This window comes from Drosophila elegans, unplaced genomic scaffold, assembly GCF_018152505.1.
Source record: "Drosophila elegans isolate 14027-0461.03 unplaced genomic scaffold, ASM1815250v1 contig_814, whole genome shotgun sequence".
NCBI classification, from domain to species: Eukaryota; Metazoa; Arthropoda; class Insecta; order Diptera; family Drosophilidae; genus Drosophila; species Drosophila elegans.
In genome coordinates, this window is record NW_024546167.1 from 196,758 (window position 1) to 338,755 (window position 141,998).

At 36.6% G+C, this 141,998-nt stretch overlaps 13 protein-coding genes and 1 long non-coding RNA gene across 18 annotated transcripts; 6 read left to right on the top strand and 8 right to left on the bottom strand.

The window, feature by feature from the left end:
* Positions 1 to 11,439: 11,439 nt before the first annotated feature.
* On the bottom strand, positions 11,440 to 18,891 carry LOC108142062. The gene is made up of 6 exons (XM_017265748.1): positions 18,235 to 18,891; positions 14,860 to 15,175; positions 14,003 to 14,211; positions 13,366 to 13,621; positions 12,657 to 13,138; positions 11,440 to 12,084 (listed from the first exon to the last, which is right to left on the bottom strand). The coding sequence occupies exons 1-6, from the start codon at positions 18,458 to 18,460 to the stop codon at positions 11,876 to 11,878; spliced, it is 1,698 nt and encodes a 565-aa protein (XP_017121237.1). The 5' UTR covers positions 18,461 to 18,891; the 3' UTR covers positions 11,440 to 11,875.
* Positions 18,892 to 23,373: 4,482 nt separating this feature from the next.
* Positions 23,374 to 50,992, bottom strand: LOC108141848 (calmodulin-lysine N-methyltransferase). Of its 2 annotated transcripts, none has more exons than XM_041710181.1 (2): positions 50,514 to 50,992; positions 23,374 to 25,790 (listed from the first exon to the last, which is right to left on the bottom strand). In XM_041710181.1, exon 2 carries the CDS (start codon positions 25,709 to 25,711, stop codon positions 24,488 to 24,490), a length of 1,224 nt encoding a protein of 407 aa, XP_041566115.1. In that variant the 5' UTR covers positions 25,712 to 25,790; positions 50,514 to 50,992; the 3' UTR covers positions 23,374 to 24,487. The 2 variants fall into 2 exon arrangements, with proteins under 2 accessions (XP_041566115.1, XP_017120927.1); XM_017265438.1 differs by lacking the exon at positions 50,514 to 50,992 and adding an exon at positions 38,866 to 39,157.
* A 114-nt stretch (positions 50,993 to 51,106) lies between these two features.
* LOC108141846 lies at positions 51,107 to 53,170 on the bottom strand. Its single transcript, XM_017265437.2, has 2 exons — positions 52,545 to 53,170; positions 51,107 to 52,487 (listed from the first exon to the last, which is right to left on the bottom strand). The coding sequence occupies exons 1-2, from the start codon at positions 53,083 to 53,085 to the stop codon at positions 51,646 to 51,648; spliced, it is 1,383 nt and encodes a 460-aa protein (XP_017120926.1). The 5' UTR covers positions 53,086 to 53,170; the 3' UTR covers positions 51,107 to 51,645.
* A 342-nt stretch (positions 53,171 to 53,512) lies between these two features.
* LOC108141849 (actin-related protein 2/3 complex subunit 2) lies at positions 53,513 to 60,444 on the top strand. The gene is made up of 8 exons (XM_017265440.2): positions 53,513 to 54,103; positions 55,769 to 55,862; positions 55,940 to 56,039; positions 56,107 to 56,293; positions 56,356 to 56,576; positions 59,567 to 59,658; positions 59,717 to 59,826; positions 59,890 to 60,444. The coding sequence occupies exons 1-8, from the start codon at positions 54,030 to 54,032 to the stop codon at positions 59,915 to 59,917; spliced, it is 906 nt and encodes a 301-aa protein (XP_017120929.1). The 5' UTR covers positions 53,513 to 54,029; the 3' UTR covers positions 59,918 to 60,444.
* A 36-nt stretch (positions 60,445 to 60,480) lies between these two features.
* Positions 60,481 to 62,259, bottom strand: LOC108141850 (transmembrane inner ear expressed protein). Of its 3 annotated transcripts, XR_001774267.2 has the most exons (4): positions 62,134 to 62,259; positions 61,924 to 62,076; positions 60,777 to 60,907; positions 60,617 to 60,707 (listed from the first exon to the last, which is right to left on the bottom strand). XR_001774267.2 is itself a non-coding variant. In XM_017265441.2 (3 exons), exons 1-3 carry the CDS (start codon positions 62,255 to 62,257, stop codon positions 60,619 to 60,621), a joined length of 366 nt encoding a protein of 121 aa, XP_017120930.1. In that variant the 5' UTR covers positions 62,258 to 62,259; the 3' UTR covers positions 60,481 to 60,618. The 3 variants fall into 3 exon arrangements, 2 of the variants coding, with proteins under 2 accessions (XP_017120930.1, XP_017120931.1); XM_017265441.2 differs by lacking the exon at positions 60,777 to 60,907 and having other exon boundaries at positions 60,481 to 60,707; XM_017265442.2 differs by lacking the exon at positions 60,617 to 60,707 and having other exon boundaries at positions 60,716 to 60,907.
* Positions 61,742 to 62,259, top strand: LOC108141851. Its single transcript, XR_001774268.2, has 3 exons — positions 61,742 to 61,861; positions 61,934 to 62,087; positions 62,141 to 62,259. It is a non-coding gene; the product is annotated as an uncharacterized LOC108141851 (long non-coding RNA).
* A 1,765-nt stretch (positions 62,260 to 64,024) lies between these two features.
* On the top strand, positions 64,025 to 64,939 carry LOC108141639. The gene is made up of 3 exons (XM_017265109.2): positions 64,025 to 64,264; positions 64,324 to 64,500; positions 64,557 to 64,939. Exons 1-3 carry the CDS (start codon positions 64,025 to 64,027, stop codon positions 64,734 to 64,736), a joined length of 597 nt encoding a protein of 198 aa, XP_017120598.1. The 3' UTR covers positions 64,737 to 64,939.
* Positions 64,940 to 70,924: 5,985 nt separating this feature from the next.
* Positions 70,925 to 91,180, top strand: LOC108141815. Its single transcript, XM_041710634.1, is given in 6 exon segments — positions 70,925 to 71,027; positions 74,446 to 75,273; positions 86,031 to 86,085; positions 86,139 to 86,220; positions 87,025 to 87,886; positions 88,574 to 91,180. Coding segments are annotated over 5 exon segments (2,250 nt in total). The 5' UTR covers positions 70,925 to 71,027; positions 74,446 to 75,044; the 3' UTR covers positions 89,596 to 91,180.
* Positions 91,181 to 94,059: 2,879 nt separating this feature from the next.
* LOC108141816 (phospholipase A2 group XV) lies at positions 94,060 to 97,190 on the bottom strand. Its single transcript, XM_017265392.2, has 4 exons — positions 96,665 to 97,190; positions 96,220 to 96,591; positions 94,508 to 95,030; positions 94,060 to 94,448 (listed from the first exon to the last, which is right to left on the bottom strand). The coding sequence occupies exons 1-4, from the start codon at positions 96,816 to 96,818 to the stop codon at positions 94,226 to 94,228; spliced, it is 1,272 nt and encodes a 423-aa protein (XP_017120881.1). The 5' UTR covers positions 96,819 to 97,190; the 3' UTR covers positions 94,060 to 94,225.
* A 544-nt stretch (positions 97,191 to 97,734) lies between these two features.
* LOC108142061 (cell division cycle protein 23 homolog) lies at positions 97,735 to 100,093 on the top strand. The gene is made up of 3 exons (XM_017265746.2): positions 97,735 to 98,804; positions 98,878 to 99,479; positions 99,546 to 100,093. Exons 1-3 carry the CDS (start codon positions 97,838 to 97,840, stop codon positions 100,005 to 100,007), a joined length of 2,031 nt encoding a protein of 676 aa, XP_017121235.1. The 5' UTR covers positions 97,735 to 97,837; the 3' UTR covers positions 100,008 to 100,093.
* An 871-nt stretch (positions 100,094 to 100,964) lies between these two features.
* LOC108142064 (lysosomal Pro-X carboxypeptidase) lies at positions 100,965 to 102,637 on the bottom strand. Its single transcript, XM_017265749.2, has one exon. It carries the CDS (start codon positions 102,546 to 102,548, stop codon positions 101,136 to 101,138), a length of 1,413 nt encoding a protein of 470 aa, XP_017121238.1. The 5' UTR covers positions 102,549 to 102,637; the 3' UTR covers positions 100,965 to 101,135.
* A 586-nt stretch (positions 102,638 to 103,223) lies between these two features.
* LOC108141673 (protein ANTAGONIST OF LIKE HETEROCHROMATIN PROTEIN 1-like) lies at positions 103,224 to 104,817 on the top strand. The gene is made up of 4 exons (XM_017265147.2): positions 103,224 to 103,467; positions 103,527 to 103,923; positions 103,979 to 104,081; positions 104,143 to 104,817. The coding sequence occupies exons 1-4, from the start codon at positions 103,297 to 103,299 to the stop codon at positions 104,687 to 104,689; spliced, it is 1,218 nt and encodes a 405-aa protein (XP_017120636.1). The 5' UTR covers positions 103,224 to 103,296; the 3' UTR covers positions 104,690 to 104,817.
* Positions 104,818 to 104,845: 28 nt separating this feature from the next.
* On the bottom strand, positions 104,846 to 106,019 carry LOC108141674. Of its 2 annotated transcripts, none has more exons than XM_017265148.2 (3): positions 105,718 to 106,019; positions 105,530 to 105,654; positions 104,846 to 105,468 (listed from the first exon to the last, which is right to left on the bottom strand). In XM_017265148.2, exons 1-3 carry the CDS (start codon positions 105,930 to 105,932, stop codon positions 105,092 to 105,094), a joined length of 717 nt encoding a protein of 238 aa, XP_017120637.1. In that variant the 5' UTR covers positions 105,933 to 106,019; the 3' UTR covers positions 104,846 to 105,091. The 2 variants fall into 2 exon arrangements, with proteins under 2 accessions (XP_017120637.1, XP_017120638.1); XM_017265149.2 differs by having other exon boundaries at positions 104,854 to 105,468; positions 105,545 to 105,654.
* Positions 106,020 to 117,814: 11,795 nt separating this feature from the next.
* LOC108141766 (protein midgut expression 1) lies at positions 117,815 to 118,302 on the bottom strand. The gene is made up of 2 exons (XM_017265265.2): positions 118,182 to 118,302; positions 117,815 to 118,120 (listed from the first exon to the last, which is right to left on the bottom strand). The coding sequence occupies exons 1-2, from the start codon at positions 118,211 to 118,213 to the stop codon at positions 117,883 to 117,885; spliced, it is 270 nt and encodes an 89-aa protein (XP_017120754.1). The 5' UTR covers positions 118,214 to 118,302; the 3' UTR covers positions 117,815 to 117,882.
* Positions 118,303 to 141,998: the final 23,696 nt, after the last annotated feature.

Below are 141,998 nucleotides of genomic sequence, written 5' to 3' on the forward strand. Positions count from 1 at the left end.
ACTCTCTTAGCCAGAGGCTCCTAAAGTAAAGTCTTAATTGGCCCACAGTCGCTCCACATAATCCATCTGGTTCGCGTACAGTTAACCCATTTTCAACACTAACCCATGGATGTTAGCATCCCAGTTCCATCTGCTGGTATCTCTGACCTGAAATTAAAATTATGGTGCAAGCCGCAGTTGTGTTTTATGGCTTGTCTCATTTGGTTAACCATAGTTGTTAGTAGTTGAGCACATATTATTACATATTAATATATCCAAGCGTACTTCAAGTTAATTGTGAGTTCTGTTAGTACATAAAAACTGGCAGTTTGAATTTGACTAAGCCTTTTACTTTTGTTTCACTTTACGGAGAAAATACCTTTCCATTAAGTCAGTTAACTATTGTTAATTGCTGTAAACTATGGCTTGCAGCACCTTCGATTTTTTCTAGCATCCGTTCCAAGCTGGAATAAACTAATTACTTTAAGGCGGAGACAGTACGCTTACAGCTAGATAATTTATCATGCTTAATTACTCGGTTGAATTCCTTCCTTTTATTTGGTATTCAACTAATTATTTCCTGGTATAATGATATACCTCTCCTAAAAATGTAAACAGAGTTCTTTGAATTCAAAGCAAACCAAAGCACGAAATATTTAATCTTGAAATTAATATTAAGTAGTAGATTAACTTTTACTGATCCGCTAAGTAAATTATAGCTTGCTTTTAACTTACTTTTCTTTGCCAAGGTAATTTAATTACAGGTATGGGCAACTGCACACAGAAAAATATGTATCTGCTTAAATTATATTAAACTCTTTTAAATGATGTATTAATATATTTTGCATTTGATTTCTTAAACTTTAAAGCCTCTTTCCTTGATAACTATCAATAACGGTTTTTTTAACTTTGCCTGTAATTTCTTGGTTGTGTGGTCATAATAACGTGATTATAGTTTTTACTTACCAAGTATTTATCTAGAGCTGCTTGCTTTACAGCCTCCTGATTATCAGCAGTAAGTCTTCAGGCAGCCATTGCTCTTTATTGCTTGTGATTTGTGACCGAGATTGAATTTGAATATCTAAATGATGCAGTAAATGGCTAGAGACTCTCAAATGCACAAAACTTGCATGCAAAATCGCTAGAAGACATTAGCCAACAGCAGCCTAGAAACACTGTGTGACCCACATTGGCCACCGCATATCCATCGTCGACAGCTCATCATCTCCGCTAATCGTAAATAGCGGGCATGGAATCAGGCGAAGACAGAACGACCCATCATTGATACTCGTACTCTCATTTGCATGGGCATACGCAGTGTTGGATGGCATCGATAGCTCAATCCGATCGGTACCCGTGCAATGCGATGCTTCTAACCCAATTCACGGGACCCGCTAAGTTTTTTCAATATCTGATGCAGCTAGTCGATGGCTGCTTTAGAATATGCACACACCGAAAGAACAATCAACTTATCAAAAGTACAATATTTCAAAAATATATTTATTGCTGGTTTAAAGATGGTTAAAAATATTGTACAAAATGAAATATTAAAAGTACTTCCTATTTAAATAATTATGATGAATTCTTGTATTTTGACGTTTTGATAACATTGGTTTCAAACATAGCAATTTACTTTAAATTATGAAGCCTTTAAACGAATTTGTTAGAAAAACAACCTAGATTTTAATATAGCTTAAAATTAAAAAGCAAAATAGCTATTTATTCTTTTATAAAAATCATTTAAAACCAGTTGTACAGAAATGTTTGATTATTTTTTTTTTTATATTTGAAGGTGTTATCTTGCAAATCGATTATACTTTTTTTTGCTGTGTGCTAGTTCGTGGTAATATTAATAGGGCAAAACTATTAAAAAAGGTTTACCTGCCCAACGTGCTCTGACATTTGTCAGCAACCATTTGGTGTTGTTATTTGGCCCGAAGTCAAGCCACATTGGTTGTGGTGCGCTGGCTGACCGCTAACGGTCCATGTTCCATGTTCCATCTCCGGCTCCATCGCAGGTGACCCTAATTACATTCAAAGCGAACGTGCCAGCTTCGGGACACATCGGGTATATTTATTTATTATTGACTGGTGTTATTAATGCCCAACGAAAGCGCGATTGACACCTACTTTCCGCACGCCAAAATTGAACAAATCAAGACAGTGCTGCAGCTTGGCGATTAGAAAATGTAAGCAAAAGAAAACATTCGTAATTTAGGGCGTTTATAATCAAAAGATTTAAATTAATTACATACATATGTATGTATATGTATGTGTGCTTAAATTTTAAGTTAAATATTTAAATTAACTATTTAATCTTAATATTAAACAAAATGCATATTGCTTAAAATATATATACAAAATAATTTTTCTTAAATGTTAAGTTAAATATTTAAATTAACTATTTAATCTTAATATTAAACACAGTGCATATTGCTTGATTTATTATTAAATTGTTTTAATTAGTGTAGAAAATATTAGATTAAAAATAGTTCCTGTTAGATTTAAAATTTAAATTATGTTACAAACATTGTTTGTAATAAAATAAATAAAAATAAATAATAAAATATAAACAGTAATTTACATTTTCAAAATTTTGTAAGTAGAGAAAAATATTAAAATAAGTAGAGTTAATTTTTTATTTTTTACAACTTTATTATACAAATGTAATTGTAAATTCTCAAGTAAAGTCTGGTAATAAGTCATCACCACGGCGTCTATATGTGGGGCTTTCGAGCCGCTAGATAAATGATCGCGATGCAATTTGCTGCGCCTTTAATTGCACCTGTCTGCGCTCGCACGTCGAAAATTAAAAGCAAACAATGGAAACGTTGAAGGTGGCCATATCGCGGGCTTACAATGTATAATAACGGAATCTGTGCGTTGCGGGATGTGAAAAGCAAATGCGAAAAGTGCAACGGCAAATTGCAGTGCGCTAAGAAATCCCCATTCCCCTTTCCCTTCTTCATACTTTTTCCACAACCACTCTATCGACAGCACTTTCATTTTCACGCTCACCCAACAACTCACTCGCTCACAATGGAGCTTATTAATCATATAATTATGTCGGGCTGTGTAGGGGCCTGATTAATGCGAGGTATAGAATTAAGTTAGTAAAACGTTGGCATTGTCTGCTGTCTGTTGACGTCTGTGTTTCGTTCCCTTGGGCCCTCTTATCATTTCTTTTTTATGGATCTTACGAGGTCTAGGGCTTTTGGGTTCATGACTCTCGAAAATCGGGATCGCAGCGGGATGCGGCTTAAAGATTTAATAGTGAAATGGGCATTCTTTGTGGAGCATTAAGAGTGGGAGACCTTGGGGAATGCAAAGTGAAAATTCTGGGAAAAGCTTCGCTTGGGAAAAGTTCGAATTAGTATTCCTAAAAAGTGGTTTGAAATAGTGGGATTCTCAAGTACGATTTGGTTGTAAAACAGATTTCTTGTTAAATGAGGGAACAGCAAAGGTCTGCAATGAAATTATTTAAATTTTAAGAACCCATTTAAAATGATATAAATGGACGAGATGATTGTGGAAACTGACCAAAAAAATTTAAGTGTCTTGAGAACATTTTACTAATGCATGATCGATTGGACCCAGTAGTAAAGTGTCTTAACAAATATAATATATAGTATATAGCTCCCATAGGAACACTCGGAAAAATAAATTTAAAAAAATTATGACTTTGGTGTTTTTTAATTTTTTTGTTAGTTCTTCGAGATATAGTAATGGTTAAATATTTCAGAATTACGGTTTAAATTTCATCATAATCGGAAGACTATAGTATATAGCTCCCATAGAAACAATCGTTTAGCTGTCATAGGAACTATCGACTAACTATAACTAAGCTGCAAATCGTTATAGCTTCAAGAGTATTTAGTTTTTCAAGAGTATTTAGTTTTTGAAATAGCTGCAAGGGTATATGAACTTCGGCATGCCGAAGTTTGCTTGCTTTCTTGTTAATAATTAAATATTCCAAAGGTTTTTTATTAGAATGACAACACATATTTTTATATGTTACGAAACAAATTGGTATCATTTAAAAAGAAATTCCTTAAAGTTGACACAATCGCTTTTTATTAGAAATTCACTTAAGTTGTAGATTTTCAATTCGCTTGCCCATCACATTTAACTGAATCGAAATCATCCCGCTCGGATCTGCTCAAACTCAGGCAATGTTAATTGTGCAGCTTTCGGTGATTATCTTTGAATGGCTCTCACAGAGACCCATTAGGCTATATGTATAGCCCGCTTTATAGAAATCCGGCGAGTAGTGAGGAAAGCAACAAAGCGGCCCAAATGAGTTTCATCTGGCCGCAGATTTAATGGCCCAAACCCATTTAAGGTGGCTTACTACACTTTCGCCCTGCGCGCCCAATTCCGTTTATTTTCTTAGCTTTTTTCGCAATTATTGCGAGAAAGAGTTGGAAATTGCAAGCAAATAAAAATTAGTAAGACCTAGCAAAATAAATAAATCAGGGAGAGAAGTGCGAGGTAGAAGCTCAAGTGGGCAGAGAGCAATTGTGTGGGAATCTGGAGCAGATTCAATGGGAAAATGACTTAATGCCGAGTGGAGGGTGTCAGGGAGCATGGAGCATGGAGCAGGGCCACGAAATGGCACAGAGATCTCCCACCATTTTGCACGACTGTCGGCTACGGACTCCGGAGGCCCTGGATCCGCGGAAACTCCATTGCCGAGCGTCGGCAATAATATGCCGAAACTAACGGGTGTCGCATAAAAATCAGAATTAACTTAAGTACCGCCTCATAAAATCACTTCTTGTTCTTTACTCCCTGTTTTTTAGTCACTATCCGGCTCCAGAACACCGAGAAAATTTGACCTTTCACGAGTGAGTATCTTAATTTAAACCATATTTAAATGGGACAAAATAATATTATTAGTTTTTTTATGTAGTATGTTATAATAATCAATATAAAAAACTTGCTAACCTATTTTAGTTAAAACCGAGCTTAGAATTATGGAATCTTAAAATTTCAAAGTGATTATTTAAAGAAAAGTTTTATATTTGAATGAAATTTTACTTCTTCTGTTTTAAATGTACAATATAATTTATTCATTGCTATTTATTTATTATGTACAATATTATTTATAACTGAATTTATACATATATTCTATGTAGTATGTTTCTTCAGTGTAGCTTTTCTCCTCCACTCGTTTTTTTTTGTCTATATTTTGCTTTTGACAACGGTAAATTGAAATACGCAGTTGATTAGCAGGGGGCGGGACCAGGGGGGCGTGGCTAGTTAGTTTCTTCTGGCCATGACCGCCGTTGTTGTCACTCAGAATGGCCCAAAACGCACGCTGGAATTGGCCGGGCCAGTTAATTTCAAAGGTAAGCGCGTCAAGAACTGTTATGAGCTCCGAGCCAAAATGGAATGGCCATTCTGGGGAATGGGGAATGGGTATTGGGATTGGGAATGGGTTGGCCATTGCCAGGAATGGGCCAAGATGGGCTGCGGTGGGCTGGGATGAACCGCCTTGGGATGCCAGCCACTCGCAAAAACACAAGACGAGCACAAGAAAGCACTAAAAAGTGCTTAAAAATGCGCGATGGCCAAATGCGATGCGATGCGAAGGAAAAGACCCGAAATGAAACTGGTATTTAAGCTGATAGCCTGGAGAATTTCATAAAAGCGCTGGTGTTACTCATTCCAAGCTTTAAATCTTTTAATAAAATAAAAATGATGTATCAAAACAGTTGAAAAAGATTTGCAAAATTGGCTTTATTATATTACATTAACACATTAATGTTAAGCAGTATATTAATTAGTATTTTAAAGAATAATATAGTTTCAATTAAATGAAACTTAAACGTAAGCTGTAATCAATTTGGATTTTTTAAGAAAGGTTTAGTAAAAACATACAACTAAGATTAAATTAAACAAGAAAGGAAGAAAACTTTGACAAGCCGAAGCTTATATACCCTCGCAGCTATTGCAAAAATTAAATATTCTTGAAAACATTAAAATTATTATTTATCATTCCCTCTGAAAGGGAATAAAAATGTTTGTTGTTTTGAAAGGTAAAAGTTTGTTGACTTAGGAGATTTAAACTATTATTTTTGCTATAGTCTTATTTCTTCCCCCAGTCGTGTATACCCCGTTTGATCAAGGTTTAAAGGATATTCAAAGATGACTACAAAAAGGAGACGAGCTTACGCATGTGACGCATTGCGACACCGAGAACGCTATCTGGGATTGGATTGGGAATGGGCTGGTTACGGTTACAATAGTTGCAGTTGCAGATGTTGCTGCTGCTGGAGTTGTTGCGGCAACCGTTGCGTTTCAACTGCGGCCATGCATCAAGTTCGCTGCGAATTCTGTACGCCGCGGCGTCAGATACAAATACTGAACTTGATAGAGACATAACTTGCATGCAGCGATGCAGGAAATCAGCAGAAGGCCAGTAACAGCAATGGACACAGCAGGTGCATATATCAAAGTGCACAAAGAGATTTTTAGATATTTTGAGCATAGATTATATATTGTAAAATACCCATAAGTGTTAACTATCAAATACTAAACTGATAATATAATAGTTACAAAATATGTTTTCTAACTTGTATAAAATTAACTTATGTACTAAAACATACAAAACAATATATACAACTTTAAGTGATCCATATTATATATTATTTTCTCGCAGTGTACAGCTATAACCACACTTGTGTCTGCAACTTGTGGTTATAGCCTGGGCCTTTGGATCTGGGCCTGGCACTTCCACTTGTTATTCTACATTGGTTCTCCTTTTGCGGTGCGTGAGGGGAATCTTGGCGAGAAATGGAAAAGAAAATTAACCAAACATCAGGTTTTTATTTACGCTAAATTATGTTCCAAGCATTTGTAGTTACACTTTATATAGACACTGCATAATGGTTATAGTCATGCCATATTCACTGCGACTTTGTAGAGTCTGGTCTGTCTCTCTTGAATTAAAAGGGCATTTTGCCGGTGATGTCATCAAAGTATCATAGACTTAAAGACCTGTTTCGGAAGAGTAGTTTCTGCACAATCTTATAACCATTCCGGATTTATTCGCTTGAACTCAGTTGAACTTGTGGGAGCAGCAAGTGATCTCAGGATTGTAAAAATAATGTTTTCCATTTTTCTTGGGGTTAAGAGTTTTATTTCTGACATCAAATAGTTTCTCGGTATCTGTTCATATGAGGTTGCCAATCTATTTTTTTTTCAAACTAGAAGTGTGCTAAGTTCAGTAAAACTATTTATCAGGCCAAACTGTAACTGCTAGTTTTAAAACTTTCAGTGCTTCTTGACCTTTGGCACCTTGTTTAACTTCGAGGCTAGCCTTCTGGGAAGTATGGATCCTTGGCTGGCTCCATGGGAAGAAAAGAACACCAGTGACATGTTCTTCAGGATTTCCGATTACTCCGGCATGTTCGAATCGTCCGCAAAGAGTTCCCTAATGAAAATTACATTTAAGAACTGGCATTTAAAAACAAAAACTCATCAATCAAAAGCTGTCGACAACCTCTGCAAAAATGGTATTTGACCTCATAGCCACTTAAATTCACCCATTTTGAGCTGAAAACAATTCCCCAATTTGTCACCGATTTCTGGTCCCACTGCTGGCCCCACAAAACCACACATAATTCATAATAATAATCATTCAAAAGTGCGACTGTCATTACCCCAGAAGTTGAGTTCGAAAACAAAACAGAAACGGCACCGAACGGAGTCCGCTGATGATGGCTAAAAACAATGAGTCGCTTGTCGGCTGTTCCATTTTTCCATTTTGTGGTTCTGCCAGATCACGATTGCCCAAAAGATAACCCAGATTCTGTTGTGGGCCCAAACGGAGGAGGACCGTCATTTGGGAGCAATTTGCCGGCAGAATGCAGATCTGGGGATCTGACACGAATCTCGAGTTCAGGTCGCAAATAATTAGAAGTAAACCGGAGAAGGTGGTCCAATAATTACCCCTAGAAAACGCTCCCCAGCTGCGTTTTAACGTTAATAATACACGGCCGGGCCAGAAAGAAAAATGATCTCGATATTTGGCCAGAAATGGAAACTTTCTCGAGGCAGTTTTACTTTCGTCTTCGTCTCGTCAGCTGCTCGCATTCTAATCCAAATCCAAGACAGCTCGGCGGCTCATTAACTGGTTCGGCTGTCTTCTTGGCCAAGATCGTTGGCCTCATTATGCACGGGTCCACGACTCCCCGGCGGTTCTCCACTCGTTCCCTAGTGTTTCCCCAATGGTGAATGCACCGCGTTATGCTCGGCCGCCATCTAGAGATCTGGAGATCTCGCGGTCTGGAGAGTGCGTTCGAAAAGGGAAACGGAAGCCCAATCCCACCACAGATTTATGTATGCCACATGTTAATCAACGTCAAAACGCCACGGCCCACTGTGGGTGAAACTTGAAATTTGAGCAGCCGCCGGCGGTTGCGGTGGTGCAGCATGGTTGTAAAGGCCCATTGAAATGGGTGAAGGTGAAGGCAAAGGCTTGGACTTGGATTTGGATTTGGTCGCCGATTCTTTCAGTTTTGTAGCAGCACTAACAAAAATTACTTAAAAACCTATCTTTGATCAAAATTCATTTTTGGTTTTACTAAAAAAAGGGGGAAAAACAAGACTGAAATATGTCAAAATCCTGGTAAACAAAAAGGAAATAGGAAATATATATTATCATAAAATAAAATACCAATTAACATAAAAGCTGAATACTTTTTGACAATTTTCTCAATAAAAAAAGGCTGATACCCAGTATTTTTTTCCTTACCAATTGGCCATTTTGATTTGCAAATCAAATTAATTTGTGTATCTATTTATTTATGACAACTTACAAATTGTTATTCTTAGTAATTTTTTGGAATCAATTATTTTATATTCGATTTATCCAAAGTTTGTCTTAAAGTAAACAAAAAATTATATGGTTTTTAGATCCTTAATGGTTTTTAAATCACTCAAATCTTTACATAAGGAAAATATTACTTACAATAATGAAATGATGATTTTGATGTTGTAAAATTTTGAAAATTCATCAAAGTAATATAAATATTAATATTTTGTATATCAAAATATTTTTTTAAGTGCATTCTAGTTTGCAGATGAGAAAGTTTATTTATTTAGTATATTGTTGTTTTCTATTTTGTTTGTTCGGCTTTTGCGCGCGCGATCTTAACGCTCACTTGGTTTTTGTGTTCTAATAATGCAAACAAAAGGCCAGACAAACTTTTTGTATCTGATGGCGATGATGATGATGATGATGAAAATCCCAACCTAATGGCTTTTCTATGCAAAATTCTGCGAGCCCCAAGTCCAGGCACTTCAATCAGAAAGTTAAAAAGAACGCCTTTCGCCAGGGTCTCACCGTGGGCACGTCGCAACCAACTGGGTCTGGGGTTTTGGTTTTTGGATTCGGATTCGGATTTCGGACTTGCACTTGGTATTTGACTGAGAGCCTCCACTCCATGTTGGGAAACCTGGAACCTGCAACCGGCAACAATAACAAGTCGAGCCCCCTTTGACTGCAGTTTTATGTCTTGTGTCGGTTCGCATGTTTCATGTTTTATTTGCCGGCTTCCGTTTGAGGCGGAGAACCCCATAAAGTCCAAGAGGGGAACCTTTAAGAACCTGGAGAACCTCAAACGTGCGGAGTTGACAACACTTCGTGTGCCACTTCCATGCAAATCGCCGTCTGACGAGCCAACGTCTTAACATAATTTCGTAATTCTGTTTTACGACCAGAAGCGGAGACACATTTAACATTCGTACTCTTGATGGAATCGTTAAGAACCTATTTCCTAAATTATCTTTCTGATGATGATGACGGTATAAATCTACATTTTGGCAAACTACTGGAGCGGAAGTGGGAACTTGGCATCTATTTTTGATAACTTGCCTATTGACTGACTTTCTTTCCCAACTAAAATGAAGTTTGGGAAATACTTTCAAACGGAAATCAATCTAGGCTATGCATTTATTTAACTTGCTTCGCAGCTATAAATCTTTTTACTATCTATTATTAATAAAAAGCTGTCTGGTGTTGTAAATTTTTATTAGACCTGGTTTAGATTGTAGGCCAGCTAAAATTTTAAAGTAACTCATAAATTTTAAGTTATTTTTGAAAAATGTATATGTTTATTTTTTATACCCTTGCAGAGGGTATTATAATTTCAGTCAGAAGTTTGCAACGCAGTGAAGGAGACGTTTCCGACCCTATAAAGTATATATATTCTTGATCAGCATCACTAGTAGAGTCGATCTAGCCATGTCCGTCTGTCCGTCTGTCCGTCTGTCCGTCCGTCTGTCCGTCTGTCCGTCCGTTTATATGCAAACTAGTCTCTCAGTTTTAAAGCTATCTGCTTGAAACTTTCCCAAAAGTTGTCTTTCTATTGCAGGTAGTATATAAGTCGGAACGAGCCGGATCGGACGACTATAGCATATAGCTCCTATAGGAACAATCGGAAAAATAAATGAAAAAAAATTATAACTTTGCTGTTTTTTAATTTTTTGTTTAGTTCTTTGACATATAGTAATGGTAAAATATTTCTGATTTACGGTTTAAATTTCATCAAAATCGGACGACTATAGCATATAGCTCCCATAGGAACAATCCGAAAAATAAATGAAAAAAATTATAACTTTTCTGTTTTTTAATTTTTTGTTTAGTTCTTCGAGATATAGTAATGGTTAAGTATTTCAGAATTAAGTTTTAAATTTCATCAAAATCGGACGACTATAGCATATAGCTCCCATAGGAAAAAAATTATAACTTTGCTGTTTTTTAATTTTTTTTTTAGTTCTTCGACATATAGCAATGGTTAAATATTTCAGAATTATGGTTTAAATTTCATCAAAATCGGACGACTATATCATATAGCTCCCATACAAATAATAAAAATATATAAATGAACAATCAAATAATTATGCTGCAAATCGTCATAGCTTCAATGTTTTTAAACATATACGCAAGTAAATCATAATTTTAATGCTTTCAAAAATATTTAATTCTTGCGATAGCTGCAAGGGTATATGAACTTCGGCTTGCCGAAGTTTGCTTTCTTTCTTGTTTTTTAACACAATTCGTTTAATCAACTGCTGAAAATAGGTAATGAAAAAATGTAAAAGAATAAAATAATTAATATGTATAATATAATATCAAAATAAGAAATAAATTAAAGTTAGCTTGAGTTATTAAAATCGCATTGATTATCTGTTGATGAGTCTTTTTTATGTACTGTCATTAATAAATATTCAATAAAAAAACAGTGCCACATAATACCTATTAACTGTAGTAGTAAGATAATAATGTCAAAACAGGTAGTAGAGCTAACGCAGTGTTTAAAATTTTGTTTTAAATTCATGTTATAAAATCAGTTGCATGTTCATTTTTAGTCATATATATATGTTATATATTTTTATTTGGTACGCTTACATCTCACCTTTGAAACTATGCCAAATAATACCCAGAAAATGTATTTTGTAGCTATAAATATATATTTTTTTTGGGAATAAATAATTTATACAAAATTCGTAAGCCTAGAGGACTACATACTAATCTCGCTCTATGAGAACTTCCCCTGTCCGCTCGTCCTCCCTCGTGATCCAAAACGCAATTGGAGTTAAAGCTCGGCCAGAGTCGAGTTCGAGATTACAATTATGTAAATCGGAGGATGCCAATCCCGCTGGTACCGTTGGGGTTTTGAGTTGGAAAGCGCAGATCCAGGATTTCGGGGGAAGTGGGGGGCGTGGTTATGCGCAGTCATCTTCAGCTAAATGGAGTTTTCTTTTTTCTTTCCTTCGTTTTTGACATTCAGCAAGACAAGTGGGCATAGCGAGCTGGAAATCGGAGGACGGAGGCGGAGCAGTCGGTGGAGTTTTAGGGGGCAGGAGGGAAGATGAGATGGGGCACCTACAAGGTGCACTGGTACTGCTGCTGCTGCAGAGCACGCGGCAGCGTCTTGTGCGGCAGGTGGGCGGTCAGCGAGGGGGCGGGGCTGCGGGGCGGCGAGCGGATTCGCTGGCGCTGCAGCAGAACGATGCAAATGCTGATGATTATCACAGATAGCGAAACGGTTACCAGCACGCTGCTCAGATGGGAGCCAATATAACGCAGAACGGCTGCACAAGAGAAAAAAATCATACAAAAATCATTTAAGAACATTCAAAGATATAACAGAACATACATACATACATATAGCTTTAAAGTAACAGATTAGTAGTTACAAGTTTTCTGTACATATTTTCTTTGATATGCATGTTTTTAAGCACTAACAATTATAATTGTTATTATTAAAATAATTTACCATTTTAATTAAATTGTTTGGCAGATTCAAATATTTTAAGTCTTATGCTTTAATCATATTGTAATATAGGAATATTGGATAACATTTTTTGTTGTGTATTTGAATTGATTCTGATTAGTAAATATTTGTAGTAAAAGTTTAATCAAGGAAAATAATTAAAAATAGTATAACTAATATAACCATCATCAAAAATAATTTGAGAACGTAAGACCTTCAAATATATATATAACAATTCCACAAATTAATTTTCTTAAAAGGTTTGTCTAGATAAATAACTAAAAATACAAAAATTAACGTTCATCCTCAAAAAAAAAAGATTTAATATTTTCTTTCTCTGTAACTATACGGGTATTAAGGAATCACGATTGTCGCTGACAGGCCACTTACCTTCATCCTCGACGTTACCAGCTGGTGGCGAGCCCACCTCCAGTGGCAACCAGGAGTCGTGGGTCTGGTCCACAACCAGTTTGGCGTACTTGGTGCCCACCACTGACTCCAAATGATGACCCTCCTCCGCCGGCTCCTTGTCAAAGCTATTGACCTCGTTGAGGTTCAGAGCTCTGCCCTGACCTCTGGGCTGAGTAGCCAGCTCCGTGGTGGGCGGCTGGGTCTGCTCCACCACCGCCGCCTGTTCCACAGACTCAGAATCCGATTGGGAATCGGTCTGGGAGTCCGCTGGCTCCCGCAGCACCAGCTCCGTCTTGTTGACGTAGCGCATCTGACGGAGCTCCCTGCCCAAACGCTGATCCTCGTCCGGTTCAAAGGGATCGTTGGGCTCGTAGGCGGCGGCCACTCCGTTCTTGCCGGGTACAGTGAAGCTTGCCCGGACCGTCTGCATGCCCGACTGATAGCTACAGACCACTACAAAGCTGGAATGGAAAAATTAACTTTTAAACATGATTTACTCTTTGTTGTATGGAACTTTGATTAAGTTTTACGTTTTTAACATATAGAAAATTGGGTGTAAGAGAAAGTATGATATTTTCTGTAGAAAGGTTATTGCTATTAATTTTGAAATTAAGTAATTTCTTTTTAATCAAATATGTAGTGAAACATTGTTTTAACAATCTGTTTTTAAACTTATTAGTTTTCTTACCGTCTTGTGCTGTGAGTGAAGATGCCCAGATTCTCCTGCACCGTGATAAAGGTCTCTACCGTATTGGTCTCTGGTTTAACCAAACTTCCACATTCTTTGTGATCGATCCTCATTGTGTACTTGTCCGCTGAATCACTTGCATCGCCCTTGATGCCACAATTTCCACCATCCACGACAATACGTCCTCCAAAATATGGACCGGTCTCCACCTCGATCTCAGAGGCGTGTGGCAAACACTGGGTGGCGTGAGCAGTGACTGAGAAATTTTTAAAACAAATATTTAGAATATTTTGTACACTGCTTTTTAAACATTTAATGAAGTGATTTGCTAAAGAAATTAATTTTTTATAAACTAAATAGGAGTTCCTTTATACCAATTATTGTTTAGCATTTAAAATTTTTGATAATGGTTCTTAATAATAACGTATTAAAATTTTTCCTTTGATTCCATTTATACTTTCAATTTCCAAAACCTGATAATCATTACAGCTTACAAATGTTTTTCTACAAATTAAAGATTCCAAAACTTTTCGAATTAAAATTAAAATTCAATTTTTCCAATTCAGCTCCAATCATAAAAAAATAGAAAGCAGAAAGTAAAGAAGCTTGATAAAAATAATAATTTGCGTCTACTTACAGCCCTTAGTAGGTATGACAATGCTTTGACCAGGCAGGTGTCCCGCTCCACTCTCAATCTCATTTTCGTCGTGAAACTCGGCGCGGGCATTGGAACTTCGAGTACCGCCAGCCTGGAGGCGCCTTTGAGCCGCCGGACGAATGTGGAAACTGTATTTGGTGGCCATCCGCAAGTTGTCCACAGCGGCGGCAAAATGCTGCACCTGAGAACTGCACTCCAAATAAAATGTTTTATATAAAATTACAGAGCAAAAATTATTTGTGTTAACATCGTGCTGTTATTACTTTGCTGTTTTTTAATTTTCTTTTTATTTCTTCGAAATCTAGTAATGCTTAAATATTTTAGAGTTACGGTTTAAATTTCATCAAAATCGGACGAATATAACTTAAAGCTTCCATGAGAACAATAAAAAATTTAAAAAAAAAAACAAATTTTGAAAAAATGTACCTTTTTTATTTTGTAATTTTTTTGTTTTTTTAATTCTTTTCGACTTAATAATAATTTGAGAGTTCAGAATTTCCTTTTAATTTTATTAAAATCGGAAAAGATATCATATAGCTGGGATAGAAACTATCGAATAATTAAGCTGCAAATCATCATAGCTGCAATGTTTTTGAACGTATACGCAAGTTAATCATTAGTTTAATGTTTTCAAGAATATGCAATAGCTGCAAGCGTATATGAACTTCGGTTTGCCGAAGTTTGCTTTTTTCAAAGTAATACATTTTGAATCTTTTATTGAAAACCAAGTTCTTAGATGATGTTAAATTCAATGCAGGCCAATTTAAAATAACAAAGTCAATTTGTAGTTTTGTGGGGCACTCCCGTGGAGTTCCCTAAATGGCAGAACAACTTACCCTAAGGGATCGTGCTCCTCCTCCTGATCCTCCTGAGACTTTTCGGCAGTGGTGCCGTTCACCAATTTGACGCGACACCGCTGTGGGCCGTAGTTTTGCATCTCGCAGTAGAAGATCTGGAATGCCAGAGCCCGGGGCGGTTCCACATCGACGCTCATATTTGTCGCGTTCACCTGGCCTGCTCTGGAGTTGGAGCTGCCGAAGTGGGAGCCGGAGTTGGGGCTCGAATCTGTGTCATGGGCCGTCGGCACGAATTCAACTTCCCAGGTCAGATTCACCGATTTGTAATTTGGTTCACCGGCAACGCCGCGTATCTCTATCGAAGGTTACAAAGGCATGAGTATGGGCAGCAAACGGGAAAACGGGGTTATAGCCAAGATTCGTGGCCATAGTACAGTGGCAATGGCAGTTGGAGTTGCAGTTGGAGGTGTTTCTTGCATGCAAATCAGCTACCACGGTTACCACAAGACTATACAAGTACTAGAAGTGAGTTCGGGGGCAAGGAACTCGTTTCAGACACGCTTTTGGATTAGTTCTGTTTCATTCGTTCGGCTTGATCGTTTTTGTGGCCACCACTTAGTGGCTGTTCCCACTGGCAGATCGGCAGAAGAAGATCTGAAGTGTGCTGCCAGTTGGAGTCCCCAGTTCACCACTTCTCCAGCTGCGAGTGATGGGGGATCTGGCACAAAGTGTGACGAGAATTAGCCAAGGGGAGCTGGCAGTTAAGGTGGAATAAAAACAAGACCTGACCATGATGCTGGGCGGCTAATGGGATGGGGGGTATAGCCCAGGAACTTGTGCTTCAAGCAGGAGCTTGAAATGCCTTTAAGAGCTTCAGTTGAACACTCTAAAATGTAGCGTCAAATGTCGACTTGTCGGTTCATTGGAGCGCAGTGATGGTGCAACTTCCAAGTCTCCCAGAACTTACCCCTTAAATGTGTAGCTTTAAATTCATACTTCAAATGATCATAACAAAATACATAGGTATATATTAACTCTGTAGTATTATTTTTTGTGCTAATTCCCTTCTGTTTATTTGACTTTAGTGGTATACTTTAAAACCCAAATTTTATCTTAAGCAAATTATAATTTGTTCAATCAAATCTAGTTATTTAAGCAATCGAATTATTATACTTGTTACATTATCTAAGATGGCCAGCATCAGTCTTTAAAAAATTTTATGAATACCAATTTTACCAAATTTCATAAAAAAAAGTAAAAACTCAAAACTTCACTTACAATTAATCATGTTTCCTTATTTTTATTAGACAAAGTATCCTTTTAGGAAAACAAGTTTTTGTCATGAGTCAATTCAAGTAATAATAAATTAACTTAATATTATTTTCCCGCAAACAGTACTGGTAAGAAATTTATTTATTTTTAATCTAAATTCAAAGTTTTATCACAGTTTTAAGGTGCAGTGCTTTTGGCTTTCTTCTATATACTTGGAAATAATTTTTCTGCCTCTAGTTAATAAATAAGTAATTACTTTAATTTTATAAGCCTGGGTTTCTTTTACAAGAAAACTCCCCTGGCGAGTCTCCCAGCAATAAATCCCTGATCAATAACCCATTAATCTCGGCGCCGAGTCCTAGTAAATTTTCAGTTTTCCGTACCCACTTAGCCCCGATTTCCAGGCGATTTCCCAAGACAGCCAGCTTTGGTGACTTCTTTTGAGCCAGCAGAACCTTGCATAATCTGCAATTAGAAATGCCATTTGCCGCAGCTCGTTGGTTTGAGTTGGCCATGTTGCCGATGCGGGCAATGTTTGCAGATGTTGCTGCTTCGTGTGGCTGTCTTTTCCATGCTTTTCCCATGTTGAAATCATTGACACCGATTTTGTGTGTGGCTGTGGATGGCGCGGCGGCAGCATTTTTAGGCGAATTTCGCACAGAGAACATGGAAAAGTAAAAATTCTGCAATGGCACAAATTCTGACATCGGGGCTACGGCGAGATGCCACTGCTGCTATGCCAACAAAAAAAAAACGAAAAATGATTAGAAAATGCCACGGAAAATGACAGGCACTCCAATTGCAGCATCGCTGTGATTAATGGAAATCTTGGTCTTGGGAAGCTTATCGATGACGGTGCACTAAATTTCGGATAGGCCATATATTTTTAGAGCTGTCACTGCGATGTTACGCAAGAAAGGAAGGAAGTGGCTTAGAGATTCATTAATTTTCGATTGCAGCCGGGAAGTTCTGTAATAAAAGATCGGCCGATAAATTGTCATTGCTCCCATCATTTGGCCAGATCAATCTTGATCTGTCATCGTTTGCCAAGTTGATTGCAGCGCTTTGGCTAATTCGATTAGAGAGAAAGAACTGGCCGAAACGTGTTTTTTGTGTCCAACACAATTACTGGCATTTTACCCCGGCATAATGACACTTTTGCTCTCCATCGAAAATGGGCATCTGGGCAATTTCCGCTCTGCGGTTCTGGGCGTGCCAGCGCCCCCTTTTTAGCGGTCAAAAGGAAATGTCGGCACATTTCCAGCATGCCCACATGATTGGCACACAGTGCAACAGAAAAAGCAGGACCGCCGGACAAGTTCGTTGTCTGAGTCTTTCGTTTGCCACCAAGGGCAGACGTAGCGAAAATACCTCAAGGAACATAACTAGGTTCAGGGAAAAAAGCGCACCGATCGTGACCAAATGCAATTAGCCAGCCTTCAACTGACAAAGGCAAACAGGGAAATCGACACTTTTAGAAAATATGATTTTATATTCAATGTACAAAATCTAAAAAGTTTTTGATAAATTTAAATGCCGCCTGTACTAAATTTTGTGTATTTGGCTGCATTATATATCCATTCGTATTAATTAATAGACATCAATCTTAAATGCTGAGAGTTTTGAATTTGAAATTTATAAATCACCAACCTTGCATTATTTGTCTGCCATTTGTAAAACTTTTATATTGTAACCAGAAGAAAAAGGAATAATTTTGCTTTTTATTAAAATCAATTCTGAACTAAATAGTTATCTGAGACTTTGTCTCATCACCTTGCTTTTTTTACTGCGAATTTTAAAAATTGATTTTACTTTCCGTTTAAATTTGAAAAAGTGTGGACAGAGCGTAGGACTGAGATTTAAAATTTGTAATGTGTTTTATACAAAAAAAAGTTATAAAATTTAGCTCAGTAGCTGAGACCTTGTCTATTTACAAGCAATTTTGATAAATATGGATATTTTTACCTTTATTACTCAAAAATTGTTTATCTTTTATATTAACTATCAGCTTTTATTTTTGTGTGCGGATGTCTTATTTTTTTTATGTGTAGCCTGCAACCGCAGACTTTAAGTAGCTGCATCTGCAACTCCAACTGGCCCTGCGACCGCCTGAAAATGTATTCCTTGGCTTATAGGACTCACCATATTTGCTGGCAGCCTTGGCATTGGCATTGTTGCTACCAGCAGCAGATGTTGCTGCTGTCGCCGTTGATGTTGCTGTTGCTTTTGGTGTTGCTGCTGCCGTTGCATTGTTTTCGCTGCTGTTCTTGGGTAAGCGGACTGGGGAGGCTGCCGGCAGCAACAGCAGCAGCAGACACAGCAGAAACATGTTGCAGCTGCCGTGGCCTGCCATTGATTTCGTTGACATTATTTTTTCGGTTGATTTATTTTAGTTTGCTATTTGTTCTCATCAAATGTGTGTCAGTCGGGAGTTATTGGGCGATTGGTCGTGAGGGAAAATGCAAGTGTTGCCAGGGGGTCACAAATAGTGTGTTGTTTTGGTTTTCAAGTAGTCTTTTAGTTAGAAATTTTTATTTATTATATTTTTTCTCGATTTTTGCTAGTCAGAATGTACAGCTCTAAAAAAACAATTCTAGTTAATTGCCAAATTCAACTATTGTCCGCAAATAAATCTCATTTGTCACAGCACAAAAATCATAAATAGTCCAATTGCCGTTTAATTCTATAGCTTTGATTTCCGATTTTTCCGGCACACGAACCGCTTGCTTTAACCTGTGCCGCGCAACTGACTCGGCGGGTTAAAGCCCGTCCAACATCTGGCCAAATCGGATCAGCTGTTGGCCATAAACGAAGTCGAAGTCTCAGCCAAAGACGAACCAAAGCCAAGGCCGAAAAGAAAAGCTTTCGCCGGAGCTTTTGCTCTCTCTCTCTCTCTCTCTCTGTCTCTCTTTCTCTTTGGGGTGAAAATTTTGGAAATGCCTTTTCTTTTATCAGTGGTCGCTTATCAGTTGACAAACAGTTCGGTGTTTTGTATTGTTTCGGAAAGGCTAAATTAAAAATCCATATATCGGGCCTAGCTTTTTTCCATAATTAAGGCGGCCAGGTTTCATACATTTCGTTGGCCTCTAGATCATCACTTTCCCTTTTTCTCCGAGCTCTTGTGGCCCATTGTCTTGTGGCTTTATTTTGCTTTCTTTGTTGTTGCTCTCCCCAGCTTGGCCGCTTTGATTAATGCTTAATCAGCAATATTATTGTTATTAGGTTTCTATAGCGGGCCAGGGTAGCATTATCATAAATAATTTGCCAGTCGCTTTGTGCCGAGCGCAGTAAATTATTAACTTGAACACTAGTTTCTCTGCCACAAAAGATGCGACAAAATAAAATAAGCTGTGAAGTGCGCAACGAGTGGCATAATGAGTATCTGTATCTATAAATAATTGTATAATTGCATTTATTCCATAATCGAGGGCTGTCATTGAAGGTAACTGACTGACACCTAGCTTTTACAAATAAATGCGACACCGGTTCAGTCAGTTTCTTAATTAATTTAAAAATAATAAATATAAAAGTTGGCAAAGCCTTTGTTTCTTAAGCAAAAATGTTTTGCATTTTGTACTCTGTATTTGTAACTTTAGAAAATAAAAGCTAACAAAATTTCAAAACGATAAAAAATACTTTTGATTAATTTTTTATACAATAGCAAAAATATACATTTTTTTAAACATTTGTTTGTAAATAGTACCTAATTTGTTTTATTTATAAAAATTTGGTTTTTAATTTATTTTATTATTAAACAAGAATGAAAGCAAACTTCGGCTAGCCTAAGTTTATATGCCTTGCAGCTATTGCAAAATTTAAAAAAAATTAAAACATTTTTAAAACATTTTAATTTTGAATTTTATGAATTATCATATGAAGCTATGATGATTTTTAGGCCAGTTATTCGATGGCTCCTATGTCAGCTATATGATATTGTTTTCCGATTTAAATAAAAATGAAAGCGTTATATGACTTACTAAACAATTTACAAAAAAAAAAATTACAAACAAAAATTGAAAATTAGGGAACTTACAATTTTGTTTCATTTATTTTTTTAATATTCGTCCGATTTGGATAAACCAATACTATATCTTGAAAAATAAACAATGTAATAAGTCTTTAAAGCTTATTTAAAAATTAAATAAATTTTAAAATTCAAATTAAAAAAAAAATTGTAAATGTAAGCTTAAAAAAAAGTTTTTTTTTTAATTTTAAAACCATTTTTTTTGTTTTTGTTTTCTTAAGTTTAATCGAAATTAATCAGGCTCTTCTACCTTCAAAATTTTATTTTGATTTGCCCTTTGAAAAACCCCAACAGTTAACATTTTTATTAGAAGTAATTTGCTGCTTTTTGCCTAAGCTTTTGCCCCTTGATAAGGCTAACCATTTTTTATGGCATAATTTCCATCGCTTCCGCTCCGAAAAAAAGTTACTAACCCAGTGACACGCATGGTAATTTCCTGTAATTTATAAAATGCTCCTGTTCCCTGGCCACCCATTTATATGTTAATTAGATAGGTTAATATATGCGATGTGACATAAAGCCACCAAGTCTATTTTTAGCTAGTCAAGACCAGAGTTTCGTGAAATATTTGGTTCAATACCAGGTTCTGGATACCTGTAACGTCATTGTCCAAGGGGAATACGAAAAAAAAAAATATTCCAGGACTATACTTACCGAACATTAATAATGAAAGGCTACGCCCCAAAACAGAATGCCTCAAATCCATCAGGAATTGGAATCCCTCGACTTTCGTGCGCACTTGGCAACACATTCCACTAATTCTGCTAATTAAAAATTTAATGAGCCACTGCAAACTAAAAATACCGTCGACACGAAGCCAAAACAATTGGAACACCTGTTGGCCGCGTTAAATCCTTTGACGTGTTTCCCATGGGGGAAGGATATCGTCTAACAACCCCAAAAAAGGGATTCCGGGCACAAATTGAAATGTGTTTTCTATCAAAGCAGTTAGTCTGCAGACCGCTCGGGGGAAAATGGGCGGCCAGCAGCTGCAGTCTGGCTATAAGACACCCGAAAATCAAAAGCGTTTTTCCCCACACTTTTCCATTTAGCTTATGCCCGAATGTAGGCAGCGAATGTCGTTCCTGTGCGGCGCATAATTGAGTGGCGACCATCATTGTCGACGCCACAGTAAACGCAAACTGATTTGCATACCGCCACCAAGTCCAAGTCTCGGTCTGGCTTTAACTTGGGCACCGGGCTCATGTCATTAGCAGTCTTCCAGGGGGCGGTGAAATTTACATGCCAACGCGTGACACACGCGGCGTATGCGCAACGCTCTCCGTAAAGCTAGGACAAGTGCTGTTCCTTTGGCCTTATTCCGGTGAAATTTGTGCTTCCTGTTAAGGAAATTCCATCCGGATATCGTTTTTCTTGTTCTTGCTCTTTATTCTTTACACTGGGCAACAACATTTGGCCTTGGAGTTTTTACTTTATTACATCGTTTCTCAAGCTAACAAATATTTCCTATTTCAAAACTTTTTAATACCAAAAACAAATATAAATTTTTAACTACTTTTTAACTTTATCTTAGATGAAACAATATTAACAATTTTAAAAGGTTTTTTATTTTTGAATTGGAATAATTATTGCCAAGAACGCAGTACAAAAATGAATTCATTCCGTGGACCTCATAACTGGGAACTGATTTATTTAAAAATTCCATTATTTTACTTAAATAATAAGAAATACAAAATTAAAGCTTTGGGCTTTGGCATTGGCTGAATTAATGTAATTTGAAACCCACTTAAAATATAAAAAATAAAGAATACGAATAAAGAATTAAAGAATAAACCGTATTCTTTTTTAGCTCTACATTTGACATCTGATACCATTTTCACAACATATTGTTCCAAAATTTTGAAAACAAAGGACTTTTTGAAATTTTCGAAAGGTATTTGTACTTTTCCATGATAATTGGGTGCCCCTGAGTGAAAATCTCATATGTCCCAATGGGCCATGATGTCACAGCGACTCGAATTCGAAATTAATCGATTAAAACACTTTTTTGGCTTAGCGTAATTTAAATTAAAGTCTGAAATTTGTGTAGTCATACTACCCATTGTGTCATATATAATCATATCTTTAATCTTAATGATATCTTCAATTAGAGCCGTCAATTTTCGATTGGTGGACCTTTCTTAAATAAATGTTTGACAGCACTGGTGTCACCAGAGTCCTTTCTTTCCCTCGCCTCCTTTTCGGCCAACTGGCAGTTGGTCGGACTGCGTTTGTTTGAGTTCCCCGCCTATGTCCTGCTGGCCCGCTGCCTGGATTACATGTCTGGGGCACATCAAACAAGCTTACTTACCAATGACCTCGTTAATGGCGAACACACAACCACTCGCATACACAAACACAGTCAAACACTCGCACACACGCACACATAAAACCGAAAAGGCAACTTTGTGTGCGTTCACCATGCTGTTGAGTTTACTTTGTAATTTTCGCTTATCTGATTTATTTTTATTTTCATTTTTGATTTTTTGTCAGCTGGCACACAATACAATCAGGCTAGCGGCAAATTGTTAGCAGTTTGAACAACTTTCGCTTACCCTCTAAAACTCAATAATCAGAAGATGTAAATAAAAAGTATCTACAGATAGTAAATTTTCTTTTTTCGCAAATTTAAAAGCTAACTTTATTTTTAATTACTTTTGAATGTGACTATTAATATATACATCACTACATTTTTGCATTTATTTATATAAACTTTACTTTATTAAAAGGCCAACAAATTAAATTTTCAATTTTTCTATAGTTTTTCTTTTATTCTTTGATTATAAAAACGATTTATCTCACATTTAATCAGGAATATGCTATGTTTAGTAATTGAACATTTTAAAAATATTTTTACAAAAATCACAAGAAAGTAATTATTGGATATGAATTGTTCAAAAATTAAAAGCTTTCGCATAAAGCGTTACCAACCTATGTTACGTTTATCAATTCTCTCTAGGAAATAAAAACATTCTGCTTTATAAGTGTATTAATGGCATTACACCATTGTGGGCCAATGCTGACGTAGTCCCCTTTCTGGATCCCGGCACAGTTAAAGTAATTGCCTAGCCACTGTCGCAATCGTAATAAAAAAGCGCCTGATTGCGATGGCTTCCTTTTGTACCCACATTGGTATTTTAATGAACAGCCCGCTAATAACTATGACAATATGTTTGATCATCATTTGGAGCACCCATTACTATTGACATCACTGTGCAGTGGCCCTTGCCCTTTTGGGGCAATAAAACAAGTGCACATATGTGGCATTTCGATACTGTATTTATCTCATCATCATCATATAACCATTAACACATGCTCTAGGTAATTACAGTATACTAAGTTTAGTTAACTATTAATTAATTGGTCGAGCGCTGCTGCTTTGTGTATGGTTTCCGATAATCCATCCATATTTTCGCCAGTTGCGGGTGTTCTCTGCGCTTCAACGAAAGCAGCCCAAAAGTATGCTATTCAGCGTTTACATTATATTTAAATAATACTTGTGTGTGTGTGGGTGGGTGGGTGTTTGAGGGTGTTGATTGTGGGTGAAAGGTAAAGGTATAGGTATAGGTATAGGTAACTACATATACATAACGAGGAGTATTTGTAAAATTAATAGTTACAAAACTTGTGGAATCAACGCAAATCAAATTTACATATCAAAGGAATTTTTTGTTACACAACTTAACAGTGAACTACGTGCTAAAGGTGGTCACTAGACTGGTGCTTTAAAGCTGTGAGTATGTTCCAACAATTTTCATTCAAACTGTACCTTGAGTATTATAGATATGGCTGTAAAAGTCCCAAATGGGCTTCATTGTAAAATTTTTAAAAATTTTCTGCCCGTATTTTTTAATACAAATTTTTATGAATTTTTCACTTGATCTTCCATTGATTAAGTTCTTAAAAGGATATTGAACAACGGGCCTTGTTGCCTTTTATATTTTTTGTATCTTTTTCGGTATTGGCATATTCATTATCTACTATTAAAAACAATGCATTTAAGCAATACACTAAAACCGAAAGAAACGCAAAATAAATCATTAAGATAAATCAAATCTTCGCTGTCTCTGTACAAGTAATTTTTCCTCTAATAAATCGCATATATTTTCAACCAAACATTGTTTTGCCATAAATTTCACGTTCATTTTTAGCACCAGCCTAATGAGTTTGACTTGCTACATTTTTGCTTCAGTGTGGGAGGAATTTTCTTTTTGTTCGTCGAGACCTGTGCAGGTTGGCCTCATTGTTGTTTAAGGTGTAAACTGGAATTTGCTTGCTATCAACTAAAACATTGACTAAGTTTAATTGCACCTACTACTGCAGCCAGCTCCCATGGCTTCCCATGTCCTCCCTCCCCCCTTCGACTTTCTCCTAGCTGTGTGACTTGCACAATCGCAGGAGCAGAGGATAATGGAGATCCTCGTCGTACAAGGCGGAATCGACCTTCAATTGGAGATGCCGCTGCCAGATGGTCTCGTTATACCGAGTGGCCAACTCCACTCGGAAGCCCCTGGCCACGCATTCGTCCTGGAAAACACTTAAGGTGCGTCCACGACGCGGGGCCATAATTAAGGCGGATCCCTCGGGCGCCAAATAATACCATATGGTATCCACCAGGGCGGATCGGGCCTCATCGAAGAACAAGCAATCGGCGCAGAGGATATAGTCGAACTTGGCCTGTTCCGCCTGCGACCGGGCGCACTTCTCCTGCCACTTTAAAACCGAGCACTTGGTGTAGCAGCTCAGCTCGTTGAGGCAAACGGTTTTTCGCACATTCTCCACCGATATCTCATTGCCATCGGTCAGATGGACGGCATAGGGAGTGGCATATTTGGCCAGCATAAGCCCGGCCAAGGAGGTGAAACCGCCGCCCAGTTCCAGGATCCATTTGCCCCGGTAGGAGGCCACCTCGGAGAGAACTAGAGCGGTCAAGGCCTCCTCCGATGGCCAAACGCATATGTTGCCCGTGTTGTTGAAGCCCATCAAATCGCTGGCGGTCAGCTGACGCTCCATATGATGTATGTTCACCGAGTATTCGGAATCGTTCTCCAACTGCATGCGGTACTTATACCAGTTCTCCGTCTTTCCCAAGCACTTGAGACTCACGTGATCCTCGAAGCTGTCCTGCCGGAGTAGATCGAAGCTCTTGAAGCGACGCACAGAGGCAGTTTGCTCCTCGGTGAACTCATCGCTGGAGGAGGACACCGTCTCCTCGGAGTCCTTGCGCAGCACCTTGGCCAGGATCTTCCAGCGCTTCTGGGCGGTGTTCTGCAGGTTGGGCGTGGCCGGCGGTGTGGGCGGCATACAGGACTCCGTACTTTTGAGACCCAGATCCTCAAGTTCCGTGTGCTCCGGCATGTTGCGATTAATATCCTTATCGATTATGTCCTGCTTGTTGTTGTTGGTAATCACGGATGGCAAATCGCCGCCCAATCGAGCATCCAGCGTCATCTTTTTTTGCTCCTTGAGCGCATTCAGCGTGTTGTCTATGTCGTATTGCAAAAGCAGCGATATGGTTGCCAGCTGTGCCACGCCCACTTCCGCTGACTGGTCGGGTTGAGTTTCCGTCGCCTTTTGTACTAACGCTACTGACATCTTACTTCAGGCCCAGTTTGTTTCACTTTCGCCTTCGCTCTCGCTCTCGCTTTCACTTCTCAATTTTCCATTTTACGCCCTGCACGGAAAAAATACAGAACAGAAATCCGAAATTAGTCAAAGTTTTTAGAAAAGTTTTCATTTCGCTGTCTTTCGATTTTCCACGCTGCTTTGCGCCGCCCTCTTTCAGGCCCATTATTTTCCAATTATGAATTTTTAATGGCATTAAAAATGCAAATTATCCGACCATAAAAATAAAACAAATTATACGTAGCAGAAAAATCCAAAGAAAATCTCTGGCTACAGTTGTGTCGACAAGAAGTCTATGAATATATGTAGACATGTACAAATACATACATATTTTATGAGTAACACATTTCGGAGAAAAATAAGGAGTCGACTTTGTCTTACTGTTTAGTTTTCCAGCAATTTTTATATCTACAAAAAACATCTCAAAAAGTAATTCTTTTAACAGAAAGCAATATTTTTTTTTAATTTGTAATAAAACATATGTATCAGCTTAAAGATGCTAATACTTCCAAATATATTTCATATTTAGAAAACAAATCTTTTCAATTCGCTTTTAATAAAAATTGCAGTTAATAATTCAATCAAATATGTGCTAAATTAAACCAATCCCAGCGAGATCGAAAACAGATGCAAAAAGATTCGGAAAATACCCAGTAAATTTACGTATCAGCTGCCTTAGCCTTTATTGTTTTGATTGTTGCACATATTCACTCTGTATATTTTGAATTTCTGGTTGGACGTACGTATACGTATAAATTCATCAAATTTAAGCAATTTTACAGCCCGTAACAAAATGTTAATTGCGCTGACGTGAAAGCGCAGACACAAGCAGATGGGAGATTTTCCAGCAGAAAGGCCAGCTCATTTCGTATTTCCCATTTTCCATTTCCCATTTTCCACTTCCCACCGACATATGGAGTCTATCGTTGATAAGAGAGGGTGCTCAGTTCCGATTAAAGGTCTGTTTTTTGTTTTGCCACAAACCTGTGGCAAACCTGTGGGTGGTTTTTTTCGCTAGACCGATGGCACCTGCTGTTGATTTTTTGGACCTCGTAATCACTGGCTGAGCAATGGAAATTCAAAAGAATTTATGTGTTTGTCTCTCGGATTTGTTTTGTGGGGGTGATGGTTTTGCATAAAGAGTCTGGTGGGGTGAATATCCCAGCTTTGTGTAAATAAACACAATTCGTAAATATATTTTATTGTACGAGAACCTAATTGATAAACAGCCTTCTTGTGACAAATTGCTGCACTGTTTGCGCTTTGACTTATGTATCCGATTATAATTGCTAATAATTGTTAGCCATGCCAAACCACATTAATAATAAGCGTTCATTTGGGTGCCACCGCAAATGCGTTATAATTACGCATCCAAACATTGACAGCTTGACAAGTTGATACACAGTTTGCAGGTGGACAAACATTCGGTATAAATATTTTAATTTTATTCAAAATGGCTTAAACAAATTTGTGTTTGAATCCTATTTAGATGGTGGTTTGTAATTAAAAAGCTTAAACACGAAGATGATTATCAGCTATACAAATTGTCATTTTTTTATACATTTAATACCAGGTTTTTTTATTTATTAAACAGTTTATTGAATCACTGAAATTAATCTTTATAATTTAGACATTTTTTATCCCAGAGTTTAAAAAACAAAAGGTACTTTTTTATGACATTGATTGAATAAGTTATTCGTGAATATCTGCTTAGCTATTATTTCCATAAAACTGAAGCTAATTTAAAATTTAAAACACCGAAAACGATCACAAACTAATCTAAATTGACCCAACCAAACAGAAACCCAACTGAAGACGAAATTACAACTGAAATAGCCAATTCCTTGACATTTCACTCAGTGTTTTCCATCAATTCCTTATCAAACATTAACAACTTTGAAGAAGTTCCACACGAACTACCGATAACCTCAATGCCGGAAACCTGATTGCTGGCCCAATAAAACTTCCTCGGGCTTAAAGAATGTTGATTTGCATTTGCCGAAAGAGGAGAACATGAATATTGAGCAGCTTCCCATTTCGGGAACGTGTCCGTAAGCCAGCAGCTTTGCCTATGACCAAAAGTTTTCCGCTAAAACTTCAAGCGAACTTTAAAGTCCGACAATAAAAACCATCAGTGTTTACATAATGCCCTGGAAAATCCCGCTCTAACCTGCAGGGAAAAATTGAGACATTGCTATCCCAGCGATTAGCTTACTTTAACGGAGACGAGGGGTAAACCACTTTACCGTAGTTCATTTACAAGTACAATATCAACATCGGCGGTTGCTTCAATCATTGTAAATTTAAAGTTTTTTACTCTGGCAAATTTAACCAATCCAATTCAATTCATTCAATCACTTGAGAAACTGGCAAAAAAGTTGCCAGAACAATGAGAGAAGAAAAGGTTTATCACTTGCCACTCGTCGGGAAAAATGAGGGGGGCGGGTGGTGGGCGTTGGAAAACTCGGAAAAACTCAGAAGTAAGCGAAATGACTGACGTGCGTGTTGGCAACGCAATGTGCCAGAAAGTTGCGAAGGGGGTTTCCCCGTTTTCCACGCCTGTTCTTCGCTTTTCCCCTCCCCGAAGTTTTACCCAACGTTATCGGATCACGCGAGTCTTTGTGAGACATACTATACTATATATACCCACATTCATGTGATGAATGCCCGTCGCTCGCCGCGCTCATTGCTCGCATTAACTCCTGAAATTTATTATTTATTGCAATCTACTGTCACCCGAAATTTGCTCAGCTTTTCTTTTTATGTTCTTCTACGGTTTTTTTGTTTATGATTATTATTTCGGCTATGACCTTGGGGCCAGAAGTGTCAACAGACACATGACTTCTTGGTATACAGACAAACAAACGCTTGACAAAGAGCCAACTGTGAAAAAAGAGTTTTAAGATAACACAGCCAAATTTAATTATGAATGACAGCCGCATGGGAGTGAGTCTTATCCATAAGTGAGTTTTTAATTATGTAAAGTTTCGGTTCTTAAATTTGAAATAGGTATATCTATAATAACGTATTTTAAATCTGTTTAAAGAGATTCAATTGTTACAAAAATCTAAGATTTAATCAATTTTTCCCCTTCAAAACTACGATTGGGTGTTCCTGTCTGAACCTATTATTTGGTGTCTTTAATACTTTTAAATGAATTGTTCCTCTTCAAGTTTTTTATTTAAAAATAAACAAGACTGCTTCTGTCTTAAAAATATATGGCAAAAGTTATCTGGCTAATAAAGCTATAAACAAAAATAATAATAAATGAGAGGGTTTCCACACGGTTTAGTTGGACCATTAATCATCATCATTATTTCGTACTACACGCAGTAATTATCTTCGGCGCACTGGGCGTATGCGTAATCTTCAAAAACTTGGAAACGCTTCCTCGTTCTCTTGCTTTGCACTGTATATTTTTCTCGAGCGTCTTAAACTTTTATTAGCGCACATAATCCCCACCGATTTACGAGCAACTAACTGTCTGAGCTATCTCTGCATATATATGCATGAATGTGAATTTATTCCATCGATTTGTTTACTGTTTACTGTTTACAGGCGTAAGTTGATTTGAACTAAACTTTTCGATGTTCGATGTTTTCCTAATTTTGACTGCAGGCCAATGCCAACGCATCGTTCTATATATAAAGAGGTTCAGATTTAATTTACGCTCGCATCTGGCTTTATTGTGCATTTCTTCCTCCATTCAATGCACATTCCCATTCAGAATCCTCGGGCGGGTTCAAGTAAGTGCAAAAATGTAAATAAAAATCCAATTTTCTTCCGCCTCGCCGGCCGACGGGTGTCCGAATAAAATATTAATTAAATTATTTGCATAGCACACGGCTTGGGCCTTCGGTTTCGCCACAGCACCAGCACCACCACCACCTCCTCTCTCTGGTGTCCAGAAACATTTCCGGCTTGGCCGGAAGTGGCCGGTCCATGTGTCGCCTTTCCATTTTTATTGCCTGTCACTCACTCAGTTTTCCGCTTTTCCCGCTTTCGGGGCTCGGCTAAAATAATATTTGTCGCTGTGGGAGAGGGTGTTTAGTGGGTGGTAATGGCTCTGTGAGTATTGGGGAATTGGAAAACTTTGGGACTGTCGAGGTGAGCGAACCGCACCGCCAGCTCGTGACATTCACGTAAAGTTCAAGGGGAATGCCCAGATCTGCAGCGCGGTGCAACTGTAGAAATTATGTAATTAGGTTGGACAATAATGACGGGTTAACCATCAAATCAAGTGAGTTGCCAGAATGTTGTCAACGCCGAAAAGACACTGTATCTTAAGGGAATTTTCGATTCAAGAGGTTTATTGATTCGATTTACTGAGCGGGAATCTTATTCTCGAATTTGCACTTCGGAAAATCCAAAAACAACGAAAAACATTATTGACTTACGTCAAAACCTCTTTCATAAGTTTTCTATCATCTGAAATTTTTCTCCGTTAAATCTACAAGACTTTAAGACTTAAATCACTTATATTAGAACTTATTTTATAATATTCTCAGTATGTGGGATTGTCTTCCAACCATTTTTGATATTTTTTGGCTTTTGGCCTTTTGCAGGCTCTTTGGAAATTTTGATAACAATTTAAGCCACGTACAGCTGAAAAATTTACATATTATGCCAGGACCGTATGCTTAACCCTCAAACCCCTTCCCATCTCCAAATGACAACACAATTTTCTTGTGTGCACATGCAAAAAGCGCAAATATGTAAAACATTTTGTAGGAATAACTGAAGTCGCCAAGTTGCCAAACGGGCTAAGGAACCTTGGGGATTTCGACTTGCCCGTAGGAGGAGGATGTATTTCCCTGCCAGGGAGCTGGGAAATTATATTATCTACTCAAGAAATTGACCCCACAGGGTGGTCTTCTTCTGAGGTCAAGTCGATGTCCTTTCCCTTTGTCTTCGGAATCTGGTGCCATAGCATGGACTATTTTCCCAGCGTCATTGCCTGGCTCTTAATCATCACAGCGAACGACAACCATTTTCGGCAGGCGCCACATTTTAAAAATAGCTGGCCAACGCCTCGATAACAGGCACTCAAAAAAAGACAACCTTGATAAGGACCAAGGACATACAGCACATCGTTAGCAGCTGGCATTAAATATAACAAATCCGGCAAGAAGAAAGGCAAAAGGAAACTGAACTTCTGGTTAATCCACTTTGGCCCCCTTTCCCCAAAAAAAAGGACACTCGAAAAAATAGGATACACTGGAGCAATTAGAAAGCACTTTTTAGTTACGAAAGGCAGCAAATCATATTTAGCAAAAAAATTAAATTTCGACAAAGTCTTGTTTCATTCACAAACAAAAATAAATAGACGCATCAATAAATAAACAGGCAAATAGTTTGCGCCATAGACATGAACACAAACATGGTACACACACAAGTTTACCAACACACCAGAATACAAATATGCCGTCTACAATATGTATGGCTATATCTGCATGTACACTGTACAGTGAACACATATGGATCTGTGGCATACGTATATTGTCATGGAGACAACTCTCGCTTCAACTGGCAACTCAGTCAAATGTCTGGAGCTCCTCTCAACGAGGGATCTGTGTTGGTTGTTTTTTGGAGGAAATAGCCAGCTTTGGCGGATTAAAAAGCTTAACAATTAATTAACAACAAACTATTCCGCAGAATTTGAGAATTACTGCCACCAAAAAATTATTAATAACATGTTTGGCTTTTAAATGGGATATAATTTTGTAAGCCTTAAATTGAGACTTAAAGAGGTTTTTTTCACTTTAAAAAAAAAATGCATTAAACATATAAACATTAATAATAAAAATTAGATTTAGCTTAAAACATTTTATAATTTACACATTTGTTATATAATTGTTCTTTAGACATGGTAAAGAAGGCAAAATAAAAAGATTAACTTGTAAAAAATAACTATAAATATAAAATGAAAATGCTAGTTATACAATTTACAACTTTTTGTTCTAAATACCAGTTTTATCTCGGCATGCTCTTTCATAAACTTCTTGAATAAAATTAGGTCTATCAATTACATGGAAATAATTGTAATTATTAAATATTTAAGTCGAAGAAAAAAAGAAATTATACCTTGTCACTTTTTATATGTCTTTTTATTACAATTTATTAAATACAAAGTTAGCCAAGTTAAACATATAAAAAGCAAGTTATACGGAAAACATGCCAATCATAAATATTTAAACAAAATCATGCTGAGGAATCTAAGCGAGAAATGTGCTAAGCAAACATCATCGCAAGGACGAAGGCATGTGGAGGTGGCACATGCTAACATGGCACAGGACACTCTGCCCGCGCTCTATAAATAGGCGGCAGCAAGGGGAGTGGCAGGGGGCGGGCCAGGGGCTGGAAAAAGTGAGAGGACTACCCGACAGGCATCTCGCCTCAGGTACATCATACGCCGGCAGCCAGGCAAAAATGTGACGTGTGTCTATGCTCAACTGGCACTGGGATTCTGGTTAAAGTTCTGCACATATATGTGGATCATTTACGGGGTTGAGAGTATATTTTGGTTTGGCTAGAAATGTTGCCTTCCTCTTAATAGGTCAACGGTAAATATACTAATTTGTTTACTGCCAAAGAGAAGATTTTTACGAGTTTAAACTAATGACACATTTGCAAAACAAATATTTTTTCTAATTACAGTTTGGTAAACCAAAACAGACTTTCGTAGAATTTCTCATATTGTAACTTGGATAATAATTTGTCAGACATTACCAAATTCTTTAAAATAAAGCCATTTTAGCTTATCCATTGAATTTTAGTAGTCTAAAGTGTCTTATCAAGAACGTACATCAAATTTTTATTTATTATTTATTGGTTAAGAAGACAGACACCGTTAAATTTCTCGTGAAGAGCCTTGGATAATAAAATAATCAAACAATTAAAATTTGAATTATAATATTCTCCATTTTATAATTTAGTACATTACATGTTGACACAATAAGTTTTACAAAACAATCTAAAAATTTAAAAACTGTTGTGCTGTTTTTCACTTAAAGCGATAAATAGGAGGCCATACAGTTTTTTTGCGATTGAAAGATTATGCAAATACTGAAAGTTATTATTATATTTATAAGGGTTTGTTGTTATTGTAAGGTATCGGGTATTCGATACTGTTCAGCTGGGTTCCTGTTTAAGTACTCTACTGTCGCAGATGAGGAGGCCAAAGGATGCCAATGTTGAAGCGGGGACTTCCTCTGCGTGCCACATAAGTGGTCCTTTGCCGAATAAAGTGGTGCTGAGGGGGCAAGGGATGTCCTGGAGAAGGGGTGTCCTGAAGGAGGGATGTCTGCTGCGGAGGAATGTGTGTAACTGGGAGAGCCTGCCTAAATGCTTTCATCACTCAGCTGGAAAGGCAGGCACGCTCCACTGGCCGCACGCACAGCTTCCACCAGCAGTTCTCATATCGAGAGAGTAGATTCGGGAGAATTGGCCAAAGTAAACATCAGTCAAATATGGGGGAAAACTGAACAGTAGGGTCACAATCCCCGAGATACCCAATTGACCACTGGAGTGGCATAAACTGTTACTTTAACTGAAAATATGTTTGCTAAGCAAACCTACTGGTGCTCCGTTTTATTGACAAATGATTGACTGCCGGGGCTTATCTTGATTCTGAGTGACAGTTAACTTGGTTAACTCATATGTTATGAATGGCAGAGTTTCCTACTCCGATGCTGACAATGTAATACATTTGCCAATGGTAATAATATATTAGCAAATTGGTTTATTTTTAGAAAATCACTTCAGCTGTCGGCGATAATTTGAAGGTAATCGACGGGTTCGATGGTGATAAATGCGAATGAATTATAACCCCCTCGGGTTTCTCATTTGTGGGGAATAAATTTACTTAAAGCCTCGTGAACATATTTGTTGGCCTAATAAAAATGTGTAAGGCTCATGGTAAAACAACCCATTCTTTTGGTGAATAATATTTTAATATTTTTAGCTGTGCAAGTACGGAAGAAATAAGGATTATATAAGCCGGTAAAATATATAATATATGTTAGTTAAAAAAATAAATGGTATTTTCACGGATTTTTTTTAATTTCAAATAATGAAAACTATTTAAGAGTAACCTGTTCGAAACATAAAAACCAACAAATTTACAAAATTTTTGTGTGTTTCTTAATATTGTTCGACGGTTACGGTTGGGTTAAAATGTACACTACAAAATGTAAGGAACCAATCATGGTCAAAGCAATCATCTTTGGCATCTGTAATTGTTCAAATGGCCATCCGTCCAGGAAGCTAGGCAAACAACCAACATTGGCCTCGTTGCCATAAATCTCTGAATTGCAAAAAATATATATAAACGTACGTATCTGCTGAAAAACAAAAGTAAGTGCCTTTTTCATAAATCAAATCACAATACAGAAATCTTTGCCCATTGAGGTTGCTGCCGCTGAGCCCTTTCATTGCACAATTTCAATTCAATTTATATTTTTGCTCTCATGTTTTTGTTGTGCAAAATAAAATGAAATATATGAAAATACATGAATGCGCACAGGATGTTTTCTAATGAACTTTGACACATGCAAGTCGGTGTCCATGTAACCCCACCGAATCGCGTGTCCATGTCACAAGTCAAGAGGAAAAGGCAGCGGGAAAACACAATGCCCTGAGCTGCAATGAATGAAAAATCAGCTTGACGCATGCAACTTTTTTTCCTTTTTTGTGTATTTTTTTTCTATTTTTCAAAGTGCCCTGAGGGGCAGCTCAAATGAACTTAACTGACTGATAGATTGACTTACTGAGGGACAAACTGATGGACTCACAGACTGCTGCACACCCAGAGACACAATAAAAGCTAATGTTTGGACTGGATCGAAGACGTTATGCTACCCAATTCGCTTTCATACTGCCTCTTCGGAGACAAAACAAATTTTTATTTATTTTGCGATTATCGTCAGATATGTTGACGGCACTCTCTTGAGTATGCAAACACAAGTGGCTCCTCATACACAATCGAGAAGTGAAAAGTATGCATAAACTCAAGTGGGGCCATCAAAAATTCTCTTGTCTCTTAGATGGAAAAAAAAATGTTTTTAATTAGTAGCTTTAAAGTGTTGTTTATTTACATTGTTTAAAAGTGAAACAACTAAATATTTTATAAAGTTTAGGAACAAAAATAAAAAAAATGTGCAAGAGTTCTTTAACAAATATATAATTTCATAAAATATAGAACACTTAATAAGCTAAGGGACAATTGTAAAATTAAAGTTTTTTAAATATCGGCAATAGTATTTAATACATTCTAGTAATAATTATCTAAACATTAAACAAAAATTCTTATATATTACCTTGAATAAACCTTATATTTCTCCTTGAAATATTTTTAGGATATGCTGCATAAATAACTAAATTTGTAGACTTCAATTTTAAACCAAAAATTTTCTCACAGGCTCATTTCTATTATTATACAAAATCAAATTATGTATTTAATATAACGCAAATGTTGTAGGTTTGTGCTAACCACTTTTCCTGCCCAACAGGCATTTTCTGGAAAAAGGGTAGCCGCAGAATAGCGGGCTTATCGCGAAATCACGGCCAACTGCAGTGAAAATAGTTGGTTAGTTCGTTAGTTGATTATTACATGTCCTGCTGCCACCGTTTCGCTACCATTTGGCCAAGTTTTTTGTATATTTTGTTCGTGGTCGTCACTGCAGCTGGTGAGTTGCTTATCACAGCTTAATGGGTCACTGCATTTGAGTGAAAATTTTCGTGCTGACGCGGCGTGTGCGAAATTCCCCAGGATTACGTATACCACTAGATCCTCCGGTCGAGGAAATCCTCACGCAGTCAGGCTCACATTATGCAAACTTGGCAATAAAAATTCAATTAAGCTACAAGGACGAGCTGTCAAGTGGGGAAAGAGGAATGGCCGACTTTGCCGATAAATCACAAAATTTTCTAAAAGGCCGGCGGCTGTGCAACAATAACAAATTGTGACATGCTGTGCTGCCGCTTACGACTTTGATGCACGTTTTAATTATAATTTTGACGCCAACTGTTTAAACACAGTAACTCACACACACACGCAACGATAACAGAACAACAACAACCAGCACTAATTGTTTGCCTTCAGTGGGGGAAGGGGTGGGAAAAACCAAGAGGAAAATGCAAAGCCCCACATGTGTGTGCAGTGGCATTGAGAGGGGGAAATGGGGGATCGTAGCACAAAGGGCTCGGGAGGCAGGACCAACAGGACAATAGCCAGCGCACATGCACAGACGTTCCCACTCCGTTTAAGAAGCGAAAAATGGTCAGTCCAAGTCACGAAACCATCTGCCTCAGGCACTGAGCCAAAGAAAATACACAGAGAAAATTCCAGGAAAACTCATATACCCAAGAATATATATAAGTGCGAGTTTTAGTGACATGAGATAGGAATTAATACCTACTTAAAAAGGTTCAGATTACCTAAAATTTCCGTGAAACAAGGTTTCTTTTTTAACTTAAAAGCCTATTATTATACAAGTATTAAATAAGTTTTAAGAACAAACGTTGTGTTTTCGGAAAAGCTTTAAATTTAATAATTGTTTAGTCAAATAATAATAATATTTCAAATAGTCGTCAATAAGTCTTCAAATTGGGCTTAGATTTACAATGTACATAGCAAAAAAAGAAACATTTCAATTTAAGTACCTGCTCTTAAGGAATAAAATATGTAATGTAGAAACTCCCAACAGACAATGCTCATATAAGCCGCAGCTATAGAATGTTTAAAAACGCAATATATAATTGTTAGCACGTACTTTGTTGAGCGTTGTTTGCATACTATCATTGATGATTTCGTTTCCACAAAACCAAACACAACTTTGCCACTGAGCCATGTATAAAATATGTATATAATCTCTTTAATCAAAACAGTTATAATAAATGTGGTAAAAATAAATGCTCAGTTGGCATGATAAACCCTTATTCAATTGCTCACTTCAATGATTCACTAACTGATAAAATATAAATCAAACAAGTCAGGCCTATTTTGCTTAATTAAAATTAGAATAAAATATTTCCAATTCACTTCAACTAATGATAAACAAATTTATCAAATAAATGATAATTAAATTGAAAACGCAAAACCAATTTTCTTTTTTAATGAATTTTATTCTTTTTAAGTGGGAAGTCTTTTTTTTTAAATATTTTTTCGAAAATAAGCTTTAGAATACGGTTTACCCGTTTCGTTCTGATAATATTGTTGTTTGTTATATTGTTTTTTGTTTAGTTGTTATAAACAGTAATAAACAGTAATTACTAATTAATTATTAATTAAAAATGTATACATCAGAGATGTTGCCTTTCAAGGGCTTCGCTAGATTTGTGACTCATTTGATGTACTACATTTTTCGCTGAGTGCATTAGGGCAAAAGGCGCAACTTTTCGACATGTGACCGTGTGCCGTCTGCGAATAAATGAGAGTGTTTTTGGCGACGTCGGCGGCTTTGCCATGTGCCCCAGTCGATGGACAGGATGTTGCAGGGGCGCCGGGTGTGTGTTAGATTTATAGCCCCAAAGCTGTGTGGCATGGCGTCCATACCCCCGATTTTTGTGTGCGAGTGGGCATAAGCGGTACTCAATTAATACTCATCAGCGTGACATTAGTGCCATTTGCAGCCAAGAAAGAGAAGGCCAAGAGACAAGGACAAAGCAGTCGAACACGTGCATCTGGCCAATTGTTTGGCAGTCTGGCAGGACATAATGCCACCAGTCAATTCAGCTCTCAATCACAGCTCATTTGCCGAACGTCTTGTTCAGCTCATCAACAAATCGGGTCCATAAATCTCTTTCAAGTGTTCGCCTCATCACCAACAGACATTCTTTATGACGCTCTGAACTTTAAACAAAACAAATACGTTTTTATGGCAAAACGAAAATTTAATTCGGTTTTGACTTTAATTATGCCATAAAATGGCAAACTACGAAAGTTAAGCGGTGGCCAAACTCAAGTTCAAGGAGTGAATAAGCCCAAAGCTCCAGAAAGGAGAGGAAAATAGGGAAGCCAGGCAGTTGACTGGGGAAAATTTGACCAAATGGGAAATGCCTGCGAGTCACTAAGCGTAAATTAAATGTAATTGAAAGCGATTGACAAATAGAATTGTGGATTGGCAGGGCAAAACGGAATTGCAATTGGCATTGGTCTAAGCTCAATTGAACTCTGAAGTCAGCCGGAGATGTTTGCCGTGAATTGGAAAGGAATTAGTTATTTATAGACAACGAAAACCTGAGAAGAAGCTAACGCAGAAGTTTACTTGATCAAAAAGATATTAAATGTGTCACAGCAAAAGCAAGAATACAGGCTTTGTTTTGTTATTTAAATTTAACAATTCTCATTTGGTACCAGTAAAATGCATAGATTTATTTAGAGATTAACATGGATTTAGCATACCGCTAAAACATAGCAAATTATAAATACCTTTTTTCTTTTTTTCCCAGGCAAAAATAATGCAAGAAATGTTTAATAAACAAATATTTCACCCAAGTAATAGTATTTCAGCCAAAACACCCTTCCTTTACAATCCACATATTTTTAAATAATAGCAATTTTATATTTTCCGCTTTTCTGCTTTTTTAATAGCCCCAGAGATCTCTCTCAAAATTTTATTTTGTTGAACAACTTTGACGAGACAAACTTTTGGATGCAACCTTTGGCAAGTATTAACCTTAGAGTTTGAAAGTCTGCATTGACCTTTTCGAGGACTTTGGCTAACAGTCAGCAAAACAAAAGCGGGCTAGTTTCCATTTCCGCAGTTGGACATTTTGCAGACAAATAATATTTATTTTTACCACGGCGACCTTCTGTTCAGCTAAGTCAAAAGTCAACGGGAGTTAGATAAGTTATATTATGTTTGGTTTGCGATTGATAGCAGGCCGGCCTTTGTGCGTTTAAGATAAGATCCTACTTATCATTGGAAATATTCAAAAATTAAACGCCAAATGCTGTTGGTTGCCAAGCAAAGTGATTTTTGAGTTTTCAGGGTATGAAAACTGTTCAAAACAAATCGACTTACAGGTCATAAAATTTTTAAAACTCAATGAACGGCTAAACACACAAAACATTAGATTTGCATACAAAAATGTTTACAAGAAAGATTTCAAAAATCATTTACCAGTCAAAAATATTGTGGGCGAGGCAATTAAGTCGAAACGAAACTCCCAAGTGCTAAAGATATGTTTTCTTTTGATAAATGTATTTAATACTCAGCACTTAACACATATTTAATCATTTAAGTCGAACTTTTCATGTACGAAATGCTTGGCATTTATTCAATTTTCCTTTGATGATTTTCTTCAACAATTTTTCAAACCACGCACAATATTTTCCCACAACACACGCCTTGAAAGCAGCAACAAATAATTCGTTGAGGGCTCGCGTTTTCCGCCCGACCAACGTTGCGTATGAGCGACGACGACAAACTAAAACACAAATTAAAATCCGAAAGAGCGAACATATCGGTTGCATCGAACATGTTGGCTGGCATGACGAATCCGCTCGAACATGTTGCGAGCGTTGGTGGGCGGTGGTGCCTTATCACAAAAAAATTAAGACAAAGATTTAACGCACTTTAAACGAAATAAGTGAACAAAACGGGCCCAAAGGGTGAGTTTCTGGTACCCATGGGTTAAGAGGTTACGGGGTTAAAAAGGCCAAATTCATTATATCCGTTGAAGGCAATTACAGCTGCTCAGAAAACTATTCAAGCCACAGTCGCGGCTGCGGAGATATAATTAAGGAATCATAATGAAACCCTCAGCTCAAGTGGGTAAACATAAACAATAAAAGTAAACTCTTAAGCGTATAAACAAAAAAACAATTGCAAACAACTTTACATTTAAAATGGTTAGGTTTATAAATAATTTGTCAACGTGATTCACTACTTTAAAAAACATTATTTTTTTGTGCTAATATTTTTGGTCTATTCCAAAAAAAGATTTAATGAAGTTATTTCATGCATAACAGCCCATGACAGGGAAACTAAGTGGGAGTAGAAAATGGACACTACGCAAAATGAGGATTGAAATGAATATCTTCTTTTTGTTTTATTTTTTAAAACAACGAGGAAAATTAAATAATTAATTAAGTAGTTAATTGAAAAAAGAATGAAAAGATGAATTGACTTCAAGTGTAGTTTAATAAAGATTCCCAGAACTTCTTAGACTTAACACAAAAACGGATATTCTGCAAGAGCATCAATAATGCATTGCTTGTTAAGAAATCCAGCTTATTTGTTAATGGCAGTGAGAAAAGCTGGCTGAAATTAGGGAAATGAAAAAGGTTCCTAGGTTGCGTGGGATCCTCTGACGTGTTGATTTCTCTTCTTTTTTGGCCAAGTTCTTATGCGTTACTTTGTAGCCTTTAAATGATTTTCCATTTGCACATTTCTTGTTTTTGTTCTTGCCGCTGGCTAGAAATTCGCGTTCATTCATAAAAAAGAAGGTGAACACGCTTGTGGGCGTCGGGAAAGCGTCGAGCGATGAGCGTGGAAAACGGAAAACAATAAAACGCGAGGGCAGCGACGCGACGTCGACGCCGGCAGACCAGACAAGCAGGCGTGCTAAGTGAAAACGCTGGGGTGCGGAAAATGCGGGGCTGTTGGGCGGAAAATCTTGGGGGTGGGCGGAAATCTGAGGTGCGGGGGCACCAAGTTTTTTGGTCGTTCGCAATTTTCACTCTCGTTGTTGTTGCGTCTCTTACTTTTTGCTTTATTTATATTAATACACATCGCATTCGTATCAATGAGTGTGTTTTGGGCTTGGGAAATCTTTGTCTCTGTGTGTGCGTCTTATTTTTATTTATTTTCTTTTTATTCAACGCGTCTGAAAACAAAACACAAAGCGAGCAAAAAATTGAATGCCGCATATTTGTTACTTTTTACTACAAACACAACAGAAAGAACAAAAAGATATGTTCGAACAACAGAACCGGAAAAAAGGAAACAAAAACTTGGAGATCTGCAGGAAAGTTGTTATCTGCACTAAGGAAAATTTTCATTTCAATTACTACCTAATTTTAATAAAATATTTAAAATTGAAAATAAATTTTGTGGAAAGAATATTAATGTATAGGGATACTTTAAACTAATGTGATTAAACTTTTTTTAAATAAGTACAAAGAATAAATGGGAAATTATTTAAACGCAAGAAAAGCATAACAACTTGGACATAAAATATTTAATTTCATTTCAAATAAAATGAAAGCTACTATTTTTTTTTATTAAATCGATTTCATTGACAAGTCAAATCTATTAGATATTTATTGTAATACCATTTTTTGTTAAGTGTCACAAAAAGAAGGAAACCCTCCCAAGTTCTCTTACTCTTGCATTTGGGTTTTACTTTTTTTTATGGCCAGCGGGAAAAAAAAGAAAAAAGAACGAAAAATGTCAACCCAAATAAGAGGGAAAACGAGCTGCTAGTCGATAAGGTCGTCCAAATCAAAACACACACCGAATCGGGTTAGAATTGTTAGGGCCAAAAAAAAACAGCACATATATTGGAGGAGAAAGTCTTTCCCCAAAGCCAGGATAAGCTCAAATTCCTGGCTGGAGCTTAAGTTATTTTCCCAGAAACTCTGCAAACCAATGCCATGATTTATATTTGTCATTAGCGGTTTTTTGTGAATATTCCCCCGAGGAGCCGAAACCGAATTGCTTCATTATTGATAAGGGTCGGATTAGCGTCATCAGATCTCAAATTTCAATGGGAAAGAGCAAAAATGTACATTCGCAAACTTTTTCTTCGTTCGCTTACATAAGCACAATTTTTTTGATGCCAAAAATTGTTCGTTTATTTTTAAAAGCAACGAAGAAACCCGCAATTACAATTATCTATGTGCAGCGCAAAATAATTCATGGCTCATTTGCAGCTGCACCTGAAGGCTTATTAAAACATGGCAAAACAACCCAAAGTCGGAACCCAAAAATCATCATACTATGTGTTGTCCCCTGGCAGCCAAGATAAAACACACAAGCGGCGAAATGAAATAATGATACCGAGCGCACAGTTGGCATTTTCGATTTGCGTCAACGTCGCCGGCCGCTGTCAGTGTCCGGAACATGGACGAACCCAACCCGAAGCAGCCACATACCCATTCCCTATCCCCATTACCATTCCCATCCCCGAACCGAACCAAACCGTATACCAAATACCACACAGTCAAGGGAAGCTGCCTGCTCATGTAAAATTGATGTACAAGCGGTCCCGTCTGGTCTGCATGTGAAATAATTATTAATAAAAATAATGTGCCATGAAATGTTTTCGTTGTCGTCCTTGCCGATGCACTTCCGCCACGCCCCCTCTTTTAAAAGGGGGGAGGTGGGGTGGTGTAGGGTGGCGGTGGATGGTGGATGGTGAATGGTGAATGTTTCTTGGGTAATTAACACTCAGCGGGAAAGCTTTGGCCAAGTTCAGTCAGCTGAAAGACTGGCCCGGGACCCATTACGTGAGCCAAGTCGCGCAGCGCGTCTTCGCTTTTATGGCATTTGAAATCGGGGAGTTTGCTAAATGGAGTTACTTAAAGAGTTTAAATATCTGCATTTTTCTCTTTTTATTTAACACTTTGGCTATACAAGCAGCCCCAGTTATGAATGCAATAAGATAAATGGCTTAAAGTTTAAAATTTGTACTAAGTGCAATTTGCAATCTAGACACTGAAAAATTCAGTTTCATGTTTCTGTTTTTGCAACCGGGTAATTTTATATATATATTTTTTCAAATATAACACATTAAAATACTTTAAGCAATTCATAATCTACTAATTATGGGAATTGTATATATTCAAAATTTTTTATGTACGTCGGCAAATATACATTTTTTTTAAATCAACATAATGTGAAATTATAATGAGTTGTTAAGATAAAGCTTTTTAAAAACTTTCATCCCACAATTAAAGGACTTGGGCTTTATTTTAACAAAATAATAAAGATTTGAATGAATCAAAACCCTAATTGCCAATTAAAAAACCATATAAAATAACAGCGGACTTTCTTCATGTTAAAATCCAGGTTTACTATACAACTAAAAGGAAGATACGCATTTTCCTTTATTGTTTGCTTTTCTCTTATCCTATTGTGCTTTGCGCTAATTATGGCATTTTTCTTGCTAACAATTACTGCCAAATGCTTGAGAGCACATTGGGCATTAAGTAGCTGATTACCCAACCCCGAACAGACGCCTTCCTTCGACGCCATCAGGGTGATTCTGCTTTTCAATTAGCCACGAATGCGATTTAAAATTTAATTAAATCGATTATTTTTAAACGGGGCAGTATAATTACATTTTATTTTGCATTAATTGCTGCCGCCTTCTGCCGATCGGCTAGGCAAACATTTTCGCTTCGCATATAACTTTTATTTATATTTGAAAACTTGGCACAGATTGTGCCACACAATGTGCAGTGCATGACGCAAGATGTATATTTTTTGGTTTTCGGTTTTGGCAGTCACACGAATACGAATGGCAAACCAAATGAAAATTTAGCTGCATTGAGCATAAGATATTTGCTTTTGCTTGTATTGGGATTGCAGTAATTTGTAGGCATTTTAATTACTTGCAAATTAATGGCACATATGTTCGACGCAGTCAAAGTCCGAGTTGCGCATACGCCGCGTTGTTCGCCCCGCAAAAGCGGTGGCGAAGATTATAAAAGAATAAGTCATAATTATGCGAATGCGGTTCATAAATATCTCGGTCAGCCCAAAAGCCGAAGGGAAGGGGGAGGTGGACTAGCTTTTGTCGTGTGTTCATTGAAAAATATCACGAGGGATTTTAGCCGTGAACAGACGCTAAACATAGATACCAAAATATACAAAGTCGCAGACGTTTGCCGGACATATTTAATGATTTTATCTAATATTTCCCGAAAGATAGTAAAAATTCTTGGTGCGAAGGACTTTAAATGACTTTAAGAAGCATTAAACTCAGCATAAGCCTTTTTATGAAGAATAATATTACTATAGACGGCAAAATATTTATTACAAATTTTACTGTTAAGAAAATTATAATTAAATATTTTTAGTTTTGCAGTCGTACGTACGGATAGGTTCTTTTCCAAAAAACTGAACTGTTATCTGTCTAAGTCCCTTGATAGGTTGCCTTGTTCCAATTGTAGAAGTAAATCAGGTTAAAATAATATTTAATAACACAATAATACCAAAAGACGATGGCTGGAAACTTCGATTAAATAAAACAGTATATTTTATTGATAAGCCCTTTAAAGGCGCAGATCAAGCTGATCTTAAACTCGTTTACTGTTTAGAAAATAAGACAACTTAAAAATGAGTCTTTAGGGGCAGCACTTCTGTAATACCTACATACCATATAGCTCGTTGGGAACTGTTGAGGCTGCGATCTTTTAAGCTCGTTAAGAGGTGTTTTTGTTTGGTTATACTAACACTTTAATTTATTTTGATATTTATCTATTTAATTTTTTTTTTCACTTCCTAGCGCCAAATGTAAGATATTTTAATGTTTAATTTTTATACCAGATAAAACTTGAAAGTCTCATATTTTTATTAGTTAAAACAATAATTATTTTATTTTCAAATCATAATTTGAAAGGCGAATATCTTTGTGAATCTTTTTGATTGGCAAATGTTTTTTCTTTTAAAAATAATTAAACGTTACTAAAAGAAATTATTTTTTATATATATACAGCTCATAACTCAGTATCATATAAGATGAAAAGGTAGTTTTTTTTGTTTTTTTTATGTCTTATGCAAAATTTTTAAGGTTTGTCTATCTACACATTTAATGTAAATTTCCTATTTCTCGATATCTATTTTCCAGTACAAGGCGATGCCTTAAAACATCTTTCCGCACCTAGACCCATAAAATATATAACATAAATCTACGATATGGTAAATTGTTGAACGCGACAAACGGCGGCAGCAAATTAGTGAGCCAGGGGCACTCGAACTCGTACACCCAGCGATGCCATAATTTCCTTGCCCAGAAAGTTGGCAACAAATTCGCGCGCCGTTTCTCAAGTACCGTTCGTCGCCACGCCCCCATCCCACTGCTCCCACCGCCCACCGCTCCCCAACCGAGTGAAGTGCTCGAATGCGGCTCGTACTCGAAAACATTTTTTTGGCGCTGAGCGCCCCATTGAAACTGTTCATGCCATAAACTTTTGCAGCTCGAGATTTCGCACACATTTATTTTTCCCCCTCTACGAATATATTGGTGTGCTGTGCATTGGGCAATGCATTATAAAATATTCAATAATAATAATCTTTGCCTTGACCACGACGCATATGCTGAGTGCCAAAATGAATTCTTTGGCTGCCTTCCCCTTCAAGCAGTCTCAAAGCATACGAGTGTTTGCTTTATGTAAAGAATAGAAAGATAGGAGAAAAATTTATGACAAATAAGTAAAAGAAAAAATGAAATATTTGACAAAGTGGCGTGTTTTGTTACATTCAAAAAGGATAAAGTACTTTTATTTTTAACACATTTTTTGTTATTATGCTTTTTGGTAGCAAATATTAAATTTGATTTACAAAGAAAAATAAATTTATACGCAAAGTTTTAAAAATCAAAGCCGATTTAAAACCACATTGATAAGAAGAGGAATACTATAAATAAATATTTGACTGCTGAGTTCAAATTGTATTGTACATTTTATTTAATCTAAATATGGTTTCAATTTAAACTAATTTTTCATGTATATTAAATCAATTCCGAATATAGTCAACTGATCAATTTTAAAATGTATGAAAATCAAAGGGAAAGTATTTAAATGGAGTACAAATTATTTGGATTTACTACTTTTTACTAGTGCAGTAACCACTCATCATTATAAAGGTTTGGCATTGTAATAATTCGTTTGCTATGATTCTTATTCATTTTCTCAGTTAAAAATAGAAATGTGGTCAAATTATAATTTAAGTCTTTCAATATTGGTTCTCCACTTTTTGTATTTTTTAGTAACTGGGGGTTTTCTTCACTTTAATTACTCAGTTATCTTAACAGAAACAGGAAAAATGCACTAATTTTAATTGCATTAAATGCATTAGTTTAAATGTAAATTAATTATTAACGCTTTCATGTTTAACATATTTTGGTTGGTATTCCCCAGTTCCGCAAGAAAATTATCTCAAAGCTTATTATATTTTCATAAACATATTTTTTTTTCGAATTCCATTTTTCTTGAAAACAGCTAATTCGTAAATAATAAAATAAAAGTTAGGGTAAAAGAAACCTTATTATTTGTTCAAAACTTTTACTTTTACTTCTCATTTTATAAATATTTTAATTTCATTACATTCTTTTTTTGGATTTCCTGATCATTTGCTTAGCATTTCTGTTGTCAAAATTTCTTTAATTGAGAATTGATTGTCTGAACTTTAAATATAAAATTAATCAAGAAAAACACGTCAAGTTCATTGCCTGTTTTCGGAAAAGTTTGGCAATAAAAATGCAAACGCATTTTGTTGGCTTTTGTTGTCTGCATGAAATTGATTAATTTATTTTTATGTTCACATGTTTGTATGTTCCGTTTGTTATCCATTTGCTTTTAGCGCCTTTGTCAGAGCACTTGAAATGCTTTTGTGATATATTTTTTATATCAGCCAGACAGCATCTAGCCGTAGATTTATGTGTTCTCTATATTCTCTCTATATTGTATACAATATTTCGAGATCTGTGGGGCCAGCGGACAGTTGGCCATCAAATGGATGGCCCTTCGCCTCCCCCTTTACGGCCACAGTACTCATCGTGTTTCAGTTTTCTCAGTTTACATTCAATTTGCTTTCGACATTCGCCAGCAATGGTGTTTGAGCCAAAACATTTGGTTTCACTTTGCGCATAATTAACTTTTGCAGTTGCCAGCCTTTACAAACACATTCAATTTGCTTATTTATATATTATTCAAGTGATTATGAATTCAAGAACTTTTGCTCTCAATTTGGCAATTCTCGGGCATTATCATAAAATTCTTGGAAAAAAACATATTTTATAATGCGTTTACGCAAAATGAATGCTAAATTATAAAAAAAATACATTTCCAACAAAATGTAACAAGATGTATAAGCTGTATAAATTTTAAAATCTTATCTTATTTTACAAAGATAAAGTTATTTCAGTTTCGTAGTTGCAATATATGCAAACAATTTAAATTTTACAAGTTAAAAACCTTTAAAATCAAAATGGTATGCTTTATCAATTGTTAGGAAATTATTGACCAAATACATTAATTTTAAAAACTGCGTATAATTTAATTTGACAAAATTAAAATCACTAAAAAATATCCTTCTCATTTGGCAATTGTTTTTTCTGTTCCAATTGAAAACTTTTCTTGTTCGCTTTCCCTTAATGTGCCACGTTGCGTATGAGTAATGAGCAGCATCATTCGATTTCGCGCTCTTGAAACGATGCCAAGCGTGCTCAGACAATAGACCATTGAATGAGAAAATGGCGAGAGGAAAAGCGGTCGGAAAAAGCAGCATAGCATAGCAGACACAGACGAAGTGACGGCGATGAAGAAAAGCCATTGCCAAAATAGCAAAGTAATTGCAAATCGCCAAACTCGTGCAGTCAGACCCAAGGAATGTACGTATGTGTATAAATAATTCGGGACCTCCTGCCCGAGATATATTTATAGTTCTATCTATATACACGCAGATTGATATGATTTCGCACTCTGATTTTCGGCAAGCCATATGTTGTCTGACGTGCGATGGTCTTTGCTCTTATGATTACGCATTTGCCCCATGGGCGGAGCCAGACCCAATTTGTGCACGCGTTTGCACCTAATTGTAGGCAAAGTGCACTCCTCCTTTTTAGTTACTTAAATGTAATTGCACACAAGTGCAATTAAACAGCTTGACGCATGCGGCGCAAATTTCCACGCTTCGGAAAACTGCCAACGAGCTGCCAGGTCGCCGGGATCAACAGTGCAGCCTGTTTGGCAATTAATTCCATAATGTTATGTACTCCCATAGCATGTTTATCCTTTTAAAAATTTAACAAAGACTACTCCATTACTTTTGCTTTATTAAATCTTTTGTTAATTAATAAATAATATTTAATAAATTACGAATTGATACCATATGGTCTTTCAGATTTTGTGATTAGCCTATTTAATCATAAAATATATATTTCCTTTCCGCCACTTAACGAAATTTAATCTATTTTCTGTTTTTTACAAAGTCTTGTTATTGGTATTTATAATAATATTGATATTTTTACAATTCTAACAAGCTAAACTGTCCATCAGAGGTTTTAACGGATTATAAATTTTATTAATATTTAATTTAATTTTTGTAAACTCGGTCAAAGTCAATAAATACTTTTGTGATATTTTCTTCTTTTCCTATTTATCTTTGAAAAGCGTTTAGTTTCATTTGATTTCTGTTGTTTTTTTTTATAAGGAATTAATTGGCACCACTGACATTCTCTGAGGAAGAACCACCTCCTTGGTCGCTTCTGCACTTTGTCTTCATTCATCTCGAGGCAGAATCGCCTCCAAGTCGTAAATTTTAAATGGTTTTGTGGGTCATTGCTGCCGAGATGGCAAAACCCGGGGAGCGAGCATTCAAACGAGGCGAAAAGCGTAAGAACAAGACGTAAGTTTGATCTGAACTTTTGCCAAGCGAGTCTTTTGAACTGCTGCATCCTCTCGGCTTTTCCCGCAGCCTCCGTCCTTCGCTGCTTTTCCTGCCAGTCGAAAGACGAAGGAAAATTTATGCGCCTGGCTGCGCCGGTCAGCGAAATGGCGCCAAGGTTCAAAGCTCCAAACAAAGGTTGAGCAAAAAGGGGCAGGGCCACTTAGTGGCCTCACTCCAGTGGCCACATGATTGAGTTTCGGCCACCGTCGTTGTTTTCCCTCGCCATAGCTTGTGCATTCAATTTTATTGCAAATTGTTTGCAACAGTGTTTGAACTTTTGTTCTGGGCCCGAGCCCTGTATTTTTGTTTTTCGGCCATGCAAAACATGTCGCAACAGCCATAAAAAAAATGTAGCTGCACTGCAGCCTACCGAAGGGCAATGGGATACGCATACACGGAAAAGGGGTAAAAGCGGAAAAGTGTTTGCCCATCACGTATACGAAATGTTTTACGTTCAAGTAACAACTACGAGGGTTGCGAAAAAAATTCTGGAGCAAACTCCCAGTCTTTTGTATTGCCTTTAATGGCATTAAAACAATGGGTTCTAAAGTTGTTAACTTGCTTAAATATTCATAAATTTAATTCACAGACAAAGTAAGCTCAATGTGAGCTAACCAAAAAAAATTAACAATTTAAACAGCCATTGTCAATAAACTCTAACCTTAAGTTCAAAGTTAATGTTTTGTAAATATTTCTCATAACATTCTTTTCTTCTATTAAATTTTTAAAAAATATTCAATTTTTTCTTTAGAAGTTTTATTATAAAATTTTTAATGTCCTAATGTAGTGACTACTAAAACCACTGTACGTATGTACAATACACTCGTTTACAAAATTTTTTATGCTAGGATGTAACTATGCAAAAGGTTATTAAAAGAAATTAAATTTTATCTGTTCAAAAAATATCGAAATGTTGAATTGTCGAATTAATACTTTAATAACTATATATAAGCCAACTATTCAATTGTTATTTAAGACCGATACAGTTCCGATGGAAACCTAAATCACTGCGAATATCTATTCATCACAATCAATCTGCTTTAAGCATTATCAAGCTGATTTCTTCAATTATTATTTCTGAGTTCCTCCATCGCATAAGCACAATCAGAATTCAAATAACTTTACAGCCCTCGAGGAGCGCGCCAAAACAGACACAGACACTTATTGCAATTTCTGCTGCAAGTATATAGTTGCCAAAAACAATGCCCACGAAATATAAAGAGAAATTCGCAAATTTACAGACAACTCAGGAACTCGGTGCTCCAAAGTGCAAAGCCACGCAAATGTTCAGTTTGGATTTATTGTTATGCGAAACTCTTCTTTTTATGTGTATATAATATATGTTATATATATTTATAAGAGCCCCTCGAGTGCGCGAGTGTATTCGTGTGTGGCAATGCGGCGAAATGTGTTACAATTAATTTGGCACACACGGCGTATGCTGAATATCATTTGGTCTCTGCAATCGAGTAAATCCGCGGCAATTGGCAATTATACAAATTCTCTTCGCAGACAATTGCATGTGCAAAACAGACCAGTGTGCGGGGATAGGTGGTGTGATGGGGCGGACCGGGGTGGAACAACCATCCATGGCCATGGGAGATTGATGAGTCGACCTCCAATGATGTGACAAAGTGGAAGCATTGAAATCGTCAGTGGCCACCCATTTTGCCCCAGCTGATTCGGGGTTAGGTCAAAGGTCTGCGGTTGCTGAACTTTAAATGCTGCACCGACATTTGCATTTGAGCTTTAAAACCATCAAGTCCGCGATGGATGGATGCATATGAATTACTTTCAGCTTACACTGCACTGAAAGATTTTTACATTACTCATTTATTATTTGTACAGCTTCAAAATTAATTATTTTTTCCCAAATAAACTAATTATTAAGATTTTTTTTTCCTTGTCCCTTACTTAGATAAATATAGGTAGGTAAATTTCAATTCATTACAAAATTGGTAAGCCAAAAATGTAATTGTTGAATACCAAAGAAAGTTTAGCTTTAAAAAGTGTCCAGAAAAAAAATACAGACAGTATTAAAGTATAAGTATTAATTTAAAACTTGAACTAGAGCGAATTATGTTAAAAAAATCGTTTTTAAAGTTAAATTTTGAAGCAAATGTTCCGCGCTTTTTTCCAGGTGCACTTACCTGTGTGTCAACAAAGAAGTGAACTATTATGGCAGCATAAAGGACCACCAGGGCACCGCCTCCAATGCCGATGATTGAGCTAATGGCCACCAGCTCATGGAGCAGCTATACGGGGCTTGGTTTTATGATGAGGATGTGCCTGCAGATGTCACAAGAATGGGCGCACGCTCTTCGTTTATTCGAGAATGCCACACATACCGTAAATTCCACGCTGGGAATCCGGATCCCGGCGAGAACTTCAAACGCTTGCCGGGCGCTTCGTTTATTTACACAAAACTAGTTTATGCCCGAAAAGCACCATTCGCAGGCACTTAACAAGCGCTCCCGTTTATTATCTTAATTATTCCCAGCGTTTTCGGCGGCGCTCTTTGACGCACCACTAGAGATTCCGATTCAGATTCGTTTGGATTTGGTTTTGGACTCGGGTCCGTATCTCTTTGTCCGAGCAAGAGCAACTGCACCGTGTGAACCGGAGGCGGCAACTAAGCAGACCAAGTCAAAATATCTGGGTGCTCGCTCATAGCAGCGCCAAATGCACGCCAACCGATTTGTTTATCCATTTGCTGCGTGTGCGTGAATTTGTTGGTTATTAATTGCAATGAATGGTGCCAGCGTGGGCAGCTTTTTTTTTTATTTTTGCTTGTTTCTCTCTGATTTTTGGGTTCTGGTTGTTGACTGCGTCTAGACGACTCTATTTTAAATATTTAAACGCCCTCTGGCGGATAACGGTTTGATAACGATAGTTTTTGTTAGATATATCAGCGTTTCTCAGCACTGATGTTTTTTTAAAACAAATTTAAAGTAACTTTACATCGATTGAATAACTTAAAAACAACTAAATAAATAAATAAATAAAATTAAAGTTGACAATTAATAGATAGCACTTATGTGTTGGGGAAAAAATCTCTTTTCTGAATTACATATTAATTCTGCATATCTTATAAGCTTATTTTCTGTTGTTTTGCTAAGAAAATACTTCGGGAAGAGAAAATCATTACAATTAAACAACATAATTTTGATTAACTCAAATATAAGTTTTAAAACTAATGAACTTAAGTAGTGTTTTGCTTCTTATCTACATTTACTTATTTACAACTTCCTTAATGGGAACTCATCCCTGAACCCACTGCTATTAATTAATCACCTGACAAGGTGCCACATCCTCGATTTCCTCCCCGTCCAGCGCCTTAATTTGGCACTGGCACAGGAACTGCACGATCTTTCGCTCGGCACTTGATCGCTCCAGCGGACTCAGGCCGTCCAGCAGCATCTGAGCCTTGGCCAGCAGGCTGTTGGCCGGCGTCGCACTTCGCTGTTCCCGCTCCTGCTCCTGCTGCTCGTGCTGAATTTGGGCCTGCAGCTCTCGCGATTGTTGCAACACTGTCTCCATGTTGGCTATCACCGTAGTCAGTAGTTTGTCGGAGTTGGTAGCAGGCAGGGCAGAGTCCTCAACGAGGGAGGGTAGCTCCTCCACAACGGGATTCGCTCTGTCGATGGTTTGGGTTATCTCCTCGTTCATGGCCGGCGTGGTGGTGGTCACCTGCAACTGCTGCGAAGGCTCCAAGTCCTGCGCTGGAGTGGCTTCGCTGAGGATAAAATCGTAGGGCGTTGCCTGCTCCGCCTCGGACAGGATCTCGATCTCCTCGTCGTAGGGCAGCTCCAGATCGTCCTCCAGTTCGTCGTTGTCCGTGCTATAGGGATAGTCGGCGCCCCATATCTGCTCGCCACTGGAGATGACCATACCATCCTGCTGTTTACTGGGATTCACCGAGGCATTGCTTGACTTGGGTGGTCGCCCGCGCCGCTTGATGTTCTCCAAAACTAGCGGAACTCCTTTACGAAAGTGTCGGCCCAAAAATAGGAGCTCATTGAAGTAACGCCAGGTGATGGGCGTGGCCTGGTTGATCTGCTGGCTGCGGTATTCCCGGGCAAAGCGATCGCGCAGCTTCTTCCAACGCTTGTAACACAGTTCCTCTGGGGAATTTTAGGCTATTTATAACTGACTATCCCCAGTTGGCAGTAAAAACTCACCCGACACATTGAGATTCTCGGAGATTTCGCGCCAGGCTTCGTTTTTGGCAGCCAGGTTCTTGGAGACCCTGATCTTGTGCCGGTCGTACAGCACCGGATGCATCTTGACCAGCTCGATAAGCTGCTCGTTCAGCAAGTCATCCTGGCAGTCCTCCTGCTCCTCGTCCTTGCGCCGCTTCTCCTGCTCCATGTCCATTTTTGGCCGCTTCTTGCGCTCCCTTGGCTCAAATCGCATCCCGTCCAGACTTTCGTTTCTCGCCAGACCTTGTTTGTAGTGATCCTTGAGGAAGAGCAGACGCGGAAACATGTCCCAGTAGGTGGGTTCGTCGGGGCGCTCCTGGAAGCGACGGAACTCCTTGCCAAAACGATCGCGAATGCTCTTCCAGCGCGTAATGCAAGCCCGTTCGGAGGCGCCCAACTTCTGGGAGATAGCCTTCCAGGCCGCATCCTTCTGGGCAGCATTCTTCACGCTCCTGGCGCTGTCCTTGTCGTAGAGGATCGGATGGCTCTCTATAAGTTTGATCAGCTCGCCGTCGTCCATTGATTTTCGCAATTATTTGTTATTATTAATTTTAGACGGTCTGGCAACCAGGCGGGAAATATCGATAGCTGGTGGGTTTAAGTTCCATCTCTACAAATAGCGTAGTCTGATCGGGTGTTCATCTTTTAATGCAGACTTTGTTTTTCAAATTGTAATTTAAAATAGTTATGTTACTATATGGAACAAATATTTGTATGCTTTTTGAAGTTTTTTGAATTATATGTATATCCTTAAACTAATAAATATTTTTATTAATATTATTTAAAAAGTTTGATAGTTTTGAAGGCTGAATGTAATATCACATTATTTCATTATCACTTCCCTGATATCTAAACAACGCAAAATATTAGTATTAGGTTTTGATAAGATAACCCTTCACCATCGATAGTCGCAAAGTCATCGATAATTCGATAGTGTCATTCATCCATCTCTATTGTGCGACCTGGCAACGCTGTGTGAACGAAAAATACGGCAGCGTGCTCCATTTCCACCCACGTTTTGTTATAATTAAATAAGTATTACGGTGTAAGACCGATTTTCCACTGCACCCGCAGCGCAGCGAAATCCAGGCGATTGAAAGTTGAAAGTTGAAAAAAGGAGCGAACGGATTTTCTTGCAACAGCGAATGCGGCTGTGTGCGTGAGCATTGGAATTCGCCTCTGTGTGTGGAGTGCCCGGTGTGACTGTGTGTGTGACGGACCAAAAAAGCCGACATCAGCGCCCATTTTTTGTTGTTGATTCATTAATACGATACGCCCGTCATGCGCCAGTATTGGTGAGTTGGAGCAGCTCGCCCCATCTCACTCTCACCCAGCGGCGGCAGTCGAAGAAACAGTTACCGCAGAAAGAGCGCAGGGAGCGGCAGAAGAAGAATCAGCGGGAGCAGTCAACGTCATAAAATTTGTCACCGCACTTTTCACAAAAATAACAGTTGGTAAACCGCCATGATCCTGCTGGAAATCAATAACCGTATTATAGAGGAGACGCTGCTGGTCAAATACCGTAATGCCCAAGCAGGGTAAGTGCCAATTTTCCAGTCCCCAATTTCCCTTCCACCATTTTGGTTTATCTACTGCATTCCCCACCGTTATCACCATCGGCGTTGTTATCAGCTTCGTTGTCCCCTGTCATTCGCACCCGCTCTCCTTGCGGGAACCAATTTCGGGTGTAGTTCCAGCCTTGGAACTTGGAACACTCATCGCTGCAGCTCTCTCCCTCCCACACACGAATTCAAGTACAGTGCTCCCCCTTCCCGTCGACCGCATTTGTTAATTCATTGCAGCTCGTTTATCGCATCATTGGTGCATCATACTTATATAACTGAATCATCGCCCGAAGCATACAAATCAAAACTACTACTGGAAATCTAAACATCATATAAGATCAAATAGGATCCCCCAAGAGCCTGGTTGCACTATCACTAGTTTCTACCTTTAACCTAGGACATCCGCTATATTCGACATTTCAAAAACCCGAATGCGTACAATGACAAGTTTTGGAGAAGTTAATACTCTGAAAGTGTGTCAAGGGATTCGAGCTACGATAGTTAATCATTTAAATTAGCTACACGTTTAGAAGTCACGTATGTTATACTCAAAATATTGCTTAAAAATAAAATCTTTTTTTTTTAATTAATGTCAGATTTTAAAAATACCTTTGAACTTGATATAAAAGACAAATACCCAGGGAGCAAAAGTGGCAGACTTCGGAAATCTTTCCATTTGTGTCTCAAATGCTCCAAAATAAATTTTATAAGACGAACGGCATCCTGAATAATAAATCATATTATAGCAGATGACTTGAGTTGGTCTACAATCGCCCTTAAGGAAATAAGTCTAAAAAGACTTTCTCAGGAGACAAAGTTTACATGTTAAATATGATATCGGTTTTATTTCGTGTTTACAAAGTCCAAAATTAATTGTAAGTTTAAATTATCTTGTGAGATATATAATGTTGTCCAAGAAGGTTTTTCACCTACACAATAACCCCTTAAGTGGTAATTGGGTGGAGCTAAAGTGGCACCTGAATATTTAATTATATTGTAATGCACAACAGCTTAACTAGTGTTAAACAATTCTCTTTTCCGAAGACATAGCTTACATGTTAAAAACGTAAAGATGCTTTTTGGTGTCTACAATGCTTCAATAATAATAATTGTTCGTTTTAATCATCCTGGGCATTCGATTATATTGCTAAGGATGAATTTAAATCGTACGCAATATTGCTTTGATATATTTTGTGACGCAAGTGTAATTTTTTTTTACCAATATTATCCAATCTTTAGCCTTAAAATTGTTAAAGGGCTCTCATTTTGTTTCCTAAACTAATTAGTTCCTAAACTAATTTGTCAGAATTGAGACGTTTATCGGGAGCTATTTTATGGCATAATTTAGAATTTTTCTCTAATTTATGTGTGAGTTTCTCCCCAAATTACAAATGTATTTAAAAGGCAAACTTAAGTCTGTATAATTAATCAAAATGAAAACAGATACATCGAGTAAGCATACATTTTTTCTAAAACGCCAAAAATTTGTTGTGAATTGTTTGTGTGATTCTTTGTTATTGGTTCGTTTTTTAAATATAATCAAGTATAAACGGGTTTTTGAGATAAGATATAGTGGGGTGTGGAAGCATGACTAATAACCAATCGATCTCATACGTAATGTTTTAACTCTCTTTGCAGACTAAAGCCTGAATCGATAGACATAAGAATAGCAGACTTTGATGGTGTGCTTTATCACATTTCCAATGTGAACGGCGATAAAACGAAAGTTCGGGTTAGTACTTCAAATAATTTGTATTGTAGTACCCTAACTTCACAAGATTACTTGCTTTTCTTGTGTTCCCCAAACAGATCAGCATTTCGCTTAAGTTCTACAAACAACTGCAAGAGCATGGAGCCGACGAGTTGCTGAAGCGTGAATATGGCAGTCTGCTCACGGACACGGAAGAAGGTCTGAACATGCAACCACAGCTCAAGTTCGTCTTTAAAAAAAGTTAATTACTCTCTGTTTATTTCAGGCTACAATGTTTCTGTACTTATCAATCTGGAGGAGATTCCCGATGACTGCGAGCAGATTGCAAAGCGAATCGGACTGCTGAAGCGAAACTGTTTCGCGTCCGTGTTCGAAAAGTATTTTGACTACCAGGAGCAGGGTGAAGAGGGCCAAAAGCGAGCCGTAATTAATTACCGCAACGATGAGACTTTGTAAGCCCGAAAAATAGGTCAAGAAATTAAGGATTGGCGAATAAACCATTTTCGTTTCGCAGGTATGTGGAGGCCAAGCCCGATCGTGTCACCGTCGTCTTTAGTACCATTTTCCGGGACGAGGACGACGTCATAATCGGCAAGGTATTCATGCAGGAATTAAGGGAAGGACGACGAGCCTCGCACACAGCGCCGCAAGTGCTCTTTTCGCACCGCGAACCGCCGTTGGAATTGGCAAACACGGACGCCAGGGTGGGCGACAACATCGGCTATGTCACATTTGGTAGGTTAAAAACATATTTTGAAACTATTTCGCCGAATTCGCTCTTTAGTTCTACATTTTATTTTGATTTTAACTCAACAAAAATGAAATATTTAGGAATTAGTAATGTGTTAAATCAGGTGGTCTGGAGCTAAAGTTTACATGTTAAAGTAAATTTGACTTTTTCGTGTCTTCAATGCTCCCAAATCAATTGTGTCGTCAAAATCATATTTTAAACTCTATTATATTTTCAAAGATAAATACTTCCGTGGACAACTATGTAACAATATTTGCGTTGGAGTCAAAGTGGCATTTTTAAACATTAACAATGCTCCAATATCAACTGGTTAGACGAACGGCATCCTGAGTAATCAAACATATTGTAGCAGATGACTTTTTTGTTTTACCCAAGCGAACTTAGTTTTTTAATGGAGACAAAGTTTACTAGTTGAAAGCATAACAATTTTTTTATGGCATTGGGTGATTTGTTTCGTGAACATTTTTGCAATAATTTATCCTGAGGAGTCAAAGTGGCACACTTAAATAAATGCCTTTAATTTGTGTCTCAAATGCTCCAAAATCAAGTGATAGACGAACGGCATCCTGAATAATTAATTATATTATAGCAGATGACTTGTGTTCGTGTACAATAGCTCTTTTGTTGTTCCCAAAAAACTTAGATTTGATACGGAGACAAAGTTTACATGTTAAAAGCATAAAAATCTTTATCGTGTCTACAATGCTCCAAAAACAATTGTTTCGTTTGGATCATCATTGGCAATCTGATATTGCATTAGATGATTTGCAATAACTTAGTAGTAGTAGCAAAAAGTTAAACTTAACAAAAATGAAGTATGTAGGAATTAGTAATTAATAATGTGTTAAAATCAGGTCGTCTGTTAAAGTAAATTTGCCTTTTTCGTGTCTACAATGCTCCCAAATCAATTGTTTCGTTAAAATCATCTTTGAAATTTTATTATATTTCCGTGGACAATTATGCAAAAATATTTGCTTTGGAGTCAAAGTGGCATTTTTAAAAATTAACAATTTACCTGTGTCTCAAATGCTCCAAAATCAACTGAAAGACGAACGGCATCCTGAATAATTAATTATATTATAGCAGATGACTTGTGTTCGTGTACAATAGCTCTTTTGTTATACCCAAAAAAAACTAGTTTTATACGGAGACAAAGTTTACATGTTAAAAGCATTAAAATCTTTTTCGTGTCTACAATGCTCCAAGAACAATTGTTTCGTTAAAATCATCTCAGAAATTTTATTATATTTCCAAAGATAAATACTTCCGTGGACAATTTGCAACAATATTTGCGATGGAGTCAAAGTGGCATTTTTAAAATTTAACAATTTACCTGTGTCTCAAATGCTCCAATATCAACTAGTTAGACGAACGGCATCCTGAATAATTAATTATATTATAGCAGATGACTTGTGTTCGTGTACAATAGCTCTTTTGTTTTACCCAAGCGAACTTATAATTTATACGGAGATAAAGTTTACATGTTAAAAGCATAAAAATCTTTTTCGTGTCTACAATGCTCCAAAAACAATTGTTTCGTTTGGATCATCATTGGCAATCTGATATTGCATTAGATGATTTGTTTCGAGCACAGTTTTGCAATAACTTATCCTCAGGAATCAAAGTGGTAAAAAGTTAACAAAAATGAAGTATTTAGGAATTAGTAATTAATAATGTGTTAAAATCAAGTCGTCTGGAGCCAAAGTTTACATGTTAAAGTAGATTTGCCTTTTTCGTGTCTACAATGCTCCCAAATCAATTGTTTCGTTAAAATCATCTTTGAAATTTTATTATATTTCCAAAGATAATTACTTCCGTGGACAATTATGCAAAAATATTTGCTTTGGAGTCAAAGTGGCATTTTTAAAATTTAACAATTTACCTGTGTCTCAAATGCTCCAATATCAACTAGTTAGACGAACGGCATCCTGAATAATTAATTATATTATAGCAGATGACTTGTGTTCGTGTACAATAGCTCTTTTGTTGTACCCAAAAAAACTTAGATTTTATGCGGAGACAAAGTTTACATGTTAAAAGCATTAAAATCTTTTTCGTGTCTACAATGCTCCCAAATCAATTGTTTCGTTAAAATCATCTTTCAAATTTTATTATATTTCCAAAGATAATTACTTCCGTGGACAATTTGCAACAATATTTGCGATGGAGTCAAAGTGGCATTTTTAAAATTTAACAATTTACCTGTGTCTCAAATGCTCCAAAATCAACTGAAAGACGAACGGCATCCTGAATAATTAATTATATTATAGCAGATGACTTGTGTTCGTGTACAATAGCTCTTTTGTTTTACCCAAGCGAACTTATATTTTTAATGGAGACAAAGTTTACATGTTAAAAGCATAAAAATCTCTTTCGTGTCTACAATGCTCCAAAAACAATTGTTTCGTTTGGATCATCATTGGCAATCTGATATTGCATCGGATGATTTGTTTCGTGCACAGTTTTTCAATAATTTATCCTGAGGAGTCAAAGTGGCACACTTAAAAAAATGCCTTTAATTTGTGTCTCAAATGCTCCAAAATCAACTGATGGACGAACGGCATCCTGAATAATTAATTATATTATAGCAGATGACTTGTGTTCGTGTACAGATTTATTACCATAGTTACGATGCTATAACGTTTTGGAGTAAAAGTGACATATTTTCCGGCTTTACTCCGATTTTGTGTCTCAAATTCTCCAATAGAAACTTAAAGGACAAACGGCATCCTGATTAATTATTTATTTTAAAGTAGATGACTTATGTTTGCGTACAATTCTATTAAAATAGCATATTCATGAAAATTAAGTCTTGTGCATTAAATGCCAAAAAAAAGGAACAGAAACATCCTCAGTGATAGTGTATTTTACAAAAGAAGACTTGTTTTCGTCTACAACATAATCTAAACTTTTGTTATAAAACCATTGTTTTTCAAATGCCTAACTGCAACGTGTTATTTTCTATTTTTTTTAGTGCTCTTTCCTCGTCATACCAACAAAGAAACAAGGGACAATACCATTAATCTAATTCACATGTTTCGAGATTATTTGCACTACCACATTAAGGTGAGAACCGTTCAAAACTTGAAGTACTTCACATATTGATCGTAAAATTTTTTAACAGTGTTCAAAGGCCTACATTCATTCCCGCATGCGTGCAAAAACCTCAGATTTCCTCAAGGTGCTGAACCGTGCAAGACCAGAGCCGAAAAACACAGAAAAGAAAACTATAACGTGAGTTGTGGATTTTTCATAATATTGTCTAATTTAATAACTCCATTCATTTATTGCTTGCAGGGGGAGAACTTTCAAGCGCATCGAATGATGTGTGCAGTATATTTAGTTGTTTTTATATAAATATAAAAAATAAATTGTGTACTAAAATGCAAAACCCGGACATCATTTTGGCCAAGCAGTGGAAAATCCAACAAAACCTAAACAAGATAACAAAACAAAGTATTCCAAAACAGAACCTTAAGGCTAAATGTAAGCTCAGCAGCATAATGAACAAAGAATTAATAGTTACGCGTTAATAATTGAATTGTGTGTGTTTTGTGTCGAGTCAGCCTCAAAGTTTGTGTCTCCGTTGTTACAGTCATGAGCGGAGTCAGCACCGCATTTTAAACCCAAGCCCACAACATAAGTGCAACATGAGAACTTTTACCATGTCAGAAAGAGCAACACGACTAAGGGATGCCACCAACTTGTTATATAGTCGCAATGGAGGATCCATCCACGCAATTAGCCTATATGTGTAGAAAACGCATTTAAAAACGTACTGCAAATATTAACAAACCTTTGATACATAAATCTAAATTAATAAAAACCAGAAAATCAAATTGCAATATAAAATATACCATCTTTTATTTATAGCCTTAAGGTACTGTCTACTTTTAGATATTTTTATTTATTAACTTTTATTGTGTAGACTAAAAAATTAGGTTACTAACAATTCGCTTAAGGATACAATCTCCGCAGCACAATACTTTAACAGTTACGCATCAAACACATTTTAAGGAGGCACTTTTAGATCTTAAACTTAACATTCTGCTTTTCATTCATGCTCTCCATGCTGGCCTGAAAATTCAGATAATCGCTTTGGATGCGGGCACAAACTGAAAGGAATGATTAGTTAAAAACTAAGTTACACCTTCGTTTTGACATTTTTGACTTGTGCTACTTACATTGGCAGTGTTTTTTTTTTTGCGATAAAGAGTTTGCTGCTTAAGTACTTCCGATAGTTTGTACAGTGTGCGGGTGAATTTACAGAGCCCTTAGGGATCATCGTACTGTTCCAATTTGATATAAGCAAGTGCTATGATAGAGAAGCGAAGGGCGAGATGGATATAGAGAGTGAGTAATACGCTAGGCACTGGGAAAAAATTATTCCAACGTCAAATAAAAGGTTTAATGATTACTATTTAATAAGTCACTGAAGGCACTCTGGATTGAACAAGCTTTAAGGCAAAACAAAAATAGTATAAAAAGTGTAATTTATTTTAAGTCGCTGCTTACATCTGAATAGCGATTTAACTATGTTCTTTTTGAATTCGATCTTAATTGTATTTTTTTTAAAAAGAACAAACCCTTATTTTAAATAAGAATTTGAACTGAATTATTTTATTGGTATTGTTTATGTTAAAGATATATATGGAATTATGAAAATCAACTGCATGACTGTTTTGAAGACTAACACACTTTTTTTTATTAGCTATTATTTTTAGCAGGCTTGAAAATAATGTTTTCGACTGATTTTTATGTTTGACGTTTACTTTAAAGCAATTGGTATTAAAAATTTAAAAGTCTTTCCATTAAAGTAGTTTTTTATTTTCTAATAAAATTTAGAAAAAATTTAGGGCAATGGGGGCTTTCTAACTAAAGTTATATTTGTAACTACCTCTGATATCCATGTCTTAAAATAAATTTAAAATCTTTAAAAAAATATATAACATTATTTTAAAGCAAACACAGTTCAAAAGTAAATCCATTAAAAACAAGAATTTTGAGTGACCTTAGATAGCCCATTTTTTCCTCAGTGTGGGATTAACTAGCGTGCAACAAGAGGAGCCAGCTGGAGGAGTCGTTTATCATTTTGTATATACAAATGCGTGAGCTCTTGTGGGAGGGAAATGGGTGGAGATGGGGGTGGCGGTGGCGATGGCGATGGACGGGATGAGACGGTGGAGCACCAGACAGGAAAAGGGCTTGGCTCGCATTAGGGTGACAACGAAACTGGGACAGTTGGTACACAGAGTTGGACCTCTACGCGGTGTGTATGCTTATATGTATATGTACGGTGGTAATGAGCTGGTGAAGGAGCAACTTTCTCACCCTTCTGCAGATCCATGTCGTCCATTTCGGAGTTCTTGATCTGTTGCAGCTTTTCACGGAACTTCTTAGTGATCTGTTTCCGCTGATAGTCCGCCTCGATTTCCTGTTTGGTGCGCGGAATCCGGAAGCGAATGCAGCAACAGACCATAATCACTAAACGATCGGTATGGTTAAAATGGTTTCCTAATTTCTTTTACATTCTCTACTCACTAATTAGCATTAAAATTCCAAGAACGGCAGCTATAATGTGCCACACTCGAAAGCCCCCAATGGCCTCCTTTTCCAGCCACACTTCGCGTGGGTCGATGTCAAAGATGTCCGTATCGTCGTCCATTTTCCGCCTGATTTATGAGCTCTGCAAGGTGCTGGAACCGCCGAGTTGCTCGCGAATTACGTCCGGCTGCCTTGCCAATCCAGTTCCGACTGCTGAACTGAACCCAAGAACTGGCTGGATTTGGCCTGGCCCACCGAATATGTTGGTAAGGGAGGCGTGGCCCCACACACTCCTTACAACGAAAACAAAAAATAATTCGCTGGTGGTTATACAGGCGGCAGCAAAATGGCCAACTTGTAAAATAACAAACAAAGAAGCCATCCCCTCCCGTGGACAAATGAAAGCTGGGACGTAAAAAGGTAATGATAGATATTTCACTGGATGCAGGGAGGGGTTCCATTACAACAACGGATCTTTAATTTATCACTTAAGCTTACTGATCGCATTTTTAAAATCTTGGTAAAATAAACTAATTGCAGAAGAAACCATTTTAAAAAAATTTAAGATTGTGATATTTACCTTAAAACTTTTCAAAAGATTTTAATATTATATCACTAAAGGTCTTTTTAAATAAATCGAATGGAATTTTAGATTGCCAATTAACTAATAGAAAACTAAACTAAATAATATTATAGTCTTTCTAATAAGATTTTATATATTTTTGAGGATTTTTATTTATTTTCTTTATCCCAGTGCTAAGAAAGCGCATAAACTGTCTTCTTTTAGCAATCCGTCCCTGTAGATATTCGTCCATTCTGGATATGAATACGAAAATGACAACAAACTCGACTCGAATCCAAGAAACTGGGCGCGGTGCCGCGTGCCTCAGGATAAAGACCGACTCGCTTTACATACCGAAAGGATCGGGGACACAGAAGGAGCTGGGGCATCGGGGAAATGGGGAAATGGGGTCGGGAGAGTCCTCCCCCAACAAAGGACAACATGCATATGGTTAGTTAGATTAGACGAGGCATGGCCACCTGCTGGTCACACCCAATTGTTTCGGTTACTTTGCCCGCTCACTGAGATGGTAACTGCAGAAGTCTGGGCGGGACTAGAGGTGCCGGAATGTTGCCTAATGACTGTGACATTTGGGGGTTGGCATCGGGAAATTTGTGATTGCAATTACTCCAGTTGACTGAAATAAATTGGTCTTTGCTCTTTGAAAACTATATTATAAATACTTTCAAAAAGATAAAAATTTATAAAATAAACCGGTTATACAGATAATCCAAACACAACAAAAATTAATGTACAAAATAATATAATGTATAATGTATTATATAATGTGATGAATATAAGGAAAGGAAATTAAAATAAGTTACTTTATTAATACCCAATAGGCATTAATCTTGAATGTCACTTAACATGTTATTAAAAATCACTTTAATTTATAACAAAATATAACACTAACAATTAAATATTTGTAACATTTTAATTAAGGGGGTGTATTTGGAAGAATTTAAGCTGCAGATTGTTCCGACCATATTATACCCGGTTTACAATAGGTATTGCATTCTTTTCGGCAGCTGTTCAGGGCGACTACATATAAAAAGATTACAGATTTCACCCAAAACTGGTTAACTTCAAATTAATTTTTTTAACTATCAGCCACCTCTATCTTTTGATAAATGCTGGTCATTAACATTGCTCCAAGACGAGATAATATTGTATATATAATAATAAAGAGTTGAGTGATTATGGACCTGCGATGGCATTTGGAAACATGGACGGTGTCACGTTAGCCCTAACCCGTAATTATATGATAATTTCCGCCCATTGCTTTCGCTATAAAAGGTTCATTTAGCAATCTGTTCGCAGGCCAAAATGTTACAAATTTTACTGATTTTGGCTGTAGGAGGAACCATTATACGGGCCGCACGGTACAATTTGGAGTTTGAGGATCCGAACATCTTCTCGCCGTGCATTGATGGGCCTCCCGGGTCTATAAGCATTCCTGATGCCTTCAACGTGGACAATATGGTGTTCGATCTGGACGAGGAAGGCGTTCATATTTCGGGAAATGTGACCACCCTATGGAATTTTCCGCGCACTGATCGCATATCCGTAATCTCAGCCTTTCCCATCTGCGAATAACAGAGGACTCAAACATTTTTCCCTTTCAGGCCAAGGTCCAAATATTGTATTTAAACAGAGGCACCTGGGAATCGACCATTTTTAACATCCACACGCCGGATTTTTGTGCTGCGATTTTTGACGAGAATCTTTACTGGTTTAAATATTGGTATAAAAACGTTGAAAACCGCGAGGAGATACAGGAAAAATGCGTGGCTACGAAAGATGTGAGAATTTGTACTTTATTGCCATCTTTTAGTTATTTAATATATTTATGTTTCAGACCGTTTTAAAATTTTATCCGTTTGTTTTGAATATGGTTCTGGAAAACATACGTATCCCGGTTTCCTTAGGACGTTATAAAACAGTGTTCACTATTGAAGCATTCGACGAAAGTGGAAAACGCCGCCCGACATCTTTATGCTTTGAAATAAAAGGCCAGGCCGCGAAGATGAAAGACTAATATTGAGTTTTCTAAAGATTTAAATATATATTCCAATACAATATACATTTTAATTAACTTATGTACAATATTCCCACTTTTTCCTACACTTTCAATTTATTGAAGCTATAAAAGGCCCTTTCTACTGATATCTCTCATAAGCCAATCTCTTGATTTATTCAATTGTTTTCATTAAAACTACCATTTTAAATAAATAAAAACAAATATTTAATATTAGCATGCATAAATAAACTTCGTTTTTTAGGGATTTATAAATCGTTTATAGTATTGTTTTGAAATATAAGAAACGAACTCTGTGCTTTAACTAACTAACTAACTAAGAAAAATTCTAATTTTGAAAAACCCAACTTCACAATATTCTGCATAAAAAAAACTTGTGAAAAAACGTTACTAACAATTGAATATTGAGTAAATCGAAATTATGGGCTTGTGTTTTAACCAAATAATATCCGATGTTTTTTTTGATAAATGATGGGTATTTACTCTGCTCTAAGAAGAGATAGTTTTTCTTATATAATAACAATTATAGAGGTTTTGGTGATTGTGAATGTGCGATGGAATCTAGAAACATTGACGGTGTAGCGTTGGCCCTTACCCATAATTAGATAACATTTCCGCCCATTTGCTTCCGCTATAAAAGGTCGATTTTCTATCGGTTGGCAGGCAAAATTGTTTCGAATTTTACTGATTTTTGCTGTGGGAGGAACTAACAATTGGGGCTCACGGTACACAATGGAGTTTGAGGATCCAAACATTTTTCTCGCCGTACATGGACAGTCCTGCAATTTAAGGATGCATATCTGAAAAACATAGTTGTCGTCCGACATCTTTGTGCGTTGGTAAATAAGAGTTTCAGTTTTCGAATAATTAAAATAATTTACACATTCATTTATACATAAATTATATATTTCAGATTGCGAATTTGGTCTCAACTTTAATTTCATCGAAGCAATCTAAGTCGCTTTTTAATATCATAGCGTATTTTGATTATTATTAACAATTTAACCTTTTACTTATTTCCCTTAAGCCAAATCAAGATTTATAAATTTTCTTTAATAATTATTTACATATACCTTGAAAACTAGTTTTTAGATTTAGGAGATATCACTTCTAGTCTGTGTGAATAAATATATTCGTTGTGTTTTAAATTGTTCGCTCTCAAAAAAAAAAATATAAATTTATGAATGCAGGTCACTAACAACCTTATCAGAAAGCCTAGTTTTAAATATAAATGTATAATAAAAAGTCTCAAAATAACTGTTGTTATTGAAATTTTTATTATTATGAAACAGAGATTTACATTAAAATAAATCAATCGGCAATCTTGGAAAATAGTTATTCATATTCCTTCAAGGATTTTTAAAAAAATTAAATATTTTTTCGTTTCAATTTTACCTAACTAATTTTGAAAAAATGAAATCGTCTGTGTTTTACAAAATAGAACTGTCACGGCTATAGAATGATGGTGCCCATATTTTTAAAAGTATTTTTTTTAAGTATGAAGAAATCAAGGGAAATTTTAAAAAACCGTTTCATGGCTATCGAAATTGGGGGCGCCACTTGGCAGGACTACGTCCCAGGTGGCAGTACCGGAAAACATTCACAATGGAGGTCCGAGAATCACTCGCTGGTTTTTGCGGGGCATGCGCAGGACCCCCTTCTCGTTACCCAAACGAGTGGGGCAGCACTCATTCACCTACTCATTCAACAAAATATGTGCTATCCCCGAATCAGTTTCAGTTCAGGCTCTCGTTCGGTGGCACATCGGTGGCGCTCGTCGCAGAAAAAGGCATGCAGAGAAAATCTAGAATGTAGTAGTTGCTGGAAAAAACACAGAAGGCAGCCAACCAACCAACGCAAGCAGAGGAAAACTGGGGGAAAATCGAATAGAGGAGATACTGAAACGGATGGCAGCGTATATAGTACTATCCTCGCAACAGTATTATCCTCGGATCGAATCGAAATTAAATCGAAATCGAATTGAATTGAATCGGGCACGGGCCTGTATTGTGAGTGTGTGCGAGTGTGTGTGAGAGTGTGTGCGGAGTACATATGTAATAGGGCCATGAAGTTTTATTGAAAAACGAGGCAGAGACAAGGCGAAAAGGCCATAAGAATTGGGACCGTAGCCCCCGAAAACCCCGACACGCCCCTTTTCGAGGAAGGAGTGTGTGTAGCTGTAAAAAATGCCCCATGCAAAAAATGTGGCCATGTGGCTCCAAATGGGAGTCACCCGTTTGCAGCTGAAAAAATTCCCAAATCACAAATCTGTTGAGCGAAAATCAAGGAGGGCCGAGTAAAACATATAAATATATGTATATATACTATATATATTTTCGGGAAAAATAAGCAAACATAAAAAAAAAAAGAGAAGAAAAATCATTTACGGTAACAAAAACAAAACGCTGTGTGCGAAAATCGGGCCAAAATGTGCGAGCGTGACCGTAAAGTGCGTGGGTGTGTGTGAAAGGTGTAAAAAATGTACATTCTGTGAATTGGCCACATATAAAAAAAGAGAAAAAAGCGAGTAACGAGTGTAACGATAGACGTTATATTTAGAGCCGATTCGTAGGTTCTTGTCTTTGTTGCCATTTTGTTGCCGCAAAAGTAAGGCAAAAACGTAGGCTCCAAAATGCCAAGAGATCTCGACTCCGGCTACTCCGATTGCAATTCCGATTCCGTCTCCGTCGTCACCGCTTCCGACTCCGGCGATTCCGGCGATTCCGGATTTGGCAATATACCCTGGCAGAAGCAGCAGCAACAGCAGCAGCATCAGCACTTTTACCAACATACAACGCGCCCACCCACGCTGTGAATCGCGAATCGCGAATTGTGAATTGTGAACCCCCCCAGATCTCTTCAGCACACCTGCAAGCGCCACTGCAAAACTGCAATTAGACGCATATTATCCACAAATCAATAATAATCACCAAATCAGCAAAGTAAGCACCGCTTTTCGTTTGTTCAAGCCACACACGCCAAACATAAAACCAAATCCAATCAAGCCCCAAAACCAGTGTAAATAGAATGTACACTCGAGCGCTTTTGTTTTGACCGCCAAACGCTGCACGCCTATCGCCGCCAAATAATCGATAATTCGATTGACACGCGTCTAGATTTGCAATAAAAGCCGTTTTTCTTTTTTAACTTTAAAAAGGGCCATTTGTATACATTTTAGGCCTATACTTTATTTTAATTAGATTTACAATATATAAATAAAATTCGTACAGGCTAGCGACATTTTCGATATGGCCTTTATTATTGAGTCAAATTACGAATATTACTATGTAAAAAATAATGTAATTTTTAAAAAAACTTAGTTTTTTTTTTTAAATACATTTATTTTTTTAACTTTGAATAAATTACACAACTAACGTTAAGTCAACTTTTCGATAGTAAATGTGGCGACTTGTAGAGTTAAAATTGAAAAAATAGGAAGGAAAGGTTTCTTTTTACAATAGAAATTTTCCCAACCAAATTTTAATGGACTTTCTTTAGAAATTTTCTTGTAGAGGTTTTTACGCCCTCTACGGTTTACCATAGTTGTTATAAAAAGAGCATTTCTCCCTAGCTTACTTTTATCGCATGCTTTGATGAAAAAACTCTATAAAGATTAAATTTGCTTTTAAAATTCAGAATACTCATGAAAAAAGCTTTTATACAATTAGTAAAGTGTCCGGGATGTTTACAATTTTAATGTTTTTTTTGTTAGAAAACATAAATACAAACTATTGTTGAAAAATCATACAATTGTATTTGTCAAAATATCTCTTCAATGTACATTGACACCTTATAATAGCTATAAGCAATGGTAGAAAAACGAAGAATATCCAAATATTTTCTACTCAATTTTTATATTTCTCGCTTTGAGGTTCTTAGTTATTTTAAACAAGAAAATATTTGAAATTTTCAAACATTTTCATTAGACTTTTTTCATTTGATTTTTATTTCAACCATATTTAACTTAACAAAAATACTTTTAAATCAAATAGGAACTATTTAAAATCTTATATTTTCCATATTAATTAAAATATTAAAATATAAAAACAAACAAATTATGATTTAATATTTAATTTAAATTATAAATATAATCTATTGAGTTCAATAGTCAGGTATTTATTTTTACTAATCCAGTTTTTTATCAGTGTACAAATTTATACATTATGTGCCAAAGGAATGTGGTTGTATGTACATACATATATCTAGAAATATGAAAATGAAAATATTTTAAAGCTTTAGCGTCCTGTATTTGCATATTTGAACAATTATTATTATTAATTTTATTTTAAGGAAATTGAAAATTGCTCATAATTTTGTCAGTTTTCGCGGCACGTTCATTTGAACGTTAATAGTTTTATATGCATAAATTAATTTTCTTGAAGTTATTTGGTTAATTTTCTATTTATGATTAAGTAAAATATAAATTAAATTAAAATTTTAAAAGCAATTACAAACTTTTTTCACCCGGTAAACGTTTCTTTTAATGTCTTAATATCAAGTTTCTTTATTTTTAACTAAATGTCAAAAATCTGTTTGCCCACAATTTTCACTATTAAGACTAATTAAATCGTTGGGTTAAAACTTGTGTTTTAGGCGGTTGCTTTTCAAGGAATATTATCAATTAATATCTTTCGGCTTATTTGGGTTTTGGGATGATATGAGCATCTCTGCAGTATATTTGTTAATTACTTTTTAAAACTTATTGTTCTAGTACTGACTACCTTCGACCAATTCCACGTTTATCGCTCCTCTCTAGTACTCTCTCCCAGTTCTTCAGATAATCTTTAAATAGAGAGGAAATTTGTTTAAACTCTCTCGGTTCGAAGTTTTCAGAGTTTTCGCATTGTGGTTGTAACACAAGTTTGGTGACTTGTTGAGCCATTTCCTTAGGATTTTGGTGTGGATGGTGTGTTGAATATTTCAATGCTCCAAAGTTTTGTTTTTCCTTGCGTTGAAGCTATAGAGAATTAAAAGGGGGTAAGTGAAACAATCGTCTTCCCAGTCAGTCATATGGTCTTTGTTTACAAATTTAAAAAAAATTAGGGTTACTCTTATTAAAATTAACTACTGAAGGTATATGTTCTTAATTCATATAAATATTAAAATTAAATTAAACAAAATTAAAAATATTAAATCCATCTAAAACACAATTTCTGGTCTTAAACTCGTCGTATACTCGATATATTTTTCATGGTAGCGTTTTCCCCTATTTCACTCCATTTTTATTTAGTATATTTTTAAGATGTTATTATCATATCCTGAATTAACAAGTTTAAGTAAAAAGTTTTACAAAATATATGAAAAAATTTAGTTAATTTTTATATATCTTGTAAAAATAAATTAAATTTGTCAGTTTTATAAAACAGGTTAAAAAATATTTGAAGTGCGCTCCGCGACTTGGGAAATTTTCTCCCAATTCGGAATTTTTGGAGAGCAATGAAGCCAAAAGAGGCGGTTGTAATGGAGTTTGAATGAAAAACGTAAATGCAAATTCCACTTGTGTTGGTGCACATGTCTCGGCTAAGTGTATGAGTATTGGTTGACGTCGAACTAACGGTCGCGATGTGACGTCACATCTACCACAAGAAATAAAGGGAAAAACCTAAACCGTACAAATATCTTAGGCAATTTAAACTATTGCAATACTGTTTCTTAAACATAATAAATGCTTTTTGATAATTGGTAATAAAAACTATTCGAATTTAAAACTTTATAAAGATATTTTTAAATATAAATTTAAAAAAATTTAAATTTTGATGACCAAAAGACTTATAAATAAAAAAATCGCCTTAAAGTTATTATACTATTTGTTCTAGTGAAACTTTTATAAAAATGTGTGTTCTTTACTTTACAGTATTATTAAACAATAATTAAAAATGTAAAATATCTAAAAAAATAACTATTTTAAACGCTAAAAACAAATTAATTATAATAAAAAATGAATAAATAGATTTTTTAAAAATACCCAAACTTTTTGGACGGTAAAAATTAAATACCAAATAATTTCAAAAAGCGCGCGAGGGTGAATTTCTTATTTATGGGCCCCTACATCTGTGCTCTTCTCTCGCAAGCGTGGTTTATCGAGGGACTGAACCTATTGCCGTTTTCTCGCACATTTCACCTCGGGATCCAATCATATGTTCAGTGCCAACTCGACGTCGAACCAACGTGACAGCGCTGTGTGCTCGACGCCAAAAGTCGGTGGTTCTATAAAGGTTACTCTCCCCACAAGTCACTCGATGCGTTCTGAAGGCGGTCGTTGAATAAAACAGCAGACTCGGCAAATTAAATGTAATTAATGCAATTTGGGCTTTATGCTTACGTGATTCGATTCCCGATTTTCCCCGGTTCTAAACGAAGCCAATTTCAAGTTCTCCCAAATTTTTGGTGGCTCTGTCTTTTTTTTTTTTAGAGAATTTCGCGTGTGTGCTGTCATCAGAACTTTCATGGTGTGCGTGTATTTGTGTTAAATAGCGTGGTGGAAGCTCCACCACATTTGTTATGTCAATAATTAGGAGAACAAAAAACGCAAAAAATGCGTTAAGGTGTTGATCAAATAAAAATTTTTTTTTTCCATGTTTAACTTTACCCCAAAATAAATTGCATTTGGCAATCACATGGAAAATTGATTTTTTGCCAAATGCGCGAACATTTGATGTGCTTTTTTTTGTTTGTATCGGTTTTTTTTTTTTGTTTTGTGAATCCAACTGGAGGGAGCGGGCTGTGTGTGTTTGCCAGTCCAATTGGATTATGCCCGAGCCGGGCTTTGTCCAATTGCCAGATTCTTGTTGGCGCTGTTGTCTCCTCTTTTTGAATTACATTAAATATTTAAAGCATATGCAAATTTGAACAGTGGCCCCGTAAAAGGAATAAAGTACCTTAACCTGGCCGCGGCCTCAACGCGCTTCCCACTGTAGTTGCTGTAGTTGATGTGGTTGTTGTAGCTGTTGCTTTGCCCCCGCCCCTGATGACACACCTTCGGTTCCTCAGTTTATTTCAGTCTTCCAGAGATGAGCGCACGCTTTTCAAAAGATCATTATTTTTCACATTTTCCTGTGCAAACATAGGGGATGTAACTAAATACTATTATTAAACAAACAATTTTTTCGTTACTATTTTTGGGATAGTTTTTAGGGCTAGTTTCATATATTTAAGATAGCATATAGCAGTTCGACTGCACATAAATTTACATTTTTATAACTAAGACTGTTCTTGGTGCTTGAAATTGTATATGGTTTAAAAACAAAATTGATTTGCCTTATGTCTCTTACTATTTTAAGGTTAACTCTATTTTCTCTATTTTTATTCCGTGCTTAATTTTTTTGTGAATATATATAGCTTTTCTCTTTTGTTTATATATGTGAAAAACGATAGGTTATCCACAAATGATTTTTTTGGTGTACGAACAAAATTAAATTAAGTTAGCTTAAAAAAAATACTGTAAATATATTGAGCAGATAATGCTTATGTGTTCAGCTGAATGGAAAAATAAATTTTAGTACAGTTATAAAAGTTATAAAAGTACAATATATAAAAAATGCCAAGAGGGTTGTTTAAAATAAATAAAACTTGGAATTAGATCCACCTTTAGAAATATGTTACTTCTAGGTTTGCCTAGGAACAATCAATGTTGTACGCAAAGTGTAATGCTTTCCCTGAGCTTCACGCCGGAATAAATTGAGAAGAAAAACTGCCTAATCCAGATATCGTAACCCCTTAGCCTTGCCCAGCAGCTCATCTCTATTTGGCAGCTTTTCCCCGTTTTCCCAACCGCCTTTAGTGTCGTGTAAATCGTTTTGTGTGGTGAGGGTTACCTCTTCTTTTTTTTTTTTTTTTTGATCCGTGTGCCTGGGCCTTTTTTTGTTGCTTTTTTTTTTTGTTTTTTTTTTGGTGTTTTACTGCTTACCCAAATACCGACACCCGAAATCACTCACACTCGTAGTGGTTTTTTGCTTTGCAGCAGATGTGGCTTCCAATCTTCATGTTCCCGTTCCGTTTTCCTTACCCATTTTCCCCATTTTCCCCATTTTCCCCGATTCAAATGCATTTCGATTGCTTCGTTATGTGTGTGAGTGCACTCAACTTGCGAAATGTGAGAGTATGTGTGAAGAAAGAAGTATTCTTAAACATCGTTTTTCTTGATGCAATGGGTGTCTATCCAGCGCCGTCTCGTGTCTTTTCCTAGCTGCTGTTTCCAATTCGCACGAACGCTTTCCCGGGCCAACAATCCCATGTCCTTGTCGCCCCTTTTGCCCCGCCCCCTTTGCACCGCCCCCTTTTGTCCCACTTCGGCCGACACGTGCTCATTATGCCGACTCACATTTTACTCCACTTTTCGACTGTTCGCTGCCGTGTAACTCCTGCTGCAGAGTTTCTCAAAGCTGCTAAAAATATATGTCAGATTAAATGAACTCCGTTTTTTAAACTTAAAAAGTACAAATGTAGTTTTGCCATTTTAATTATTGAAACTTAAAGCTTACAAATGAAGTTTTCAAATAGCAAAAAACTATCACTATCACACATTAAATCGAATATTTATATATTTATTTAATAGTTTTTATTTACTAATTAAAAATCAGAATCACGGATTTAAAAACCAGAAAGTACTTTTAATCTAGATTTTAAGCTTGGCGTCTTTTTACAATAAAAAAAAAACAAAATGTAGAAATTAATTAGAAATGTAGAAAATAATTTAGTTTTCAATATTCTATTTTACTTTACAAAAGGATCCTTTGCGCATTTTTTTAGTAGCTTCCTGCTTAAAAAAATAATACAAAATACCTTAAGTTAAAAATTGTTTTGTTTTTTAATAGCTTTGAAGAAGTTGTAGCACAAAAATGAATCAAGAAAATGTTTTAAAATTATTTTTCCCAACATAATTATGTAATTTTTAGGAACCACGTTATTTAAAAACTTTAGTATTTTTTTGTACACTCATACGCAATATATGTAATATTTCCCATACGCAGTGGGCAACACTGCATAATATGTAGTATTTCTTGTTTACTTTGAATGCAATTTCATAATTTTATTTATTTGTTTATATTTCGAAGTGCACACTAAAACAAACCATTTAGGGTAGTGAAAATAAAGCCCATACCAAAACATTTAAAGCAGCCTGCACTCTACTCCGCACATGTTTTGTGGGGTCACCTCTGGCATATTGATAACCATAACAATCTTGTTTGCTGTTTGCGCTTGGCAATTAAAAACTTGTTGATTGTGGGCGCTCGCAATACTCGTACCCTCGGTTCTCAGTACTCCCAGTAGCGTCAACTAAATGAGATGCATCCACATACAGCCAAACAGAAACAACACCGCCTAAACACTAATATTTGACTTATGCGAATTGGTCCGAGTCTTTAAAACCATAAAAGGTTGCTTAGGGAAGAGATCGGTCTTTGTTTTTTTTTTTATATATAACTATCAGTATATTAATTTAACACAACAAACAATCTTATAAATTTCTTTGGTCATTTAGCTTTGCGAGGTTTTTTTTTCTTAATATTGTCTTAGGCTTAAAAATGGTCTTAATATATATATATTTGATCTTTTTGAAGGTTCATAAATATCCCATAATTCTGAGCTTAGGCTAAAATGATTCGAAAGATTGTTGGAATTTATTGTAAACAAGTACAAAATACATGTTACAGTATTTAAATTCTCGATTACTAACAAACTTTTTTTCCATCTCTTTTCTATTTTTCAGTTGCTGATAACGCAAACAAGTGGCAATAATAAAGAGAAAAATAAACGGGCTAAAAGGTTCGAAAGGCCGAAAAAGTGAAAGCCAATTCAGTAGTAAAACCAGTGCAAAGTCAAAAACTTGTGGGAGTCGAGTGCTCGTCGTCCTCGAGTCCTTGAGTCCTGCCAGTGGTGGTGGTGTGCCAAGTGTATTAAGTGTGCAAAGTGTGCCAGGTGTGCTAGTGCGTCCGTGGATACCAGATACCAGATACCAGATAACGGATAACGGATACCGGAGAAGCCACAACGTCGTCCATAAAACCATCGACGTCGACTGCCGCCGCCGCCGCTGCTGCTGCTGCTGCCGCTGCAGGATCGGGATCGGGAGCGGGACCAGCATCGGGATCAGGAACTGCTCCATCAGGCCACCAAAGGAGCGGCGCACGCAGCGGCCAGCGACGTCGCAGTAGCAGCAGTAATCCACACGCCGGCACAACGAAAGCGACCAGTGGCAGCGGTGGAGCTGGCAGCGCCGGCGGAGGAGGAGGCGGTGGCGGTGGAGGCGGGGTCAAGCAGAGCGTCAGCCGGAACAGCAATATCCGGAGCAGCAGCTCCAACAGCACCATGGCCTCGGCCAATCACCGGGGTGGCGGCGGGCGCGGAGGTGGAGGCGCCGTCGCCGGAGCCGGCGCTGATGGTAACGCGATCGTCGGACTGCAGATCGGCTCCGCCTGGTTTCAGCGCAAGATCAACCTGAGGCCGCAGCACCGCGGCGTCCACCTGGTCACCGAGGAGATCCTCCGACAGATGCCAGAGCTGGCGCACTTCTCCGTGGGACTATGTCACATGCAAAGTGAGTAGTATTTGCTTTGCCCTTTACTAAATAAAATATAAGTTACAAACCAAATGTGATTTTCTACAATATAAAACAATACAATTTACTACGAAGAATCCACACAGAAAGTAAAGTTTTTAAAATTTTTTAGAAATTTAACATCATTATTTATAACCGCCACTTCATTCTAAACATTTAATAGCAATCTATGTTTTTAAAAATTGTATTTTCACAGAGAAAAGTACCAAAAGATTAAAATGCAAACAAAAGTCGAAACATTTTGTAAAATAAATTACTGCTTGTTGTTCATAAACGTTTTCTTGGATTTACTACAATGTTTTTCCCCTTTTTTGCACCTAAAACGTCAAATTATAAAGCTCTGTTTTCTCTGTATTTATTTGGAAGCATTGGCTAAATCCCTTATTATTGAGTTTGGTGTGCCTTATAATATGTGAACTTTTATTTACTTTGGAATATATCAAACATCAAAATATTATATATCTAAATTAGTGTCTCAAAATCGTACAAAATATATATATCTTGAGCTTAATGTTGTGTTGAATAACAATGAAACTACGCTGGATGTTTTCTCAGATATCTATATGCTTTATTTATATAAAAATAAAATAGTATTACTAAAACTGAAAAAAATTACTTTTAAAAGTTTTTAACGGGCAGCCAAAACATAGCATTTCCAGTGGCTAAATATTTATACTCTCCCACAACATTTTTATGTTATTTTGTTGCATTTGCTTAGAACTGGGAAGTTCTACCAAAAAATATTAGAGATATATATTTATGTTGAACATAGATTTTGATTTACTTGTGTAGCCAAGATGTGCCGATTAATATAGTTAATTTGAAACGCTAACTGAATCTGACGTTTTAATATAACTAAGCCGACAAGTATAACAAAAGAATTGGAAATGCTCTTATATGACTTGTGTTCCAAATAGTTTTTACTTTGACGATTCAGCTATATATACAAAAATACCTTTAATTTTAATTAATAACCCTATCTGTCCTAAGGGAATATATATATGACAACAAAAGACAACGTTTTGATTTTATAGTTTCAGAACTAACTAACCATTGAATGTTATTTTCTGGAATGATTTGAATTACAATGTACATATTACCTATATGCAACCACATCCCAATCTGTTTCATATTTTACGTAGTTTTTTGTTATTTTTGGCGGCTTTTTAACCCAATAATAATTGTAGTCGTAATTGTGTTCATAGTCATCATAATCATCATAATCATCGTTGCCTCCTCTTGATTTTTTTCGGCATTCTAAACTATTTTCATTAACAATGACTTCCTTCCTTAAATTGGAAAACTTATACGCGTTTTCAAGTGCGTTTTTCTGCTTTTTGTAAAATTTAACACATTTTTTACCTCCTTCTTTTAAGCGAATTAGGGTTTTGACCTTGTTTAAGCGCTCAGTAATTTTGTCCTCTAATTGTTGACGCTTGTCATCGTATTGCTTAAAGAGTAATAGGTTCTCCGTTTTTGTGTGTAATTCCGCTGCACTCCTGGGAATAGTATAGTAAAGATTTTCTATCCACTGAGACAGTTCACTGTTTCCAGTGGCTATTTTTCTATATTTATCGACAATGTTTTGTAGTTGCCTTGTAACTAGGGCATTATTTTCCTCAGTTATATGCATACATATTGCTGGAATGGTTATTTCGTATTATTGGCCTGTAAATCTAGGGCTTATTATGTACTCACACTGGGCAAGATTTGCCAATAGGATTATTGCTGCTATCTTCATCTCGTAGAAGAAAGGCCAAATGCAACTTACGTTTAAAGTGAATGAAATTTATAAACTTAAAATGTTGAGTTTAAAGTATCGCCTCACAGAGTGTAACAAAACAATTCCGCAAGCTTAAAAATAAATACAGACAGTTTTAAAGCAACAGAAAAATATTTAAAGCGAATAATTTGTAACATTTTTGAAGTAATATGTGATTCCAACATTCAGTCGGTTGTTTAATTTTTCAACATACTGGCTTCCATTCACTTCTTTGTGGCTTGAAAGCTTCACTATATATTGTGTTCCATAAATTGTTTACTTTTAGGTTAGTAAGGGCTGTGTTACAGTCATTTAGTACATCTTCGGCACCTCTCTCGTCGCCTTCCCAAGTGATTATCCGAAATTCAGGGCTCAAATGTCAGTTAATTGTGGGGAGCAGCTAGAAAGTCTCTTCTATTTTCCCCCTCGTTTTCATGGCATCCATCTTATTCTATTTGCTGCCGATTTATACACTTCGAAAAGCCATTTTTAACGAAATATTGCATATACTACATACTCAATCCGGGAAAGCCAACCTTTAGGGTATTCAAACTCTGACATTGGGAAAGTTTCCTGGCATTACATTTTCTTTGTGGGGATTGCATTTCTCTGGGGGAATCTCGATATGGCCAAGGCGTTTGCATTTAGTTGAAAGTTCAGTTGGACAAACAGCGAAATGTGGAACTTGCATACCAAATCAGCACAAATTGTCGTTGGATTCAGCAGAGGAGCAGCCAAAACTTGCAGGACTTGCAGGATTTGAAGGGGCTGCTGCCCCGGCTCATTTGTATTAGCCCCCAGTAACTGGGTTAAACTTCACAGATAAACTGACTGACTTGGCCTGGTCACTCCTTTGTGCCTTTTGCTGGTACCCCAAAAATTGCGATTGACATCCGAAAATAGTCTGACTTTTGTGTGACCAGAACGTGTGGCTGTGACGATGACCCACATTTAGGTGGGGTTCTCTAAAATTAAAGCGGAATGGAGTGCTTGGGCTTGTTAGGAAACTCCGGCTTAAAGAGATTGCCATATATACCTTAAGACTTAAAGTGTCACTGAAAGGTCAGTCATTTCTCATTTAATTGTATAATTTTATTAAAATAAGGACTAACTTAATTTTTGGAAATTCTATTTTAGTTTAATTGCATAAAGTCATTTGGAGAAGTCAAAGTATAAGTCATATTTTATGTGTGTTAATAATAACTGAGCTAAGATGCTAAAGTGCAATATGCCGCTTGACAGGATGTCCACACACTTTTCAGACGCCATGCGATTTGAGTCCCTGTTCAAGTTTTATATTCCACTCCATGGAATGCATTCGAAATAATCTCCGGATTGCAGTTCCTCAAAGTATTTCTTTTTGTGCGCTGCCACTGCTGCTCTACGCACACTAATTCTCGTGTGGAATCCTCGCTTTCAAAGTCTTCTGGCAGCATATACACTGGAAAAAATGTTTAGTTTATGGTAAAAGCCCATCTATAACTTCTTATATTTAAATGTCTTCAAACTAAAAATTGTTTATTTTTAATATAAGCTATTGCTAGAATGCCTTTAAGTAAAAAAAAATGGTGTTAATCAAATCAACCAAACTTTCAACATAGAAAAGTTCATTAATTGTTAACGGTATAAATTCTATTTGGTATATTAATACAGCTGGAACTGTTTAATTGTAGTTAACCTTTATTTTGTCTCAGTGTAGGCTAGTAGGAGAGTAAGACGATTAGGAGGCAGTGCAAACAGAGAAACAACCTCCGTAGCTGGCTGCCTTGGAGGCAGCTTCTTGTTGACAGTTCGCATTACAATGCCAGGACGCGTTCCTCCATTCTGCGGCTTTCCGTCCTCCTTCCACTCTCCCCGTCCCGCTCTGACCCGGGAAAATAAATAAAATCGTATCATAAAGCGCCAGTTGGGAGGGGAAAAAAAAGGTGGAGTGGGGGAAGGGGGGTTTAGCTGGGGGAAGTTGGCCTGACTAAAGTGAAAAGCAATCGTCGTCTTAGTCGCAGTCGTCGCTCATGTCTGCATGTCATGGTCTGTGGCTATGGCGTGTGAATGCTCGAGGCGAAGTTTTTCAGCACCCCCTTTTCTTGAGCACCCCCCTTGTATTTTCTACTTCCCTGCCAGCCCAGAGTGCACAGAAAAAAAACACTTTTTAAACTTTAAAAGTTTAAGGTGATTTGTCTGCTATTTTTATGAAATTCTAATACATATCTTTTTAGTATAATATAATTTGTATGGTTTTAAATAATAGATGAACATTCTAAATTGTATTCTATAATATAGGTTTGGCATAGACATCTACACAGAGAAAACAGAGCTTTAAAACTCGACGTTTTAGGTGAAATAAGACAAAATATTTTAGTTACAATTAGGAACAGAAACATTTTTTTTATAATTTTTTAACCCTGTTGTTTCACCAAAAACTTTTGCTACTTTTTCTGTGCAGAAAGATTTATAGTATTTAAAGTATTTTTAAATCCTTTAGACATTTGTGTGCTTTTACGGTGTGAAAAATTAGGTAAAGGTATAATTTAAAAAAAAAGTTTAATATATAAAACATTAAAGCTACGGTTTTTTTGTGCTGTCATTTTTCATGGTACCAATTTTTTGTTATTGTGTGCCCCACACAAATCGTCTCAGCCAGCACATTGCAGGCAAGACTTTATTATTACGAACCTTCGTTCTTTGTTTTCTCCTTTATTTTTTCTGCCAAATCAAAAGCACGTGTGTCCCTGTCCCTTGCTCCTGGCAAAAGCGCCCCCCCTTTCGCCATCCATGTTGTGTGCGTGTTTGTTGTCTGGGGTGCTCACTGTACGTGTATTGTTTTGTGAACTGTAAGCGGAATCTAATTGAGGTCAAGACATGTTTATTGATTTTCTTAAAAGGACTTCCTAATTAGACACACTTTACTAAGGTAAGCTTAACCCCCCTTCCGCCCCTTTTCAATGCAAAAAGAAACAGAAAAAAAGTAAATAAATGCAAGCAAATGAAAGGCGACTCTCCGCTTTCCCTCTTTTCCATCTTTTCCATCCCAAGGAGAAGCACAAAAAAGTTAATTTTGAGAGAAAAAAAAAGAATTATTTGAAAGCTACCTTGCCATATGTTGTTGTCTTTTACTATTGACCTCAATAGCCCCCCGTTTTCCGCCGCCCTCCCCCTTTTGTTTCTATGGGGAAAACAACACAAGCAACTGCACGGAGGAGGGGGAAAAAAATGGCCAAGAGGACACACAAATCACAAATATACAAAAATATAAGGCAAATGTAAAGGTAACTTGTTAAACACAACAAAAAGTAATGGAATGCAGGGAAACGCTAAATAATGCTATATCCTCCCGGGTTTCGGCTTTACCACCTGAACCAGGCATATATTTCCCCTTTATGTCTAGTTTTTTATTTTTTTTTTTGATTTTATTAATATTCATATGTGCGGCAGAAAGGTCGTCCGCTTATAGAACCGAACCCAACTGACCACACAATGCCCCATTGGGGTGTCCGTAACCCCAATACAAAAGGGAGCTCGGAATCACCATATATATATATATATATATATATGTTGAGCTAATTGCCAGGGGGCAGTTGATGATTTGTTTGGGCTCTTTCTTAATCCTATATTTAAAGGTTCCATTCGAAGGAAGTCCAAATTGATAGAAATGCGATTACTAAACCATAATGATTTCGGATTTTAATAAAAAACTTTATATAAAATATATTACAGCGTACTCATAAAAAATATCTTAGGAGACACTTAAACTAACCATAATTCTTCGTTTCGTTAAGATAAATAATTGGAAGTTCTAGACCTTTAAATGAAAATCATATTATTCCTATCACTTCTCTATATTTATTGGGGAACCACATTATTAAAGCGTCCACTTCAAGAGTTCGCAGGTTGTGTTCAAGGCTGCCCTGTCCGACTTCATGGAGCCGTAGGAATTAAGGGTATTAGTGGTGGGAGGACCGTTTTCGACAGCAATTTGTTGCATAATCGCAAGATCATATAAATGGCTCAACTTCAATTTATAACCCGAGCATATTTTTCAACCAAGCCGAAAAAGCTGCAAGAGCACACAAAACATGGGAAAGGACTTCTGTAGAGTGTCCTTTTTGTGGAGGAGCAACACCAAATAAATCAACAACCAGCGAAAGCGAAACCATTTCAGGGGGTTCTTCTTTGGAGTCGGGAGTTCTCGGAGCCCTTAACATTTGGGATATATTTGTGTGGGCGTACTAGGCCATTTCTCTTTTCGTTTTCGTGACGACAGGGAAACTGCGAACGAGGAATTAACAAAACGGGGGAAAATGGAAAAATGGAAAAATGGAAAAGGAAAACAAATCGTGCCATGTGTGTGTCATACTTTTGGGCTTCCGTTTGTTCTTTATTCTTATTCCTTTATTCTACCATTTCGGCTCCTTTAGCATTAAAATTGCCCGCTTATGAACCGCAAAATGCTGCGCTACCCAATAAATCAATATTATTTATGCAAAACGAGCACGCCAAAGGTTTTTTTTGGTCCGGCTTGTGGCCCGCTTTTCCGATTTTCCAATCGTATCGGGGTGTGCTTGAACTAGTTTTATTCCGTTTTGTTCCGGCCCTGCAGCACCTGACACAAAAAAAGATGGCGGGAGCTGTATATGTATGTGTATGTCTGTACGTAGTTCTTACCAAACTACAGATTTCTCACAGTGTACTCTGATGTCTGGCCTGCAATCTTGGGATAAGCGAAAAACTCAACGGCTATGTAATAAGAAGGTTAATGAATATAAGCATTCTCTTCAGCCTCACATTATGTAATTCACACACCTACCGCACACTCACGTGCTGTTTAGAGACCAAGAGCGGTGGACACAAAAATGGGATCACAATAATAAATATCTAAGAAATATACATTCTACAGAAGATATAATTTTTTTAAGTGAAAAGGTTTAGGTTAGGTTATGAAAAAGGTTTTTTGGTTTTAAAAAAAATTACTTTAGGTATGCTACTTATTTTTAAATAGGGCAGTGAAGTCATTCTCATTTTATTTTAGCTTAATCTTGTATTTGGTCAATGCATTGTGAATTTGTAACTTTCACATTAAATGGTTGATTTTTTAAATTTCCCATTAATTGTATTTTTAAATGTTTCGATGTAACAAAGCTTTTTTTTTATTATCTGTAAATGTTCCATAAAAATGTGATTTCCGTATGGTATGATCATTGTCAACTAGGACGTTGACCGCTGCTGTGCGGGCGTATCAGAGTCTGAGTGCGTGTTTGCATGAATATATGAATGAACACAGCCAGCTGAGCTGAGTCAAGTTGAGTTGTGTCGAGTCCATTGTTAAACACTGGGGTACTCCTCGATGCGGTTATATATATGCAGATGTGCGGGCTTGTGCTCCCAGCTTGTTTGTGCTGTCAGAATGTTTGACTTTGTATAATAAAAAGGCCTCTTTAAAAACATTAGCAACTTTTGTAGTGCATAAACGCCTGCTACATGTACTCCAACCTCCCCAATGCCACTCCCACTGACACACACAGACAACTAAACATCTAAACAGCCGGCCAAAACGATGCCACCTGCTACTTAACTATGCGTACTACACGGAGGGAAATTTTAAAAGTAAAAAGAAATTGAAATTTACTTTTTGCTTGACACTTTTATAAACAAAATAAAATTAATTAAGTACTTTGGAAATCTCAAGGAAATGAAACCCGTTTTCTCAATTTGTATTTCACTTTTTAGTTTAAGTTTGGATAGACAAGTCTTACTCACATGACTATAAGTTGAAAAACTCAACGCTTTGTTAACATAAAATAGTCTGGTTTCCGAGCTGAAACTAGGTCTGTTAGTTTTTTTTGAATGGTGATTTTTCCAATCTAAACCACGATTAACAAGTAAAACGGTTATCAAAATTGTGTAAAATTGTTACTTATAATGTAAGCATTTCTTGGTGTTTTATTAAGAAGAAAATTGAACAAAAAAATTGTCAATCAGATAGTAAACCTTTTTTTTTAATCTGTACATACTCTAGAAATTATTTAAACCATTATTATACCATTATTTTCTCCTTATTGAATATTTGTTAAGATTTTTAATTTGTTTATTTCATATGCTAAGAAGAATGTTTCATATATTGTATTTTATATTTGGATATTTATTTTTATCCTCAATAAGCTTTCTTTGATTTATTGGTTTTTATATTATAAAAAAGGGTAATTTGATTTAAAATAAATGATTTGCTCTATTCCAAACTAACAACAAATGTTTTTGTCAGCGCATAAACGTTTATTAGTGCCCTGGGCTCTTTGGCAATGGCTGCCATGGGCAAACATAGAACCCACTGAACGCCTTCACCTTCCCTCTTTCGTGTTGGAGACCACAAAGCCCATGGCTAAATCATATTAGAGGCGTCCTCCGCTTGGCCACCGGCTTAACGCTCTGGAGGAGCCTTTTAACGCCTTCTGCCTCTCGCGTTCCATTTTTGTTTGGTGCAATGGAAAAAATGTCAGTCGAGAGAATTCCAGGCGGATGCGCCAGTTGGGCGGACTTAAAAGCAGAGGACACGGAATAAATGTTACACGGAATGCGAGCGTGAAAAGGCGGGGGCTTGGGGGCGGTGACAGAGACAGGGACAACTCCAAATGCCACTCAAAAAATGCGCATCACAGACACACAATTATGTTTAGACCATTATCATATTTAAAATGGCGGTGATAAGGGGCACTCGCAGAAGGCTTATCACTAAAAAAAATATTACAAATCTTATTAAATGTGTACTATATGTTTTACTGGGAACTCAAAAGTAATATAATGACAATTCTTGAACATATTATAAGGCAGGTAATAGATGGCTTTCATGTTCGTTTTATTTTAATATCACTTGAACCCTTTGATTTTAGTTTAAAAAATAATAGAAATATTTAAAGCTAATTAGGCAATAACAAAAAAAAAGTTTTAGTTCAGTTTTTTTTGTAAATGACCAGAGTTATTGAAAAAGGTCCCCAATGAAATTTCTTTGAATTGATTTTCGGTTGGCACCCCCCCCCCCCCAATGACACAATTAGTGATCATTTTTCTGTATGCAAGAGGGGGTGTTGTGAAAAATGTGCCACCATCGATATAGACCATGTTTTCAGGCCAATCTCGTCCCATTTCCACTCTCGTTCCCAATCAAAACCCATCCTGCATTCAATTTGCAAATTTGCTGTGTCCCTTCCCGCGTCAAATGTCACTTTGGTTTCATTTTCATTTGCATTGTCCGAAAGCCCAAACCACTACTACCCAGATTTCTCCATGGGTAATATTTAAATTCCTGATGCCATTTACACATGTTCAACATGACATAATCGCCTGTGAAATTATTTAGAAAGAAATTGGGTCTGGGTCCGTCAGGCGTTTGCCACCACCGCATCACCCTAAAATCAGAACTTGGACATGTGTGTCTATATCTATAACCACGTTTTAAGTCTCTGCTCGGGGCCCGGAAAATTACATCTCAGGGATTTGATAATAAACTAATTTTCGCTCGGCTTCTCCAGCTGCCAGCAGCTTTCTCTTTTATTCATGAATACGCAATTAGTGTGCAAATTCAAGTGTTTCTCGTGTGTTGACCGGCTATTTGAATAAATACATTTCCTATCTATGTATTATTGAAACAAAATTCGTTTGGAGTAAAATGTCCAGTTTTGTAGTCGACTTTCATTGAATCGCTTGACATTTTCTGTGTTGGCAGTCTGCCAATTGCGAGCCCGCCGAAAATGTAAGCAATTATTGTTTAATTTTCAACTCAAAACATGCTCGTGTTTTTGTGTCGGGTCATATCATAAATTTGTTCAACAATTTCATTTGAACTGGTCAAACAAATCGGTTTCTGAGTGGAAAAACTTTGTTTGTGTTTGATTTTACACGGAACGAAACTATCTGAATATCAATAAATAAGAAAACTGTCCTTAAGTCAAGACAAAAATGACAAAATTGATTTTTAAACTTGATGTAAACATGAATTCGATAAGAATTCGTATTTATTATTATTGTTATTATTATAGCCAAAACTGTCGAAGGTGCAAACTCGATTTTTTAACAACCCTGTCATTTAGAAGTGATTAATTTCTTGAAACCTATTTATATTTCAATTTTATTTAATTAACATTCGCAAGAAACAACAAGACTATGATAATTTATTCTAATCTGATTTATTGGCTTTTTGTTGTTTAATTAACATTCGCAAGAAACAACAAGACTATGATAATTTATTCTAATCTGATTTATTGGCTTTTTGTTGCATTTTCCTTTCACTTGAAAATAAATTACTCACAGAATTTGATTATTTAACAGGTATTGTTTAACAAACATTTTATCAAATTTCAGAAATTGTATCTTAGCATTTATTTTAGCTTATACCCTAAATGTTAAAGTTATCCTAATACGTATATTATTTTATTTCAAGATGTAATTTTCGATTTCTCTCATTAAAACGAAATTTGAAATCCGAAAGTTGCTTTATGGAGATAAAATCTTTAATTTGTTTGTGTAGGTATAACTAAAGGTCTTGAAAATAAAATGTTAAAGAAAACGAATAATTATATGCCATCCAACTTAACACTATTTTACAAGATGTTTCAAGCTTGACGCTTAATTAAGAGGCACAGATCCAAATTTTCCGTTCCGCACAGCTGCATACATTTTTCGAAATTCATTGACTTTTACACTCGGGCCGATTGAACATACACCCCAGTTAAATTGGCCAAATCATATCATGTCTTGTCATATAAGTTGTGAAGGATTTATGATACCTTATCGAGCACATCGAGCGTGGGCCCCCGGCAATACATTTTAACTAATTAGCGTTACAACTCAATTGGAAATGCATGGAGCTCCCAAGCCAACGCCTCGACGTGCTGGTCTAATAACCGGGGGGCTAATCACTATAAAGATTATTATTAATCCCACCGACAACTAATTGGCTTTGTATCTGCGCTTGTTTTGCTTTCAGTTCTTCACACCTCGGCGAGTTTAGCGTTAAACGAAAGCTGGGATCCAGACGTCAGGTGAGTTGTTGGCTATATACGCAATGTATCCTATCTTAACAATTGCCTTGCAGAGACGACATGGAGATGATGTTGAATAAAATAGTTCCCGAAGGCTTGCCCTACAGGCATTCGTGTGAGGGTCCCGACGATATGGTGAGTATTCGGGTGCATCGTCTCTCTTTGATTTTGGGCAAAGCAGCATCCTTTTTTTTCATTAATGATACAAAAAACACCATTTAACAAGAAAGGAAGCAAATTTCGGCAAGCCAGTGTTTATATACCCTTATAGCTATTGCAAAAAAAAAATCCTCTTGTGCCATGGGTGCTATATGAAAACGGCTTGTCCGATTTTAATGAAATTTAAAGCGAAACTCTGAAATATTTGACCATTACTAAATTTCTAAGATCTAAAAAAAATTAAAAACCGGCAAAGTTATAATTTTGTTCATTTAATTTACCGATTGTTACAAAGGGAGCTATATGCTATAGTCGTAGTAGTAGTTCTTTGACATAAAGTAATAGTTAAATATTTTAGAATTACGGTTTAAATTTCATCAAAATCGGACGACTATATCATTTAGCTCCCATAGAATCAATCGGGAAAATAAATGAAAACAAATTTTAAATTTGCTGTTTAAAAATTTTTTTTTAGTTCTTCGACATAATAGTAATGCTTAAATTTGAAGCTTAATTATTTGATAGTTCCTATGGCAGCAATTTTAACAAAATTAAAAGCGTAATTCCAAACTGACAAATTATTAATAAGTCAAAAAGATTAAAAAAAAAAAAACTAAATAAAAAAGTTAGATTTCCTTCCTTTCTCGTTTTTCACTGTCTCTAGTTTGTGTCTAGAGTGTATTAAAAACACACACTTATAACTAAACTTTCTTGTTATTTTGGGTGTACAACTAAAAATGTTTAAAAAGAGGCCTACTAAGCAACTTAATCCAATTGCAGCCCGCGCACGTGAAGGCCTGTTTCCTGGGCAGCTCCCTGACAATCCCGATAACCGATGGCAAACTGTCGCTGGGCACGTGGCAGGGCGTCTGGCTGTGCGAGCACCGTGACCAGGCGGGATCCAGGAAGCTGGTGATCACGCTGACCGGATGTCCGCGCGAACAGGCCCGCAGTCCGCTGTCACCCGTCTCGCCGATCGCCAGCACGTCCAGTTAGGGGCGGCCTCGCTCCACCCGCGACAGCCGGTAATCGCGGGGGAGCGACAATAATGCCATCATTTCGTCGAGGCGGCTGATACTGCAGAAGAACTTGGCTAAGGCGACGGCCCAGCAGCGGGCGGCGGCGGTGATTGCCGCCGGCAGGGGAGGATTGGGTGGGCGCATTGGACAGCAGGATGCACTGGCGCCACCCAGCATTCCCGGATTTGTGGAGACGAAGACCGGCCGCCTGCTGCTCCGCCAGCAGCTGCATCTCAATCTCAACCTGAACGTGCAGGAAACGCTGCGCGATGGCGTCGATATCGATGATGTGGACGAGGATGTCGACGAGGACGAGGACGAGAATCTAGAAACCGTCACAACAGTGCCTCTTAACAATGAACAACTTAATGCTAAGGTCACAACCACAACCACATCCAGTTCATCAGCAGCGAGCAGTGCGTTAGCTAAATTCAATCGCATCATTGACTCCACTCTGGAGCGGCCAGCGGATTATGCCACCAGTCTGCCCAAGTTGAGTAGCGCCACCTTGCAGCAGCGCTTCAACCTGGCCTATCCGGAGTTGGTGACCCAACAGCAACAGCAACAGCAGTTGCAGCCACATCAGCAACATCAGCAACAGTATAGTTTAGAACAGCAAATTGGTAAGTTGCAAGTTAGTTCACTGTTACTCGGTAATATTCATACATCACAAATTAAGAATTGTTGAGATATTTGCTCTATTACTTTTCTAGATAAATAAATAAATTTGCACTCTGGTACAAAAATTAAATAGTAAAATAAAATATATGGCCATTGATTTGAAATTTTCGTATTTCCGAATAAATTATTTATAAAATCATATTATTAAATAAAACGCACACAAAAATTGCTGGATTTAATAGTAAATTATTTGTATTATTGTAAAAAGTCATGAGCTTTAGCTTTGGAGCTGACTTCATTTAAGATAAATAATAATCTAAATAATTTTCAGACAACGTTTTTTTTAGTAAATCACTCGCTTCTTGTACTAAAGTTTGACTTAATCATGTGATCTGCTTAAATCTTTATCTAGTAAAAATTAATGTTCAGCTATTCCAACAATTTTCTTTTATAATGAGAATATTGTCAAAAGAGAGTTTTAAAATTAATTTAACTTTAACTTTTAAGACCTTATATTTTTTTTAATAATTTTTTTATTTAAGAATACCGTTAAAAGCAGATCAAATAAATTGTTAAATATAAAATGAAAATGTTTAACAAGTTCAAATCAAGTTTAACTGCGATACAGCTTACTGTATAAACAAGCATTGGTTTTTTTTTCTAATCCCTTGAAATAATGTTTCTTGAAGGTATGGGTCACCAGCAACAGCAGCAACAGCAGCAGCAGCAACATCTGCAGCTGCAACAGCAGCAGCAACATGATGCGACCAAGCAGATCAGCAGCCTCCAGGGGAACCCCAGATTGGATCGTGGAACGGGCGCCGTTGCCAACAGCACTCCATTAACACTACAAGCACCCAAAACTGCAGCAACGGCGACGGAGGAGCAACAACAGCTGGATCCGGGGAATCCCCAAGGCGACGAAGACGACGTCGTCGAAGAAGATGATCATCCCCACCACGACGAGGATAATCAAACGAAACGAAATGATGTGCATTATTTGTTGAAACAGTTGAATAGTTTTAGTGATATAGAAGAAATAGAAATTGTTGATATGAAGCAAAGAGGTCAGCGTCCGCCGATGGCGTCCAGTTCGTTGGCAACAATGATGCCGCCGCCATCGCCGGCCCCTCTGGCCTCGCCATCCACGCAGTCCCATCGACTGGGTCCGCGGTTCGCCTCCTTGGGCGCCTCCATGGGCGAGGATAGCTCGCTGCTCCTGCCGCACCAGCAGCACCAGTTCGACGACTACCTGTTCGAGTCCTGCCACTACCTGGAGACAAACTACTTTGCCGCCACCTACCGCACTGCCATGGTCGAGAGCAGCTCCCACGAGTTCCGGCCCTCGACCAACAGCAGCTCGAACAGCTTCGAGCTACACGAGATGGAGCCGCCCAGTGTTATCTGCAAGGCGGGAGCACCCGCTCCATCACCCCTGGTCACCAGACATCCCGGTCATCCTGGTCATCCCCCGCCGCGGTACCAATTCGAGTATCAGGCGGAGACCCGACTGACCACCAGTGGCGTGCAGACAGAGCTCACCGTCGAATCGCTGGCCAAGATGAGCAACTGCAGCGCGAGCAGCTCCTCCTCCCAGTCGACAAGGGCTCCCCCCTTCTTCCGGTGCTGCTACACGCCCATCGATCGCTGGCGGGAAAGGAGGCAGCAGCAGAAGAGCTCCCCCGCCGCCCAGCCGCCCAAGGACGTCTGACACTGGGCGTGGCAGTCCACTCGGAGATCCAACATGTGCCTGGCTAATTTACATCGGGGATGCAAGCCGGGGAAAACTGGGATGGGTTCGCAACTTACAGACATGGTTCGGTTCATTTAGTTATTATTATATATTATTTCGGAAAAATTCAACAACTAATTTAAACCCCTTTTGAATTCCAGTCAAGTAGTTCCAACTAATATTTTACAAATTTAAATTAAAATCTGTAGACATAGTTAAAACCTAAAACCTTTTTCTTTAATTCCAAAAAATTAATTTTAAGATTATAAATATTTTTGATTCTTGGCCAAATAACATAATCTTATATTAATATTAATATCTGTAATATATATTCATTCACTACTAATTTGCTTTATTTATCAATTTATCTTTTTAATCTTTTCAATTAACAAGATTTTATTACTTTAAAACCAAGATCGAAATGAACTGAACCAATAGCCTTTATAAAATGACAAAATTAAAACTAAAACGGTTTGCATCCCTGTTATTTTGGTCGCTGTTCTCATTTGCGATATCAACAAGAGATTCCATTTCGATCGACAGTCGATACACGAATCATGAATCCCTAATCATGCGAAGAAACTTCATTATTGTACAATTTATATATGCTAAAACGTAAACAAGAAATGTTAGTCAACCATTTTTTATGTACACACCAGCAACACACACAGACACTCGCACATTTTTGCAATACACCAAAGTAAATGATTTGGAAATTTGTATAAATATATGAGAGTTGTTAAATGTTTAGCAGAAAACTTTGATTTCTGCCAAACTACTTATTCCAATTGAATTTAACACTTTTCCGGGACCTTGAGACGCCCTTCTATTGGCAATTAGCTAAATTCTCTGCTAAGCATTTAAGCATTAAGCTAGACTCAACCTAGACCTAAAGTTGTATTCGAAAATGTTTCAACAGAGGAAAATATTGTTAAAATTTATTGAAAACGTAGTCAAGGACGAGGGCAGGGGACGACGCGAGAGCTTGTATAGTAAGTTGATAAATAAAGTAATTGAGAATCATGTTGATAGGGGTCACATCAAATAGATGAAAGCCGCGCACGCCGGCACTTTTGTTCTTTTTTAGATTCTAGATTCTAGATTTCTTTTGCTTTACCTGGTCCGTTGGTCTGTCTATAAATTCAGCATTCAACTTAGGAAATTATCAGCGTGCGCGTGCGTTCACCAATCCCCAAAAACGGATAGAAAAAAAAAAAAACAAAAAACAAAAGCAATTGTTAATGCGTTAAGACACTATTCTGTTGACCAATCATTTAACCACTGGTTTTCTCGTTTCGTTTCGAAAGTTAGAAGCTTTTAAGGAATTGTTGTTAGAGCACAAGAGATACTGGCTATACAAGCAAACCAAAAAGATACGAAACTATCCAACTCTTAAACCAACCAAGAGCAATATTAGTTTTAAATCAGTTCGGATTTGTCAATTTTGTTGAGAACATATGCAAGTAAAATACAAATACATCAAATATATCACTAACTTGAATAAGCCTTGAGATCACGCTTTGGTTTTTCGGAAAATAAATATATATACGCAATTGGAACACCATCTGAAACTGAATTTATTTCGCCCACAAGAAAATCAAATTTCCGCTGTTCAACAATGAACACTGAGACACGTCTGGTTTCAGGATCTTCAGCTGAGTTCTTCCAACAGCAAGTGCAATCTGAATGGGAGAATCGCCACAACAAATGAAAACCAAACAAATGCCTTTTACATGCCCACACCAAGTACACTAAAACAAAAAAATTAAAGAAAATAGTAACCCGAAAATGGTAATCATTGTTAGTCAATAATGCGCTGAGCAACATGCAAATGTCTGTAAATCACACGCGAAGCGAACTAATTTACTTCAAATATACATATATCTCCACGTTGATTATGTTAATCATTAACGAATGGCATAACAAATAAGTTGTTAACAAACGGGCTAATAGCGTTAGAGGATTACCTATTGTTGTATGTTTTATTCGAAGCGCACGAAATTAAAAAAAAAAAAACCATTAAAGTAATCGCTAAGAAAGGCGAAACCAAAACCCAAAAACAACGTAGCTAAAGTGAAATTTTTGTAAATTTTTTGATATGTGATGATGATTTGGATAAACTAGAGCCACAGAGAAAAGAATAATTACCTTAACCTAGCCATAGATATTTAATCAAATTAAAATGAGTAGCGCAAATGCCAGTGAGCAAAACCCAAGGAAAGCTAGCTAAATTCGAAAATTCTAAAAAAGGATAACCGGAAGCATAAGTGGCCAGTTGTTATGCAATAATCGTAGTCTCGGCCAGCCGAAGCACCAATCAGGGTTCCTTCCGGCGGCAGGATAATATATATATATATACACATATTAAGTATATATATTTAGATCCGATCCAGTGGGAACTGTTATTAGCAATATTGAATACTCAAGGGCAATTCAATTGTGTATTAACGACATGGATAAATGGATAAATCTGAATAGCGAACGCATTGTAGGAGCCTAGTTAAAGAACCCCCAGATGAGATATGAACTCAACATGATCAGATTGAAATGAATACTAAGTGTAACTAAGCGAGTAAGTAGAAAATATTCAATTGTACATAGGACTTCATTTACAATCACTTGATTTGTTTGACTGGACAATTTTGTTTGATTCAGACAATTTATGTGTTACCCAAGGAGGAATGTTAGGGGGAGATATATTACCGACACACGAGTAATCACACATGAAAAAGCTTTAATTAATTTAATTACCGAAATGATAAAACAAGAGAACGTACTACGAAATGTATTTAACAATAATCATTTTTGATATCATTCCCATTGGTAACGGATTCCATTGTAGATACCTATTGAGCAGCCAGTAATTTATTAACTAGTCCGCTAAGTCGTCAATGTCGCCTATTGTGAGTTCTATATATTGCATCAGATAATACAATAACAGAGCATATAAGCTGTAAAACCAAACAAACAAGGCAACTAGTTAAAAAACAGAACCGAAAAACGGCCTAAAACACTTGAAAAAAAACCATATACAAAAATACACACCAGACCACACCACACCACAACACACACCAACACACACAACTCGAACACTAAGCTTTTATAAAACTATTTAACAAAAATATATATATACTATGGAAAATAATAATCCTGCCAAGTAAAATTCGAATACCTGCTTGAAGAAGATACACCCGCTTTTGCTAAGAAAACGAAACAAAATAAAACAAAACAAAACAAAGATTTAATAAAGAAGAAAAAACGAAACGAAACCAAAATAGAGACAAGATCTAGAAGAGACACTATGGCTAAATACGATTTTTATACTTTCGATAAAATGATTTTTTATACTAAACGTAAAAACTCTTTGAAACGGAACACGCGCAAGTTGCGAACTTTTTGGGGTATCGATTTCAGAATCACTTTGATTTGAGTCAAGGAAAATAAAAGTCATATTATAGTTATATATATAGATACATATATATATATAATATCCGTACATTATATATGTAAAACCCTAACTGCAACTATGGAACGAGAGCACAAATTTTGTTGAACAAATGGACATGGCCGCAAAAGCAGAAAAGTGGAAAACAAAAATCAAATACTGACAAAACAGAAAAAAAATCGTTTTTTAAGTCCAATTCTCAACACACATACTCAAACACTTACACCGACACAGACACACACACACACCCACATGCAGCAACATAAAAAAAATATATACTAAATATATAAACATGTATGTATATATTTAGCTAACAAGTAAATAAACAACACCCGCACAAATCGCTCACCTAAACGAATTACGAATTAAATATGCTTTGTATTCTCAAAAAGCGAAAAACCGAAAACATGATCCGCAGTTAGCAAAACAAATCTCTAACAAAAATGTCCACAAATTTAGCCTACGACAGCGATTTTTGTATGAGCAAAAAATTTGTAAATATATATTTCTTGATTTTATCGAAAAAAATAAAACACAAGAATCATTCGACAACTTTAGTTTTATCCTAATTGCAACCGAAAAAAAAAACACTTTTTTCTATATCTACCCAGATATCGAAGTACATAAGCGAGAGCATACTTTAAATGGAAAATTATACCAAAAGTAATGAACAATGTCAACTACAATAAATTAGCAATGTGGAGGCGGCAGGAAAGTGAATGAAATTAAATATTAGTGCAATAATTAACAAATTATTCGGTATAATTAAAATGGAATACATCTAAGTAAACGCTTTGTAAAATACATATAAACAATTTATTAAATGAAAAAATGAAAAATGGAAAACAATAAAAAACGAATAAAACCAAGAGGAAAATGAAACACTATTGAGTAATAAAAAGCGTTATGCATTGACATTGACACACGTGATTCGATATCTCATCTTATAAGCATAAATCAATAAGATAACAATAAAGAAAAATTAAAGAAAATGCAAATTGAGGCTCTCTCTATACTCCTTTAGGTTTGTGCTACTTAACAAATTACATTTATTTAACATTAAAATTGGCATTGTTTTGTGTTTAAATTTTACAGTTACCGCATGGGATTTTGAAGTCAAGAAGTTCTTAAGTTAAGTTCTCCTTAAACAGGAAACACTAGAAATTACGGCTGCTGCATGACAGTGCGAACATATTTAAGGACATCTGGATTGGACAGGATATGCATATGGTCAACGCCCTGGAGGGCCAATGTGTTTATCGGAGAGCTGGTATAACCCGCCCAATATTGGCAGGCTCGCAAAGAGCGTTGATTTACAGTGCCATCGCCCAGACCCATTATAAGCTTGGGCGTTTCCCCGGCAATAGCCGACTTTTTGTACTGCAATCTGTTGGTTTAAGCAAGCGTTAGTTTGGTTTTCTTTCCACACAAATATCTAAAGCTTACCTCTCCACCGTGGCTATGCCATCGCCATACAGACAATGCAGCTCCACATCGGGTGGACTAAAGTTTCGGCTGTATTTAATCGTATCCTTGCGCATTTCCCAGCCCGTCATGTAGTCTATATCGTTGAAGAACTCCTTGAGCTGTGCCATTGTATAGTTTCTGCTCGGGGTCGTGGCCAGAACCTCCGATGGCTTCCAGAAGAGCGGCGACGGCAGAAGCCAAGCTGTGGATGGATGTGATATCTGCTCGGCCTTGAGGATCTTGGCACTCAGAGCAAACGAGTCGAGATCGTCGCCCATGGCGAACACCTTCACTGCCTTAAAGCTGCCAGCCCAAGCTCCAGCCAGACTTATCATCCTTTTTATGTATTTAGCCTTCCACACGACGGTCTGCTGCTGCAAGAACACGAGGGTCATTGGACTGCCCATGCTGTGCGTGATAAAGGTGACGGCCGACTGATTGTTGGCCTCGTAGGTGTCCTCCACCAGTTGCTTGAGATCGATGAAGAATTGCTTGTTCTCGTCTGTCACAAAAAATTATATTACAGAATTATCACACTTGTCTGTATTTTATTTATATTTTTAATACTTTGGGCATTTTCAATTTTTTTTAAGAAATATCCACTTTTTTTAAAGTAGGGCAAAAAATCTGTTCAGAGTTCTCAAATTTGTTATTCCCTTGCAGAGAATATTATAATTTCAGCATCACTAGGAGAGTCGATCTAGCCATGTCCATCTGTTCTTCAGTTCGTCGTTTGTCCATTTTTGCGCAAACTAAGCTTAAACTAAAATCAGTTTTAAAGCTTGAAAAGCATTAAACTTTCCCAAAAGTTGTCGCATAATAGGATAAAAAAATATAAAACAAAATTATTTATATATTTTGTTAGTTTTTCAGAACTACGGTTTGAATTTCATCAAAATCGGACGACTGATTCATATATCTACGTTGGAAACAAGCAAAACATTAAAAAAAAAAATTATTGTATAAAAAAAAATAAATAATCTATTTTTAAATTTTTTTAAGAAAATTCTTTTTGGCATAGTAATAATTAAATATTTTATAATTACGCTTTTAATTATTCAAATCGGCAAACGATATCATATGGCAAATAAATGCAAAATATGCTAATATATTTTATTGACAAATTTAATTCCACTTGTAAAGTATAAGAAAGGGACTAATAAAAAATAGTTTTTGATTTTTTTTAAAACAAAATCAACAAAGATCATTTTGTCAAGTGATGAAAGTGAGTCAGTGAATAGAGTAAATTAAGTGACATACGAACGTGAAATGCCGAAAATAAAAAAAAGGCTTTATAATTGATTTAAAAAATGTAATTTGTATCACTTGTGAAAAAAGGTAAATATTTGTTTGCACCATGCCTTATTGTTCAATTTAAAGTATGTTCTAATGAATAATACGTTGAGACCTTTAAAATAAAACGTATACGCATATAAATCGAAATTTACATGTTTTCAAGAACATTTTGTTTTTAAAATAGCTGCAAGGGTATACAAACTTCGCCTTGCCGAAGTTTATTCCTTTCTTGTCTATATTTTAATTTAATTAATAAACATTATTGAATTTATTGATACCTAATGCATTTTTAAATTTTTTGTATGAATTTATCAGTTAATATACAATAATAAATACGATTTTAATACCCTCTGCAAGGGTATACAAAATGTTCACTATCTATAAAATGAACTTACTCGGCGCTTTGCGGAAGTCGTAGGGTGCTCCATGGATGTTCAGTTTGCGCACATAGCCCAGATCCACTAGCACATTGGCGATGTCTTTGAAGTAGGCTCCGGCACTGTTTTTGGTTGGATCGATCCACTCGACGACCTCCGGATCGCCCCATCCGGGAATCCTCGTTTCCACGCCGGGCGTGTTGTGGGTGGTCCTGGTGACCTTGTCGTAATACAACTTGACATTGTCAATCCAGCAATAGACCATCGGGATGACCAACTGCTCGAGATCCAGCCAGAGATTATACCAATCGTGGGTCTTTTGGCAAATTAAATACGGAGCGCTGGACTTGTTTAGGCGTGCATCCATCTGAGAGCCTCCATCGCCGGGAACTAAAATAAAAATATATGTAACAGTCTCTTATAAATCAACTCGACCTTGGCCAGCAAAAATCAATGGACTTACCAAAAATCACGGGGGATAGCTTAGGTTCAGGGGGCGGTGGAGGAGGTTCGTTTGACCTGTGTTTTGTGAAAAAAGGCCAGGGCCAAAAGCATTCAACTAGACCCAGAAAAGTGGCCAATAGCAGCACCAGAAATATTCCCGATTTGAGCCTCATTGTGCGATGTGCAAATTGCGTTTTGCAGGAGTGACGACTATGGCTATAGCTTATAGGTTATCTGATCGCCTGATAAAGGTCTCCGCGTAAACAAGTGAATCAGCCCACCACAAAGATTTACGATTATTATTAATCATTTAAATAATGCTTTTGTTGTCTGCGCAGTTTTAGTCAGCTGATATTTGACCTTTAAACTCTATTTGCAGAACTTCGGGGCTCGCATTTCCCGCGGAAGAGGTCGTCACGGGACCCAATCATTTATTTAAACAAAGGAATTGGTTTCACGAACATGTTATTGTTGCTTATCTTTATGTTGTTGCACAGTTTGTTATGGTCAGCGTTTATTTTTTTGCCTTTCCTGCATTTTCTTAGTGTGGCCAGGTGAACAAAATTGTGGTTTGGAGATAAGATAAGTGATCTGTGAACTGGTCACGGACTAAAAACACCTGTTAAGTATATAAAATAAATGTTAAAATCAGTTATTTTTAAAATTGCAAAACTGTTTCATATAAACTTTAATTAAAAAGAGAAATTGAGGCGTTGTTAATGGCTAAGTATGAATAATAGTAATTTAATTACAAGGTTATAAAAAAATATTGTACCTAACTACCTTATAATTCACACTAATTGTGTTGATATATTTTTATTGACCCAAATAAGGTACATTTTACCCAAAAATCGAACTTAGATAACCGCTAATTGGTATAATTATGGCATGGGTCATGGCTTTATTTAATATGTTACGGCACTATCAAACACAGTATAAAGATATTTTCCTATAGTTAAGTTTCTTACTTGGGCAAGGTACCTAAGTACGTTGCTAGGTACAAATATTCAAACACTAGTTACCGTTACCGTTCACCAGGGTACTACCCCCATCACTAACTTATCGATTACCCTTTATCGCTGTCCGATTGTTTTGTAAGCACACCACTAGGCGAAGCGCGACCGGCAAACAATTGTTTTTATTTCATATAGCTTTTCCAGTCAAAGCCGGACCAAGTTGAACCCAGATCGCAATGCAGGAGTTCTTCAGCGTGTTGCTGCCGGACGTGAAGCGGGAGCTACGCCGCGGCATCGTCGAGTGCTCCAAGCGGGGTCTGCTGCACAGCACCAAGTGGCTGGCGGAGATGCACCACGGACTGGCCGACGTGCAAATAGATAATGAAGCTCCGAACGACGATCGCACGTTCAGCGAATGCCAGCTGGAGGGGATTGCGCCGGCGGAATACAGTGACTACTTTCTGGCCAAGAGCTACTACGATGTCAGGGAGTACGATCGGGCAGCCCATGCGGTCAGGAACTGCGAGTCCAGCGTTCCACGCTTCCTGCACTTTTACTCCACGTACATGGCGCGGGAAAAGCGCCGACTGGACTCCACCACCGATCAAGCGAATCTCCACGAGCCCAATCAGATGCGTGACCTTGCCGATCTGCTGGCCACTTTGCGCATGGAGTACGGCAAGAGTCGGCTGGACGGCTATGGCATCTATTTGTACGGCGTTGTCCTCAAAGCCCTGAATCTCAACCAGGCCGCCGAGCAAATGCTCATCCAGGCCATCAGACTGGTGCCCATGCTGTGGAGCGCCTACCTGGAACTATCGCCGCTTATCATGGAAAAGAAGAAGCTGCTTAGTCTGCAGCTGGGTGGGCACTGGATGCGGCACTTCTTCATGGCCCACACATACCTCGAGTTGTACCTAAATGACGACGGTCTTAAGATCTACGAGGATCTTCAGGCGTCGGGCTTTAGCAAGAGCATCTACTTGATTGCCCAAATGGCGCTGGTCTATCACAACAAGCGGGATGTGGACAAGGCGATCGAACTCTATCAGGCACTGCTGGAGAATGATCCCTATCGCCTGGACAATGTGGACACCTACTCCAACCTCCTGTTCGTCAAGGAGATGAAGACCGAGATGGCCCAGTTGGCGCACAAGGCTGTGAGCATCAATAAGTATCGTCCGGAGACGTGCTGTGTGATAGGTGGGAATAGTAATTATACTATAAACATTACATGTATTAAACTAATGCATGATATAATATTTTGTACCCCAAGGTAACTACTACAGCATACGCTGTGATCACCAGGTGGCTATTTCCTACTTTCAGCGGGCCCTTAAACTGAATCCCAAGTATCTGGCCGCCTGGACGCTGATGGGTCATGAGTTCATGGAACTGAAGAACACAAATGCAGCCATACAGAGCTATCGAAAGGCCGTGGAGGTCAACAAGCGGGATTATCGCGCCTGGTACGGACTAGGTCAGGCCTACGAGATAATCAAAATGCACTACTACAGCTTGTACTACTTTAAAATCGCCCACCAACTGCGTCCCTACGACTCCCGCATGCTGGTTGCCTTGGGCGAGACATACGAAAAGCTGGACAAGTGCGAGAATGCGGTCAAGTGCTATTGGAAGGCCATCGATGTGGGCGATATAGAGGGCATAGCCATGTACAAACTGGCCAATCTGCACGAAAAGCTCGGCGATCACGAAACGGCGGTCCATTGCTACATCATGTACTGCGAGGACGAGCGGGCGGCCACCGATAAACAGAGTCTTTACCAAGGTTTTATTACGCTAGCGAATTACTACGAAAAAAAAGCGGATTACGAGAGAGCAGCCTATTACGCTTACAAGTGTCTGGACTCCGATGATGTGAGCAGACTTATTTCTTTAATGAGAAACCATAATTTAATTAATCAATTTATTCATATTTTTCAGCGAAAAACGGAGGCAAAGGCTTTGCTGAAGACAATCGACTGGAAGCGCAATGCTGAGTGGCAAAAGAAGCCCAAAACTTCTGCGACAGTGGCGAATGCAGAGACCAGTTCCGAGGATGAAATGGAGTGGGAGCTTCAAGATGTTCGTGTACGTGTGCCCTTCACCACCATAGCAACCACGACGACATCCACAACGGCTGCGACTGCTGCTGCGGGTTCAAGTAGCAGCTCGTCGAACAGCTTGCGTCCGGGTCGATCCGTGGCCGAGGGAATGCGTCGATCGCAGGCCAACAGGATGAGTCTTACACCGGCTGCTAGCAGTACTACAACCACGTCCGCAACGGCAGTCACAACAGCCACTGAGGAGACGCCTGGCACGTCCAGCGGCACGGCAAATCCTCCGGAGCAGCCGCCCTCGGATGATGCCAGCTCAATGGAGATATCCAGCGTGTTCATCGATTAGTTAAATGCGATCGATCCACTTGTATAAATTGCTCTTGTTTTATGAATTATATTGAAAATCCAAGTAAATATACTAGTCGTATCAGATTTGATCAGAAACTATTGGTTCTACACGCGAATTCGTACGAACTATCATCAGTAACTATTAGATCAATATGTAAATTTAAAAAGTCACTGTATTTCAAGAAATAAGATGAGTTCTATTTGGCTTACAAAAAAACTTGATCAAAAGCAATTGGTTCTCCACGCGCATTTCTCCAAATTTGCATCATTTATTAATAGATTCATATGTATGTACATTTGCAAATTCATTTTAAGAAATTACCGAATTTAAAAAACTAGGATAACACATTTTAAATGCAACCAATGTTAATCGAATTTTTTTATTATTTAAAACTCTTGGCTTGCAAATCATGCAAATAATAAACATTTTGATTAAAAAAAGAACACATTTATTAAAAATTGTAAAAGTATTACAAATTAGATGTTGAATCTGTTTCATAATTTCTTCGTTTGTTAAAAATTTCTGTTCTTTGCATTTTAAATAGCTTTTAGGAAACATACAAATATATTCCTCTTGGATCAAAAAAAAAAAATTTATCGCAAAAAAAGATTTACCAAATAATACATTTTTTGTTACTCAAAAACTATTATTGGGTTAGAAAAATCAACTAAAAAAAACAATTTCTCAAAAAATTACAAATTTATGAAACTTTTTAAAAGTATTATAAAATAGACGTTGCGTCGTTTTGATAAATTGATAATTAGATTTAAAAAATTTATTCTTCGGCTTAGAAAAGCATTAACAAAATACAATTCCATTCCAGAACTCTTGGATTAAAAATAGCCTTTTTAAGGCACCCATGCTTACATGGTCATAAATGAGAATTGTAAAATAGTTCTTATTATTCAAAAACTCTTGCTAAATAGGCTTGAAAAGTAATTTTAAAAATACAGATTTAGATTAAAAAAGTATTTATTGATTATAATTTTTCAAAGTGTTACAAAATAGATCGTGCAACTATTTAATAGATTGTTCATTAGATTAAAAATATGTACTCTTAATTTCGTTTCGTAATTTGTTTACTTCGGCTTTTAAATAGATGCATTAAATAGATGCATTTCGATCTCAGAACTCTTGGATCCATCGTGCTATGATTTCCGCCTCCTTCTCGCGGGCATCGCGCACTGAAGGCGGATCCGCAGGATCGCTGTGCCGCAGATCCAGGTGATGGGCTCCCTCCGGCAGGATGATGACGAAGACCTTGTCATTGGGGGCCTGCAGCACACCGCCGCCACTCCAGGGATCCAGCAGGCCATTGCTGAAGATGATGTTGCTGACAGCCTCCAAGTTCCTGCCGCCGTACCGTAAAATAATGTCATATGGCTTGGGCGTGAGGCGATAGTCCTTGTAGCACTTCTCGGCGTACTCCTTGAAGTTCCAGCTGGATGGGCGGAACATGGTTTCGGTGCCGTTGGAGCAGAAAGGCATCACCATTTGGTTGCAGGACTGGACATTCCAGCCCGCATCATCGGCGTTCGAGTTGACGGTTATATCCAGGCACTTGGCGGACCCAGTGTAATTGGTATAGACCGCCAACGCACTGGACATGGCATGCAGTAGATCTCCGTCGCCGGCATGCAAGTCCTTCAGGTAGTAGCACACCTGCCTCACCGGATAAGCCGGCAATGGAGCCAGGAAACTGCTGCTGTACGGATAGTTCACCATGGCCAAATTGCTGTAGACTTCATCGATGTAGTCGAGGAACTTCTTCACATCCGCATCGCTCTTGAGCGGACTGCACAGGTGAAAGGCATCGGATATCTGCTTTTTGCCCGCATCACTACCGCCCAGCATCTCAAAGAGTTTCCACGACTTGCCAATGTTCACTGTACAGTTGGCGTTGTAGGCATTCTCGAACACCGACGTCACAATCCGATAGAAGATGTCGCAATCGGTTATGCCGGGAAACTGGAGAATGGGTGCCGAAGCGGCCAGGGCGCCGGTGACCAAATGCGGATACTTCATCCGGAACCAGGCGGCCAGCATTCCGCCGTAGGATCCCCCGAACGCCACCACGGGCATCTGGCGATCGCCCATTAGGAAAGTGATCAACATGGCGTAATCCTCCAGGGCCTGTTCCACCGTAAACTGGGCCAAGTGCTCCGGCATGCTGGCGTTGAAGGTGGAACTCCCGTAGGGCAGCGACTTGCCATAGTACCGATGCTCCGCGAAAATGACCAGCGCCTTCTGCTTCGCCGCCTGCTCCCACAGGAATCCGGTGTTCTGGGCAAACAGTTCGATGTCCCCCTCGTTGCCCGTGTAAAAAAAGATCGGAGTGCGGGCATTGCTCTTGTCCACGAACGAGTCGTTGTACAAATACCGGATGTTGAAGGTGGCGTTGATCAGGAAACTGAAGTGATCCAGCGGCACCTGGAACTCCTTGATCTCGTACTTGAACCTTGGTTCGGATTTGCAACCCGTGATCACGAGGATTCCCAAAATCGCCGACAATGCAGCTCGCACTATAGGTTCACCCATTTTCGGGGCACAATCGCAATCAGATGACCAATTGGACTCACAAGCTTCTCAGTTCGTTATCTCTAAGCCGGGCTTTATATTATACTTTATATATTTATACAGTGTTACCAGGTGGCAATAGTCTATGGACCCAATGTTTTTTAAAAAATCAATTACCGTACGTTTTAAAACTTTTTTCATTAAATTAATTTTACAACGTATTTTAGTATACAGAATTTTACAAAAAAAAAAAGATAAGAAAGGATTTTACATTCCGTTAATCTTGATCAATTATGTTTGCTTCAATAATAAATTAAAAAATTTTAACAGATTTAAAAACTACATAACTCGATAGATACAGTTATGGGAAAGTTTTCATTTTAGTATCCTACTACATTATAAAAACTTACAATCACTCGACACTTAGAGTATTCTAAAATATAACTTAATTAAATTAGGTTGAAAATACGATTATAATTATTTCTATACCATTTATAGGTCTTATTTAAAAATTTAAGGAAACGATTATTTTTAGGTTAACAAAATTCGATATTTATATACTTATATTGATGTACCTAAATAACTTGCAAAAAAATTAGAAGAGTACTAAAGAACCTGTACAATTTTTAAATAAGTTCAGACCTTAAATAGGTATTTCTCAACACTAGAGTGTGTTATCGATAATTATCGCCAAACAACACAGCTGTCTTGTCCGGCTTATTTTGATTTGAGTTTGATTTGGCTTGTCGTTTTGGAAAATCTAAAAACAATGGATGACAATAGAAGGAATCAAATTACAAGCTTAATGTTGCTAATGAAAGATTACAACGATCGATTTATGCGGAACCTATTGGAGCTGCAGAAACTGGAAGAGGAGTCGACCAAGTTGTTGCTAGTACTTGCAGAGGAAGATCCCATCGGAATACCATTCAAACGAGAGGTATGCATAATTAAATTTATAAATACCTATATAAACTATAAGTCATGAAAACATTACAGCACCCGGATGGTAAATTCTGGGAGCGAGATGTCCCGCAAAACTCAGATGACTTCTTCAAGGATAATTTTCGCATGGAAAGGGAACACTTTGATGAAATTGTGGAGCGTTTTCGAAGTGTGGGAATAAAACAAGAGAGCCCGAATGCAATTGCATTAGAAAAACGCATAGCTATAGCCCTATATGCATTGGGATCATCCAAGGACTATCGCAAAGTGGGCAGATTATTTGGCATTCCCTCGTCGATGGTACCAAAAATCCTGACCGAGTTCTGCAGATTTATCTGCCGCGTTTTTTCCACGGAGTACTTGCCCCCAGAGTTTCTCACCCAGGAGAAACTGGAGGAATGTGTCTCGGGATTCGAGGAGCTAGGCTTTCCCCAATGCTTCGGAGTTTTGGGTAAGTGACTGTTGATTTTCAGATCCATCACAGTGATTTGTAAACATTTTTGCAGATGGAACACACATTGAGGTACGACCACCCATCTCCGATGCCGAGGATTATTATAACATAAAGGGCTGGTATTCTACTATACTTATAGCATTAGTGGATCACAGGTAAATCTCTTATTTCAATGTTTTTATATACCCAAATTGATATGTTGATATCCGCTTGTAGAGGAAGATTTCTATATGTAAATACAGGCTGCCAGGGTCGCTGCAGCAAGTCGCAGATATATGAAGCCAGCACCTTAAAGAAAATGGTGAATTCAAGTGATATTCTTAAGGCCAATTCAAAGACTATCGAGGAAGTCGATGTGCCGGTGCTTTTGGTTGGCGATTCGGCCTTTCGATTCTCAACAGCCGTCATGAAGGCCTACCCTTTTGAAAATAATGGACAAGAGAACGAAATCATTTTTAATGATGCTCATTCTAAAACCAAGAGACTTGCTGAGAATGCCTTTCGCCAATTAAAATGTCGCTTCTCCCGAATTCATAGGGGCCTCGATAATCGCAACCGTAAAGCGACTGGAATTATAATAGCCTGTTGTATATTACACAATTTTTTAAATTGCAAAAATAGCGATCTTATGGATAATTGGAAAATCGATGATAGCGAACGTGCTCAGCCCGAGGAATCCGACAGTTTCACTGACTTTTTGGCAGCTCCGGTAACTATGAGAAACGCCATTTCATACTTTATCAACAAGCAGCCGGATAGATAATAGAGTGAAATAAGATCTACATATGTCGCCGTTGTAAAATCAAATATTATTTTTATATTTTAACTATTTTAGTACGAACAAATAATACTCTGCTGGTTACTTTTACATTAAAAGTAAATTAAAATTAATTTTAATTATTTGTTACAAAATTGAGGGAATTTTTAATGATTTGAGTGCTTAAAAATGGTCTAAAATGTTTTTAACGATATGATTGAAATGATACAAAAGATTTATCACAGAATGCTTCATGTGATTACATTTCAAAGTTTTTTTTTACCAAAAAAGGACCCATAAGTTATATGTTCTTAATTAAATACTTTGTTTTTGGTATTACGTACACAAATATGTGGGCTTTTCTAAGCATATCTGCGAACTTCTTTTGCTCCTAATAGCTTAACAATGCTATAACTTGTCCAGCAATTGCTGATGGAATTTCGCATTGGCCTTTTCCATGCGCAGCATGGTCTTTTCAAGCCGCTCCAAGGAATTAAGCCGCCGACTGGCCAGATCGGTTAGTTCCTCCCTCATTTTTTTCAGTTCTTTGTTGCGTTCTCTTGTGGCCTCCAATATTCCGGCTTCGAAGGATGTCATCTCATCCTGGGAATGTTTTTGCCGCTTGTAAGGTGGCGTAAAGGGCGGGTCATCACAAGGGGATCCCGGATTTGACATCATCTCCAGAGTGCGTTCCCATGATTCCCCACCATCGTTACTTTGAGCACCGTTCTCAATGTCATTGTAATCCAAATCGTCTTCTAAGTACTCCTCTATTCCATTTTCTTCTGCAATTAAATATATGTGTTTCGGATGTCGAGACTTTATTAATCAATTATAATATACTACCATTTTCAAGACTACCTGTGCTTTCTTCTATTAAAGGGCCGTATTTTAGTGGATTTATTCTGCCAAGAATGCGATCAACTCTTTCAAAGTGCCGCCAAGTCGACTGTACTTCTTTGCGCTCTTGCCTGAATTGCAGGAGGTATTAGTACTTTCGAATAAATAATTAACTAATATTGAAGGGTACCTACTTGTATTTTCTGGTTATGTTGTCCAGTTTTGTCCGCACATCCTTCATCTCGACTCCAATAAACCCGGCTTCATCCAATTTTTCAGCCATAGCCCCGCATACAATTGTGCTCTTTTGACCCGCCCGCACAGACGCAATGTTCTCCTCCCACAAATCAAATAGTAATGATTCATAGTATAAGGACCACGAAATCGGTTTCCGTTTTATATATGTCATCTTAATTTAGTGCTATTAATTTCATCTGATTTGCAAAATAAAAGCAAAACAAAGTTTTGTTATTTCTTACAGATGTTATTAGGGATGGACCTTCTACACAAATCAACTTATCGCCTATCGATTACAATTTGGTATTAAAATACTTTAGTTGATTAAATACATGTAGATGCAGAACAAATGTATAATTACAGAAAGTCAAACTCCTAAAAGAACACAGCAAAATACTAAATATAATATGAGTAGGATGTCAAATAAAAAATCTCGGTTAAATTGTTTTTGTTGTACAGTAAAATATAAACAAATTTTAAAAATTAAAGCAGCAATATATAAAATAAATTATGATTTAAGACAAAAGCTTAAGCTTTATTCATTGAACATTTCTTATGAACACCGGTTTTTTGGACTAGTAATAGAATTAATTGAAAAATGACTTCAACAATTTTTTTACTTCTTTGGCACAGGATGTTCCGTAATTTTTCAAACCACTTAATTTTTCTTAAACACCCAAAGCCCAGCCACTGTTATTAATGGAATACCTTTTTTTATACAAAAGAGTTTAAAATTATTTGTTTTACATTTTGTGTTATTTAATTTCTAGCTTGCCAAATTGTTTTGTTACACCCTTTAAGTCGATACTTTAAAATTCAAATTTAATATCCATTTAATTTTGAATGTAAGTTTCAGTTGGCATTTTCACTTAGCGAGATGAAGATTATTGCAATAATCCTATTGGTAAATCTTGGCTTCGGTGAGTACTTTTTAAGCCCAAGATCTTCCTGCCAATAATATGATTTTACTCACAGCCTTAAGTAATAAAGAACAGAAAAGTGAACAGGTTGCACAGGAAATACGAGATATTGTGAAAAAGTATAAACACTCTTCCACTGGAAACGCTGAACTCTCTAAATGGGTAGAAAAACTTTACCATAAGATAAACACCAGACTTGAAATAAAAGAGGAATATCTGTCAAAATTTAAAGTATACGACAGGCGGCGTCAGTCTTTGGAAAATCAAATTACTGCGCGCATAAACACGATCAACCGCCTAAATCTCTTGAATAAAGGTGGTGAAAGATGTGTTAAGTTTTACGAATCTCAGAAAAGTGCACTCGAACGCGCTTATAAGTTAACCAATTCTAAAAAGGAATACATTATAACCAAATATAGTTCACCATGCCCAATTAAATTTATTAAAGAAAATTATGATGATTATTTTTGATTTAATATAACACATATTGTTTGCATTAAATAAAAAATTGTAATGAATGGAATTTGTAATTTGTTTAATAAAATTTGAAAATTAAAAGGTATTTTTAAATTTTTATTTTACAAGTTTAAAATAAATCTTTTTCTGTCAATTTTTATAGCTTAAATCAAAATTAGAGGTTTTTTTTTTTAAATTGAAAAGAAAATTAGTTTTTCATTTTTATTATTTATAAAAAATATCTTTTGTACGAATGGCTGTACTTCTAAAATAAAATAAATACAATATTTGTGATCTATGCTGAAAATCCTTACATGTAAAAAATCACATGTGATTGAATAAATGACTGAATCCATTGTATTTCATTAAAGATGTCTTTTATATATGTATCATTATAGATCATAAATAATAATTTTTTTGTAAAACACTTGTCTGAATTTCAGGGCTTGAACCAATGTTCAAGACATATTTGCATTAAATTTATACTTTCACTTTTAATATTAAAAATTAAAAAATAAATTTAAATTGTCCAATACAAATTTGAAAATAACTCATGATTTTAATTTTTATAACAAAAATTAAAAAAAAAAAAGTTACATACAATTTTTTTTATATATGTTTTCTGAACATTTTTGTCGTAATTCAATTATTTTAAGCGAATCGAACTTTCAAAGTTACATAAACTCTTTTTATCTTTTAATGTTTAATTCGTTTGGCTTAACTTCTTTATACTTGTAGGCTTACAGATACAATAGTTTCTGTATCGTGGGTGCAACTATATATATTATCTATTACGTGATATAAAAAACTAATAAAAAACTAAACTAAACATTTTTCATATAAATTAGTAAGCTAAAAACATAGATTTAAATTTAAAACTAATACTAGCACTAGGTTACTAGTGCTCTACTAATACAAGAACCATTTTTGGACTAGAATAGTTGGGTACTGAATAAATAAATAAGACAGTATAATTTCGTGGAAGGAAATCTTTAACTAACAGCCGTCTTGGGAACCCTGTTCAACGTTGGCATTTATCATAACAATTTGGTACCGTTCCGATTGATTGATCCCACATAGGCACACACTTGGTTACACGTCTTTGAGTAGTTTATTTTGCAGTCAGTGGCTAGTCGAGTGTATCCGAGGGCATAAGCATAATATTGGGTTAGCATAATTGGCATGTGGTAAGGGAAATGCCCTGCCATAAGAGTCTTTGTGCTTCAGTTCAGTTTCAACGATCGGCTCATATGGAATGAAAATATTTTCACTTGCAAAATACTGCGACAATTTAGTGTAATTATTTGTGTAAATGATTTTGGGTATAAGTTAAAATTGCACATTTATGGGCAAACACAAATCAATTCATTCGGTCCCGCGAGTTTCGTGCATAAATTAATAAGCCAAAATGAAATTTCGTTTTTCGTGTGTATATTGATATATAAATTATCATAAAAACGACGGAAAATTGAATTTCGAGTGGGTGGTGGTGGGTGGGATTTCCCGAAACCGAAGCGCAGATGTCAAAACGAGCCCAGCGGAAATGGAAACAAAGCAGCATCAAAAATGTCAGCCGTTGCAATGAGGTCAACCCCTTTTTGGTCCGCCGGTCAGTGGTGTCACATAAAATATCCATCACCATAATCATCGTCGGACTCATGGCGAGATTATTTTCCATTTTGTGCACTGGTTCGCCTAATTGATTTCATTTTTTTTGTTGGTTTGTTAATGTCAAAAGCAGAAATAATAATCATTGTGGCGCTAGTTGTCCGACTAATTAGCGTCCAGAATTAATTGATCAACGGTCCGTTGCGCCGCTCTTAAGCTTTTCCTCTAAACAGGAACTGGTTGCAGTTGCAACTTTTCCATTAGATTTATGCGCTCAGCTAAAATGGCAGTAAAATGTTTGGAAATCAGGAGACGGTGGCAGAATATTCGAATGTGGACGGCACAAGCGTAAATCAATTTGATTAATTATTTGGCATTTCGTGCATTTGATCCGTTCTATTGGGATTTGACATAAGTGTTATTTATATTTCTTTATCGGCTTTTTTTTATGCTTTCTTATTTTTAAAATATTTTTATTTAAATTATTAAAATCTATCGTCAACCTTTGCAGCATTATTTTAAAGCAACCTCTGCTTAACCAACTTTTTTCATTGCCCTATTTCAATTGGTAATCAAAAATGACTTAAAAAAAGGCAAGCACACCTATTGAAATAGGTGTCCTATGCTTGTCCTATTTTTCGATCTCTATTCAACCACAAGTCCACTTAAGCAATTTTTTTGAAAAATGGTATGTTAAAACTGAAGTGAATTGCAAGTTCGTATATCTTTAATCAACAATTTTGAAATCATTAACCCAACAAGTTTAAGCTACCTTAAGGTTTACAGAGATTACCCCAAAAAAAAGCAATAATATTTCCCTTAGTATCTGAATAAATCACGCCATTTACCTTGCATCATGTTAATGAAGAATCATTTTTCAATTTCACACCGCCTAACTACCAAAAAAGGAATATTAATGCATCGGTTTATATCAAAGAAACGCCGGTAAAATTGCAAAATTAATGATGCTCGTGTAAATATGAGGCAATGCATATTTCATAACAAAATGCCAAAGCTTCAAAAACACACAGAAAAAGAGACAGGCGGTGTGAAAAAAAGAGACGGGGAGATGGAGAACAAACATTTAACTTAATGGGGCGTGTCTTTATTGTCTGCTGTCTGCTCGCCATTGTATTTATGCATTATTTATATTTTATTTCGTGCACTTTTTTATTTACTCCTTTTTATTATTTATGAACATTATAAGGATTATTCATTTACAAATACAAGGCATCCTAAACAGAATATTGTAAAATTATTATTATCACATAAAAATGTAATTAAAACAAATGTAAAATTGCTTTTAGAAGCTCTTCAGAGATATAAAATATATGATAAAATTATAAAAATAATCATAGAGATCTGTGGTACAATAAATAAGTAAATTATTGTTGTACAACTTGGAAAGTTATTTTAAATCGCCAGATTTTTTTGTGTAGAACCCCGATTAACCAATAACTAAATATTTATTTTAAAGAGCATGCTAAAATGCTTAAAATTACATAAAAATAAAGGATTTTAACATGATGCTTTATGTTCATGTGGCCTTTGCAATGATTGCTTACAACTCGCAATTTTTCATGATTTTTATTTATTTGTTCTCTGTTTTCGCCATTCGTTTTGCTGTCAATTGTCAAATGGATGCGCCTATGATGCAGAAATTGTAAAACAAAAAGCATATCACAATTCGAGTTGCAATAAAATTTATTTATTTACAATTTATACTTTATGCCACTGCTATTGTGTGGACACATCCTGTTTTTGTTTTCCCTGTTGAAAAAGATTTTTATTTTTCTCGCACTGTTAGGTTAGTTCGACCACCGTCAATTCGATTGTTTAAAGTGCTATTTTATGAAGCGTTAACCGGGGGTTTTACATTTATTCATGTAAGCTCCGTCCCAGAAAGGTTTAGTTATTTTTGATGTGTAGATTTGACAATTCATTGAAGCAGCAAAAATGCAATTTTATGGCAAATTTGTTGGGCAAAAGCGTTTACCAGCGTTGGACAGCGAAGTTAATTGGAAAACGTAACAAGAAAGTCGAAACACGACCACATAAAGTTCCTTCCCTCGAACAATGTGCGTTGGCCACGCCCTCACATTCTTTGTGCTTTGGAGATCTGATAATTTGCCCATTTTATAGTTAGTTGCATACGAGCATTTGGGGACATTCGGTTTAATTGCTTTTTTCCCCTCCGTTTTGCATAATTAGAATTTGATAAAATGTTTCAGTGGTTCCCAAAATGCAACACACTATCACCCCACCCCCTCCGCCCACTGGCCACGCCCATTGCATGTTGCATGTGCTGACTTGCTGTGCAAATTCGATTTTAATAATTGGAATTTATCTCTGATCAAATTTCGTGGCTGCTGAAAATGCTTTTCATGGCACTGAGAACCAAAATTGAAGAAGAAAAACATAAGATTTATATATTAAACACATAGTTTATAATCGTTTACTTTAGGTAAAAGACATTAAAAATAGAACTGTTCATATAAAATACCCTTTTTTATCATTCTGGAAATTTTGCGAAACAAATTTAATTTATTTTTAAAATATTTATGTTTTTCTTTAATAATTTAACCTGAGTCGAATGCTGGTAGATATACAACATTTTCTTTCAGTACATTTTTAAACCAAGATTTCAAGCTATTGCATAATTTTTTTTAAAACGAATGTTGAACACTTAAATAATTTAATTTTGTATAGGTTTTTTATTATAAATATAGTGTAAAATGTTCTTTTCATTTCAATATTTATCTTTCTCTTGAATATTTATCAGTGTATTTCCAGCCCTCCATTTCCCACCACAGCTCGTACCCAGTAAATTAAATTGGTTTTTAATGGGCCAACGATGCGTTTTTGCCCAGCATCGATTGGCGTAGATTGATTTGGCAGTTAACAAACATTTCTGGCCGAAAAACATCAAAAGTTCGCCTGGGAAATAATTTCAGCAATTGCCATATCTGTATCCCTATCCCTGTCAGCGCCTTGTAGAAAATTGCCTGGCAAGTGGAGCTTAGCTGTCGAGCTGATCGCATTTTGAGCTGGCATCCAACCAAGCAGCCAACCCACCCACATGCCCAAGTCGTCTGCATTTCCCTGGCTGACTTTTCCGCTTCGAATTGCCCTGGAAATTGTATTGACAGTCGTCTCTGGCTTTTCCTTGTACGCTCCTTCGGTTTTCTATTTTTCTGCCAGCCAGCCTCTTTATTTGCCGATGCGACAAATTGACAGGCGAGTTGGATGGGGATGTGGCATACGAATTTGTTAATAATCTGGCATTTCTCACATGGCAAGCGTACACATCTAAGCGGGTATGTGTCGGAGTTTCTGAGATGAGCCATGAATGCAATTAGTCTCAGAAGTCAGGCCACTTCAAAGAATTTGAATGGAAACCAAGTTTTTTTTTGAAACAATCACTTTTGACTGTCTTTTGCGAACGAAACCCAATCTTGTGATTTTAATTTCGAACTAAGACCATTAATATTTCCTTCTGTGTTATATTTTGTTTCACGAATTTATAAGCGAATTATAGTTACAATTATATAATTTCTTTTTAAGGCCGTTTTCTTTTTTTCACACCCGATTAAATAGATTCTTTGCAACTTTTTTCATCCAGTATTTTTCCCACTTTTTTCTGCTAAGCCATTAATTAAAGCTGACAGAAAAAATATAAACTGTTCTAAAATTGCCAATAACTTAAAATGATTGATATGTTTACTGGCTTAAATTTAACACTTATTTTGCAAGACAACAATAAAAAAAATCGCGAATATTTCGTTCCGGCACCTGTAAATTATGATTCAATTAATAAATTCTCGTTGTGAACTAATTTGAGATCCCAAAGGATGAGAGTGCTTCTTTGAAGTGAAAATGAAAAAGATGTTTATGCGTTGAAAATCCGTTAAATTCCGTAAAAAGCTACAATAAACGTTAACGGCAGGAAAAATCTCATACGGTTGTTAAAATTTTCGCCATGGCATGCGTTGGAACTGGGGAAAAGCTGTGAAAAACCCAGGGAATGACGAGGAAAAGCCTGTTCCACCGGGAACTGAGCATTCATTTTTTATGTTTATTGTCGCTTATCGCTCGCTAGCCAAAGGGGGCGTGGCTCCAGGGGGCACGGTGGGCTGTGGGCGGAGGGGGGCGTGTCATTAGAGTCACGGCGCCAAGATGAAAAAGAGTAAACACGGCTATGAAATAACGTTAACAACTCTCTTGGGGGAAAAGGGAGCCTAACAAAACGCATTACACACACAATCTTTCAGTCTGTATCAGCGTGTGTGAGAGTGTGTAACTTTATTAGCCGTCTCCCCTGTGGTGTGTGTGTGGGGGTGACAGTATGCGGGTATGGGGGTGTGCCGGTGTGTGTTACCTTGTCAAAATTATGAAAACGACAGGGGATCTCGTTCGCATCCGCACCTGCCCGCGAAATTAGTTTGCTTATCAGATTTTTGCACACAGAGATTATGAACATTTTTTGTGGATATTTTTATCGAAAGGATCACAGCCAATATTTGGGAGAAAGAACTCAATGTCAATATATTTTATGATTAATTTAAATAAATATCGAATTTTAACAGCAATAGAACCACACCGAAATTGTGGTCCAAAAAATAAATTTGTGTAATCAAAACACAAAAAGTTCTCAAAGGTTTACTTATCATAAACAATAAGTATACTTTTTGAATTTTATTTGAAAGTTATCTATGAAATTATTATTAAAGTGTTGTTGATAAAAAATAATACGACCACAGTGAAGAAACACCAAATAGATAAAATTCGAATATACAATTTGTAAGGCCAAACCAAACTCTTTTCTAAAAGAAACTTTCAATTACCTGATGCATAATTCCGATGCAAAATTCCTTGGTTCACATGAAATATGCCATTTCGGGCAAGCGGATATCCCAGTTTTCTTTCATATTTTTGCAAATGATGCCAAGGAATCTCGGAACGCGTTCGCACCTCGCCAGGGTCATTTAAATGCAGATTGCAATGAGCAGTCTGTCCACTTGAGAGCCGGCATTTGCATAATGGCGGCGACACATTGCAGCGGAACCGGAAACCCGAAGTCGAACCTGAAACTTCTCCTCGACGGGGGAAAACGGGAAAAGCGAAAAGGGAAAAGGGATGGGGAAAGGGAAATCGTGGCAGTTGCAGGTGCTCGGTCGTGTTTATGACTACTTGAGATTGCAGGGTTGTCGTCGGGGTTGTCGTCGCCGCTGTCGTTACCAAACGGAAGCCATCGGGCATTTTGGGGCCCAGTAGCAAATGCTTCTCATTTGAATGCAACTGCCATAAATAAGCTTGGGCTTTGAACTAAAGCAAGTGCGAAAATGCCTCCAGAAAAGTGCAATAAAAGTAACAAAAAATATTTTATAACTGCAGCTATAAACATATAAAAAAAACCAATGGTTACTGTTTGCTTACACTTACAATATTTTAATTATTTTATTATGCTTTATATTGCCATACATTTTTGGAATTACGTACAACATTGTTAGATTTCGTTTCCAAGCTGATACTAAAAAAAAAATTTTTTCAATATATTTTAGGACTGAACAAAATATATTAAAAGGAATGTTAGCCCTGCAGTTAATAATGTATGCGTACACATAAAATATAAGCGTTTAATTATACATTTTACAACGTCAATTTATTGATTTCATCTTAAGACATACTAGTAAGTTTTATTCACAATAAAAGAGCAATGTACTTTACCATATACATTTTCTTTAAAACTTAAATTCAAAATTCAGTGACATATCTAAGGGCAGATCCAGAGATTGGACCAACTAATTTTATTCCACCTCGACGTAAAATTTTTGGTAAACGTTGATGTTTTTATTATTCTTTAAAAATGCACAGTTTTTGGAACTGAAATAAAATTTCTCTCTGGTCAAAGTTCAATTTTGGAATTTCCCGAAATATTTTCACCTTGCAGTGGTCCATGGACCTCTGGCCTCCTTCCCCATTTGCCACTGTTGGTGGAATGTTTATGTTGCCGCATCGCACGGAGGAAAGGGCACGCACGGAACTCTTCGACCCCAACGACCAAACGCAACACACACATGTGATGGTGGCGAAAGGTGCAGCTGTGACTTTGGGAGGGGTAGTTGGGTGATAAGTGGGAGTTACAAGGGTGGAGGTTGGTAAGTGGGTGGTGCTTGGGCGGTGGTGTCAACCAGTTCCATTTATTGTGGGACGAGGAGTCTGGCAGCAGCTGGAATGCCTCCTCGGTCACTTAAACAAATTGTAAAGCATTTGTTTTTTAGTTTCTACAAGTGCATTTATGAGAAAATCTTTTGTACTTAAATGTTGTACAGGTTAAAAGATTTTCTTATTAAAAAACCGCACAGAAATCATACATTGGTTACTATTGATTGCAAATTTACAAACACAATATTTAAATTATAAAATAATCTACATAGAACTAGATAATAATGTTAAGTAATATAAGGTTGAATAAATAGTGAAAACAAATTAAAATAGTTAGTTCGAAACATTAAGAAAAGATAAACATAATAAATTGAAAATTGATAAATTTTAATTTAATTTTTATTTTTTTTTAATTTTTTAATATGTTTAGTCCTTTTTTCGATTTCACGGTAAACAAAAAGATTTAAGCTGTCAAAATTTTAACAATTATTTACAAGACAATTTTTGTACACGATTTTCTTGTATTTTTTGTTTATCAGTATAACATTTAATTTCACAAAATGATTTGATAAATATATATACAATAATCAATTAATTCGTAGTACTTTTCTACAATCATTTATTTTATCAGCTCCCAAAATGTCTAAAGCTTCATCAATTGAAGCAAAAAGGACTTAAAAAGCCAGCGATTGCTAGAAGCATTAAAGATTTTAACGAGAATGAAATCAAAAATATATATTTTTCTCACCCCCATTTTTTTGTAGTGTTGAAATTGGTTCCGGCTGAGCTTTTGTTGCTGGTGTGGCATAAATATCGTTGCGGTTGCACGTGAAAATTGCATTTGGCCAGCAGCATTTGGCTGCTGTTCGGATAGTTCCACTTGAAGCGGAGTGGAGGACATCGAGTGGGCGGTGGCGAAAGTTGTGGTGCTGCGCCCTTACACGCTGTGCAAATTGTGGACTTAAATGTTTATAACGCACCACCCAGAAACCACCGCCCAACACCCGACCACCGAACACCGCCCAACTCTAGACCATTTTCGGCGTTTGTTTATTAAGCTTTTCTGGCGGAGGAAATAGAAAACGAAAAAAAAGGTGTTGAATGCCACTTGCTGGGGCTGCTTTTTATTGCCATCGCACATCTAAGTGCAGCAGCTGTAAAATAAATATATATTTTTATTTTATCCCCCCAAGCCCTGGCCAATTTCTTTTGCTTTTATTTGTTGTAGTTGGGGGAGGATATAAATTAAACGCATTAGAGTAGGAAACCGCAGCGATTTTCCTTTACTTTTTTTCCACCGGCATTAATTCGCTTTTGCAACCGACAAAGGCACTTAACGTCCTCACTCCCTTTTTTCGCCCCTCTCTTTCTGTATATCTATGCCCCGTCTCTTTCGATACGAAGTGTATACAAAATTTAAATAAGAAACAAATCGAAGTAATGGCCAAGTCCCCGCACACCTCTTCGATTTCTAGGTAGTAAATACCAAATGCTCAAATGCTGTAAATGGCAATCGAGAAAAAAGCTGGAAAAGCTGGAGAAATGAGAAATTCCGATTCACATAATGAAAAAATAAAGGAAACCGAAACTCTATTGAAATGAAATTCATTGAAGCATTTTTTTGGCTTGGCAAATAAAAGGTAAAAAAGGGAATTAATGACACGATACTGTTGCTTATCAAACACGTTTTTACCTGTCAACAATATTATTCAAATGTAATTGAAAGGCAGGTGAAAATTAAAAAAAAAAACAGTACAAAAGAGCATAAAGTTATTTAAAACAAAGGACAAATCATAAAGGGATTTTTACGATTAACAAAAAGCTGTGAATAATATAAATGTTTATTACTATCCATATAAATTAAAAGGAAATAAAACATTACCTGCAGTTGTTCCATCACATTCAATGTCAAAATCTATATATTTTTATTACAGTTATTGAAAGTAAGCCAGCAAATACATCGAGAAAATAAACTCCGTTTTTTTTCGAGCTACTGATTCGATAACGTTGATAGCCCCCGAGAGTCGTTCGCCTGGCTTCCGTTTTAGTGGCGATGGAGCTTAGGGCCAAGCTCTTAAATAGAATGACTAACCATCTTAATCACATCACAGACAGACAGGGATATGTGCAGCAGCTGGGGGAACTAAACGCCCGCCGACATTTCGGCAGCTGCCAGTTGTTTGCCACTAAACGCTTACAACCAGCGAAAAATGCGGAAATTTTCATATAATCAAATGGCAGCCAAAAAAACGTTTTGTGGCCACGGGGCGGACGTCTTCCTTTAAGTTTTCCCACCACGACTCCCTTCTGTTAGCTTTCGTTTTGTCTTGCACTTTGCATACAAAGTACCATTAACTACTGGCATCAGTTTTTTACACAACAGCAGCAGCAGTTGTTGGCTTGGCGGTTTTTCTACAGATTTCCTTCTTTGTTTGCGGGCCGAGTAAGTGAAAGGCAAGTTGACCAAGTGGCAAGTGCTCTGACCAGTTGTACTCCATTTGGATTGAATCTGATTTGGTTTAATGTATAGAGCCACGCAACAGATTTTTATTGACATTCAATAGATTTTTTTTTAGATTCAGAACAACTACATAGAAGTTACTTAAAAACTATTAATGGTATTGCATTGGTTATATATATATTTTTTTTAAGCAAGGACAATAAAATTAATTTAAGAAATGTAAATAAAAGATATCACTCCCGTATTGCAGTATTGATGATAAAATGCCATTACCAACAAGGAAACAAAAATATTGTTAATATTTGTAGAAATCTATTTTAAGCAACAATCATCGCCTAAACTATCTATAGTTATCTTAATATTTTCGTTGTTAAGTGAACATTTGACTTGGGTATTTTATATTGGAAAAACATTTTATTCATGTTAAGTAAATAAAACTAGGACTGATATTAAAACTAATTATATTTATTTTATATAATTGTTTGGTTCAATTTTTGATACTAAAGTTCATCTCAAAATCTGTCTATAAGTTGATGGAGATACGCTCGGATTATCGATGGGATCTTTGTGGTAGTCATGCTGTCCTCCAAAGTTTTGGTGCCCATAGTAGAATCGGAATCAGGCTTTGTTGTCGTATCCTCTGAATTATTGTAAAAGAAGCAAAAGTAGATAACCAAAGCTACTATGACTAAAACACCTAAAGTGGAGAAGGCAAAAAAGCACAAACACTTGAGACCCAATTTGCAACAGCTGAAAAAGGTGATAACACTTAAAAACCATAGACATCTTGAGGCAAAAAATATAAACTTACCAACATAGAGAAGTTCCAACTAATCGACACATTATTGCTCTGTACAGAAATTTTTTCTTCACATACAAATATTTATATAAAATTTTTAAGAAAGAATTATGAGTGAAAACGCAGAGGGATACTTGGCATATGCTCGAGGGTGAAATGACATCAATTTTGTCATAACAATTCGAATACTTTGGTCATAAAAATGATAGCTACACCCCCTCCAGTTCGTAGGCATATTTTGGCTTTCAAGCAAATTATATTTTATGCCGTTTTCTTACAAAATTCGGTCTTTTATTGCCGACGGTACAGGAAGTTCGATTAAGGGTTGTAGACCTCCCTCAAATTGTCGTCGAGGGCAGCAGGAGAGTTTACAGAAATACAAAAAAAAAAAATGGAAAAAAAAGAAACATTCGAAGAAAAGTTAAAGAAGAAGGCTGGAGCAATGGTCTTTCTTGCCGCATAATCGAAATGTATTTCGGCTTTTTATTGCACAGCCAAAGGTAAGTTGGCTTCCCAAGACAAAGGAGGGGATGTGGAAGTGTGGACCTGGGTTTTTGTGCGGGGCGATAACAACATTTTAACGCCTTATGGTCCATTTTGGTAAAAGTGCCGATTACGCTCAGCTTAACCAGAAATTATGACCTCTGAGCCGGCTGGTTTGTGTGGAGGAACTTTAAGCTGAGGCAGGTCTTTGTCTTTATTTATATACGTGGAGCACCAAAACTCAAGGGATAAAGTGCGGGTTTGCATTGATTAGAAGGCTGAATATATTTAGAAAAATCAACTGAAGCTATTTTAAATGAATTTTAAAGCTATCACTGATTAGATTTTATATATGTGCCCTATTTATTTGACAGGAAATTCAATAAAAAAGTACTACCTATTGTTGAATTAGCATGTCTGATTTCGTTTTTGTAAAATTAAATTTTTTAAATGTATTTTAAAATTTTTTTTTTAACATGCAAAGCATTGAGGGCGACATTTGTACTATGATACTTCGTTGACTTTCTTTAACGATCTTGAACATTACCTTAAAACATATTAATATAAAAAATTTAAACAAAAATCAGAAATCACAAGGGCTTTATTCTATCTTCCGTAAATGCTTCAGAAAACAATAATGAGCCCTGAAAAGCTTTAGATTCATTCAGCCGCATCTAGGGCTGTTGGGAAAACTTTAGCATCAATTACTGTGCTGGTCACGGCTGTGCTTTATGTGGCAGCAACGGGGCGTATGCGCAATTTATTTGCATATGATGACCGGCATTGCGTAAAAATTAATGAAAGGCAATTAAAAGCATTCGGAGAGGCAATAATAAAATGTAGGCCAGAAACAAATAAAACGCTGCTCTTTCAAAAGTCATCCGTTCGACTCCAAAATGTCAACAGCAAATAAATATTGTTGGAAATTTGTGAAATGCACAAAATATGGCCATTATAATCGAATGATTTCATTTTGTGTTACTTTTGTAATTTAATGCTATTTGTGAGATATATTTATGCCTATGAAAATTGAATTTAATTTCAAATTGTTTGAGTTTTATTCTCCATGTTTGTGGCAGTGTTTTGTTTTTCGGTGTGTTTATATTTGCTGAAAGTTAAATTGAATTTGTTTTTGGGTGTTGCGGATTTCTTCGCAATCAATTGCCATGACAAATGCTTCTAGCGCTGTTGCTGTTGTCGCTTCTGCCTGCAGTTTGGCTTGCATTTGTCAAGTGGAAATGCTCTATTGGGGGATATGGCTTTTCTTTAAGGTTTTGATTGTTTTGAAGAAGGATCTTAAATAATGCATCTGGGTTTAGTTTTGTGTATTATTTTAATTGGGAATTCTTTGCTCTAAATATAATACCTTCTGACGAAAAATATTCCATGTGAGGCTGATAAATTTTCCTAATCATTTTACCAAGACTTATTTAAAAATTGAACTGATTCGATTTATCCTTCAGCAATTTAAATTTATTGATGATTGATGAAGAAATTGTTTTTCAAAAATAATAGCAAATATCATGTTTTATTTTTTTTCTTATTTGATTTTCAACTGTAGATATTTTATTAAGATAAAAACCTAAAAATAATTAATTAATTTAAGTTAATTTTAGCTTTGATTCATGCGGTTATATTTTAATAATTTGTCTAAAAGTGAAACAAGATCTGTAAAGGAGTTGTTGTTTTGCATAATATCCTTTAGCTATGATCAGGGTAACAGAAGTTCGTTGTGCTCACACATTCTTGTTGCAGGCTTCGGTTTTTATTCCCGGAAAAAGGAAAACGGTCTGTGGACAACTGTTCGCCGCGCTTGCGAATCTTGTGCATTATTGCGATTTTACACGCTGCTGCACTCGAAAATGAAACGGACAATAAGCTCCACTTGCCCACTGCCGGTGCTCAAGGGGCGTGGCAGCTGCGGCGGAAAATGCAGCATCCATGCAGCCATCATTGCCACTGTCCGCCGCTAAAAGCTTTTTGATTATGAAAAATGTTCGAAACATATGCTCCAAATGACTGCGAAGCGTGCGAAGGAGGAAGTTTCCCCGTTCCTTTGATGCTTTTTTCAGTGCATCAGAGAAGTATACGAATTACGTACCTAGGATATATGTGTTTTACACGTACTGAACATTGTGTAAGTAAGCATGTTTTATTTCGTTGCAGCTATGCTGGCTTTCTGCGTTCTCGTTTTCGTCCTCGTTCTCGTCCTTTTTCTTGTCCTTGTGTATTGTGTATTGTTTATTGTGGCTTTGCAGTTTTTTAGTTGCCGTTGCGAGTGGACGGACTCTGCTTGGCGCATAGTTAATGGTTGTTTAAAATTAATAAAGTGGCCAAGCAAGAGGAAATGGCAAAACAAACTTTGTTGTCGTTTCGATTTTCTCTTTGCTGCTGGCGAACAACTTTCAGCAAACTGTTCAAGTTACAAATGCATTTTTAATAAATGCTCTGATTTATGGGAGCTTTTGCGGCACTGGAAGAAAAAATATACAACTTATGCTAATAAAAGAATCATAAAGAATAACTATCAGGGGCCAATGTGATGGAAATTTTATACTACATTGCTAAGCACAAACTTTAAAAAATTCAAACAAAATTATTGTGTTGGTAATTAAGTTGGTTTTGAATATTTTTGTTATGTGTGTATACCTTTTTTTAGAATTCTTTAATTCTTTAAGACAAGTGTAAGCTATTGTAAATTATTTTCTTATTTCCATAAGTCCATTTTATAGTAAAATGACTTTGTATATTATTTCAGGTCGTTGTTTTATAAATTTAAGACACAAATAAGTATTCCTAAGTTGACGAATAATCACTGTCGCAACAGAAATAATTTGAAAATACAGATTCCAAGGCGATAATTTTAAACAAAACTCAGAAAACATTTTTATATTTTTACTTTTCTTTAGCCCACCCACATGGTCGACTCTAATAATTTTCAATTTTCCTATGATTTCCCCACATGCTGCGTTTGCCGGTTGACAGCCTGTTCATCATCGAACACATTTGCCACTTAGTGAGCAATTAGGTAGCCGAGTGTGCAGGGATCATTATAAATCAGCCAAATTCCCTTCCCGATGCGTTGGCCATCGGATTGGATTTGTGTGCCCGTGCCCAGAAAGTGCATTAGCCTTTGTCTAGGCGGAAGACCAACTCGGAGATGGGCGACATCCACCAGATCGAGACACGTAATCGTAGATGCCAAGAGAACTCAAATTCAGATACAGGGAGATACATTTGTTTCTGGTATTTTTAGCTGCCAACGCAGAGATGCTGTGAGTGAAAGGGAGATGGGGAGCAAAGTATCGTCTTATGATATTTTTAAACGATAAAAACGCTGCAGCGGCGGAGTCAAGTGCACCTAGTGCTGCGCTCTGCATTGGCATCAAGTGTCCGGGGGCAGTTGCAGTTGCAGACGTAGTTGCAGTTGCCCAAACATCGGACCAAATGAAGCCATTAGCCGGCGCGGAGTTGTGCTATAATTATAGACACACTCGCCGGGAGTTGGCTCCTCACTCCGGACTCCCCACTCGTGATCTCGAGTTTCACGGATCTCCCAGAACGAAGTTTTTTATATTCGGTGTCAATCTAATGTGCTGCAGGTCTGAAAGTAAATATTTGATGTTAAGTTGTATATTTTGATTAGCGCTATAAGTTTAACTTTAATACCTGCAAGATATTGTTACATTACAGAAAAACATAAAAGAGAATTAATTTATTTGTGCTTAACGATCAATATATAAAAAGTCCTTTAAAATACCTTAAAGAAAATAAATTCTTTAAAATAAATTACCTCGATTTTTTTTTTTTAATTTGGCTTGAGCCTGAGATAATTATATAAATTATTTATATATGTTCAATATCTGTAGGGTTATATTTTTTAGATTTACCCGATTTTTCTTAGCCAAAATTGAATAAGGATTATTTCATTATTTATTTTATGAGAGGAGGGTCAATTATTGCCATAGGCTTTAGGTTATGAGTCGCATTCGCGTTTTTCAAGAAAAGTTGCCAAAGTTGCAAGTGTCTCTGCGGCTTGGGGATTCCCGTCACGATTTAGCATTTTTCATCAGCTCAGCGATTTTCATGTCACGTTCGCGCTGACAAAGTTTTGCGCCCCGAAACCTTTGCCCTTATACTTACAACTTGTGCTTATCCTGGCGCGAAGTTTTCGCGTCTCCTGCGGCCATATAACTACTATACTGTACTATATATACGTATTTATATAGGTATAATTCCGGTATTTGCTCCATCTTGCATGTAGTTTGTTTGTTTGCTGTTGCAAAGTTTGTCAGCATGATGTTTAATTGTTATTTTGTGTCCCTCAATGTGTATTTGTGAGCGTATGGCGCAACTTAAGGCTGTCTGATTTCATTTCAAAGTTGTTCACCAAAAGTTGTCAGCTGTCTGAATGGCATAACTTCGGCTCAGATTAAGTCATTCAAAGGCTCTTAAAGTTTCCCAACTATTCCGCTTTATTTAATTTGTATTTATATACTCGGGTGTAATTTAAATTTGGGTGTTATTTTCAATATTTAAATAACAATGTTATTTGTTTTTGAGTGAAAATTAGTGTCTGTATTTTGTTTTCATATATATTTTCTAGCTCATTATAAACATTTAATTATATTCCGAAAGTTTAATTATATTAAGGAACGTTTTTTACGTTTCTGTTCTTATAATTTAAAATTTAAAAAGATTATTGCCTAGTAGCTTGCGATGGTAAAACTTTAAATTAAATCTATAAGTCTATTTTCGTTTCTAAAATTCAAAGTTTTTCAATTATAGAAAAATTTGTTCATACATTTTGGAAGACAGTTTAAAATCATTGTAAAACTGTATTTAATTTTCAAATGAAATTCAAAATGAATAAACATTTTCCCTAAGAAAAAAGACTTGTATTGGAATATCCATGAGTGTCTGCTTTTGTGTCTGTAAGCATCTTTGTATCTGTATCAGTTGTTTAGTCATCCTCATTTTGCTGCTCACTAGTTTTCGTATTAATTCCATTTTATGTGTGCGAGAGCTTAACTAGCAGCGGTCGAACAACAACCACCGCACACACAGACACATTGGCACACTGAAATGTAGCTGAATCCACTTGCGAGCGATTTGAAAGCGTTATTTATTTGTGGCACAAGCGACCATATTTCAAATGGCCACCGCACCACCGTACTACCGCACTACCGCACCACTGTACCACCAAGCGGTGCCGCGTCACCGGCACCACCATCGCAATCGCCAAGTTGAAAAGTCGACAAAAATACACGCAGACATCGCACACTCATATAGCAAGTGGAAAATGGTTTACACAATTAAGCTGATCGAATGGAAAATGCTCTAAAAAACTTATATGTTTTATTCAAACTATTTCCTTATAGCTCTTCTTTCTTTGCTAAAAATTTCTTAAATATATAGTAATGTAACATTGTTCGCATATATGTATATATTTTCATAAATTTTATACAACAAAAAGATAATGTATTTTGAAATCATTAATTTTCAAAACTGTAAGTGCTTGAATTTTTTAAAAATTAATGCGAAAGGAATTGTCTAGATATATTATAATAATTCTTAAAATTTTTTCTGTTGTTGTTGTGAAAGTTTTATTTTTCAATTTTTATGTGTGCCGTTTTTAAGGCGAAGCTTTAGGCAAATACTATATATTTTTTAAAATAGTGAACTTTTTGGGAAGACATAATTTCATTTAATTTCTGTAAGTTGCTTTTAAATAGATTTTTATTAAGTATTTAATGTTCCAAGTTTTAATATAATAATCAAAACTAATAATCAAATAAACGTAATATTTCGGTTCTATTATTTTAACGTTCCGACAAAAAATAAAATGTTATTATTCATGACTGTAAGAAAGATGTTGTTTTCTGTTTTTATTTTTGCTTTGAATTTAAAATATCTTCATAAAGGGTATAAGAATAGTCAAATTCATACAAATTTTTGTTCGCGGATCCTTTGACCCCCCTCTTACCATTAAAAATACCCCACAACTTTTTCGCACTCGCTGCTGTTTGTAGTCTTCGCATTGTTGCATTTGTGTTCCTATTTTACCTTTTTTCTATATTTGTTGGTTGTGTTTTTGTTTTTACAACTTAACGTGTGTCGCACAAAGGTGCACTAACTGCCACAGTGTGTGTGTGTACCTCATATCACACGCTTGCAACGCTGCTGTTGGCTCTTGATATTTGGCTCAGACTGAGCCACGCCCCCTCCTCCTTTCGGCCATTTTCGACCGCCCTTTTCCCTTGTTGTTGTAGTAAATTTATGCGCTTTCATTTTATGAAAAACTTTTGCAATAATTTCTCAAAACGTTTTTGTGGTGAATTGAAATGCGAGAAAAACATTTTGCGGATGGCGACTAAAAACTTGAGAAAAACCTTGCACCCTCACACACACACACACACAAACATTGGCACTCACACCAACACAGACATGTGAGATGAAACTAATACTTTAGCAGGCAAAAGCCATTTCTTAAACACACACTGGATCACTCAAAAAAATTTTGAGACTCGACTTAAGTTTTTAAAATATGCTTTAAAAAATAATTTCCAGAAGTATTTTTCTCTTTTTTTTGTTAAATAAACCTTAAAAAAGCTTTAAGATCTAGAGTTGATTTTAAAAAAGCTTTAAGGGGGTTTTCTGGTCTAGAATCTTTCATTTTAGGCATTTTTTCATGTGAGATAAAAAAAAAATGAAAACATGTGTAGTATCCATTTTTTATAGTTTTTTTTTTGACATTTTGAGAATATTTGAGAATATAAAATAACAAGAAAAAAAACAGAATTTTCCGAGGTATTGGCCAGTGCGTCCTAGTTGACATGATTTAATCCCTTGTAGAGATTTGAAAAACAAAAATATAACAAATTCTTTATTAATAAAGATCGGCTGCATCTCCGACAAAATAAATCTTTTTAATGTTTTCTAGACCAAAATACCCCATGTGACGAGTACAATAACCTGAAAAACAACCTACAAGTGTTTGAAAAATTAAAAACATTATCAAAATAAACAGAAAAGTGTTAACCCTTATTTTTTATTTTTGTACTTAAGCTTTAAGAAAACCAAACTTGGAGTAAAATAAAATAAAATATTAAACATTTTTTTGGGAATGATTTTCCTTAATGATTGCATAATCTGTTATGTTTACAATTTATGTATTCGAGAATTGCAATATGAAACGTTTTAATTGTTTAAGATCTTTATTTAATTTTCTTTTGTCGAATAACCTAACATATAAGTATTCTCACAGTGCATTCCAACAAGGAAATACAATTTTTTTTTGTTTTGTGCATTCGATGCCACGCCCCCTCAAAACGCTAAACGCCTCCAGGCGAAATGACGTTTACAACGCCTGCCAGCGAAAAAGTTTTCGCATCTTTTGCCGCTGTCGGTCTTTTGGACCGGAGTTTGGGGTTTGGTCTCTGGGTCTTGGCCAAACTTTAATGAAAAGTTTTGTTAAAAACTTTTGCACGCTGGAAATTTCAACGCTTCAATGGGCCGCGGGTTGGGTTTTTTGAGGGAGAGCCGGAGGTCTAACTGACATTAGATTGTTTTTGGCCGCGACTCCATGGCCAAAAGTCAGTTCCATTTCGTTGCCAAAAGGAACACAGCCAGAGAGCGAACGGTATCAATTTTGTTATTGCAGTTGTCGATGCTTTCGACTTGCACTTTGAAATTATTTACCTGAGTAAACATTTGGTATTTTAATTACGCATCTCTGGTGGCTGTTCGCTGGGTGGTTGTGTGTTGGTTACCCGGCACATAATTGAATTAACACACAATTTACGCTACATTGCGCCAACTTCGCCTGTCAGTGGCTCTCCCTCACAATTTTCCCCTCAATGTTGGGTTGGGTTCAGGTGTGTCAGGTGGTTCTACGTTTAGGTAGGACTGTCCTCGTATATCAGAAGCCTTATGGCAAGGCTTCCTTTTGCCTTTTTACCTGTAAATTATGTCTTAGCAAGTTTGGTAAATCTTGGAAGTTATTTGAAATATGTTATTCGAAAGTTTCACCTCAGTGTTTTCATTGAAACTTAATTAAAGCAGCTATGTATTGATTGCAGAATATCGATTATATAAGATTATAACATGTTTACTTCGCTTACAATAAATGAAGGCTGAACTTGCCGGCCTTCGATTGCTGCACAAATTTAATCAATCTGATATTCAACCAATTTTAATTGGGTTCGATGTTGGACAGAAATTACCTTATTTGATTCGCTAATTGCTATTGCATATCAAACACAACCGAGAAGCTGGAAAATAAATCACAAGAGCTGTTGGATGGTCGATGTTATGTTCATTGGTCAAGAGAATGAAAATTGATACAGTTGCAGATAGTACTACTGCATTTGCTAGTGCCTGATTTACGATTTGTATCTGCAAACTTGCTTTGCGTTTCGTTTCTTATATTTGTGTATTTTTTTTTTTTTTGGGAAATGGCTCGTAAATACATCGAAAATGCCGCCACTTGAGTTCATTCATACCCAAGCCAGACATCGGCACATGCAATAATACGAGATATATGTGTATGTGCCTATTCGGCCAGGGACCCAGTACAATTGCGGGCATGTTGTACATGTGTCTGCTCGCCGGGCTTGACTTCCACGTATTGGCGAGATGCCACTGAAGGAGGGCATCAGCATCACATGTGGCTCATCTCCGGCTCATCTCTCATCTCCAGTACTCTGGAGTAGGTAGGCCAAAGTCGAGCCGACTGGGCCCTGTCCATTCCATCCAGAACTGCTCTTGTTGAGGAGTGTGCTACACATGTAAGTCGTTACAAGGATCAGACCAGAAGGGGATGGGAATGGGGCTTTCTTCCTTCCGTAATAAGGTAAGTATTTATACCCTTACAGAGGGTATTATAATTTCATTCAGAAGTTTGAAATCTGACGACTATATCATTTAGTTCACATGAAAACAATCGAAATATTAAAACAAATGTGATAAATTTAAAAAATGTTTACTTCTCTGTTGTTTTTCTTTTGGATATAGAGATGTTTTAATAATTCAGAACCACGCTGTTCATTTTATTCAAATCGAAAAACGATATCATATGCAATAGCGTGGGTATATAAGCTTCGGCTTGGCGAAATTTTCTTCCATTCTTGTTCCTATATATGAATTGCATATTTGACCTGTATAAGTCATTTATAAAGTCTTATCTGAGTCCTGAAAGTTACCAAAAAAGTTCTGTTATAAAGATTTATAGCCAACTATAACCACGAGGTTTTCACTTCGATTAATGTATACAAAATATATAAAAACACGAAAATAGCATAAGCTTAAAAGAAGTTTACTAAATACAATTTAACATTACAACTGGCCCAATTTTCAAAGAATTTGTATAAAGCCATCCTAATACCCAACTTTACCGATTAGCTTCGATTTATTCACTTCAAACTCCTATTTCTAAATCTTAAAGCTTAGGAGACTTCGACTCGTAAATTCCCTGAAATCGTTTGTCACGTTTCGCACATAAAAGGATTTCAATTTTCCAATGTGACAAAAAGGCATTTGCATACGGCAGCCAGCGTAGCAAATAAAATCAAATTTTATGTTGGACTCAAAAAAATGGCAAGCCAAACAAGTAACAGAAGAACCAAGATTTTGCCAGCTGTCATTTTAGCTTCGGCCTTTTGTTTCTCACATTTTTATTAACCATAAAATAAATTAAATCAACTCAGGAATTTAATTGCCCTCGTAAAAGGAAATAACTTTCGAATGCCAAAAGGAAATGGGAAAGTTTTTCGACGAGCGTCAAAAATATTTTGTATCGAATGAATATAAATGCGTCTGCATTTCTTAAGAAAACAAATATATATGACTGAAGTCATTTTAAATTGACATTTAACTATGTGAAAATTGATTGTAAAATTTCTAATCAATTATCACATCAGTTTTTGATTTTGTACAATATTTTACTTCTAAGCTCCTATTTAAGTTTTTCCGAAATTATTGTTCAATTTTAAAGCCTTATAAGGAAATGCAAATTAATACAGCGTCAAATAAATATACTTATAAATATTTAATTTAAATAACGGTGCTTCCTGATAATATTTTGACATTTTAATAGCGCAAGTGCTTTAAAAAGCTTTTCTTTTGTGTAAGCTGCGACAATGATTTAATTCCCTAACTATTTATAGCCATTTGTTCCTTTTTATTTTACGACTATTAACTGTCAAGTGCATTGATTTTCCAACCCCAAGTATATAGAAATATTTGCGATCATAAAATTCTGGCTTGTATGCGTTTTTTGGTCCATTCTAATTCTATATTTTTATCTGTATCTGAATCTACATAAGTGCCATGTCCCGTACTTCTTAACGAGATTTTTTTGTAGACAACAGTTGGTGGCTATGTTTTTATGGCACACAGCCACAGAAATTCATCAGCCCAACGAAATGCTTCCATCCTGGGAGAGGTTGTATAGTTTGTTGGCTAGGCCAGAAATACATTTCATATATGTACGTACGTGGCAGACGTAACACCAAAGATGAGTAAAAAACTACGTACGTTATCTACCAAAATCAGAATCAGCATCACAATCAAAAGAAGACAAGGAAAAAATTAAATTGCATTTGTGTGTTCCAACTGAAGAGGCCATGTCCTTCCACCCCCTTTACCCCTCACCCCTCAAATAACCCTCCCCCCAACCCCAAAGATTGCTGTATCCACGGGATGCATCTATTATTCGTGTGCATCTGTGTGTTAGTTAAGCCCTACATTTGCACATTAAAAGGCGAACTGTGTTCGGGTGTTTTGTTCCGTGCAGTTTTGCGCACGAAATTGCAAAGTTCCTAAGCCCTTAAAAGGTCTGTTTGAGAAAGCTCAAATATATTTCTATGTGACATGGCCCTGAGTCAAACAAAAGCCATATGAATTCTCTTAACATTTGGGGATTCTATTTAGGGAAGCAGAAGTACTTTCATTGGTGCTTCGTTTTTCCTTTTGAAAGCTTCCCTATGAGATTTTTCGTTGACCAAAAGATAAAATGGTATTTTATTTTTTTTAGTTTTATACATTACATTTTTAAGCTTCAAATAAATGTGTTTCTATAGGTACACTTTTCAATTAGAACCTAAAGTATTGTAAATAGATCAGGTTTAAAATATTGGTACTTTTTAAATATGATATAATTACTATTTTACCATTTTAGTGTTTATCATATTGACGATACCAAACTGATTACCACACCAACTCTGTGTATTACTGTTCAAATTCCATGCAAGTTGTAAGAAAATTATATAAATAGACAGTGAACAACTTTTTAACTTTTCAAAAAATGTAAAAATAATTTAATCAAAAAACATAAGATATTCCATTACCCAAGCATTATATCTCCCCCCATTTTTGCTCATTACACAGACCCAATGAAAACGCCCCGATTTTAATTGATTTCTTCCATGGTGAAATCGATCTTTGACGATCGGCCAATGTATTTTCCGACCCAAACCCATTAACAAAGACCAGAACTGTTTGCTCGAGTCTTCCACTTGTCGGGAGATGGAACGATTCTCGGCTGGCCCGTTGCCAAATGTGTGTGTATATAGAAAGTAATTAAGCAATTTCAACTCGTTTTGACATTTCCAAAAATATGTCAACGAGTTGAGAGAGTGCGAAAAACATAAAAAGCACTGGCGAAGAAATGGCAAGATGATGCCGATGGCATTTGCCGGGTGCCCAGTTTGCCTGCTTGCCAGTTTGCCAGCTTGCTAGTTGCCAGTTGCCAGGTTCCTCCGACCGAATACATAAGTTCTATTGCAAAGAAGCCGAGCCAGATAGTGTTATTTTTATGCCGGAGGAGATGCCATCTAGCCAGTAGTTCGACGATCGGGCGGCCTTCCGCATATATACCATATAGCCAGAGGTCTAAGTATAGCCGGGACCCGATCTCCGCCAGATTTCTGCGCCTGCGCCGTCCTCTTGGAATGGATCATCGGATCGGATCGGATCGGATCGGAGCAGAGGCAACGCACCGAGAGTATTTTCGGCCAGCTATGTACCCAACTATATGGCCATATATATGGAGGCAAGTCAAGAAGACGAGACAAAGCTATAAATATGTACATAAGGAAAGTTCCTCAATCCGATCCGATCCGAGCCGGTACAGCCAGCGAAATATACAAAAAAAAAATTGAGAAACAGAAACAGAAACAGAAACACAGAAATAAAAATAAAAATACAACTTAAAATGAAAAGAACGCAAACGAGGCGTCAGCGGGCCGAGCAGCGCCCAGAATTAATTTGAGAATATTTTTTGCATCCTTTAGTGCATTACCGATTCTGTTGTCGACCCGTTCAGATCGGCACTAGTCCGGCCAATTCCTGCCGTATTGTTTATATATACACAATAAAATCTAGAAAGTCAAAAAAGTCACCCCGTGTGGTGCTTTAGAAATATCCTGGACAAAATTTTCTGAAAAGAAAAAATGCATAAAATTGTGTGCGCAGTGATCCTGTCGAATTAACAAGTTTAAAAGTTACTTTAACCTACGAAAGCAATGGAAAACTTTCAGTTTCTTCGAGAAGGCGGGCCAGACTTTATTGCTATTTATGGAGAGCATCGGAAAAAGCTATAAATATATAACCGATCCCAACGGAAAGCGTACCGAAGAATTTAAAATCGCTCCCTGGCCAGAATGTGAGTGTGCGAGTGTGTGTTGGTGCGAGTGAATAATACTCACTTGCTCATCGCTATTTTTGTGTTGCGGAAATCTGTATATAATGCCCACAATTATATACGTCGCTCTATAAAAGTACATTTGCTGGGGCAGAGTAAAGTTCAGAAGAAAGTTTTTAACTTTTTATTTTTATTTTTAAAACCGAAAGTTATTCTTTAACATTTTTAAAAAGATTCAATAATATTAAGTGTTGACTTTTTGAGAGCTTTCAAAAATTATATAACATCTGTAGGATAAAATAAAACGAAAAATAAATTCAAAATGAATAAAAGGTAAACTAGAAAGGATATAAGGCAAACATAATCTTATAACATTTAAAATAGTGACCTTATTTATGAAAAATGAAAAAAAAACACACTTTAAGCATTTCTATTAAATGGTGAAAGGAATAACATAAAAGCGAAATAGTGCTATATTATTAAATTATCCTAATATGACCACCAAAATAACTTGACAATTTTTTTTTAAATAGAGCACACGTAAAGTTATAAATGGTGTCTGAATTAGTTTCTGTTCTATCTTACATTAAACAGTAATTAAAAAAAAGTGTTTTACATCGATTTCATTCCATTTTCTGTCTGTAATCGGAAAACTGAATACATTACACTTGATTATTTTTAAAATTAAAATTAAGCCACTCAATGCCGGCAAATGTTATCTGATAAGTTACATTAACAATTCCACCAACAGCTCGTTAATTAATTCCAATTAAAATATGCATTATTAATGACCATAAAATCATTAAAATAATTAGTTACACGACACAAGCTGATTTTTTGAGACACATTCACCCCATTGATAAATTGATATAATTCAATGAAAGTGCATAAAAATGGCGTACAGTGCATTAAACACAAAGGCCGCTGAACAAATTGCTAATTAAAATGCACAATTGCCATTTCACCTGACACGTTAACGATTTTCATTACAATTCGATTAAGTTTCTTTGCAGCAGTTTTAAATGTTAATTGCAGAGAATTTTGCGACAAATTCGCCTCTTTTTAATGTTCATTATTATTTTATTTTAATGACCTTTTAGCAGAATTTTGCTCTGCTGTCAAATTTGATGTGAATTTGTAATTAAAGTTGTATGTTTCAAAATATTTTCAGTGTGATAGGGAAGCTTGAGGAATTATAACTATATATTTTACTGTATTTTCAATAAAATATATTTTTGTATACTTAGTTCAATTCAGCATTCAATTTAGAAATTTAAAAATTTACATTTAAAGGCAAAGAATGAAGAAATGTATATTATTATAACAAAAATTCAAACGTAATTTAACATACATATAATTATAGCAATGTCAATAAAATTTTTTTAAATTTTTTATTTTGAAGTACATTTAAACAGAGAATGCTGTTACTTATATAAAATAATATATATATACATACATATATATATAAATCAATAATTAAAAAAAACACACCCTTAAATCAACCTTTTAATGGAATTTAAAAGTGTATTCCTCAAATGTTTTTTAATTTAATGCATGTTTAAATTTAAGAGTTAATGTTTTTCCAAAGTATTAAGTTTGTTATGTACAGAAAAAGAATAGAAAAAGGTTACAAAAGTATAGTACTCTAAAATTATACCCCACTGCCACTGCCAGGAGCCCTCCATATGGCTTTGTGGCAAACATTTGACAAACTTATGCCCCGATATTTGTTGTAAAAACACACTCGCACACATGGCCGCTTTTCCAGCGAGCGGTACACTTAAGGCGGCCTGGGAAACGCCTGCAATCTGCTGGCCGCGAACTGCAGATTGCATCCATGTGCCCGCCCAACTCAACTCTACTCGACTCGACTCGACTCGACTCACATCCTGCCCATCGTCGGTTTAACTCAGCGTGGGTATTTTGCCGCTCCGGCTGCTTCAAGTAGGTAAAACACAAAAATTATGAGAAAACACTCGGAACATATGTTGTTGGGCTTGACCTGACCCTGCCTTCATGTGTGGGTCTCAGTCTCCAGATTTAAATTTAGGCACCTATATAAACGCGTGTTTACACTGCAGCCAGAACACAGTCGCCGTCTTCAGTTCGCGCCGTCAACTCCTCCTCGATCGGATCGACAATTGACAATCGACAATCGACTTTGACTCTTCCAAGGAGTTTCAGTTACTATAAGAGTTGTACTTTTCGTGCGGAATTTGCCTGTGAGCACAAAAAAAAATCGTTCAAGTCGTGGATTGCTGGCTAAGGGATGAGTTGGTGTCCCAGGCTGGCCATGTGGCGCAAAATATGCGCATAAAAAAGTCAAACAAAAAGGCGCACTTTTATTACGGCCAACCCACACCAAAACAAAACAAAAGCCAACAAAAAAACCAAAAAAAAATATAAGAAATAAGACAGCAAAAAGTTTATGAATTTTTTGTGCAGGCGCGTGAAAGATGCAAAACAAAAAATGCTGGAATAACAACAACCAAAACAGATACCCCAGTTGTATCTGAAAAAGAGGGGCATTTGTGGGGTGCTACGCGGGGGTTTCCCAGTCACATATAAACACACTTCAGTGCGCTTAAAAATTGCTTTATTGCAGTCGGACTATAAAAACGCACGGCAGCGAACACCGCACAACAAACCAAAATAAAAAAATCAACATAAAAAAAAAAAACAAAAAACAGTAGGGAAATAAAAATGAAAACTCTTAAACGGAAAACAGGAAAAATTTGCATGCCACAAAAATAAGCATAAGGATTTGCTTCGCACAAAGTAACAGCAAAAAGGAATTGCCCAAAATGCAACCACAAAAGACTCTGTGGAAAATGTTTTGCAGTTTGCAACTTTTTTCGCTGCAATTACCGTCAGTCGTTGTCATTATTCAGCAGATTATATGGTTTTGCTTATTCCGGACCATCATCGGTAAGTTAGACAATGCAATAAAAAGAACTGTCCAAGTGAGTGCCACTAAAAGTTAACCGGGGGGTGAAAAAAGGAAACGAAATAACATAATCAGCCTTTGAGAGTTCCATGCTTCCTTGCATTCAATAGTATATATTCAAGCATATGGAATGTAAAGAAGTATGGAGCGAAATCTGGCCTGACATCGAAGTAGAGTGAAAACATAAAGAACGAAAGTGAATGTCAAACAAAATAATGAGCATCCACATGTCTTTTGAAAAATACTATACAAATCAGCTTTTAATAAATTTCTTTAAAGTACAACATATATCTGAACCATGGGTAATGTTATTCATATTTGAATTTAAGTTTAAATCATCCTCAAAGAAAAAATTAATATTTACATAGTATGTATAATATTCATCTCTTATTTGAATTTTTTCTGTGAAATTAATATGTATATTTTAATATTTTTCAAAAATATCAAAGTATCCACTCCATACACTCTATCATCACAAAACACTGCCAACAAGGCGTAACATTACAATCCAAACACAAAAATATTTAATATCTCTAAACCACCCACATAGCAAATTAAACTAAAAAAAAACACTCGCAAACAGAAAAAAGAGGGAAAACCAAATACGAAATAAATATAAAACATGAACAGCAATTTAAATACTTTGCTGATGAAAAATGCAAGTGAGTCATGTTAAAAATAGCAAATACGTAAGCAGTAGTAAAGCAACAAACATTTGAGATATTTCGAAAAATATTTTCGTATATTTGAAGAGCACACACACAAGGACCCCGCGTGTATAAATATACAAATGTGATTTTGTGTAACGCGGATCGCATTTCGCTGTGTGTCCGATGGGTATTTAAAAATAAATTCATTTTGGATTCCGGGCGTTTAGTTAGGCGGAGTACCTCGACCCAGTATTAAATATCCGCCGGGTTTTAGACACCATAGAGCCAGTTCGAATTGCAGTTAAGCACCGAGTCCGGGTCGCACAGTAAGCCCCCGGAACATGTGGATCCATGTGCGCCAAAGTGGATTTACCAACTTGAAATTATCGCCGGGCATGTGGCGCCATCCAGCGGAGGCGGTGGGCGGCAGCGGCAGCCGCGTTGGCTATAACTTAATGCAATTAATATGCAAAATCGTGACACCCTGCAACTCCGGGCAAAGACGACGTGCACAGCATGTGCAGAACGATGCATATGGCGTCCCCACCACCGTTCTCGCCTCGCCCTCGCCCTTTTCCCATTTCCCATTTTCCCGGGAACGCTTTCCCCCGAGTTTCCCCTAGTTTTCTTCAGTTCTGCGGAGCGCATTAAGAGCAAAGGCAAAGTGCGCTAAATTGATGAGCGTCACGTGCGTTTTGCTCAGTCGGTGCCGCCGCACTTTTTGCAGCGGTGTCATTCGACGTTTGTGGGCGTGGCTGGCATCAGTGATGATCGGACCAATGAACTGGGAGGTGCCAAGGGCTTTGTCTAGGAATTTCTACAGATATTTCTTATCAGTGAATGTTAAAACCAAGAATGCTACATTAAATGGCGGCAATAGCATTTTACATTTAGAATACATTTTCATCATTTTTTTGTGTCTCATCAACAACTTTGTAGTCAATGTTTATCTGCCAACCCTTTCTAACAGATACAGATATGTTTAATAAGATTTTTAAGCAATACTTTTATTTCGATATTTACTAAAAACATTTTGAGAGTATTTTTTTTTTTATAATCTTTTTTTACTTTCACGTAAAAAATCAATTTTCAAATTTTGAAGCTGAAGTGAAAAAGTAAATGAATTCAGAATAGTACAATTCGCTCTTTGCCAAGAAACTTATATTTTTGTGTATGTTATATTTGTTTTTATTTTATTGGATTAAATATATTGTATATTAGATTAAATATTTTATAATTGTTAGGAACGCTTGAAGTATTTAATTTATGTATTTTTAATGTTTCATAATTTTAACGTTCATGAACTTGGTGTTATATTTTATATTTGTTAAGTTATAATTATGATGATTTAACTAATTTTTAATTGCCTTCTATTTTTAAAATTATAAATTATTTTCTAACCTCCTTTTTTTTTGCTAAGACATCAATTTTTGCCATCACTGGCAGCTGTTTTTTCCGCTGCCCTTGGATCTCATCTCATCTGATGGCACTGGAGTTTGGAGCTGCTCTGTTTGTATTTGCTGTACGGGGTATGGGCAGCCTTGGAAAGTCGTAAAAGTAAACAGAGCATGTGGTGTACTCCGTAGTAGTATGCCGTAAAGCGCTTAATTTTTTGTTGCCCTTGGTTCGCTTCATTCTGGCAAGGTGAGAAATGTGGCGCACTGGCTGCCATCGCAACTCCATTTGCCATGCCACACAATATACTCACAATACATACTCTTTGTGCAGGGGTATTAATTCGGCATACTTTGGGGCGTTGCTTAAAGTTGTCGAAAATTTACTTAAAAACCACAATAATTTGACCCACATTGCGGGCCACTTACTGGCCCCAGGCCATTAAGTATTTTGTTGGCAACCGCAAAATGGCAAATTAGTTTCAATTAAATAATGTTGTCGCAATTTAGAGACAGGGGGGCAACTATGTACACACTTGGTTCATGCATAACGCAAATGGTGGGAGCGCCGCAAGGAGCCACATCGACATCCTTGCCAGTTTTGTCCTCGTCGAGGGCCCAGCATGTCCACGCAATAACGATTGCGGGGCATAATGCCCATAATGTCCTCATAATTACTGCCCACTCGCCCCTCCGTATCCTTGGGGAGCTGGAACATCCTGTCCGGACCGGAGACCGAGGACCCAGCTTCCTAGATCCAAGACCAATGTGTTGACAGTGCCTGGCCTGTGCAATTTGCATTTAACGTACGCATTGTTTTATTAATTTTGAGTGTTTTCATTATTTTATGAAATTAATATTTGTGCAAGGTAAAAATGATACCTGCTGGCTTTAGAAATGCATAAATTTTAAATGTATTTATTAAAAGCTCTGAGGTTTAACTATGAAAAAATAGATTTGAAAATGTATACTTCCGTGCGATTCCTTCGCGTTTATAAATTTAAATTGGGAATGTGGAAAAAAAACAGAAAGGACATTTAAGAAAAAGAGACAAGCTTGTGGACTGATGAACAGATGATGTTGCATGAAGTATTTGAACACACGCTATGCTGACAATTTATTAAGTTTTTCATCAAATTCAATAAAGTAAACATTTTTTCTAAATATTCTTCATTAAATTTGTAAGCTTAATAATTCTCCTTATATTGAAATTTAAATGAACAACATTCGATTAGTTGCATTGCTCTAAGGTTTGAGCAGGGGGTTTGATAACAAAAAGTAAGTCCAAATTTAAAAATAAAATGTTGGATTACTTTTTATATTTTTTTTACATTGTTTGGTGTCTATCTGCTTTCTTATTTGTGCATATATCAAAGTTTCTATTATCGGGAATCATTTATGTCCGAGTTCACATGCATAAATTAACAGATGCATTTGATGAAATTTAGCATGCATCTGCGGAAAGGGGCGGAGCCACCACAAAAAATTAAATTAATATTTATTACGCACATTTTGGTTGATTTGGTTTTGCACTTGGTTGCACTTCTCCCGCGGACTAGACACGAACATCGAAATGGACAGGGACATGGTTACACCCAGATGAACATCGACATCCATGTTTCATGGACAGCTTGCAAAAATATTTAGTTGGGACAAATAGCAAGTGCTCGACAAACGTTACATGCAAATAAGTTGTAACCGAATACATATACTTTTATTCAGTTATTTACTCAATACTTGTTGTCCTGCTGTCGCTTTTTTAACATTCTAGAAATTTGCATTTGGTTTTGTGGTTTTGAAATTTGCATAAATCAATTCGAAATTATCCACTGCAACCGGTATCACATTTCTAATTATGTTGATAGCATTTTTAGTTTGTTTAATTTATGCAAATGGAACGAAATATGTGCGTGTTTGCAGGAGTCACTGATTAATTGTTTGTGGCGGGTTAATTATTTTTTATAATAGAGAAAAATAAGAGTCGGGGTCACGGGTCACTGCTAGCACGCAGTGCGCCAGTAATTTCCTTTTGTTGTTCAAGTGGCAATTTAATTAAGCTATTTAAAGGCTCTAAATATTAGCAATTAATATTAATGTGACCGCATAAACGCTTGCGACAGTTTACACGATTTAATTATAGATTATGGCCGGCTAATAAATTATTTAGCAGGTTGCCTCAAAGTCTGCGGTAATATTATTTTTTTTTAAATTTTTAAAGAATTTGCAAATAAGCGGACAAAGGGTCTTTTGGTCTTTAAAAGGCTGGTCTAATTAATTTAATATTGAATTGTATTGTTCTTGCACGAAAATTAAGCCTCTTTAGTGCTTAGTTTTAATTTTTTGGAAAATTTCTCCTGTTTATTCCATACATTTCTTACAATCGTGTTTACAGAATTGTTGGCGCCTTGATATGCTATGAAGTTTTAATATATATCAACTTACTCTTGTTTGCTTTTCGCCCTAAGCATGTTAAGGAATTATAGAAATATATTAAAACAATTTTATTGGCATCAATTAGTAAATACCTTGTTAAATTTGACAAGCCTTTACTACTACTACTTTATTATGACAATTTACTGAAAGCATCTCCGGAATGTAATAATTTTATAATGATCAGCCAAGGGTAATTTTAGTCATTTCAGCAATTTAGTCAACAGTTATTGGAAATTGATTTCAATCAGAAGTAAATGCAGAAGTTTGATTTATTTAACCAACGCTTAGTTTTTTGTGCCTACAGTGGTGGCTTCAATGAAATTGAATATGTTTAAAAATAATAAAATTAAACATTTCCATAAACTTTTATACAACTTTCGGATAGTAGTTATGAAATGTTTTGTGTGTTTCTTTTAATTAGACTTAATCTCAAAAATTTGCATACTGCATCCTGGAATCTACTTATTATCCTCACATCTCTGGTTTATTATGCCAATTAAAAGGACTCTAATGCTAATGCGATTTGTGTCTAACAAAACAATATTGTGCAGTGATTACGCAGCACAGTGTTTCCTCTTAATTGGAATCATCTTTTAATTGCCATATTAAGCACGCTCGATAAGTATACGCTGTGTTGTACTCACACACGCACATTCCCCCTCCCCTCGCTTCCTGCAAATACACACACACACACACACTCACACACACAGAATGGTACGCAATTATGCATGAAGACAGCATTTAGTTGAAATTGATTGCTCACCAAGCGGAGACAGCTCTAGTTGAAGACCAAGTGCCGAGAAACACTAACCCCAAGCATTCGATGCATCCTTTGAGGACATCCAGGTGTTGAGATGTGTTTGCCTTTGTGCATGCTTGCGTGTGCGTGTGTATCTGTGTGTGCACTCAATTAAGCATCTTGGCCGACACAAACACACAAATACTGACGACCTGGCCTACACACATTTCCCGACTGCACATGACAGCCACTGGCTCCGTTAATTGATAAACTTGGTTTCGTTAACTTTTCTGTCGAATTGCCAAATATTCTGACATCGGACATTTTGATTGCACAACTGCGAGCAACTGAAATTGAAAAATGTGATCAAACAGTGATACATATATTTTATGAGTGTTCAATTGACACATTTTCACATGTTGGTGAAATTTGTCTGGGAGCTAAAGATCCCTTCTATTTACCGATGTAAAAAATTAAATATTGCCTAAAATATGCTTTAAAAACAAGAATATTTAAAAACAAAACAAAAACATGGTTGACAATTTTGCATTTACTTTTAAAATGATCCGATTACCATTTTTATGCTTGAGATTTTGTAGAAAACTATTTATTGTAATACAGGTTATTATATTATAAAAAATATTAGACAAATTTTAATAAATAAAAACCCGATTGAATTCCTTCAAATTTTCTAATAAACTGCCATAACGAACTTCTGTTTCATTTATTCATAAATGGCTGTGAAACTCAAAGAAACTTTACCTCTCAGCTTCAATTGGAAATAAATCGAAATGCTTGACCCAAAAACCAGGATAAATTCCATTTATTAATGCAAAATTGGAAATTTGTGCTGTGTTTGTGTGCGCACACGTGTGCTCTGGTCGAAGGTCCTGCAGAAGGCAATATCCTCCAAGGGCTCAATTTATTACGATTTTTATGTGGAGGGCGTAAATCAAGAACACAAATGGCATGGAATTAATAAATGAGTCCACATGTGATGAAACATTTGGCTCTATTCAATTTGATTATTATTTTGCTCAAAACATTTCTCTGAAAAGGAAACACAAGGAAAAACCTCAAGCGGCAGGTTTACCCATAAATTTGCTTCCATGGAAGGCACTTTAAATTTATTTGCTTGCTTTAAATTTATTTATTTTGCAGCCCTTTCATATTTTATGTTAATTAAACTTGTTGCCGTGTTTTTGTTGCAACTTGAAACCAATTACGCAGGATGTGAGTGGGCGTTCCCATACACTGACAGTCTGTTATGCTGCTTAATTCCTTAACTCTAACTCCTGGCTGCAGCTCGTTACTTCGTTACTTAGTTTTGACATGATGTGCGGGGGCGGAAAAGCGGGGAAAATCGTGGAAAATCGTGGCGCATGGGGCGCGCTCTGCAAAGCGTGAAATAACTTCCGTTGCAAATTTCATTTTCGTTGCACACATTTTTTATTCACACAAAATGCACAATGCAGACACATGAGATAGGAGAGGGCAAGTGTGTGTTCAGGTCCTTTTGTATATGGCAGCGTTCGCGTTTCAGTTTGAAAGTTTGTTACCCCTTTTGGTAGTAAATGCGTTTTAATGAGCTTCAAATTATGACGGCAAATAAGCTGGGTATCAGTTTACATACTTTGAGCTTCGAAATAGAAAATGGTAAAGGTTATATACACAAACTAGGGAGAACGCCTTAGTCGGGTTTCCTGACTGTTAGATACCTGCTACTCGGCCAACAATTTTTAAACTAAGTATTCCTCCTACAAACCAATCGAAGTTTAGGTGGCGCCATCTATCGAACTGCATAGACAACACAAGAAACTAAGTGTGTGCAGCACCCCCACCCTCCGTTTGCAGTTCAGAGAACTTCAAAACCACATAACTTCTGAAATATTAGCTCGATTTTTAACATCCCAAAACCCAAATCTCTATCTTTTGTACTTTCCGAGATCTCGACGTTCATACAGACGGACGTGGCTAGATCGATTTGTCTATTGATCCTGATCAAGAATATATATCAAGAATATATATATATCGGAAACGCTTCCTTTTACCTGTTACATAATGTTCAATGAGTACAATATAGCCTTTTACTCTACGAGTAAGAGTATAAAAATTAATTTTTCATTACTTTTTTCGAGAATAGTTAATCTTTTAGACAGTTCAACCTGTTTTATAAGAATAACAATTGTCATAACGCTTATTAAATACCTGAAATACCTTTTTTCCTAATGTAAGCTTTATAATTTTAATCGTTAGAGATATGTTTGGAATTATCGACTTAAAAAGGTTATGTTTTCCAATATATGTTAATGTTTATGTTTAATGTTAATATTTGTTTTAAGCCAAAAGTAGGTTTATTTCCAAGCTGTAGAATGGTGGAAATGTTGAACAACTTAAATTAAAATGACTTTGTCAAGTTTTCTTTTATTTTTTTTATTCTTCAACATTTTACCAGGTTTGCAAAGTTGCTGCTATGGAAAAAAAGTGCTGTAAATAATTTGAATTTAAGACTATTTGCTGTTGTTTTTGATGTTTTCCCC

What these genes read in the sequence shown, in the direction of transcription:
- LOC108142062 (XM_017265748.1), bottom strand. Translation starts at nt 18,460, where the DNA reads ATGTCAACGAAATCAATGGCAGGCCACGGCAGCTGCAACATGTTTCTG. An exon ending in TGTCATACCTACTAAGGGCT is followed by an intron (nt 13,622 to 14,002) that starts GTAAGTAGACGC and finishes AAAATTTCTCAG; the next exon opens with TCACTGCTCACGCCACCCAG. An exon ending in TGGTAACGTCGAGGATGAAG is followed by an intron (nt 12,085 to 12,656) that starts GTAAGTGGCCTG and finishes TCTCTTGTGCAG; the next exon opens with CCGTTCTGCGTTATATTGGC.
- LOC108141848 (XM_041710181.1), bottom strand. Translation starts at nt 25,711, where the DNA reads ATGTCAGTAGCGTTAGTACAAAAGGCGACGGAAACTCAACCCGACCAG.
- LOC108141846 (XM_017265437.2), bottom strand. Translation starts at nt 53,085, where the DNA reads ATGGACGACGGCGAGCTGATCAAACTTATAGAGAGCCATCCGATCCTC. An exon ending in CGAGAATCTCAATGTGTCGG is followed by an intron (nt 52,488 to 52,544) that starts GTGAGTTTTTAC and finishes AAAATTCCCCAG; the next exon opens with AGGAACTGTGTTACAAGCGT.
- LOC108141849 (XM_017265440.2), top strand. Translation starts at nt 54,030, where the DNA reads ATGATCCTGCTGGAAATCAATAACCGTATTATAGAGGAGACGCTGCTG. An exon ending in GCTCACGGACACGGAAGAAG is followed by an intron (nt 56,040 to 56,106) that starts GTCTGAACATGC and finishes TGTTTATTTCAG; the next exon opens with GCTACAATGTTTCTGTACTT. An exon ending in ATTTGCACTACCACATTAAG is followed by an intron (nt 59,659 to 59,716) that starts GTGAGAACCGTT and finishes ATTTTTTAACAG; the next exon opens with TGTTCAAAGGCCTACATTCA.
- LOC108141850 (XM_017265441.2), bottom strand. Translation starts at nt 62,257, where the DNA reads ATGGACGACGATACGGACATCTTTGACATCGACCCACGCGAAGTGTGG. An exon ending in TGGAATTTTAATGCTAATTA is followed by an intron (nt 62,077 to 62,133) that starts GTGAGTAGAGAA and finishes CCGATCGTTTAG; the next exon opens with TGATTATGGTCTGTTGCTGC. An exon ending in CGACATGGATCTGCAGAAGG is followed by an intron (nt 60,708 to 61,923) that starts GTGAGAAAGTTG and finishes CATTCCTTTCAG; the next exon opens with TTTGTGCCCGCATCCAAAGC.
- LOC108141639 (XM_017265109.2), top strand. Translation starts at nt 64,025, where the DNA reads ATGTTACAAATTTTACTGATTTTGGCTGTAGGAGGAACCATTATACGG. An exon ending in CGCGCACTGATCGCATATCC is followed by an intron (nt 64,265 to 64,323) that starts GTAATCTCAGCC and finishes TTTCCCTTTCAG; the next exon opens with GCCAAGGTCCAAATATTGTA. An exon ending in AATGCGTGGCTACGAAAGAT is followed by an intron (nt 64,501 to 64,556) that starts GTGAGAATTTGT and finishes TTTATGTTTCAG; the next exon opens with ACCGTTTTAAAATTTTATCC.
- LOC108141816 (XM_017265392.2), bottom strand. Translation starts at nt 96,818, where the DNA reads ATGAGGCTCAAATCGGGAATATTTCTGGTGCTGCTATTGGCCACTTTT. An exon ending in GCTATCCCCCGTGATTTTTG is followed by an intron (nt 96,592 to 96,664) that starts GTAAGTCCATTG and finishes TTTTTATTTTAG; the next exon opens with TTCCCGGCGATGGAGGCTCT. An exon ending in GGCATAGCCACGGTGGAGAG is followed by an intron (nt 94,449 to 94,507) that starts GTAAGCTTTAGA and finishes TTAAACCAACAG; the next exon opens with ATTGCAGTACAAAAAGTCGG.
- LOC108142061 (XM_017265746.2), top strand. Translation starts at nt 97,838, where the DNA reads ATGCAGGAGTTCTTCAGCGTGTTGCTGCCGGACGTGAAGCGGGAGCTA. An exon ending in GGAGACGTGCTGTGTGATAG is followed by an intron (nt 98,805 to 98,877) that starts GTGGGAATAGTA and finishes TTGTACCCCAAG; the next exon opens with GTAACTACTACAGCATACGC. An exon ending in AGTGTCTGGACTCCGATGAT is followed by an intron (nt 99,480 to 99,545) that starts GTGAGCAGACTT and finishes CATATTTTTCAG; the next exon opens with CGAAAAACGGAGGCAAAGGC.
- LOC108142064 (XM_017265749.2), bottom strand. Translation starts at nt 102,548, where the DNA reads ATGGGTGAACCTATAGTGCGAGCTGCATTGTCGGCGATTTTGGGAATC.
- LOC108141673 (XM_017265147.2), top strand. Translation starts at nt 103,297, where the DNA reads ATGGATGACAATAGAAGGAATCAAATTACAAGCTTAATGTTGCTAATG. An exon ending in GAATACCATTCAAACGAGAG is followed by an intron (nt 103,468 to 103,526) that starts GTATGCATAATT and finishes AAAACATTACAG; the next exon opens with CACCCGGATGGTAAATTCTG. An exon ending in ATAGCATTAGTGGATCACAG is followed by an intron (nt 104,082 to 104,142) that starts GTAAATCTCTTA and finishes ATCCGCTTGTAG; the next exon opens with AGGAAGATTTCTATATGTAA.
- LOC108141674 (XM_017265148.2), bottom strand. Translation starts at nt 105,932, where the DNA reads ATGACATATATAAAACGGAAACCGATTTCGTGGTCCTTATACTATGAA. An exon ending in AACATAACCAGAAAATACAA is followed by an intron (nt 105,655 to 105,717) that starts GTAGGTACCCTT and finishes CCTGCAATTCAG; the next exon opens with GCAAGAGCGCAAAGAAGTAC. An exon ending in CACAGGTAGTCTTGAAAATG is followed by an intron (nt 105,469 to 105,529) that starts GTAGTATATTAT and finishes ATTTAATTGCAG; the next exon opens with AAGAAAATGGAATAGAGGAG.
- LOC108141766 (XM_017265265.2), bottom strand. Translation starts at nt 118,213, where the DNA reads ATGTGTCGATTAGTTGGAACTTCTCTATGTTG. An exon ending in GTTGGAACTTCTCTATGTTG is followed by an intron (nt 118,121 to 118,181) that starts GTAAGTTTATAT and finishes CACCTTTTTCAG; the next exon opens with CTGTTGCAAATTGGGTCTCA.